Raw genomic sequence first — 106,166 nt, 5'->3', positions numbered from 1 at the left:
ACATGAAATAAAATTTATAAAATTTCCAAAATTTTGAAAGATGTGGCCCCAGGGTCAGTGGTTCTTGTGGTTTGGGGTACACAACTGATAAAGTGGAAATGCATTTCCCTTTGTTACTCGAATCTACCTCTGGGTATTAAGTAACCAAAGTAAGCATGTTAAGTGTATAGTTATGATAAGCAATGGTGCCTCTTTCAAAATTGTGAATTTCATGGCCTCTGGTTTAAAACACAAATCAAATTCAATTGTTGGAAAGTTGTTACATGATACTCAGGTAGCCTATAAGGCCCATGGGCCTCTTGTTTAATTTTTTTTAAAAATAAAATATATTTATTTCCAATAGCATACAACAAATATTGAGGTAAAGTTACGCAGAAGCCCTCACTTAATACCTCACCTGGGGTGCCAGGAGCTCCCTGGATCGGTATTATTTTTCAATTTACAAAATTATACACAGTAGAAAAAAAATGGTCATTTATCACTGCTGACATTTCATTTTCACACATATACATAAATATATCATGGAAAAACATATTCAAGAAGTGGTATGAATCAGATGTGGATATAAAAGAATTCCAAAGAACTTTTGGACAATTTGAAATCACAAGATTTTACCAAAATCAACAGCTTAAAAACTTACAACTTTTCAACTTTATACACAACCATTCCCCACGATAATTTAAAATCCAGGCTTTTTGATATCATTGACAGCTGCTTCTTCAATAAAAATGGAACTCGTAAATTTACTTACCTGGTCATTGGTCATTCGCAAATTATTTTGTTAAAAAAGATTCTAATTGCACACACAAGTACTCTGAAGCTGACATCAAGAAGATGCTTGAGTTTCTGATTGACAATATCTATGTGGTTTTTGGAGACCAGGTCTTCCAACAATCTATTGGAATTCCCATGGGAACCAATTGCGCTCCGTTATTAGCAGACCTATTTTTATATTCATATGAAGCAGAATTTATGCAAAATCTTATGCGTGAAAAGAAGAAAACACTTGCTGTGGCCTTCAACTCGACCTTCAGATATATCGACGACGTATTGTCAATTAACAATGGTAATTTCCATTCCTACGATACGATACGATATATCCAGGAGAGCTTGAGATAAAAGATACCACAGAGTCTGACGCATCCGTCTCATACTTGGATATTTTACTTGAAAAAGATGATAATGGTAACCTAACAACCAAGTTTTATGATAAACGTGACGACTTTAACTTTTCTATCGTCAGCTTCCATTACTTATGCAGCAATATACCTTCATCAACTGCATACGGAGTGTATATATCTCAGTTGATTCGATACGCAAGAGCATGCTCTACGTATGAATTTTAATGTATCATTTCGTAAGTTCTATGGTCGATACAATGACCTTTTCAGCAAATACAATTTATCATTGAGTCAAATATGCTGACTGAAGTTTTTCATAAGAATTTTTAGTCCATTATTTATACACTGAATTGACGACGGATTTTTCCGTTATTTCACGATCATGACAATTAGCACACGGTGTAACCGGTCAGCAGGAGATGCTCACTCCTTCATGGCTTTTGATCCCATCTCTGATGTTTCGAAGAACCGTGTTTGCTCTGCTCCTATTTTGAATTGTTTTATGGACTTTGATATTGAATACTGTTCGTTATCTTCATATCCTTCTCTTCTGCAAATTGAATAAATATGTAGATAAAACATCTATTTAATTACAAAGAATACGAGGGGCATTTCAAAAGTTCTGGCAACTGTTTCATAAAAAGTTAACCGTTTTACGAAAATTATTGAGTTTGATATCATTGGAAAGATCAGAAAAATATACACATATTGTGACGTCACTTTATAATTTTTATGACGTAATAACTCCGAAAATGACGTCAGAATATATAGAATGTTTAGCATACTGAAAAGTTGCGTTTTTATCCACATGAGACGATCGTAAAATTGCTGCCAAAGGCTTATTTGAAAAAAATATTTCAAAGAAAATTTTAATTTGCAAAGAGGTAGAGTAGGACTATGATACTGTTTATCAGCAATTCCATTATTCATTGTATGGTTTGTTTACGAGCATGGTTTATGTCCGGTTATGCTATCATAAACATTCATTTAATATTTTTATTTACATGATACGGTTGGATTTTCTGTCTTTTATATAGTTCTCCATTGTTTGAAATAAAACATGTTCTGTATTAAACTGAAGTATATTAATGCAGTTTTCATGAAATATATTTTGAGTAACAGCACTCTTACCGTTTACGAATAAAATGTACTAAATCTTGTCCCCGACTTGATTCTGTGCCTATTTTTTCCATACAAATTCAACTTCGGCGCCCCAAACCTCACTACTGCTTTTGACTTTTGAATCCAAAAAATGAATATAAGTTAGTCAGACATGTAAAGTCTTATTTATTTTCCCAACATTAAAATTTGCGAATATGTGGAGGTACGGTTGGGTTACAACTGCTCTGCCGCCATTTTGGATTTTACGACAAAATATGGGGCACACTAAACTTAACTACTCTTAAGCCTTCATCGATACCACAAATCTGGTTAAAACACCTGACGAATTTATGCCATCAATTTTGTAACATGATTGCCTATTTTTCTTTGATTGTCAACTTTGTCTTTTTCTCACATTTAGGTCTCTTTTCCGCAAAAGTTTGAGCGAGATTCGATAAAACCATGCTAAGTTTGACACTCGCTAAAACCATTTCAGAACAAGAAGATCTCCGAAATGAAATACCATATGATAGATTGTAGTCTATGTAAATGTTCCACCAACTGGCATTTGCGTCCGTTAGCTTGCGTCCGAGTAATGAGCAAAAGTTGTCTTGAAAATTTTAATTTTATCAAATTGTCTTTTGTTACGTCATTTTTATGGTCAGTATGCTATACATTCTATATTCTGACATCATTTTCGGAGTTATTACGTCATAAAAATTATAAAGTGACGTCACAATATGTATATATTTTTCTGATCTTTCCAATGATATCAAACTCAATAATTTCCGTAAAACGGTTAATCTTTTATGAAACAGTTGCCAAAACTTTTGAAATGCCCCTCGTATAGAAAAAAAGTTATAGTTCGTCTACTAACTTTTTTATAAGATGGTGATTGAATTTAACTTTGCATTCTTTGCTATTAGATTTTTTGATACAAAGATGATTTCAAAAAAGTTAACATTGCATTTGCATTTACTATTACGTTTTGCAACTTACACTTCATTTTATATTTGTATATGTTGTATCCCACAATTGATATGACATTATTAAAAATCATTGTTGTGTCACTGAACTCCTCACAATATCCTACAACAATATTTTTTCCAGGAGTAAATGTTCAACCAAGTCTCTTTTACAGTAGTGAAGGAGAAACTTCAAGAGTACTGTGCAACAATATATTAAAGAAGTCGTGTGAATCAGATGTGGATACTCAAAATTTCCGAAGAACTTATGGACAATTTGAAATCACAAGGTATTTCAACGATACATTAAAATAAAGTCTTTTTGATATCATTGACAACTGCTTTCTCAATAAAAATGGAACTCGTAAATTTTCTTACCTGGTCAATGGTCATTTGCAAAATTATTTTCTTAAAACTCATTCTGATTGCACACACATGCAGTTACTTTGAACTTGACATAAAAAGACGCTTGAGTTTCTGATTGACAATATCTATGTGGTTTTTGGAGACCAAGTCTTCCAACAATCTATTGCCATTTGGAATTTCCATAGGCACCGATTGCACTCCGTTATAAGCAGACCTGTTTTTGTATTCATATGAAGAAGAATTTGTGCAAAATCTTATACATGAAAAGAAGAAACACATTTAGATATGTCGACGACGAAATGTCAATAAACAATGGTAATTTCCGTTCCTTTGTCGATACGATATATCCTGTTGAGCTTGTGATAAAAGATATCACAGAGTCTGACACATCTGTTTCATACCTGGATATTTTACTTGAAAAAAACATTAATGGTAATCTAACAATCGAGCTCTATGATAAACGCGATGATTTTAACTTTTTCTATCGTCAATTTCCCTTACTTATGCAGCAATGCACCTTTGTCACCTGCATACGGAGTTTATACACCTCAGCTGATTCGATACACGAGAACATGCTCTACGTATGAACAATTTCTAAAACGAGATAAATTATTGACAAACTAGTTGATGAAACAAGAATATTAGCAGTCTCGTTTAAAGTCATTATTATTTAAGTTCTTTGGTCGGTACAATGACCGTGTCAGCAAATACAATTTATCATTTCAAGTCAAATGCTGACTGATGTTTTTTCATACTTATTCTTAGTCTTTTATTTATACCTTAATTGATGACGGATTTTTCCGTTATTTCCCGATCAAGACAAGGAGCTCACGGCGGATGTGACCGGTTGGCAGGGGATGCTCACTCCTCCAAGGCACCTGTTCCTACCTCTGATGTTTTGGAGGTCTACGTTTGCTCTGCTCCTGGTTTGTATTGTTTTATGGACTTTTGATCTTGAATACTGTTCGTTATCTCCATATGTTTCATTTATTCAATTTCGATACTTGAGATATTTTCCCCATACTCTTTTTGAGTCTGTACATTCAAAAATTAATTGTTTAATATATTTTACCCCACGATAAATTAAAATAAACAGTCATTTTGATTTCATTGACAACTGCTTTTTCAATAAAATTTGAACTCGTAAATTTACTTAACTGGTCAATGGTCATTTGCAAAATTATTTTCTTAAAACTTATTCTGATTGCACACACATGCAGTTACTCTGAAGTTGACATAAAAAGACGCTAGAGTTTCTGATTGACAATATCTATGTGGTATTTGGAGACCAAGTCTTCCAACAATCTGTTGCCATTTGGCATTCCCATAGGCACCTATTGCACTCCGTTAGTCTATACATTCAAAAATTAATTGTTTAATATATTTTACTTGTCCGCAAGTTGTACAATTTATTCCCACCTCTTTATTCTATTTGCGAACATGATAATTATATTTCAGTTGGTTGTGTAGAAGTTTAAATTAAATTCAATTCTGCTGTCTGTTTATCAAAAATATTTAGTATAGATATTTTTCCATTGACCAATTAAATATAAAACTACGAGGAGATAAGAGCCTCTTTAATTTTTGATTTAATGACTCCTCTGTTGAAGTGTATATCTACTTTGGCCTGTTTACTTACTCAATTGTCTTTCCTTAGAGACAAGGAAGACATAATTCAGGGCCACTCTACTTAGAGTATTTACTTGTGGTGGCTTTTAGAATATTTATTTTTACTACAGGAATTCCTGATTTGAGAACAAGTGCAGTTTTAAGTTAGGTTTACAAAACACATTAAAAATCTTTATTGGAGAAGAATTTTGATAGTGAACCACTCTATGTTTAAGCGATCTGGTTATGGGATTTCAGCAAAGTTAAAAGTATTCATTTCGCAAGTTACTCAATTTAAAAAATATATTTTTTTAATTTTTATTTTTATGCCGGACCGTCTCGGTCGTTTTGACTGACATGTAGGATTCATACCGACAGGCCTTTGTTTTACACTTATTTGATCAATACATAGGGCTTTCTGAATTTTATGATCGCTATGACCTTTTATAGCAAATATTATATCATTGGATCACATATTAATTAATGAGATTAACAGATGGACACTGTATTATAATAAACTTGACTACAGAATACAATATTCCAGATACCAGCTAATCCATGCACAGGACTCAATGCGATGGCAAAGAGTTGACAGGGGTTGATTTTTTCACTTAGACATCTAAATCTAATCCCATCATTAAATTTTCAAGAATGTATATGTATTTATAATTCATAACCTTATATACAAGATTTTTTAAAATGATTTGAAGAGTTGTTTTTTTTTTAAGTCAAACACCGTTTTTAATCTTCACCTTTATCACAGTTTAATCTTCACCTTTATCACAGTTTAAACTTAATAAGTTATCAAGAGAACATTGTATACGGAAACGGTCGAAGGCGTGCTTCATGTTTTTTAAGAATTCTGTTTTAAGTGAATTTTTAATTAAATACACACATCAGACAAATAATTACTGATAGACAAAGAGAAGAGAATTGCGAGTAACATTTAAAGAAATATATGGGGGGAAAAAGCAAACACTGGATGAAAAATACAGTTTCCGCATGGCTGAAACTCTACTGAAACTCTGCGGAAACTTAAGGTTACTAATAGTTTCTGCAAAGTTTCAGTGCGGAAACTTCAAGTTTCATCAAGTTTCCGCAGTGCGGAAACCAAAGGTGTCCACGAATCCAAATAGTTTCCGCAACTGAAACTTGCGGTATACGCAAGGTTTCAGCATGCATATACTGTTGAAATACATATGGTGTACCATAGGTTTCCGCAACTGAAACTTGCTGAAACTTGAGGTATACGCAAGGTTTCAGTATGCGTATACGGTTGAAATACATATGGTTTACCAATGGTTTCCGCAACAGAAACTTGCTGAAACTTGAGGTATACGCAATGTTTCAGCATGCGTTTACAATATTGATATACATAGTGTATACTATAGGTTTCCGCAACGGAAACTATAGTATTAACTACACAATTTAGCCCTGGTTTTCAACCAAAAGTCATTTTCCCCCTGAATTCTCATATTGGAAAAAAACAACAACACACTAACACTAGTTATCAAAGAATATTTAATGTTATTTTCAACATTTATATACATTGGGTTGAACATTTATTTTCTCTTGCATCATAAACATTTTTACAGCTAAGTCCGAGCCCTCAAGTCACGACAGGAGGACAGAGAAAATGTCTGCATTTAATGATGTCTCATACATCAGAGATATAATCTTGCGAGAGGAACTTAGAACTGCATTACTGCAATCAATCAACTAAACCTGAATTTGGTTTATGCAAGTCTAGTATTATCAAGGAAATGTAAAATTACTTGGTATAATAAATGCACAAGCTAAGTTCACATCATAAATAGCCAATAAGCACCAAGGTGGATTCCTTTGTTAAAAATTCAGTTTGAAGTCCATCATCAACCAACAGAAAAGTCCTTGAGTGGTTCTCATTTTTTGATGACCCACTTGCACTTATCATGCTTATGCTAGTGGTGGCTGCATGTTTTCGGAACTGTGCAACACATCACTGTAGTCTGCATGTATGACCTGTTCCAGTTTCAGTTGACTTTAAGAATATCAATGCTTGAGTAAAGAGAGACTTGTTTTCATCCTTGGAGAAATGATATCATGTTCAAGTTGGATTGATCTGCTCATCAGTTACTTCAACCTATTGAAAATATATATAAATATAGCTTAACAAAATCCCAATCTAAATAAAACAACATGTTAGATCCTCTTGCATACTCGCTACACAACATCTAACAACATTCCATAGAAGGTCACGTCAGATGTCAAATACAGAACAACTCTAGACTTATTCGTTTCAATATATGAAATACAATAATTTGATTGGTTAATAGAATTTGACCTCTGACGTGACACTCTACAGGATGTTGTTAGATTTAGGCAGTATCTAACATTTAATATTAATTGGATTGACAAAGTCCCTAATGCTGTTCTAGTACAAGCCTTTGTTTGATTAATTTCACATTTTAAGCATTTTTTTTTTCAGAATGATTTAAAATGAAATATAAAAATTTATCAAGTGTAAAATATCATTAGTTTATTAAAGTTGCCTCTTTTAAACACTTGAGTAGGGATAATGAAATAAACAAACTTGAATTTATTTAAATGAACCTGAATATGTATGTATAGATTTGTTCCTGATTTTCAGAGTAAATTAAGGAATTTTCTTTCATTCCACTTGTTCATCAAAATATTTTTTTTATTTGAATACTACTAGAGGCCCATAGACCTAATAGATATCATGTAACAACTTTCACTCAATTGAATTTGGTTCGTGTTTTAAACAAAAAGCCATGAAATTCCCAATTTTGAAAGACGCACCATTGTTTATCATAATTATACACTTAGCATGCTTACTTTGGTTACGCAATACCCAAAGGTGGATCAGAGTAATAAAGATAAAATGCAATTCCATTTTAAAACCACCAGTTGTGTACCCCACCCCACAGGAACCACTAACCCTGAGGCCACACATTTCAAAATTTTCTAAATGTTATCTGAAGTTTTATTTCATCATAAATGGTTGATTAATTCCAAAGAGCTATATGGACCAACCCTAGTACTAGAACCTCTGACCTTAGGGCCATGAATTTCATAATTTGGTAAAGGACTCAATGCTTATAAGAATCATGCCAACAGTTTGACTGCTTGATGTCCAGGAGTAAAGAAGAAGGGGGGGGGGATCATAAAATTTACAAATTTTGTTTCCCTTCACCCGTAGATGCTTTGTACCAAAATTGGTTGAAATTGGTTGAGCGGTTGCAAGTAAAAAGCTGAAAATGTTCAAATGTTAACACACGACAGACAGAAACAGATAGTAATAGGTCACCTGAGTTTACTTAGGTGCCCTAAAAATAGGCCTGTTTATAAATACTTATTTTAAATAAATCATAGAATTTTAGTAGGTAGCTCGCAAAATGAGACTTTCTAAGAAAATGTTAACATCTGTTAATTTGATTGAAATGCCGAACATATAAAGATATTATATATTATAAAGCTTAAAAAGTAGAGGAAAGCAGCTTACACCCCCCCCCCACAACACACACTGACAACCACCGACTATGATAAATAGAGAGCTTTAAATTATACAGTGAGATTAAGAAAACAATAGAAAATAAAAACATAAACTTTGTGCTTTAGTCCTTAATTTCCTAAAATAGAGATACATAAGTTCTTACTACTAAAACATACTTTTTAACAGAAGTATTCTTCATCCTCTCTTAGTTTTCAGATGATTTGTTCCATGGATATCTGAAATTAAAATAGATCGATTTAGTACAGTACCGTACAGTAATAACTTTTTTGTTTTCAGCATGAGCTCAGAAAAGTCCCAAAAACCACTTGCATGTCCATTTCCTTGCACCTGACATGCAGTGAAAATTCTAATGGACACATGACAAAGAAAAAAAATGATTGGAAATTGTATCATTTTAAAATGGACACAGTCAGCTAGTCACACTCTGGTCTAATTCTAAGTGGAAGTCCTATCAGGCTATCACAACCTCAATTTACAAGATCTTGAAATGCAAGTATATCTGAGAGTGAGAAAAATTAAATAAGTTATAATTTTCCATAAAAGCAAGACTACATCTAAATTATGTTTGTTTAAGAAATGTAGGCCTTCTCCGATTCAAAATTATAATTCATTTGATAATTTATTTCATTTAATATTCTATTTTACATCAAGGGAAGATCATTTGTATAATAAGACAGAACTAGGACTCTTCAGTGGCCTTTGTTGAAAACTGGTTCAATTAGTGATAGAAATATGGCAAATGGTAAACAGCTATAAACAGAGAGATTACAAAAATCTTATTTGTGTATCAGTCATTTTATCAAGTCAATAAAATTTAGAGATCATAAAAGTATTACCGGTATGTCAAATTTTCATAATGGGTCACATTGCCAGTGGTTAGAGCGACATGCCTAGAGTTAGGGAGTAAGAGCTGATTCCTACATCACGGGTCTGAATCCAATGTAGTACAAAGAGACTGGTCCCTCGGATGAGACTGTGTTGGTGATGTGTCCACATCAATAAAAAGTTCTCTAAAGGGTAACATAAATACAAGTATATGTCTGTATAATGAATCAATACATGTAATTTAAGAAATTGAAAATGGCCAATTGCCCATTTCATCAAGCTCCAGTCTATAATAATACACACTTCATATACAGGTAAATACTGTTCTGTTCATATCAAGAGAATCATTTTTATAGTTGTGATTTCTGATGTATTTAGAAACTGCACGACATTTAATACACAAGGTACAATAAAAACATGGTATTTCTAAAGAACAATTACACCATGCACACTACCGGTAAATCAAGTTTTAGGTTGCTAAAATAGTTTTAATTGTTTCGTATAGATCAAAACATGCACATGTGTCAGCATGAAATTACAATTGATCTATTAATTTAAAATATATATCATTTTAACATTTTACGTTTAATTAATCATAATTATGCCTTGTAAGAAAAGATGTTTATGTATCTTTGTGTATAACTATTTTGTTCACGTTCGACAATGTTTCAAAATCATAATGTATGGTACGAAACTTAATAAAATACTTCAACTTGAATAATGTGAGGCATTCTGAAAATTATCAAGTTACTTTTATATCCCAAAATCTGCAAGTTCTCAGGAATTTTACTTTCATGACTATACAACATGTACAAATTGGCATTTTACAGTGATACAATACTACACAATGGCATTCTCCCAACATGATGCCCTCTAACATGTCTAATATAAAATTTACGATTCTAGACTGCATGTATGTTAAAAATATATTCAACCCCTTCCTCGGCTGTGCAGCACAGTCTTTCATCAATAATAAAAACAATTCAGCAAAAAATAAATGTAGGATTCAAGAAACTACTTCTGCGAATAACAATGAACACATCCAGCAGTTATAATGAACAACAAACCTCACCTTTTCTGAAAGAACATAAGCGTGGGGGCATGGGCAAATCTTTCGATTTTCCGAAAAAGTAAACACCGGATACAAGTTCATAACGATATTATCCTCTAAAACCAACCTACATTTAAAATTCCGGAATACTACAACACGTTGCATCTTTTTTTTAACATGATCGGGACGATGCAAAAAAACATATTCTAATAATCATACGAAAACATGCAAGATAAATACAATGGTACAAAATGCATGCGGCCGTTTTAACAGCAATTAATTATACGTATTACAACCTAAGCTGAGAATGATTTACAAGGCGCTTTTTCAAAAAAATTATAACTGTACAATGGCCAATTTGAATTTTTGGAACGCGCCGTTTTGACCCAACTTTATTCTTACGATTGCAGACAATAAAAACAAAAATAAAGGTACTCTGAACTGTAAGAAATAACTACCTGTATCTAATCTGTCGTTTGAGGTGCCTTTCTTCTGTGTAGAGTCAAAAGATCTTCTCATCTCTGTTGTTTTTCTTGAGCAAGTTCTTGGTGTTTTCTTCGCCATTTTGTCCCTCTTTCTTCTACTAAAAATCTAACCAATGAGAGAGAAGCATTCTATCGCGATACGCCACCTAGTGATTGAATGTCAGTCTCTACGGAAAATTCACCTTAGTTTTTGCATTTCTCTTTCATGTTTGAGGAATATTTTTTTTACGTTTTAATTGCAGACGTCCTTGCATTTATGACAACAGAATGAACAGTTTTAAATGCTAAAATAAAACTGATCATGGAATCGAAGTTGGGTATAAAACCGTATGGTTATGGTAATTGTTGAAACGGACTGTCCAGATTTTTACAAATAGATTGAAAATCATATACACATGTACTTAGATTATTGTGTAAAAAAAGTATACAAGTCAACAAAGTTATGCTGATGGCATATTATCCACATACAAGAGCGATTTTAACCCCCCACCCCTTCTAGTAAGCGATACGAATTATAGCTGGTTAAAACTTTATCACAAGTCTGCAAATGTATGTTTTTTTTTAAATCTTATTCTACGGGATACATTTTTATTTGTGTCCTAAAATAGAATAGATAAATTAACAAAGTACATGTAAGTTTATATATAATCATTGTTATATAGTGAATTATATAATGTTTAATTTTGACCTTCGTAACTTAAATAAAACGAAGAAAAAAATTACAAAGTTAACTATATTAGAATGTGTTGTATGAGTCTCTCTCTCTCTCTCTGGTATTGCTTTTTATACCTTTGTGAAACTCAAAAGCAAAATTGGGGTTATAAGAAATATTAATCAATTGTTAAAAATTTCCATCCCAGAAAATATCTACATGTACAATTAAGTCTATATGTTAACTAAGATTTCCTGTCACAGGTTAAAAATTGAAGTGGCCAGATTTACCAATATTTCTCGAGAAGATCGATTATGTAGATGTAATTCCAACAGTATAAATGATAATCAAAATTCATTTTTTATAACACTGTCATGTAAAAAAGATGATCATCAAAGAAAAAAAAATTCATTCCATAAATAGTAAATAGCGCTACTTCTCAGCATTAGATGATGAACAAAAAATTATTGGTTGTTACTCAATACAGAAGATACGGAAACTCTTAATTTTGCGGGCAAATTAATAATGATATCATGTAATAGTAGTCATAGTCCTTTACACATGTCATGTATATTGTTGTTTACTAAATGTATTTATTTTTTTTTTTTTATCTTTTCCTTATTATTGTAATAACCTCACACTTTTCTGTTTTGGACTATAAATTAAAAATAGAACGTGGTTTTATTTTGTACTTAGAAATAGCCTACAGAAAAAAGTTATGAAATAAAATTCATAGACTTTGTTTTCATTAGGTTGCGTGTCATCGATCTCTAAATATTTTCAATATTTGAAGTTTACAATGGTGGCAAACAAGGAATACCATTTAATTGTCGATTTTTTGTGATTGCCGATTCCTTTGTGGAGAAATTGTAAAATAATATTGAAATTTTTGAAATAGTCTATTGCAAGCAACTAGCAAATATTCTTCACTGACAAAAACTAACTAGTTAAAGTCACTAAGAAGACTAGTAAATTAACTGTCCATACAATCACTACCTTGAAAGTAGTTTTATTAGGTATTGGGTAGATTTACTAGAGAAGATTAGTAAATCTAGAATTTGATAAGTAACTTTCACTAGGTATCTAAGTATCTATACGACCCATGCTCCACTTCTCACTATCTTAGCCAGTAAACAGAAAGATTACTAATCACGACAAACGCTTTACGAGGCATACTAGTTAAATTCACTAGGTTTTTCTTTCAGTGTTCTTATCTGTAGATTAGTTTTATTATTTATTAGATTGATCTATAGATAAATATCTGAGAGGTTTTTCCTTTTTTTTTTTCTTTTAATCACCAACATATAATAAACTTAATAGCTTATATGGAACATTTTATATAAAATATTTTATAAAACAATCTTATTTGTTTGATTTTAGGTGAAGTTTTATATATAAAGTTGTGTGGGATTTTTTTTTTAATTTTTAAAATTTGAATGTTAAGACACCTTGGGGCACTACTAGTGACTTTACTGTGTATACCATGTACTGCATGTATATATTACGCCTGGTCACAGCCCATTGTTCCTCTAAGGTAGAAAAACCTCTCAATCCACATAGAATATACAAAAAATACACCAACACGGTAGCAGGTGTCTTCGCGACACGTGTCTCCCCACCTGTGGCACTTGAGGACAGGTGCCCGCGAGTGAGGTTCAAAGAAAAGGATTGAAAATTTGATCAACTTACATACTACTTTTATTTAAACAAAAAGGGGGGGGGGGGTTCCAAATCACAAATTTAGCACATTATACATCTCAATACGAATATAATTGAACATATTACTAAAAAGTATAGGTACCGCGTTTTCAGTAATATTGCATTAATTAACATCATGAAAGCAAGATATTTGAAAAAATAAATAAATAAATAAAAAAGCCTACACATTATATGCAATCTAATTAAAATGAGATTTTCCATTCGCTCCCAGGGTAATTTTTCACAAAACGGACTTTTTACATTAGTAAGTCTTTCTCGTGCGAATAAGCATTTGGGTAACAAATGAGACGATTTAATTTTAATTAGATTGACATAATATGCTGCAGATCTTAAGAACCATGATATCAAATGTTCAGGACGTTTTCTTGCAATATTTACCCGCGGCTTTCGAATAAGATTAACGCCTGTTAAACGAATAAAATGTATTCATGAGAACGGAGATAAAAACACATATATGTAGATATTAAATCAATGTAATTATAAAACAATTAGTAACTACTGCACTATATATCTATGTCGAACACTGAATAGTAAAAAAGGCTTCCTAGTCAGTATGTGTTGTTAACAAATTGAATTATTGAAATGATAATTTTCCATTCAGGAATATAGATACATGTATAAGGAATATAAATGCAAAACTTGCTATCTCAGATAATGTAAGCACTTGCTCTCGTAATTATCTGTATTTCATGCACCATGAAGACACACTAATTTTCTTTTTTAAACAAATTAACATTAAATGTAATTGTAGACAGAGGAACCTCCATATATAACCCTTGATTTGTTCTCGGAAGTAATATTTTGTGAAAATAATGTATGTTATGAAAAGAATTAATTCCCGAAAGGGAGTCTCGAGTTGGGTAATGTAGAATATCCTGGTGAGAGGAATCGATTTTGTTTAAAAATGATATTTTTTTAATTCCAGCACAATATGAAATAAATTAATATGAAGCAAGGATCTTGTATAAAGTGCTTATCATTGATATCAATATCGGTATGTGTAAGTTTACACAGAGCACATCTCAAGATCTGAATATGAACTAGTAGATATTTAAAAATAAAACCATTTTTTTAAAATGTATAAGTAAATAAAAATATGATATGAGTTGATTTTTCTACCCTTTTGAAAAAAATAATTATAAACAGTTTCGATTCAGTTCGGTTTCAGCATGCGAAAACCATACAGAATCGAAATCAATCTTAGTAAAAACATAATATGAGTTGATTTTTCTACCCTTAAAAAAAAAATAATAGAAAAAGTTTCAGTTCGGTTTCAGCATGCGGAAACCATATGGAATCGAAATCAATAGTAAAACAATAATTTGAGTTGATTTTTTTTACCTATTTGAAAAAAAGAGAAAAGAAAAAGTTTCAGTTCGGTTTCAGCATGCGGAAACCATATGGAATCGAATTCAATAGTTTCCGGAAACTGAAACCTACTGAAACTAAAAAGTATCGTTAAATTGACATTTCATTAAATTTTACATTGGTTTCCGTTTTGCGGAAACTATTTGGAAACAAACCTAATAGTTTCAGCATACGGAAACCCTACAGAAACTTGCTGAAACTATTATATAGTTTCCGCATTGCGGAAACCACACAGGAAACTTCAACGCCAAGTTTCAGCAAGGTTTCCATATAGTTTCAGTTTTGCGGAAACTGGACTTTTCACCCAGTGAAAGCTGTACAAATATCAATTTCAATTTTAAAAAATGCAAAATTTGTTTACAATTCAAGCACTGGTACGTCCAGAATGATATGTTGACAAGAACTTCTTGTTTTTTTAAGTGAGTGGTTCCTCTTTTGAAGTGTATTCTACTTAAACTTCTTGGACATACTTACTGAATTATCTTTATTCAAAGATAACTTAAACAATGTATCAGACAAACTCATTTAAGTTAACAATGAATTTCTCAATGTTTAATAGTACCTAACACAAAATTTAACATATTCTTATGATTCGTTGTTCAAATGCGTCGGTGTTCTTCTTTCCAGTTTAAGTTTAACCCCATTAGCTGGTTTCATTAAGGCTTCTTTGCTCAGTTGAAGTGGAATCTGTTTAAAATATATATTAAAGGCTCATTTATCACCTAAATCTTTTGTTTTATTTTTCAGTTTAACAATTATTGATATAAACATTCTTATAAAGATACTCTCTAAACTAAATGATACACGTCCATGTTTTGCTAGATGAGACCCGAATAAGCGTCAGATCAAAAAGTAAAATAGGAGGTGCACAATGCAACAACATGTATGTAATAAAGAGTTCGTGAAAGTATCATTGAATTTTATGCAATGATACACATGTGGAAAGAGTATGGATAAGAGATGGGTACCCCTCAATATACTATAGAAAAAATGGCAGTGTCAGTGGCAGTGCTATGGGAATACCGATATATTTATCTGATCAACCAGTGAAATAGGATGTCACAATGTAATAAATATTCCGTGAAAGTATCATTAAATTTCATTCATTGATCTAAGAGGAGTTGCGGATAAGAGATGAGTACCCCACAGCGTAAGGGACAGCCATCACTGTATACCCTCCCCCCGTCTCATCACAATTCTATCGATAAAACACAAGAAAGGGTCTAACTAATAAAGAATATAAATATTCAAAAAAAAACCGATAGCTGTAGACTTTCAACTCAGATTTTGGTCCCTATAGTAATTTGGAGTGTAAACCTTACCTCCGTCTCGCTACAGTTCGTGAACCGGTAGTGCTGAAGTATGTATGCAATGCCACATTTAGCCTCCATGCCCGCTAATCGCTGTCCTATGCAGTTCCTGGGTCCATGACCAAACGGCAAAAATGTGTAAGGATGACGAGTCTCTTTATTTTCTGGGGTAAACCTTTAAAGTGAAAGTTGCCAATTTTATTTGAATTGGGGTGTCGTGGAAATCAGTAGATACAAAAAGCAACAACGAAACTTTTTTTTTCATTTTTTCTTTCATCACGTTACTCATAATGATAATACTAACAAAATATTAAAAAAAAAATAGCCCCAAAAATGGACCAAACGGTAAAAATGTGTAAGGATGACAGCTCTCTATTTTCTGGGGAAAACCTTAGGAAAAAAATCGAAAATTTCACTTCTTGTTCCATAGATATCGGTAGGTTACAAAAAACAAACCAACTGAACGTTTACTTTATCCCCAGTGTAATACTTTGTTTTCCTATTGTCTTTTTTTGATTATCCTCCCTTGGAATGGAACTCGGCCTTTCATTTTAAAATTTTAACTTCCCTTTACCCAAGGGGTACTTTATACTGACTTTGATTCTTGAGAAAAAGTTGAAAATTAGACAAGTATAAGGATGGAGGACAGTGAGGCATTCAGACGAGGGAATGATCAAAAAAGTTCTCTTTGGCTTTCAGCTCAGGTGAGTTCAAAGCGGACACAAAATTACAGTCAAATAAATCTTTTACAAAGCATAAAAAGGAATTTAGTATTACTAGCATTTTAAAAGATCTGTTTCTTCGAATATAGCCAAACCCACCACTCATGTTGACCGAATATTCTCAGAAGTTACAGGATCACTAGTACTATATTGCATGGAAATTTAAATTTGCATCAAGACTACTAGTATACCATTAGTAAATTAAAAAAAAAATTAAGATTCTTTTTTGATTTCTCTTTCTTGCATTGCCATCCTTTGATTTCAAGTTGTGTTTCCAATAGTTGAAATCCTCTAGCTTAATTAATGAAACTGTTTTTAATTGTAAAATATACAGCAAAACTCGGTTATAACGAAGTCGCTGGGACCTATGAAATTACTTCGCTGTATCTGTAATTCGTTATAACCGTATAAGTAATTGAGTAAATTTATATAGGTGAGGATCCAAGATGACTTTGCTATATCCGTGAATTCGCAATATCCGTGTTCGTACTAAACAAGTTTTACTGTACTTTGTATTTTTACACCAGTAAGTGTAAGAAATGAAAAAGGTGAACATACTAAAAACTTATATATCTCAAGAAATCTACTACATTTTGTCACAATACATCTATGCGCAGGGCCTAATATTGGATCCCTAAAACCTCCAGAGGTGGGATCAGGTGCGTAAGAAGGGTAAGCATTCCTATTGACAGTCACAACCGATTTGGGTTTGTCCACTGATTAGATAGACAAAACATTCCGAAGTCAGGTTTAGTTTTAAAAGAAAAACCTAATTATTGGTATGAAACACGTCAGCCAAAATACGACTACATATGTTGTTTACATTTTGTTCAGTCTAATAATGTAATAATCAAACAGGAGCATAATATTATCTCACTCAGTATCGTTTAATACACGCCTTAACCATAAAGTAATCCTTTTTACTACATTTTGCCACATACATTTGTAATTAAATTACTATGACATACCGTTCAGGATCAAATTTCTCTGGTTCTGGCCAATACTTAGGATTTCTATGTATCGCAAAAATAGGAAATATTATTTCAGTATTGGGTGGAATCTTTATACCATCCACCTCAATTTCTTCAGAATTGTTTCTGTTTGTCCTGGAAAAGAACAAGTAAATTATTCTTGATCAATAACAATTAATGTATGTGTAATACATTACACAAAAGATTATGCATTTTGTTTGACTGGTCTATTTTTGTCTCATTTTATTTGGATATACAATAAACACGTATAGTAGATATAAATCTATACATTCACCTTGTAGCCGGTGGGTACAGACGTAATGTCTCGTTAAACACCATGTCCAGGTACCCGAGCTTCTGTATGTTGTCGTACGTCGGCAGCTCCTGAAAGTTTATTTTTGTATATGATAATATTACATTACCGGAGGAATAATTCTAAAGTTATGTACAAAAGTCAACAATATTAAAGTGAGTTGATTTAATCGGAACTCTCGAAACTCAATTTTTCTCGAACCTCTTCGATTTAATCAAATACTTTGAAACTAACTTGTTCAAGGACTGTGTCAATTTCCCGAATCAATTTATCTTGACATTCTGGGTTTGTCGCCAGGTTATACGCCATGAAAGTCATAGTGCTTGCTGTTGTGTCATAGCCAGCCAGTAGAAAAAGAATAGAATTTCCAGTTATCTCTTCCACAGTTAAACCTATAAATATGATGTATATTTTTAACTAACTAGGGTCATGCCATTTTTAACTTAACTATAGAAAACGCAAAACCCTTTGAATTAAAACCATATCAATTTGCAACCCGTAGGACATCTTATATCCTAAATTTTACTTTAACACGTTTTTATATAGATTACACATCGGAAAACTAAGAACTTCTGTCTTCTAGAGTGTGATGCATATTCTATTTTAACTATTAAAAAAAAACAACAATTGCTACAACTGGATACCAACATCAGGACAAAAGGTCTGAATTTAGCATCAAACATAACCTATAGGATCCTACCTCTCTTTTTCCATTCCTCGGGATTTTCATAAGTGTGTGTGTCCTCTATCTCATTTTTATCGGTGAGTCTATGAGCATTCAACATAAGTTGTAGCATGTCTTTTCTGTCCTGTGTAATGCAATGTCTCATTTATTAAATGTGAAGAATAAAGCGAAGATTTTGATATGTACATGTACATGTATTTACTTCTTACCTGGGAATTATAAGTAATTATTTAAACATAATTCATGTATTTATAAAAGAGGTTTTCAAATAAGGAAAAATCAATAAAAATAATTTGTTATTCCGTTAGACGAACTTTGTCCGTGTCATCACGCATGTCTATCGCCCGGTGTACTGCAGACTTGAAGAAATCCATTCTTCTGCGATTATTCAGGGGTGACATATTAAAGTAATCCAAAAGTTTATCGAATGGCCGTATAAGAACTGCAATAAATGATTTGAAAATAAATAGAGAATTTAAAAAAATTAGAAAAAGTGAGCAAAATGAGATTGTTGGTGTCCATACCCGCAAGGATTATTAAAAGAGAGATGTTGACTTCAAACAGTTCTTTAGCGTATTTTACAAATTTATTGTCTGGGTTTGTCTGGGAATCGATCTCCATACCAAAGCCTAGCGAGGCAATGACGTCCATTGTATAACTTCCAAATACCCTAAAAGAATATAAAACAATATATGGAATCTTTGAAAAAAGAAGTCAGATATATCGTAACAAGTAAAGATATGTACATACTGTTTAAATTCAATGACGCTTCCTTTCTCTGCTTTCTTAGTTAATCCTTCCAGTAACATTTTATATTTCTCTTTCAAAAGAATTCCCATCTTAAAGAAAAGAAAAAAGATAAAATAAAATATATAGGTGTATGAACAAATAGATATATGAACATGTCATGTGATCGCATGGACCGCGTGTTGTGCATTGACAGAACAGTTACATGTGTGTCATGAAACAGAAGTGGCGTGCTTAAATCACTAGATCTAAGCTTAATTTCTTTTATGGTCTTTCTTTTTGTGAATCGACATTTTTTTATCTCTTCTAGTACATCACACAACATCACAAAAATTATTACATGAAATATATGGAGATAATGAACCATATTCACGCACAACAGTTCATTAAAACAATACTAACAAGGAGCACAACAAAAACTCCAAAACTTCATTGGTGGGATAAGGTGCCATGGGGGAATTAGCATCCCCTGCTGACAGGTCACACCCGCCGTGTGCAGGTCATTGTATCGACCATAAAACTTGACAGATGACTTAAAACAAGACTGTTGATTTTCTTCTTGTATCAACTTGTTTTGTCAACAACAACTCGATTTAGAAATCGTTCGTACTTAAAGATACAATCACTTTGTTCTTGTGTATCGAATCAGTTGAAAGATATAAACACCATATATATGGGGTAAGGGTATATTGCTGCATAAGTAAGGAAAGTTGACGATTGAAAAGAAAGTCATCACGTTTATCATAAAGATTTGTTGTTAGAATAACATTAACGTCTTTTGCTATTAAAGAGAGAGGAAACTATTAAACTTTGAAATATTAATGGAACAGTTTATTTGGTTTTTTTACAACAAAATTTCACCTTTCTGAGCTTGCCACTGGAGAAAGTTGGCAGTATGGTGTTTCTCATAAATCGCCAATGATCATCTACAACTTCTGTTAAAGAATGCTTCATCTCGCCTCGCTGTTCTACCAAGGCCTATAAAATATGTCATTAGAAAGTATTCCTTATATGAATTCATCAATACTACTAGTATTCATCTTATAATTAATATTACATTTCTTTCTTTCCTGATGCAGTACTTCATAGAAAATTAAATCCCCGAAAATTTTAACAAGTTCATGTTTTTAAACAACTAAATTAACTTTGTCTAAATATAAAATATTACATACAAATCTATTGGGAGCTTTGGAGAAATCCTTCACCATGATGGTCTTAATAAGATCTGGATCCGATATCATGATGGAAGGCTGACTCCCGAAATACAACCTGCAAAGTTAGAGAAGAAGACATTTTAGGAGCTCCATTACTTTATTTGTGAAAAATTAAATCAGTTCTGTTTTCATAAGATAATAAATGTAAAACAGATATATTATTATTCAAGTAAATATAGGGCGAGACTCACCCGACAAGCCTTCCATATTTTTGAACCAATTCGACATCCAACCCATGAAAGCCCTGTTAAAAATATTAATATCGACATATCGTTCTAACAGCGCATATTTGAACCATAATATCCATTTGTTACAAAATATCACTGAAGTTAATTACAATCAGAAATGTATATTATAAGTAAAAAAGTATAGATAAGTTTACTCCTAATGCCGGCGATATATATCAAAATGTGAAAATTAAGGCCACCGCAAAAGTTCATCATCTGCGACTATGATGTCAAAGAATTTCATTTCGTCATTAGTTTAGAACAAAGCTCGACCTTTAGTTTACTGCAATTTTTTGTCTAAAGTACATTGCAAAGTTTAGTGTTTTTATAAATTGGTATTATATGCAATGGTTTCAAATAAAGATAAATAATTTACAGAGAATGCGATGGATTTTTTCTTCTTTTTAAAAAATGCAATTTATGGGAAAAAAAGTATTTTATCAGACCTTTTTATTTAGCTGTATCATCTGGCCTACATATGGAACAAAATCAGGTCCAGGAACTCCCAGGCGACGCCATAAACCAAATTTCCGTTTCACATATCTGTAAAAATAAATATTTTAATATATAATGTAAAATCATTTCATTTCTATATAATACTCTATCTTCGAGAGGTACCGATAAAAGATATTATGACAATGCATGACAAATAGACTTATTTGAGAATAAGAAATAGAAATACTTGCACAGAATATATGGAGTTAATGAAAAGTATTCAACCTCAAAAGTCTATTCAGAGCGGATCAGATGCCATGGTGGAGTGAGCATTCCCTGTCGGCCAGTCACACCTGATGTGTGCTGCTAATGGGGAAATAACGAAAAGATCCATCGGCCAATTCAGTAATGGAAAAGGTTAATCAGCATTTCACTTAATAAATTGTCTCAGCTGACAAAATCATGGTATCGACCATAAAACTTACAAAATGATGACTTTCAACAAGACTGCTGATATTCTTGTTTCATCAACTTGTTTGTCGATTACTCATCTCGTTTAACGAATTGTTCATACAGTGTAAGCAGAGCATGCTCTTGTGCATCGAGGCAATCAAGAGATAAATTCTTAAGTGTCCATATCTTAGTTTCCTTATGTATTTTTACACAGTGCTAGTACTCCTGAAGTTTCTCCTTTAGTACTGTTAACTATATATTTTAGTTTATGGAGAAATAAAGAAACGGGATAGGTAGAGCATATACTGGAACCCGCTATGTATATTTTTGTAGGGAATTTTATGACGTTTCGGAATCCAAAACAAATATGGTAATTCTATTTCAATTAGGTTGTTGGGTGTATCAAAACATATGATTTTAAAGAATTTCCTCCTTAGAAAGGGAGCTATGGGTTAAAGTTTTAATTACCACTTGCAGAACTTACAATGTATTATGAGAAGGATATGGAGATAACAAACAGTATTCAATCTCAAAGTCCATAAAACCATGCAAAATAAGAGCAAAGCAAACAAGGACCTCCGAAACATCAGAGGTGGGATCAGGTGCCATGGATGAGTGAGCATCCCCTGCTTACCGGTCACACCCGCCGTGTGCTCATTATCATGATCGTGAAATAACGGGAAAATCCGTGGTCAATTCACTTTATAAATAATGAACTAGCAATTCGTATGAAAAATGTCAGTCAGCATTTGACTCAACGATAAATTGTATTTGCCGACAAGGTCATTGTATCGACCAAAGAACTTACGAAATGATGACTTTAAACGAGACTGCTGATATTCTTGTTTTATCAACTTGTTTGTCAATAATTTACCTCCTCTTAGAAATTGTTCATACGAAGAGCATGCTCTTGCGTATCGAATCAACTGAGATAAATACACTCCGTATGCAGGCATGAAGGTACATTGCTGCATAAGTAATGAAGTTGACGATAGAAAAGTTAAAGTCGTCACGTTTATATTTAGCGGGTACAATATTTAGCGGAAAATGATTTTTAAACAAGTTAGCGTAGTTTTGATTTAGCGCATTTCTTGATGTTCTTATTCACGTATCAATGTTTAAGACATTTAGCGAAGTTCTTGAATTAGCGGAAGTATCTTTCCGCCAAAAGCGCTAAATAGAATACATCACCAAATGTAATACGTTTACAGTAATCCCTATTAAAAAATATGATTTTGAAAAAAAAATTCTTAAAAAGGAAGATATTGGTATAAGTTTGATTACCACTTGTAAAATTCAATCCTTGTCTTCTAAAATTCCATTTAAATAATGAGCCTTACAAAGACAATGTTGTTATAACTTGTTTTGTCAACAAGGACCAGTACATATTGATCGTGTTATCTATTTTTTCTGAGTTATTGAATGCATGTATAATACGATCAATAGACCCAGTTAAAATTAAAATCCATCCTCCGGTGATCTACCAGAGGAAATAGCGACAGTGCATAATCGATTTTTTTTTTCGAAATAAACAAATGATTTACTTACATGTATAATACGGTCAGTAACCCAATCATAAGTATAATCCATCCCCTGATGCCCAGTAAGCCCAGAGCGTCCATCTCTGAGTACAATATTAGGTAAACAGCTTCCCAAGGTCTTGCAAATTTACCTTTTTATTTGATGAAAACGGAGTTATTTCAATAGATGACGAATATTGCATAAGCAAAGGTAAGACTCGTAGTCGTAAAGGTTCGCAGTACTAGATATTGACATTTACATAAATTACAAGTGTTGAAAGTGCGACCGAATTTACATTGATCTGACAGTCACTGCACATCACAAAAATCCCATGAATTGTAAATAATTACATTATACATACATCGATTTACTCAAATGGACCCAAATGGAATTTAAATGGTCCCAAATGCACACCAAATGGAAATTAAATAGACACAAACGGAAATAAAATAGTGCGAAATGGAAATTCAATTCAATTCAATTCTTTATTGGCACTAAAGCATATATTTATATACAGGAATGTGTTGTTAGCCATATACATGTATTGCAAGATATTATACTATTGTAAGCTTGTTTCTAATATCAAAACAGTCTCTGATATATAGACAGATTTGTTTCGTAGATACAAAGTTATGTGGATTAAGCAAACAAGATAAGTTATTAACATCTAGTAACCTTGAATACTTTTTCCTGACATTTTTATACACAGGACAATCAAGTAAAAAGCGTTTTTCATCTTCAACAAGAGTTTTACAATGGAAACAAAATCTATTTTCTCTAAATGACATAATGAAATTCATCTTCTAACAGAAATAATTACACAAAGCATAATACATATAATATAGAAATATTTACATGAGACATATGGAGAAAACGAACAGTAATCAAGTTACAATATCTACCTGTTTCTACGTACAACTTATGTGCACTTATTCTTAACTTGGAAAGATAAAAAATAAATTCTTATGAAGTGGAAAACACAAGAAAATCATTTTGAATAATGATTAAAATCAGCTAAGCGCATTGAGTATTGTTAATGTGTTGAAGTTCAGAAAAAAATTTAAATTAAAATATTAAATTTAATGAAATTAAAATATCATAATTGTCCAGTAAAACCTTATATAACGTATAAAAAATATTATTAAATTATATAGTTTCTTATTCAAGCATTTTTGAGTTAAGATTAGAAGAGAATACTCTTAGATTATCAGATGTTAGGATCGTTATCCGTTATGAACATAGACTTTTAAAAGTTTTTATAGAAAACATTGTCCAGTTCTTGCCACAAGGAAACCAAAGTAGGTATTAATTTAATGTTATAGTTAACATACAAGTTACAACAAAACTATTCCATTTGCACTTTATTTAGCTAGTACCGGGTTATTAATTATATACATTTTATGAATGACTTCGCTTTACTCTTCTGACAATGTAAAAAAAAATATTTGCTACAACACGTACCCTGAATTTCATGGACGGAGAAACTATATAATCAAATTCATTTTATACGAGTAATAGATCTACATAATGAAATTCATCTTCTAATAGAACTAATTACGCAAAGCATAATACATGTACATACAAAATAGAAATATTTACATGAGACATATGGAGATAACGAACAGTAATCAAGATCAAAAGTCCTTAAAACAATACAAAATAGGGGCAAAGCAAACACGGACCTCCACATCAGAGGTGGGATCATATGTCAAGAAGGAGTGAGCATCTCCTGCAGACCGGTCACACCCGCCGTGTGCTCCTTGTCATGATCGGGAAATAATGGGAAAATTCGTCGACAATTCAGTGTATAAATAATTGACCAACAATTAGTTTGAAAAACATCAGTCAGCATTTAACTCGTATTTGCTGACAAGGCCATAGTATCGACCACAGAAATTACATAATGAAGACTTTATAAGAGACTGCTAATATTCTTGTTTCATCAATTTGTTTGTCAATAATTTATCTCGTTTGATATATTGTTCATTCGTAGAACATGCTTTCCCAATGGATATAATGCAAGAAGACCGTTTTACGTGTCCAGTAGAAAACAACGTTTGATTTGTCATCTGTGTATCTTGATGAATGAAGGTTAAATAGAGCACATCAATTAACTAGATAAATTTCTTTAGCTACAATATACTAATAAAAATATCTACAAAATTCACTACAATTTTCTTCTGTATGAATGTCATTTCCTTAACCTACCGGAAAATATTTGCTAAAACTCTTCAAATAATTTTCTTAGGAGAAACTGTCTACACAAGATGCAAAATGTTATATTATAAAGTACAGAACACAAGTATACATGTACATATTACGAAAATATTATTACGTTTCACTATTTAAATGTGTCACTTTTCTTTTTTCCAGTTTAAGTTGAACGTCATTAGCCGGTTTCAGTAAGCCATTTTTTCTCAGCTGGAGGGGAATCTGTAAAAAAAAAATATATCGACTTAGAGTTCATTTATTTGTTAACACTGTAGGAATTTAAATTTATATTAGTGAAATAAAACACTACCTACCATGGCATGTGTCCGTGGCAGAAATAAATCGTTTATCTAGATATGCCACGATTAGACTTGTGAATGCGCATTCGCCATAATCAATTGTATTTAAAAGTAAAATTTACCTCCGTTTCGCTACATTTAGTAAACCGGTAGTGTTGAAGTATTATATGTAATGCTACATTTAACCTCCATGCCCGCTAAACGTTGTCCTATACAGTTCCTAGGACCATGTCCAAACGGCAGAAAAGTGTAAGGATGACGACTCTCTTTATTTTCTGGGGTAAACCTTTAAAATGATAGATGCCAATATGATTTGAAATTGGAGTGTCGTGGAAATCAATAGATACAAAAAGCAACGAAACTTCTTATTTTTTTCATTACATGTTACTCAGTATGCTAATACATTGTACTAATAACAACATAAACAAGACCGCTGTCGCAGAAATAAAAAAAAACATTTGAAACCTCAATCTAAATAGATACGCTACCGCTGATTTTAATCAGATTGTTGAAACCTTTTATATATATATATATATATATATATATATATATATATATATATATATATATATATATATATATATATATATATATATATATATATATATATATAAACGGACCTACAAAAGCAAAGAAAAGTTCTGGATGCACAGATTGAAGTCATTCCGCCCCAATGGTATTAACAAACTGAATGACTTCACCAGAATGAACGTAAACTAGACCCGATTCCTGTTTATACCAAACAAGATTATTCTCTCAATTTAGTGTAAACTCTACAGTTAATTTGCGTCACCAACTCTCGAACAACCCACATAACTATGTATTGCTTACGCCTTTTTTAATTAATTATTAATTATTTTTTACCGATAATCAGTTCTAATTAAAATTTATAATAGATCATAATTCATATGTTAAAATGCCCCTTCTATATTATTTTTCTTTGGTTATTCTTTATCAAGTATAGTTACGCCATTTTGAGAGAATGAAACAATGTACGATTTACTGATTGTCCTAATTAATTAGCATAATTAATTCGTTCAATTATGTAGATCGCACTTCACCCGAGTATACCCGATAGACCGGACGCATTTCATAGCGCTCCGGATTCTTTCTTTAATAGTGTTCTTAAAAATTTCCAAATCAACATGTAACTAAGTATGTAAATATATAGTGTTTAGTAGTTTAGTAGTAGTGCTAGTTGTTTTTTTCCTTTTTCGCTTTTCGCTTTTTCCTTTGTTCTTATGACTTTTTAACTCTTTTCTTTGTCCTGAGGAAGGGACAGGGCGTCCCGAAAATTTGACAATTTTTATTGTTCGTGTCGTTGGTCATTTTTAGTGCTTTTTATAAATTTCCATCCGTGACCTTGTATCTACTTGATAGATCCGACATTTAGGATATACAGTGTTGTTGGTTTTTTTAGTATATATTTATATATATATATATATATATATATATATATATATATATATATATATATATATATATATATATATATATATATATATATATATAGACTGAACACTCCTCTTAACCAAAAGTGTACTATATATATATATAGACTGAACACTCCTCTTAACCAAAACTGTACTCCTTCAAAATGGATAAGTATTGACCTACCCTCTCGGAGCGGTCATCATAGGATGATTTTTCCCCTATTCATCCGAATTTATGATCAAGTATTTTAAATTTTTTAACAGTACAATAATTTTTCTCTAACTTGTCTGCATTTTTTAAAATAATAAATTATTACTGTAACCGAGGTCAGTCAATACAAACTACTGGGTAACACCAGGTTACCTTTCGTTATTTTTTCATTTCATTTCCAATTTTTTAAAAATATAATGTGTACACTTAAAGTATTTTTTTTTTCTATTCTTTTTTGTCAGCGTAATCCCTATACCATATTTTTCTGAAGATTAACTGATTTCTTTCTAATTAAACATATTCTTATTCAGACTAGAAGTACTGTGAGCACTGAGTTCACTAAATGATATCCCCCGCCTCCCATATGATATTATAATGGCATCGTCAATGTTTTGCTTTGGGAAACCAGAAATAAGTGTCAGATCAAAAAGTAAAATAGGATGTCACAACCGCATCATGAAATAAAGAATCTGCGAAAGTATCATTAAATTTTATTCAGTGGTATAGGAGGAGTTGCGGATAAGATGATGGGTAACTTTCAATTTTATAGAAAGATTGGCAGTGTCTATGTTTTGTTACGGGAATCCCGAAATATGTGTCCTATCAAAATAAAAGGTCACAATGGAACTATGTAACAAAGATTCTTTGAACGTCTCATTTAATTTCATTGAGTTGTATAAGAGGAGTTGCGGATAAGACATGGGTACCCCAAAATGTAACAGACGGACGAACAGAAGGACGCACGAACATCCCAATCACTATATACCCAACCACTTTTCAAGCGGGAGGTATAATAATATAGTATAGTACTTCAAAACGTACATGGAATATCTTGAAGCAATTCCATTTATTCTGTTAAATAAACATTTTTACCAGATTATCATCTGATCATACCTTTAAGACAATCAATCTACTGAGAGACAAAATTGTATACCGTTCAGGATCGAATTTCTCCGGTTTTGGCCAATATTTAGGATTTCTGTGTATCGCAAAAATAGGGAAAATCAGTTCAGTGTTGAGTGGAATCTTCACTCCATTCACTTCAATTTCTTTCGAATTGATTCTGTTTGACCTGTATGGTGAAGTAGAAGGTGTTTTGAGTGCAACTATTAAGTTGTCCGAGGACAGGTAAATAGATGATTAAATTTTAATTTAATTTAATGTACATGTTTCTCAAAACAAGACAAGGAATAAATGCACTGAATATCAGTGAACACGCCATAAGAGTTGGGAAATTTCTTTATTGTTCTAATAATAAAAGTTATTCATGGCTTTGTGTAAAACTTTTTTGAGAGAGAGAGAGAGAAAGGAGGGGTGTCGTTGTCTCCTCAGGCAGGTTAAGGAGTATTTTTTCCATGGTACAAAACTAATGGTTGAAAGCTTAGTAGCTAAATTTTTTGCAAGCAGATTTACATGTACATAGGAATTTGTCACCTGCGTTTTAATAATAATTAATATAAGAAGCAATCATATTACAAACGAAAAGGGTGAAGCTAACGAACTGTGATCTCAAAAATATCTGTAAACAATAGAAATTGTGAAACAGCACAAAAAGCACGGACCTCCGTAATTTACAAAAGTTTACCAAGACTATCAGTAATTACACAGTTTAAGTGAACAATGTACCTAAGAAAAGTGTGTTCTCTCCACTGCCAAGAATTACTTTTGTCACACGAGCAATTCAGCTATACTGAAGTTTATAAAACATATTTTATTTTACGTTCTTTTAAACCTTTTCCTTATTTTTATGTCATATATCACTAGTATATAATGAATATACATCTTTGTACTCACCTAACGGCTGGTGGGTACAGGCGTAGTGTCTCCTTAAACACCATGTCAAGGTACCCAAGCTTCTGGATGTTGTCGTATGTGGGCAGCTCCTGAAATTTCAATTTTTAAAATGATGAACTCATGATGCTAGAAGAAAATACAGGTGTATACTGAAACAATGGACAAATTCGATTATACTACAACTGTATCGATTTAATAAATTACGTAATTTTAAAAGACTTTAATTCAGGCATATTTCCTACTCCATTTTACAAAAATATTGAAGAACATAAAGCACTTCAAGTAAATACCTAATCATAGGTTTTTATGCCTTTTAAATCGGCCTAGCATATTAACTGACAGATATCCTACCTCACTTTTTCCATTTCTCGGGATGTTCATAGGCGTGACTTTCCTCTATCTCATTTTTATCGGTGAGTCTATGAGCATTCAACATAAGTTGTAGCATATCTTTTCTGTCCTGCATGATGCAATGATGATTATTCATTGGTAACGAAAGATAAAGAAATGATAAGTACCTGTATATATTCGCCTATAAGTCGGTCCGCATATAAGTCGGTTGTATATTTTAATCTTATATTAGAGGGATCTATCTTCTAAAATACTTTTTATAACTGGCCTATAAGTCGGACATAGAATTTTGGACCAAAGTTTAACTCCCAAAAATCCGACTTATAGGCGAGTATATACTGTACATGATCATATTCTTAAATGATATCCCTCTGCAGAATTTTTTGGTATATTCGTAAATAGAGTCCGAGTCTGTCTGACTGTCTGTCCATCTGTCTGTCTAGCTTTCTGTTTGTCAGTCTGTCTCACTTTTTTATGCGCTTGCAGATATTAAGCTGATTTTTTAAATATTTTAAGTGTATATTGATGAGTTACAAAACAAGATTAAATTTTTGAGGGAATTACGGCCTTTTTAATTTTTAAGAGTTTTTTTTTTTACAAAACGCTTGCAGATAATGAGCTGATTTTTGGTATGTGAGTGTATATCTTGATGAGTTCCAGACCAAGTTTGCATTATCTTACGCTTCAATGATTTTACACGGAATTATAGCATTTTCAATTCTTAATGGAAACCAGATTAAACTTGCTAGTAGGGTACTAAAATGGCTAAAGAATACTATTAGAATATGCACGTTACATTACGGTTTGTAGGTAAATAATTATGTGTTATTGTATTAAGGTTATAGGTAATTATATGTTCTCATATCAAACATACTTTATCTGTGTTATCCCGCATGTCTATAGCCTGATGTACAGCAGATTTGAAGAATTCCAACTTGCTGCGGTTGTTCTGAGGTGACATATTAAAGTAATTCGAAAGTTATCAAGTGGTGGGAACAGAACTAAAAAAATTGTAAAAAATAATTAATTTGGGCATTTTAAAAAATGAAAACGAGGTAGACGTATTAATTTTGTGTCCATGCCTGCAAGAATAAAGAAAGGAGAGACGTCAACCCCTATCACTTTCTTTGCGTATTTTACAAACTTGTTTTACGGGTTTGTTTGACAATCGATCTCCATTCCAAAACCAAGAGAGGAAATAACGTCCATTGTATAATTTTCAAAATACCCTAAAATCGTTAATGTTTTATATTACACCCTGGACTGTCATTATCAAATTTTAAAATACGATTAAAGAATTATTATAAATCGGTATAAATCCTTACAAGAATTTCAAAAATATCACAAATTTTAAGAAAAGACACATTTACATGAACATACTGTTTACATTCAATTACACTCCCCTGCTCTGCTCTCGTGCTCAGTCCTCGCAGTAATACTATATATTTCTCTTTCAAAAATTGTGCCATCTTTAAAGAAAAAAAAACATGAAATCACATGAAAATTATCAAGTTTCCATTCTTTCATTCCTTGCGACTTATGAATTTTTATTGTCTACTAATTTCCATTTATTTATATTTTTTACGATTTGCCGGACTAATTATGTAGCATTTCTACTCTTCTTAACTTCACTTATCACGTGTTTTGCTTTTTGAGATTTAATACTGAGGATATAGAGATAACTAACAGTATTTAATCTCAAAAGTCCATTCAAAGAAAGCAAATTAGGAGCAGAGCAAACACGATCCTCTAGAATACCAGGAGTGGGATCAAGTACCATGGAGGAAAGAGCATCTCCTGTCGACCGGTCACACCCGCCGTGTGTTCCTTGTTATGATCGGGAAATAACGGAAAAATACACAATTCAGTGTGCAAATAATGGCCTAACGAATGGTATGAAAAATGTCGGTCAGTATATATATTTCACTAAAGAATTTGCTGACAAGCTCATTGTATCTACCATTAAACTTACGAAATGATGACACTGAACGAGACTATTGATATGCTTGTATCATAAACTTTTTTGTCAATAACTTACCACGTTTTAGAAATTGTTCATACGCAGAGCATGTAACAATCGCTTTAATTTAAGCATTTGCAGGTATATTTTAAATTTGCGACATGTAAATATGGTGCAAAATTTCTCGATTTTTTATAAATGAGTTAGGAGCAAAAACTTTATAAAGTATTCTGTACACACATAAATACATGTACGTATATATTTGTTTATCTAACTTTTGATTCTATTTTATGTCGTTAAATAAGAGCATCTTCCGTGCCTGAGTTTGCCACCGGAAAAAGTTGGCAGTATAGTATTTCTTATAAATCGCCAATGATCATCTGCAATTTCTGTTAAAGATTGTTTCAGCTCGCCTCGTTGTTTAACCAACGACTATAAAAATATTTTATTTTTTATTAAAAAGGCTGGTTCTGCAAAACTAGCAAAACCTTTACTAACAATTATGCTGGATTTTCTAAAAAATATAATTTACTTCAAGAAATTCAAAGGTAAATTCAAAGGTAAATCATGTTTTAATCACGGAATATGCAATTAATCTTTTTTTCTACATATAAAATATCACATACAAATCTATTAGGGGCTTTGGAGAAATCCTTCACCATGATGGTCTTAATAAGATCTGGATCCGATATCATGATGGAAGGCTGACTCCCGAAATACAACCTGCAAAGTTAGAGAAGAAGACATTTTTTTTTATTTGTCAATTAGAATTTCAAATGATCTATTAATTAAGGACTGTTATCTTCATAATCAATTTAAAACTCGAACACATTTACTTATAAATTTGAAGAACTTTGAAATATACTTTCGAATTAATTCATTATGACTAGATTAACCTTATAATACGCTTAGAATTTAACCATACACGTGTCAAGAGTATTCTTGTTTCTTTGTAAGATGTAAACTCACTCGACAAGATTTCCATATTTTTTAACCAATTCGACATCCAAACCATGATTTCAAGCCCTGTAAAAAAAAGTATTTGTCAAGTTAAAGACGAGAAAGTAAAATGTCTGAAAGACACACGATCAAAACACTAGATAAACACGTTAAACCTGCATATGACGTCAATATTTCCAGCTGCAGAACTGAAGCTCTCTGAAGAAAATATTAACAGACAGGAGGGCTACAATGCCACCACAGAAAAATGTATACAATGTATTTATTGCACACTCTGTTTTGTATCATTTTTTTTTCCAAATTTTTAACGCAACTGTACAAAACCTCGATTTCAAAAATTAAATTCCTTGGACATCTATCAACTACTCTGGTAGTTGACATCTGCATGAAACGCGTTGACCGAATTATCCTGCCACGTATTAACATGTCAAGAAATTTTTTAAGATGATAATTGTCTATCCATAATGTAGAAAGGTTTCTCTATCCATGTACATGTATTTCCTCGGTAATGATTTGATTTGTTGCAGTAGCTCCGAAATTAAGACAGCGTTCATGCCAATCCTCTAATTTGCAAGGATCAGTTTCAGTTGACAGAGTTAAAAGAATGAGTTGATTTTTCTTGTATGGAACCTTTCCAACTTTTTATATAATCTGAATACATACATCCATAAAGTTTATTACATTTTTTGAACAACAGTTTTATCTAACAGTTTTATACATGCCTAAGTCCAAGTATACCACGGATTCCTTTATTTTAAAATGTTAGATATCGTCAGTGTATGATATTGACATTTGACAATGTGCTAATTCTTCTGTATCTAAACAGGTCAGTACAGTTTTCTTAGTTTTGCTGCTTTTCATCAAGTATTGGCTTGCTGCTACACATGTTTAACAGTTACGTTATGATGCGTACATATATAACATTTCCCCCCTTTTTTTTTTTAGTTTTTTTAAGTACCAGAACCTACAGTTATTCCGAGTTTTAGAGTATTTGCTGTGGAGCATGTTGCACCAAACGTAATACAAGGGTCAATCCATTCTTTCACGTGAGGAATTTTATCTTGAATTTTAGCTGGATTACCCAAGGGTAGGTATTGCGACCCTTTTTTGGAAAGCCTATTTTTGTATTTATATGATATCGTATTTATTTAACTTTATAATGTGAAGAAGAAAACACTTGTGGCCTTCAACTCGGCATAGATGTATCGACAAGGTATGATCAATTTACTTTAGTTACTTTCATTCATAGGTCGACCCAATATATCCCAGTGAACTTAAAATTAAATATAGCACAGAGTCCGACTCGACATGCTTCATTTTGAAAATAAAATTACTAGAATAAGACGTTAGTGGTAAAAGGACAATAATAGTTTAAAATAAGTGTGATGACTTTAACTTTTCTTTCGTAATCTTCCTTTACTTGTGTAACAATTATACCCTTATCACCTGCATATCCCAAATGATTCGATACACAACAGCATGCTCTACGTAAATCGAGGCAAACTGCTGACAAACAGGACGATGGAACAAGAACATCAACAGTCTCGTTTAGAGTCATCATTTCGCAAGTTCTATGGTCGATACAATAACCTTGTCAGCAAATACCAGGTAGGCTACAATTTAGCATGAAATCTAATGCTGACTGACGTTTTATTTTTTTTTACTTATTGTTCGGCCACTTTTTACACACTGAATTGTCTACGAATTTTTCATTTTCACGATCAAGACAAAGAGCATACGGTGGATCTGATTGGTCGACAAGGGATGCTTACTCCTCCATGGCACCTGGTCCCACTACTGATGTTTTCAGAGGTCCGAGTTTGCTCTGCTCCCTGTTTTGTTTGAGAGGACTTTTGAGACTGCGTACTGTTCGTTATTTCTTGAAGAGCTTTTTTTTTTAATTTCTCAGTTGTGACATTAGTTTCAAGCACATGTGTACTTTAAACTTTTTACCACTAGAATCTTCGAATATCATATATTTTGTAAAATACCTCTTGGATCCTTTTTAATATGTCACTATCAATAGGTTTGTATTTGCTTTAGGTCTGTTGTTAATTTCTTTTCAAAAGTCCCTGGGATTTAGGGTGTCCCACATTTTTATCTTCTGCGATTATGCAATATTATCTCTACATGTAGCACACTTTTGCCAACCTTTTGCTATTCTCGTAGTATAAATACTCTAGGTTGCTCTGTTAAGATTTTCCAACTAAATTCCGTAATGTTTTTTTTTCCTCATATGTATGAGCATTGATCTTATTATTTTTTTGACGGAGTTCACCGTTTCAAAATAGACCTAGTTGTATTTTTTCCTTTTTAAGCATTATGCCATTTATTTCTCCGTGTAGTGTCTTAACGAACTGGTGATACAAGTAATCTTTTTCATGTTCTTAGACTTTTCAAAACGCTTCCAATGTTGATTACTGGTAAAAGTATAACTGGGAACTCTCTTCGAACATCCTTTTGCCTATTTGATCACTCAATTTGTTGTTGTTTTTATTTATCAAGAAAACATCATATCAATGTATTCAGGATTACACGTATTCAGTAATTTCCCAGTGAGTAAAGTCAAAACTGAGTGAATTTGGATAATGAATCCTACTTCAGGTTGATTTGATACTTACATGGAAACCAAATGTTTCACAGCAAAATTACTATACCATCTAGTACTTATAATTAACCAAGAGCAGACCTAAATGTAACTGTACGTGTAATTTAGACTGAAATGTAGATCACATACAGTATATATAAGAGATAACAATTTTGTCTGAATACTGCTTCGTAACCATAAGAACATGCACGCTTAGCTAAATTCGGGTCCTTAAAATAAAGTGGGTCAGGTGCAACTAGGAATGACATCATTTAAAAAAAAATGAAAGAGATAATGCGACTTCTAAAAAAAACAGAACGTTTAAAATATAATTCATTACGGGGTTTTCTATATTTCTTTGTCCTGTACAATACATTACTTCAAACATCACCTGATATATATATATATTACAGCATGAAATATATGGCAAAACGAACACTATTCAAGCTCAAAAGTCAATAAAACAATACAAAATAGGAGCAGATCAAACACGGACCTCCAAAACGTCAGAGGTGGGATCAGGTGCCATGGAGGAGTAAGCATTCCCTACCGATCGGTCATACTCATTGTGTGCTCCTTGTCGTGATCGGGAAATAAAGGATAATCCATCGATAATTCAGTGTGTAAATAATGGACTAAGTAGAAAAACGTCAGTGGGCATTTGACTCAATGATAAATTGTATTTTCTGACAAGGTTATTGTGTCGACCATAGTACTAAAGAAATGATTACTTTAAACGAGACTGCTGATATTCTTGTTTGTCAATAATTTACCTTGTTTTAAAAAGTGTACAGACGTAGAATATGCTCTTGCCATAGGCACCTGACTTTAGGCCTACTTGTTTTTCTTTGAACAAAAAATATACCCCTACCTAGGCTTATTATTAGGTAGTGATATATTTTTTTATAAAAAGAAAAATAAGTAACGCCAGGTGCCTGTTGATTGCGTATGAAATCAACTGAGAGATATAAAACCCTTATGTAGGTAATGAAGGTATATTTCTGCATAAGTAAGAGGATTTGACGATTAAAAATTTAAAGTCATCACATTTATCATAAAGCTTGGTTGTAAGATTACCATTAACGTCTTTTTCAAGTAAAATATTCAAAAATGAAAAAGATGTGTCAGACTCTGTGGTATCTTTTATCTCAAGCTCATCGGGATATGTCGTATCGACATAAGAATGGAGATTACTATTATTAATTTACAAAACGTCGTCGATATATCTAAAAGTCTTCTTGAAGGCCTCAGCAAGTGTTTTATTTTTCTTACGAACAAGATCTGGGACAAATTCTGCTTCTAAATAAAAATAATAACTACTTATCATACATGTCTTGTGCAATACCACTGCACATTTTACTTTATAAATGATATCAGAGCTTTTATATAAATGAATTTAATTAAACTTCTGAAGATAATGAATAAATGGGGTTAAATTTCTTGTAAAAATTGCAATGTAAAAATAATCATTTTCCTGACCTTTTTATTTAGTTGTATCATCTGGCCTACGTATGGAACAAAATCAGGCCCAGGGATCCCAAGGCCATGCCATAAACCAAATTTCCATTTCACATATCTGTAAAAATAAATGCTTTAGTACAAAGATCATATCATATGTTCTTTTTCAGACATTCATACATGCATAGTGTATATATTTTGCTTCTCAAGATTATAGAAATCGAAGTGGTGCATAAATTGATAAATCTGTTTGATCTTAAAAAAAGAAAAGAAATTGATTTACTTACATGTATAACATGGTCAATAATCCAGTTATAAGTAAAATCCATTCCCGGATGCCCTCAGGTAGCAAGTGGCCTCTGAATATGAGTTTAAAAATTCTTGTTAAGGACGTTCAACAAACAAACAATATCAAAGAAGGTTAATTGACTACAAGTAAACTCCCATGCTTTTTAGCGTTGTTTTAGTGGGTGGGATGTCATTATTTATGACATTTTAAAGTAATCACCCAGGTTAATTTTTCTTGATAATTAGTTCGAACATGAAAGTCAATGTGAAGGGGTCAAAAATTATAGCAGACTTGGAAACATCTTGTCACATGTAATGCAACCTTCAAAACATCAGAGTTGGGAGCAGGTGTCATGGAGGTGAGCATCCCCTGCCGACCGGTCACACACACCGTGTGCTCCTTGTCATTTTCGGGAAATAACCGAAAATCCGTCGTCAATTCAGTGTATAAATAATAGACTAACAATCAAAATGAAAAACGTCGGTCAGCATTGTATCGACCATAGAACTTACGAAATGATGACTTTAAACGAGACTGCTGATATTCCTGTTTCATCACCTTGTTTGTCAATAATTTACCTCGTTTAGAAATTGTTCATACGTAGAGCATGCTCTTGTGTATCGAATCAACTGAGAGATAGAGCCATAACGTATTCATCTTATACACATGATATATTAGGATTGTTTATAATATTTATAAACTTTACGAGTTTTATCTTTTTTTTTTTATCTTTACCATTACTTTTTAATAAGAAGTCCTTTTTCGTAGAATAAATAATCATAAGAAGTTTTTATGATTATTTTTTTCTTCTAAAAAAGAAATGTGAGAATATTTCTTCATTGATAAAATAATTTTTTAGACTAGAAGTTGGAGTCACACTACCTGTGGCAGAATCCGAGATCACATTTGAGCATAATTAATTCTTCTTGAAGAAACTAGATTTATTTATCTTTAGTTGCATGTTCATATAGGTATTTATATATAATTTTGTTAAACATTGAAAAATTCAAAGAAAAATAAGTCGCTGACAGGATGAAGACATATGTCAATATGAATAGAATTTTATTTATTTATTTTTGGCATTGCAATATGCTTTCAAATCGAATAATGCAAACAACTATGACATTTAAAAAATTATAGTATTTTTTCTATATGCATTTTATAATTTTCCAGTTGAATTGCATATTTTTCCATAATAGTTCATTACTTTTTGTTTTGGAAATATTTTCAACAAAGTCTTTTGAAATGCATCTAAAAAGTATATCCATCTTTGTATTTTTTCCCTGAGAAAAATTACCTTTATACAAGTTGTACAAGGTAATAATGTACATGGAACACAAACAATTAAAATGTTCTTAAGATTCGCTGTTTAAATCCGTTCTTTTTTCCAGTTTCAGTTTAACTCCATTAGCCGGTGTCATTATTGCTTCTTTGCTCAGTTGAACTGGAATCTGTTAAAGATATCAATAGGTAAATCATTTATAAAATATTTTTTTTATTTTTAAGCGTAACAATAATATTTATATAACTATACTAGACTGTTAAAAGACACTTCATTTTTAAATAGATCTTGTCTTGTCTCATCATCAGTTCTATCATTAAAACACTGAAATGTAATGTATGGAGATAACAAACAGCTGGGGCCTATTACTACACAGTCTAATTAAATGTCCAAACTTATCGATGTCTGTCTCCTCAAAGATTGGTTCTTGTGCTATTTGGGAACCAAAATTAAAGCTTACCTCCGTCTCGCTACATTTAATGAACCGGTAGTGTTGAAGTATGTATGCAATGCCACATTTAACCTCCATTCCCGCTAAACGTTGTCCTATACAGTTCCTGGGTCCATGACCAAACGGCAGAAACGTGTACGGATGACGACCCTCTTTATTTTCTGGGGTAAACCTTGGGAAGAAAGTCGCAAACTTTACTTTTAACTGATATTCAGAGATACTGGTAGATACAAAAAAAAAGCAAAATGAACATTTACTTTTTTCAGCGTGTAATTTAGCATTCGAACATTAACAAACTGAAACAAAGTTACTGTCACGTAAAGGATATGGAGATAACGAACAGTATTCAATATCAAAAGACCATAAAACAATACAAAATAGGAGCAGAGCAAACAAGGACCTCCAAAACATCGGAGGTGGGATTAGGTGCCATGGAGGAGTGAGCATCCCCTGCCAACCGGCCACACCCGCCGTGTGCTCCATGTCATGATCGGGAAATAACGGAAAAATCCGTCGTCAATTGAGAGTATAAATAATGGACTAAAAATTAGTATAAACACGTCAGTCAGCATTTGACTCAATGATAATTGTATTTGCTAACAAGGTCATTGTATCAACCATAGAACTTAGGAAATGATGATTTTAAACCAGACTGATGATATTCCTGTTTCGTCAACTTGTTTGTCAATAATTTACCTCGTTTTAAAAAATGTACATGCGTAGAGCATGCTCTTGCGTATCGATTAAAATGAGAGAAATAAACTCTGTATGCTGGTGATGAAGGTATATTGCTGCATAAGTAAGGGAAGATGACGATAGAAAAGTTTAAGTCATCACGTTTGTCATTAATGTCCTTTTCAAGTAAAATATCCAAGTATGAACCAGATGCGTCAGACTCTGTGGTATCTATTATCTCAAGCTCAACAGGATATTCGTATCGATATAGAATGTAAATTACCATTGTTAATTGTCAATACGTCGTCGATATATCTAAATGTCGAGCTGAAGGCCACAGCAAGTTTTTTTTTTCTTTTTCACGCCTAGGATTTTGCTTCATATGAATACAAAAATGGGTCTGCTAATAACGGAGTGCAATTGGTACTCATTTGAATTCCAATAGATTGTTGGAAGACATGGTCTCCAAAACCACATAGATAATCAGAAACTCAAGCATCTTTTTATGTCAACTTCAGAGTACTTGCGTGTGCAATCAGAATGTGTTTTAACAAATAATTTTGCAAATGATATTTGACCAGGTAAGTAAATTTACGAGTTCTATTTTTATTGAAAAAGCAGCTGTCAATGATATCAAAAAACTTGGACTTTAATTTATCGTGGGGAATGGTTGTGTATAAAGTTGAAAAGTCGTAAATTTTGAATCTGTTGATTTTGGTAAAATCTTGTGATTTCAAATTGTCCAAAAGTTCTTCGGAATGTTTTAGTATCCACATCTGATTCGCACCACTTCTTGAATATATTGTTGCACTGTGCACTTGAAGTTTTTACTTCACTAATGTCAATATCGTAGTGAGGAGTAAAGAAAGAAGCTTGGTTGAACATTTTACTGGACCCCGCAATGTATCTTTGTTTTTAAGGATTCTTATGAAGTTTCGGAATCCAATATACATATGATAGTTCAAGTTCATGAAATCAAAAACATAGAAATAGATTAGTTTTCTACATGTAGCACGTAAACAGAGCTATTTCTTGGACATTTTAACTCAACACTCATTTTGTCTGAATATTCACAAAAGTTACAGACTATGCATATTATACATGTACATTCCTTTCGTATCAAGACTATTGCAATACTTTAAACTATTAGCAGGTAAAAACGGCAATTTTATAATGCGTTCAGATCTATAAAGGTTTCTGTTTCTTGTAGTCCGTTTTTGTTACCGTCAGTTGAAATTTTTCTAAATGTTTTTTTTTTCGAACAAAATGCCTTATATTTGTAGGCCAGTATTTGTACGAATTGAAAAGGGCAAAGATGCAGAAATCTATTATACTGGTATTAATAACTTATTTGTAACCAGGGCATAAAATACTCCTTTAATTATTCCAGAGGTGCGATCAGGTGCTTAAGAAGAGTAAACATCCCCTGTTGACGGCAAGCTCTTAAGTCTTTGTGTATTTATAAGATAGACGAAACATCCTTAAGTCATATTAAGTTTAAAACGAAAAAAAACTAACAAATGGTTTGAAACACATCAGTCAATATGCGACTGCATAGTGTTGTGACATCTTGTAAAGAGTAATAATCAAACGAGCATATCTCAGTCAACATCATTTATTACATGCCTTAACCACAAAGTAATACCATTTACTACATTTTGCCACTTACCGTTCAGGATCGAATTTCTCTGGTTCTGGCCAATACTTAGGATTTCTATGTATCGCAAAAATAGGAAATATTATTTCAGTATTGGGTGGAATCTTTATACCATCCACCTCAATTTCTACAGAATTGTTTCTGTTTGTTCTGGAAAAGAACAAGTAAATTTTTCTTGATTAATAATAATTAATGTATGTGTATTATATTACACAAAAGATTATGCATTTTGTTTGACTGGTCTATTTTTGTCTCATTTTATTTGGATATACAATATACGTATAATAAATATAAATCTATACACTCGCCTTGTAGCCGGTGGGTACAGACGTAATGTCTCGTTGAACACCATGTCCAGGTACACGAGCTTCTGTATGTTGTCATATGTAGGCAGCTCCTGAAAGTTTATTTTACAAGTTGATGAGCGAAATGATCGAGGTAATGAACAGTATTCACGCTCAAATGTACAGTAAACAATACAAAATATGAGCAGAGTAAACACGGACCTCCCAATCATTAGAGGTAGTCAGGTGCCTTACAGAATGAGAATATCAACTTACTTGCTAAAGGTCATCATCATGCTAGTTCTATGGACAAGATAATGACCTTGTCAGCAAATACAATCTAACAACAAGTCAAATACCGACTGACGTTTTTAAAACTAATTGTTAGACCATAATTTATACATTACTAGTAATTGTCCACTTATATTTATCCGCCCCCCCCCCCCCGATCATAACAAAGAGCACTGGTGGGTGTGACTGGTAGGCAGGGAATATTCTCTCCTCCAAGGCACCTGATCTCCCTTTTCATGTTTAAGACATTCGTGTTTGCTCTGCTCCTGATTTGTTATGCTTGAATGGACTTAAGAGCTTGTATACTGTCTGTTATCACCATATTTCATCGGAAGATGTCCGAAGATGATAGGAACATTTTGCCAAAATAATTTTTTTCTGAAATAAAAGATAAGCTCTTTTTTCACCGAAATGTGTTGGTTTCATTTATTAATTTATCAAACTCACTTGTCCTAGAACTTTGTCAATTTCGTTTATCAGTTTTTCTTGACATTCTGGGTTTGTCGCCAGGTTGTACGCCATAAAAGTCATAGTGCTGGATGTTGTGTCGTAACCAGCCAGTAGAAAAAGAATAGCATTCCCAGTTATCTCTTCCACGGTTAAACCTGTAAATATGATGTATGTTTTTAATTAACTAGAATAATGTTTTTTACTTTAGCACAGGTAAGGCTTCAGAAAACACACAAATCGTTCGATTGAATCATATCCAGTCACAAAGTCATGGGAGATGCTGTGTTCTACATTTGATTTTTATTTAGATTAATCATCAAAAGCACTGAAAACTTGTTTTTTTCTAGATTTTTATGCATATTTCCTGATAAATTTCAATATATCTTTATCAAAGAACAACATGAACAACAACTGCTACAAGTGAATATCCAATATCAGTGCGAACTCAGCATCAAACATGATGACTATCACATCTTACCTCTCTTTTTCCATTCCTCAGGATTTTCATAAGTGTGTGTGTCCTCTATCTCATTTTTATCAGTGAGTCTATGAGCATTCAACATAAGTTGTAGCATATCTTTTCTGTCCTGTGTAAGGCAATGTCTCAATATTTATTTGTATGTGAAGAAAGAAGATGAAGAGAATAATATTTATTCGCGCTTACAGTCTTTTGTGAGATAATATTACCTGTGTAGAAATATTTTCTTACCAATATTCATTACTCAAGAATTATTTGTTCGGATTTAATTCATGGATTTATGCAAAAAGTCTGTTAGTCGTACTTTATCTGTGTCATCACGCATTTCTATCGCCCGATGTACTGCAGATTTGAAGAATTCCATCCTACCGCGGTTATTCAGGGGTGACATATTAAAGTGATCCAAAAGTTTTTCAAACGGCGGTATAAGAACTGCAATAAATGATTTGAAAATAAATAGTGAATTAAAAAATAAGAAAAAAATGAATTAGATGTGATTATCGGTGTCCATACCTGCCAGGATTGCTAAAAGAGAAATGTCGACATCAAACAGTTCTTTAGCGTATTTTACAAATTTATTGTCTGGGTTTGTCTGGGAATCGATCTCCATACCAAAGCCAAGCGAGGCAATGACGTCCATTGTAAAACTTCCAAATACTCTAAAAGAATAAATAACATTAACAAACAGCATACTATCTATCATTAATTAAGTCAAATGCTGACTGTCATTGACTGACGTTTTTTCATACTAATTGCAAGAAAATTATTTACACACTGAAATGCCGACGAATTTTTCCTTTTTTTATATAATGACAAGGAGCACACGATAGGTATGACCGGTCGGCATGGTACGCTCATTCCTCCGAGGCACCTGATCCCACCTCTGATGTTTCGGAAGTCCGTGTTTGCTCTGCTACTGTTTGTATTGTTTTATGGACTTATAAGCTTTAATACTGTTTGTTACCTTTATATACTTCAGATGAGTCTTCATTATATTGAAGAAAACTTGTTTTTAAAGTCTTTAATTAAGAGGTAGCACATACAATACAAGTAAGAATATATACATACTGTTTGAATTCAATGACACTTCCTTCCTCTGCTTTCTTAGTTAATCCTTCCAGTAACATTTTATATTTCTCTTTCAAAGGAATTCCCATCTTAAAGAAAAGACAAAAGAAAATGTGTATGGTAGCATGTCAAGTGACCGCCTGGACCACGTTTTGTGCATTGTCAGACGGTGATATACGAGAAGTCTATACTTTCATGAATAATAAACCATGGATATAGAAGTTATTAAATTTCTTATCAAACTTTTTGATCACCCGTGTACATCTCACATCCCAAAAAATTTTGATTGCTTGTCTCTCTCTTTATATATACGTATATGCACCTTTCTTAGCTTGCCACTGGAGAAAGTTGGCAGTATGGTGTTTCTCATAAATCGCCAATGATCATCTACAACTTCTGTTAAAGAATGCTTCATCTCGCCTCGTTGTTCTACCAAGGCCTATAAAAATATGTCATTAGAAAACATCTCTTATCTGAATTCATTAACACTATTCACTTTGAGATTAATATCACATGTATTTTTTTCCTGGTGCAGTATTGCATATAAAATAAAATGAAATTCCTGGAATTTTCAACAATGTCAAGTTTTTAAACCAATGAATTAACTTTTTCTAAATATAAAATACAACCTACATATCTATTAGGAGCTTTGGAGAAATCCTTCACCATGATTGTTTTAATAAGATCTGGATCAGATATCATTATGCCAGCCATACTCCCGAAATATAACCTGCAAAGTTAGTTGAAAAATAAAATTAAAAAGGTCCATCACTTGCAATTCAGAAGAATTTTTTCATAAGATTATAAGTGTGAAACATGAAGAAATATCTTTCATCCAAGTAAAGTATATTGCAAAACTCACCCGAAGACCCTTCCATATTTTTCAACTAATTCGACATCCAACCCATGAAAGCCCTGTAAAAATAATGGTATGGATTAAATATTCTAATAGCGAAAATTTAACCCCTTGATATCCATTTGTTACCAAAATTTGTTGTGGCTAATATTAGTTTACTATGGAAATAATTATATTATAAGAAAAAAAGTTGGTTAGTTAACTTGTCGTTTATATTTTATATATATATATATATATATATATTGAAACGATGTCGAAATGATGGCTACAGCACGAGTTTCTTCTTCTGAGATCCATTTTTATTGAAAAAAACGAAAGTGATGTCAAAAATATCGCAAAGCTTGATCTTTAAGTCATCGCTAAGCTTGGTTTTCAGATAATAGCAAAGACTGTTTTTTAATTTATCGTGAGAATATTAGTATGAAGAGTAGAAAAGTCATTCGTTTCGATGTCATAGATTTTTGGGGTTAAAATGTGATTTTAACTTTTTATTTGATGCAAAGATCACCTGCATAATATATTGGAATATTCCTCGCTCAATTGTGTGAATACCACATTTTTTTAAATTGATATCATGATCAATGTTTCTCAAAACTGAATTAATTTTATAACATTTAAAAATCTACATGGAATATGTACATTTCATTAAAGAGTCTTTTTCCCGACCTTTTTGTTGAGGTGTATCATCTGACCTACGTATGGGAAAAAATCAGGTCCAGGAATACCTAGGCGACGCCATAAACCAAATTTCCATTTCACATATCTGTAAACATGAAAATATTCATTATTCATTTTATATTTTAAAAAAGAAAAAACAGAGAGATAAAAAATTATAATCAGGTTGAGACTTGATGCTACCTTGCCATAGAAAAAGGGGGGAGTTTGTCTGCTTTACCTAGTATTCCCACAGATAAATTTATATGATTTATATGTCTATTGTTTTACTATGGTCAATTTTCACTGCCCTTTCGAACCAACAGGGGGAGGGGTGGTCTTGAAAAACAAGTACTGGGTAACCCCAAGCATTCTGGGAATGTTGCATAAGCAATACACGTCCCCTACCGGGTTCCCCCTGTCTGTTTAGGATGTCATTTTATAATATCCTGTATATGAAAAAGTGCCCCCAAAATGTGGACATTTAGTAATTACTTGTTTATGAATGAAATGTCCTAAAATTAAATTGACCTGACGTGTTTAAATTTCATTAGACATACATGCTTTCATTAAAATAGCTCAATTTCATGGTTAAAATTCTTTTTTTTTTTATCAGTCGAACTATAGTTTGAACTATGGTTTGTTTCTTGTTTAGAATAATCTAACCAAGCCCTCACCAGCTTTAGACTATTTTTTAGGTTGCACATGTTTTTAACCTGATAGAAATAAGAGATGATCCTCATATAAACGAAAATTCATGTTATTTTTCAACCTTTTTTTCTTGCTTCAAATTTTAACAGCCACACTTTTCCACAATAATTTAAGTACTTTATTCTTGAGTAAGAAATATCATTAACTAATTGTTAATATTGCAAATAATATTGACAGTATACTCCAGTAAATTGAAAGGTTTCTATAGAGAATTCAATTTTTTATTTTTAAGAGTAAAAAATTGCATATCATTTGAATTATCATGAGTATGGTCATTAGAGCTTGACATGCGACACATTCAAGGTATATTAACAATGTTGATATGTTGCTATTATTATTAGATTTAGCACTATCTTTATAATGTCAAGTTTTAAGTTTAACTTTTCATTAATTTGAAACATCTTATTTTTCCAAATTCTGTGAAAATGTGTGGCGGTCGGTCTTAAACAAAAGATAACAAAAAATGCAGCCCAAAATGCTGTAAAATGCACCATTTGGAGCAATTGTTAACAATTTCTCGAAGGAGGCTCCCATAACCTCCTTCTTTGGGTCTCAAATCCACCCCCCCACCACCACCACCATCAACTTCTGGATCCGCCACAGAATTTTTTGTTTACATTAGATACACTCCATCTAGCTCCAGCAGGTGATAGAAATTGTTGCATTGCATAATCAATAGATTTAAAACAAATGATTTACTTACATGTATATTATAGTCAGTAACCCAATCGTAAGTAAAAGCCACCCCCTGATGCCAAGTAAGCCCAGGGCGTCCATTTCCGAATACAATTAGTTGGTAAAAAGCTTTCCACTTCCTTGCCAGGTTTCCTTTTATTTCGTGACAGCGGATGTATTTCAATAAAAGACAAATAAAATATTGCAAAACTAGCAAAGGCAACACTTGTAAACACTTGTAAAAGGTCACCGTACTAGATATTGACGTTTACATACAATATGTATACATTTCAAGGGATTTAAATGCGGACCGAATAAAAGGGTTATATAATGCACTGGCGGATGCCCGCTTCCCCCTTTTGTGTCCAATATATACATAAGACTTATTATTTTGTGTGTAGCCGTGGACCCCTATACTGACCCCAAAAGCCCCCCCTTTTGTAGGTTCCTGGATCCGCCACTGACATGTGTCCCATCCGACTGCACAAATCTACGAGGGGCTATGAAAAAGTTGGTAGACCGATGCGATAGAATTAATACTATGTAGTCAATGAATACAAAATCTATAACAAACATTGAACAACAAACTGAAAATTTCAGCTTGATATTACACTTTACACGCACGTAGCACCGACCCAGAGCGTTCGCACTGGATTTAGTTTGTACAAAAATATCTAGTCAATGCATTTTAAATGTAAACAGGAAATTGAAGGAACGCTTTCATAGACATTATAATGATGTATACAGCACTTAAAATTTATATTGAAATGTTATTTGATCATTTGATTTTTTTTTTCATTTCTTTTCAGTTTTATGGCATATTTATAATCAGTATTCTCTTCTTAATGTGGACTTAATTTATATCCACAGAATAAATATTTCTTTCTATTACATGTAATATGCCACATTTAGTGGCCCCAAAGTCTCTATACATCACAATATTATGTAAGGTAATTTCTGTTCTCAGTATCGATATGCAACATGAGATGATCTCTGGTCTCCTTACAGCTGCAGGTCTGTAGCGCTATGGTTTTATATATTTGTCTTTGACCATAACGCTACAGATCCCGTAATGCAAAAAAGTTGCAATTTACGGCGCAATATTTTTTGCGCACTTTTGAGGAGAATTTCTTCACTTCACTTTCCAGCATCAGTCAAATTAACTATACTCACCGTCAATAGAAACGCAACACCCCCTTATTTTAGGGTGAAAATTAAAAACATGTTATAACTATGTACCAAAAAAGTTAGGAATCTTTTACTTTGCCAAATCAGTTATTTTACGGTTGAATGAATTTCTTTCCATTACCGGAAGTTGCTTTTTAGCCCTCTTATCAGAATTCAAAATTTTCTATTTTTAATAAAATTTTAACAATATTTTGGGTTTCCAAGGTTTTGAAACTGTTAATTATAAGTATTGTACTAAAAGGCCGGGGGAAAATCCTTCTTTCTTTACCGGATGTGATGCCTATATTTCCTCAAAATGACTGATAGCAAGAAGGGGGGATGTTTTAAGAGTTATGTGTTACCTTCTAAAGGTTAATGATAACATTAAAACTGAAAATATTTAGGTAAAAAGTAAATTTACAAAAAATTAATGCTCCATTTAAACATTAAATGTTATTTTTAGACCTTAGAAAGAAACAAATACCCGGTAAATCTTAAAACATCCCCCCTTCCGACCATTTAATGAAAACGTGCTAGTCCGCCATATACAACAAATGCAGCCCGATTTCTACCATGCATTAATTTTATTAATGTCTTAATCTGAGCGAAATTAATATTCTTGGGCATTTTTAAATACATGTTTTTCAGATATTGGGGTCGAATTTTCTCTAACCTGGCGTAGTGTAGCAACTTTTTGACTTCCGGTCAAGAAACTGTCATTTATGCTATTGAAACACATTAGCCTGATGAGTCGTTATATAGTGTACATTTGTATCTGCATCTCTTTTTTTCTTTATTTTGAAAATGTTCAGCATTAGCAATGAAAATCAGTCATTTTGAGGATATATAGGCATCACATCCGGTAAAGAAAGAAGGATTTTTTCCCGGCCTTTTAGTACAATGCTTATGACTAACAGTTTCAAAACCTTGGAAACCCAAAATATTGTTAAAATTTTATTAAAAATGGAAAATTTTGAATTCTGTTAAGAGGGCTAAAAAACAACTTCCGGTAATGGAAAGAAATTCATTCAACCGTGAAATAACTGATTTGGCAAAGTAAAAGATTACCTAACTTTTTTGGTACATAGTTATAACCTGTATATAATTTTTATCCTAAAATTAGGGTGTTGCGTTTCTATTGACGGTGAGTATACTTTTCATTCCCTAATTCTAGGCACATTATTTAACTAATCTGTATATTTTATCCATCTTACAACTCTTTATAGTCGTCTCTACAAGTGTTAAACTCGTTTGATTAAAATTATTTGTTAGATTGCTGAAAATTCACTTCAAGCGAGTTTATTGCCTGTAGAGACAACTATAAATGGTTGGGAGGTGGATAAAATATACATATTGGCTACAGAATGTGTCTAGAATTAGGGAGTGAAAGGTAGTTGATTGACCAATGCTAGAAAGTGAAGAAATTATCCCCAAAAATGTGCAAAAAATATTGCGCCGTAAATTGCAACTTTTTTTTGCATTACGGGATCTGTAGCGTTATGGTCAAAGATAAATATATAAAACCATAGCGCTACAGATCTGCAGCTAGTCTCCTTACAGAGGCTAAATTCTGGTTAAGGTGACATGCAACATCCCCCTACAGATATACATTGTACTACATATGTGACCTCTCTCAGGTGTTCTCAGTTCTCCTTAGAGGGGCTGACTCTTGGTTAAGGTAATCTCTGATCTCCATTTAAAGCATGATAAAGTACCCTCTGGTCTCCTTACAAAGAGTGTCCTTTGTTTTAAGGTGGTCTCTGGTCTGCATACTGATGTATCATATCAGGTATCCTCTGGTCTTACAAAGGTTTTTAGGTAGCCAATAGTTTCCATTTTGACCATTTATAATTGACCTCTGAGAACCTTATTGATAAACAACATGATGATATCATTGGTCGTTTAGTAATATACCATAATAAGGATCTTCGACCCCATTCTTTGACTGACTCCTGGTTTAGATGACATCTAGTCTTGGTGATATGGCCTCTTAGTCTACATAAGGCATTACCTTGAAAGATGGAAGGGGTCATATAAGGTATTATGCTAATTATGTAGACAACTTAATGTTTTACGTATTTAAGATGACAAGGAGTCATCATTAAGATGACCAGAGGTCAGCTAATGCTGCACAGGGTTATTTTTGCCCCATGTTATTTTTGCCCTTTCACATTTGCAGACGATTTTTGCCCAGTCATAGTTTTATTTATGAGATTATACTGTAAGTATTCTGTGAATTAACCTGGTTTTAAATTTGCCCGAGTAGGGAGACAGTGGCAGAAATAAAACAGGGGAGAAAATTTCCCTGTGTACAATATATCAATAAATAAGGGGACCAGAGGTCACTTTTAACAGACAAACTCTGAAATTTCAAAAGAATTGACCTGTGGAACAGGAAAATTTCTCCCCCAAAAAAAAAAAAAAGTCACATTTCAAAATCACCTGTCCTTTTATCAGAACAAAACTTTATATTTACCTGATTTGTTAAAAGCATATGTAGTATATTGATAAAAAACAGTCTCTGGTTAAAAAAAAAAAAATAACAGTCATATATGTGAAAATGCTGATTAGTTTTGAAGAATAACAACAAAAATGGAATGATATGCAGTATAAAAAGTCCATGCACTCTCTAAAACACCTCATCAAAAAACAGCCACTTGCTTCACACACACTGTTCAACACACTTCTGTATCATTTTCCTTTTAATCACAGTTTCACCATAAACCACTGGGAAGATATGTTCTAGCTCTGACTGAGTTATCAACAGGTAAGTTGGTGAAGAATTCCAGTCCTGTTATCAGCTCCACATCCCTAACCCTGGCTTCATTGTCCTGCAGGTAGGCTTCTACAGACTGAAATAGGACAACAAATAATTCACAAACCTCTGAAGTCTTAGTTTGTTAGGGTACATTACTATGTGGTATAGGGTAGAATGGTAAACTTACCAGACAGTTCGACTCCTTCTCAATGTGAGGTAAGATAAATGACAAGGTGACAGGGGACTGACAGAACAGACTGCGGGACTCACAGCGAGAGAGTATCACAAAGAAATGACTGGGTAAAGGCCTGTAAAATAAAAGATCATATCAAGTAATTGAGAAAATGAGATAAGTCTTTAAACTATTGTGGTGGTCAGCCGGGTTTGATTGCAACTGGCCAGATAGCTCAGTTGGTAGAGCAAGGTGACATACACAGAATGGTAAACTTACCAGACAGTTGGACTCCTTCTCAATGTGAGGTAAGATAAATGACAAGGTGACATACACAGAATGGTAAACTTACCAGACAGTTCGACTCCTTCTCAATGTGAGGTAAGATAAATGACAAGGTGACAGGAGACTGACAAGAGAGACTGCGGGACTCACAGCGAGAGAGTATCACAAAGAAATGACTGGGTATAGGCCTGTAGAATAAAACATCAAATCACATAAACAAAAGTACAAACAACCAGAGAGAATCACAAAGAAATGACTGGGTATGGACCTGTAAAATAAAATATCAAATCACATAAACAAAAGTACAAACAGCTTGAGAGAGTCACAAAGAAATGGCTGGGTATGGACCTGTAAAACATCATATAAAGTAATTGAGAAACATGAGTTAAGTCCTTTAAACTATCATTATCAGAAAGTCTTGATTTGTGATTCATCAGTTTGAAATCAAGTAAACTTTAAGGTATAATTAAGTTATGTAGTCTAAAATTTACATTTCATAATACATGTATATAACATTATATATGTTTTTATGCACCAGAATTGACAGATTCGGGGCATAAATTGTTTTTGTCCTGTCTGTCTGTTTGTCTAGATGTTTGTCTGTTTATCTGTTTGTCAACTTTAACCTTCGCCATAACTTTTGAACCTTGAGAGATAGAGACTTCATATTTGGTATGCATACCCCATTAATAAAGCACTTTTAACTGACACCAAGGTCAATGACCTTGACTTACACAATTTTGCCATTACTTTTGAACCATAGGAGATAGTCTTTATTTGGTGCATTTATCAAGCTTAGAAATAACACCAAGGTCAATGACTTTGTGACCTTGACTGACCTATAAACTAAAAATAACTTCGTATTTGATATGCATACTCAACTAATTAAATGCTTTCAAATGACACCAAGGACAATGATCATTTGACCTTGACTGTGACCTATATGTTAAAAATTGCTTTTTCGAACTTTGTTGCCGCCGGGCGCATAGTGTTTCACAAACACATCTTGTTTTCAGTCATTTTTTGAAAAAATTATTATTAATTTGCTTGCAATACAGTGAAAAGGAAAAAAATTCAATATCAACCAATTTTTAATGAATTAATTTTCTTTAAAACCAAAAACACCAAGGTGAAAGAGGAAAAGAGCAGAATTTCAAGCTCTGTTAACTTGGATATTGTGGATGTGACTAACACAGATAAATTCAAGTTAACTTGGATATTGTGGACTTACATGGATTGATTTAAGTTAACTTGGATATTGTGGATGTGATTTACGTGGATTGATTGGATGTGGATGTGACTTACATTGATTGATTAAACTGATCGGGAAGACTGTCATGGTTCCAATCAAACACTGGTCCCGTCACCACGTTTACCAAGTTATGTGACTCGACCCACTTCTCAATGTAATCATGTAAGCTTTTCCATATACCTGTAAAAGATTTTTGAATCATGCTCAGTGAATAAAGCATGTTATCTTTCTGGATGAATCATATAAAAAATATTACATTTCGTGATGTTCATGGAACTGAACTGAAGTCAGACGTACCTGTTTTGAAAGCGTTTAACATAGGAACATAAGTAGATGAGAAGGAACTAAGTTCTGGATTGTTTCTGGATGAAGGCACTACAATCACAAAGGTGTAAACATGTCATACCTAGATCCAAGTACAGGCATGAAAATGTTAACTCTGAATATTGATTAAAAAGAAGATAATATACTTTGGCTTGTTAGAGATGTCCACCTATACTGGTCACCAAGGGAACTGTTCACATTGCAGGACTCTGACCCATTAAACCGACTCGACACCCTGAGATCTGGTACTACACAGGGGGAGGGGTCTGGCACACCTCTACCCACCTTAAATTATAAATGTGATACAATTAAGGTAATACGCAGTAATACGGAAGTTTGAACTTTATTGAGTTCTTCCCTGGAGTTGAAGAGTTCCACTAAATGAAGGACCTATGAGCAATACTTTTAATGTCGATATATGGATTTGTATACCTCTTCTAAAACAAATTTTGCTGAAAAAAAATCTCGAATTTATGTTTTGTAATTTTTGTACATTTTTCTTTGAATAATGCAAAAATTTTCATTATTTGATATCTTTTCAAAACCCCTGGTGACACATGCTGATTTTTTATCTAAGAACATGTAATGGTAATATAAGTTTAAATTTAGAATATCTTGAAAAATTATCAGTAGGTAAGGACCGTAAGGTACTTTGCATATGTCCTTAAGTTTAAGTTTATTGTACTAAAAATTTTTCTCAACCAGAGCTAAAGTTCTGAGGCTAGGTCAACTTTTAAGTGACCTCGAGACTATATCCTTTGCTCTTGCGTTCCACAGAGATAGTTTTTGAAAAAAAATTCATTATCATATATATCCCTACGTTAAAGTTCAGTGATAGTCGAATCCTTGCTTTACAAAGCATCATAAGCATTATCAATTTCTTGATTTTTTTTTTTGTCAACATAGAGCCAGCATAGGTCATCATGAAATTTACTTAGTACCTGTGCTTTGTTCAAGGAATATGAAATCCACAGAGGGCGCTGTAGATCCTCACTGTACCCCGTGATGTATTTGTCCTGGTACAGAATTCTGGGGGAAACCCCCGGCAGGTGAACAGAGGGAGCCCCGAACGGAAGCTGACCAGACACATCCATGTTTGTAATCAGTGAACTCAGCGCAAGGAATCTTCCTGCTGTATACATCTGTAAATTGTGTTAAAAGTATTGTAATATTCAGACTCTATATTATTTTACACAGAGTTCTCTTTAATTCATTGTGAAGGTTATATAGCTTGAATTTAATTACTCTATGATCTCTACCTTTTTTTAAAAAAATCCTCTCCCTTTTTCCTTGATGTACTCACTTTTTCTGGAATAAATGAGCATGCATTCTGACAGTCTGCGTTATTTACAGCACTAACAAACTCCGCTGCGGTTACTCTAGTGATGTTCCGGTCCAGCTTGTTGCCCTCTGACCTTGTTATAGATGGAGGATTCCTCAACAAATGATTCAGGGCTCCCATAGTCCCATTGTTTGGTGCAGCAGTTATGTTCAGAATATCTGCAATTTCACAAGTCATTTAGAATCAAATCATGAAAGCAGATATAATGGTGATCTGTAGAGCCCCACTGTCCAAAGTACTGAGATATGTTGCCATTCCTTAAAGGTCAAGAACAAAGGCAAAACATTTACCTTATTTATAGCTTTGTATCACCTGAGATGTTTGTGTTCATGAGAACAATTTTAAAGATATTCTTATATATTCCCATCTCAGACTCTCTTTTATTTCTAGACCCAAAAGTTTGAATTGAACAATGCTGAGTTTACAATATTCATGTATAAGGAAGTTATGCAGTTGAACCTTGGTCTCAAAAGTTTGTTTAGAACATCAAGATCAGAAATCAATGATATTCATTTAATTATGCATTTGGATGCAAACTTTTCAGGAAAGCAAAGAAAAAAATCAAGGTCAGACTTTGACAGGTGCTTACTGCTTTTACAGATATAAGTATCAGTATCTGTTTGTTTGCAGAGTGGAACATATAAACAAACGAAAAGACAGAGAGACAGAAGACAGATGTGACAAAAATATTAGAACTGAAAAAGAGGCTCATGACCCACTTACCAGACATTAAATTGTATAACTCAATGTTTTCAAATGCATATGTCGACATGTTCTGTTTGAAGACTGGTCCATGGGCCAGAAATAAAGCCTGAAAGATTAATAAATTTTTGTTAATGGAAAAGAGGCATTATGTACTTAAAAAAAGCATGTTTATGATACCATTTTACAGGTTTAAAATCTTTGCTTCTTCCTCCCCATTGATGAGCAAGGAGCAAAACCTTAAAAGTCAGACTGATGGAAAATGCATAAATATATTTTATATAATAATCCACTAAAATGTCCACACATCAATTTAATCTTGGCTAAAATGCTATGTCTTCTACTTAGAGCGTCCACAAAATCTTTTGTTAAAACCTCCATTTATATTACCAATTACCGTAGACTTAATGTTCAAGAGATGATGATATTTTTTAAAAGGGTCTTGATCAGTTCTTTTAATTGTAAAATAAAACTTTCTTCAAGTTAAACAGAGTTGTGCTTGTACTTACCATGTTACCTTGATATGGAATTTGTTAATAGTCTAGAGAAAATATTGTTCATACCACCATGTTTACTGAAAACATTATTTCTTACAGTTTTTCTTTTTTTCATAGATTTGTATATCTTATCTTACACCCTATCTGAGTAGATTTGTTTATGTCTACCTGTATTGCCTGGTATATTTTTATCTTACCTGCATTGATTTGTACAAGTTGTCATAACCATGGTTACCACCTCTACAGTATTTCTTATTATAACCTTTCAGTGACCTAGAAACAAAGATTCCTGTTTAATATCAACCATTATTTGCATAATAAAATCAATTCTTTTACTCTACAATTTTGTTTGAAAATGATTTTTAAAATTTGTACCTCTATGTGTAGGTAAATCAACTAGTGATCAATTCTGAAAGAGCACCTGCTTTGAAAATCTTTAATACATGCTTGCATATTTTTTTGACTCTTGGGTGTCTCTTTTTAAATTTGTTTGTTAAGGACCATCCTCAGAGTCCAGATTTTCAATAAACTTCAATCTAGACTACATCAATGCACTTACAATATATCATTATTAATGCTTGATGTATTAAAAACAAACTATTATATAAAAAAACCTCAACAGTTGTCTATATAAAACTGTATTTGAAGGCCTTTAGCTCTAATGAGCTGATACTCTTTGCTCTGACCTTGACTATTTTCTGTGACTCACCTGAAGGTCACCAACCACTTGTCCTCGACATCCACAATCACTGGTTCAATTCTCTTGTTGTTAACGTAATGATGTCGGACAGGTAGAAGGTTCTTATCAAAGGCTTTAAAGTGTGGGGTCTTACAGGTTAGGTTGGCCAGGATGCTGGATACAGGGTCTACAAAATAATGTAGTTTTTATTCATATATTAAAATCCCAAAACTTTAAATGAAATTATTATTTATGTCAAATATAAAGGACTGTCTATATAAGAGACCCTGGTGACAGTTTATAAAGCTGCCCAGACCCAAGTTATACAGATAAATCGGACAGCTACTAAATTCAATCCTTAAGATCTTGACACAGGTAATGCATTTGTGACATATGAATGTTCTGAGTGTCTTCTCTCATTCAAAAGATTTGACCAAGGTTTTAAGATTTTTTACCAGAGAGACCAAAAACATTAAAATGTGGAGAATAAATATTACATCAAGGTGATACGTACATGGATTAGACACGGGGTGAAGTCCTACCCTGGCATACTTATGGTAAGGATCGATCCTGCTAAATGCTCCCTCATAAATGTACATGTTATACGTATCAATCAAACCTCTAAAGCTGACCAGCCTATCACAGTCATTATCAGCCATTCCTACAAACAAGAGATCTTCACTTAGCATCAACAATATTTTCTACAGTTAATAATGCTGTATACAGGGTTATTTTCGCCCTGTCTTATTTTCGCCCTTTCTCATTTACAAACAATTTTGTCCCGTTTCAAATTTGCCCAGACATAGTTTTGTTTAAGAAATTATACTGTATGTTTTGAATTCGCCCCGTTTTAAATTCGCCCAAATGAGGGTAGGGCGTAAGGGGCGAAAATAAAACGGGCGAAAATTTCCCTGCATACAGTAATCTCATAATCATTCATTTCCCTATTTTGAGGTCTTTTCCTTACCGTGATCAGCTACAATGATAATGTTGGCACACTCATGCATGTTTCTTCTATACAGCCCTTCCATCAACTTTCCAACCGCCTCGTCAACTCTTTCAAGGGCCTGTCCAATCTACAAAATCATCAATTTTCACATCAGTAAACAAGCAATATTCTACAATATATCCTTCACAACAAACCTGATCAGTATGAAATCATTTACAATTCATTTCTGTATTAATTACAATTGATTTGTCTACCAGTATGTACATGTTTTTAAAATTACAGTTCATTTTTTATATACCTGGATCTATAGATCTTGGGCATATATTGTTTTTGTCCTGTCTGTCTTTGTGTTATCTGTTTGTCTGTCTGTTGTCAACTTTAACCTTCGCCATAACTTTTGAACCGTGAGAGATAAAGACTTCATATTTGGTATGCATATTTCACTAATTAAGTTCTTTCAAATGACACCAAGTTCAATGACCTTGTGACCTTGACTTTGACCTATATGCTAAAAATAGCTTTTCGAACTTTGTTGCTGCCGGGCGCATAGTGTTTCACAAACACATCTTGTTGATTAATACATGCACGCTTAATTTTTGGAAAAAAATTGTCATTCAAATTACATTTAATTAAATGTTTACCTCTGCATTTCAATTATAGGACTAATACAATGACAAGAAATTTACATGATGGAAGAAAAGGATAACAAATACAGGTAATTGCCCTACAGTCTATCCTATCTTGATTAACTGAGATTTTCTCTATGACAATCCATGCACAGGTGGGTAGTAATTCCCTCTTAATTTATTGGGGGTAATATCAGCACTGATATGGTGGCTAACATGGTCATTATTAACTGTTTATGACACCCAGATCGTACGGTCTCTGTTTACAAACAATTCTTCACTCAATAAAGATTACACATCATTGAATGTCAGCTAGTACATTCAATATTTAGAGAACAAAAATAATTAATATTCCCTATCATTTAATAAATGATTAATTTTTTTCTTTAACTTGTATTTTTTTTTTGGGGGGGGGATTCACAGTCAGTTTAAATATATCAATTTTTGTTTGCTTCTCAATTCATTCTAAGCATATGACTGAGTCCTTGTAATACTGTAGAAGCACAAATTTTCGTGGGCATAAAATTTCATTGTTTCGTCATCAAAAATAGTTTCATGGGCTTTTCATTTCGATGTTTCAAAAGTAACCCTATTCAACATATAGTCATATAAAATTTCGTGTGGGATTTAATTTCGTTGAATATTGTTTACAACAAAATAAACAAAATTTAATCCCCCACGAATATTTGTGCTTTTACAGTATTACATATTTTCACAGTATCTTAATTTATAGCCATAAAAAATTACAATGCACCAATGCTAGGTACGGATTCAATTTAAAATGACAGAATTATAAGTACATTAATGTACAGAAAAATATTTAATAATCTTTCTATTAGAATTTGTCAATAAGTGAAGCAGGAGACAGTATGACCCAGGAGTACCTGATAACTTGACAATTGACACTCCTTCCATCATAAAGCCTAATAAACTTTACTGCCTTTAATCACACCCATATATTTCATTCAGAAAATATTGCAGATCAATCTATGAATCATCAAGCCAGCAATGAGGAGCTATCTAATATCTCAGAATGTGTCCTTCTTTAATAAGAATTTAACAAATTCTACGGATTTTATACCAATCATTATAGATCCCTCGGTTTTTGAAAAAATACTTTTTCGCATTGAGCTTTGGCGGATATCTCATGGATATATATTGTTTCCACTTTGTGTGCTTGGGATCATTGGAAACAGTTTGTCTTTCATAATCCTGACAAGGAAAGCAGTGAGGTCCACAACCATTGCTATCTATTTACGCTGTCTTGCAATGGCCGATTTCTTCGTTCTGCTGACAGCCATTTTTCGCTACAGAAGTTACAAACTGTTTTTTGATGATGAGGGGGAGAGGTGGTCTATTTATTACTTTGATCCTTATATTCAGGTCTATGTGGAACCCATTCATTGGATGGCCCTGGGTGTCTCCAGCTTCACCACACTGGCTCTGTCTATGGAGCGGTATCTAGCAGTCAGGTACCCAATCCGAATCAAGCGAGCCTGTACGCTACCTGTGGTACGCATAGTCATTATAGGAATAATCACCACCGTACTCATCATTACTGTACCTAACTATTTCACGTACAGAGTCGGAAAGTTCCTCAAAGACAACAAAACATACGTGGACGTAGCCATGCTAACAGAGATGGGCAAGATGACTTTATATCACTGTGTTTACCACAGCTATCTGATCCCGTTTCTATGGTACATTCTACCATGGCTTATGTTGGCTGTGTTCAGTGCTCTCCTATCCAAAAATGTCCGTAGATCCAGTCAAATCCGTGTTGATGTTCCTCTCACTTCTAACCCCAACAGAAACCTGACTGTCCTTATTATCATGATTGTTGTGCTCTTTCTCATCTGTAATTTTCCCAACTGCATCATCGTTTTCTATAACCTAGTACACCACACTATGGACAATGATGTGTGTACTCATGAGACCCAGGGTTTACTTTCTAAAACAACCCGGATTTATGACACCCTAGAAGTTCTGGGAGAAATATTGAATGTGTTTAACAGTTGTATAAACTTCATCATCTACTGTGTGGTGGGGACTAAGTTCCGCCGAGAACTGAAGCGATTTGTTCTGTGTGAGAAATGTAAGAGAAAGCGGAACAATCGTATTGTCCCTAGTCTGTCGTACCATAACCAGCTCAGAGACACAGCCACTGAAGTCATCTCTAACATCGGTAGATAGGCTTCAGGGTGGCAGTACATAATTTATAGATTAGCTTTTATTTTCACGGCTAATTTATTTCTAACTGAAATGATTTGTACATATTTGAACATATGATTATATTTTTTGGCAATGATTTTTTTAATAGCATGTTTAAAATGTCAAACATGATGAACTAATGGGACAAGAAAAACTTGTCAGTTAAATTAAGTAGAAAAAAAAAATTAAAAGGAAAGAAGATTATTAAAACCCTCTCTATCTCTCATTTAATGTGAAGGTATGAGTGTTCAAGATCAGCTAATTTAACAATGGTATATCAATCAGAGGGACTATTATATAGATAAAGAGGTCCATGTACCTTAACGATGTCATCTGGACCGAAGGAATGCCCCGTGTGGTCAGGCTCGTCATAGTACAGAGTGAGAAAATCTGGACGTTTATCCGCTGGCAAGTCAATCCAAGAAAGGACTGTATCCACTCGATCCAAAAAGGGAACATTGCTAAAAATTATCTACCCTTATCAAATACAGAACACAGAACTTGAAAATAATTTTTTTATAAAATTTTTAAGACAAGCACTTGTCTGTCTATTTAATTCGCGATCAGTTTAACTGAATTCATATTTATTTATTAATAAGTAGATTTTCATTTCTTAAGAAGTTTTAAGTTTGTTTTTTAACATTCTAATTAAAGTTTAGCCTCTTACCCATCATAGTCTTTGTAATAATCAGGACGCATGCCTGTAAAACAAATTACCATCGGATTAATCACTTCATGTGTAAATTATATCTTACATCTGCTTGGACTGGACATAGAGAGAAATTATCAATAGCTCAAAATTATTTGCCTCATCTTTCATTACAAAGTACTACCATATAACTTTTCATATAGAATTTATTTCTTTAACAAAGAAGATACATTATAAATCCTCAAAGGAAAATTCATTTTATTAACAAACCCTCTATTTCATGTTCAGATCCAGGCCAAAAGTAAGTTGCAGATTTCTTATTGTGTTTTCTAACTGTATTCCAAATCTGTGTGCAAAAAAAAAAAAAAAGAGTGATTTTTAATATCTAAAATTTTAGAAAAAGCTCTTAATAAAGAAACATCTGCTTATTTGTGTATAACACACATTTATAAACACCAGTATTAGGTGTGTTTTGGAGCATTCTAAATTGTCAGTAAATTATTCCTAAACTGGTGCCCCCACTTACTGGTTCCCCTCCCCACCACCGAGGGTCTGATGCGTTCGCAGAACTAAGACTAAATTTCTCCTTGATGTCTGTATCATACATGTTGTTATCAATGATGCCATGGGATTCTGGGTAAAGTCCCTGTAATATTTAAAGTGCTAAAATTACTCTCTCTTTCTTGTTCTGAAGTCATTCAAGATAAACATTTTAAAACATATCAATGTAATTGGTAATTGATAACTTCATGTTACAATCATGATTATATGGTTTTAGCATTTATATTAAATCTCATCCACAGATTCTTTGTGGTAAGTTTTGGAGACTTCTGTGTCCTGCATTTCTGAAAACTTTTGAGATGCAAAGTTAATGGCCAAAAAACAAAAGATGAATGGATGCTGGAGCCAATGCTTGTACTTACAAGTTATCAAGTGTTTGACTCCACTGCAAAAGTAACCTAGTACGAAATATCTTATGTTTTCCTGGCTTTTTACCGATTTTGATATTTTATGAGCCAGGAAAACGTCAGAACCGCGGCGCCATTACGAAAACTGGAAATTTCACAGTCTCTAACTGGAGCTGATTTTAGATACTTGCAAAGTAAATTAAATACCAAACTTACAAATTATCAATAGCACAATTCTTATAGTACTCACCAATATCAATGAAAAGAAAATAGAACTCAATTTTCCAATGCAGGTTTGCAAGAGTTTAAAATTTGCAAAAATGAAAACTAAACTCGGTGGTCTGATAAAATGTTTTCACTGGACTGTATATTTTATAAACAAACCATAAAAACGATGTTGGTAAGTACCATAAATCCAGAAATTTTTACGTCAATTTTATTTTGCGAATCTGGGTCAAAATGCTATTGATTAATTTTTGTGTTTCAAAATTTTGCAAATGACCACTACTTTGTTTACATTTTCTTATTGTTGAATTATTTTTAAGAAAAATATTTTTGCGAATGCCATGAACTCGCAAATTTGCTAAAAATTTATCTACAGCAAAAATATCCAGATTTATGGTAGTAAAGGCACTGTACTCTTAATAAGCAGTGATTTCAGTATTTAATTCTCTTTGTAAGTATTGAAAATCAACCCACGAATCCCGCCTCCAGGTGGAGGCGGCAAATTTCCACTTTCCTTATGGCGACAGTTCTGACGTTTTCCTGGCAGGTAAAATATCAAAATTGTTAAAAAGCCTGGAAAACGTCAGAAATTTAGGACTAAAAATAACCCAGTTGGAATTTTAAGAATAGAATAATGCTTACTGTTACAATACTGTAGTGGTTGGGGAATGTCTTGGTCGGGTAGACTGATCTCATGTAGGGGGCGTGGACACCACACTGACTGAGGCGGCGAATGTTAGGAGTAAAATTACGTAACAGGTAATCAGCTCGGAAACCATCCAGTGAAATCAAAATCAGGGGCCGATAGCTGTAGAAAATTCAAAATGTCACTTCTATTAATTTTATTACAGTCAAGTGTATTTCCTTTGCTATCCCTCTTTCTCTAAGCTCATCTTCATGAATCTTATTCATAATGTATTGCCTAATTTGACGGCTAAAATTGCTTTGTAATATTCATAATCAAATTCAGATTTTTTACTCTTAAATTCTGTGCTTTTTTACAAATTAAAATTCTCAAATACATGCATTTACATGTAAGAATATTTTTGAAATTCATATCATCAGTTTGTGATTAAAATAAAACATCAGCTAAATCACAAGAAAACTGACCAGTCAGCAAGGGCCCTGCTTCACTCACAAGACTAAGTAACTGACGGGAACATGATGTGGTGGAAAAAGTGGATGAATAGAAGAACATGCATATTTTCTGACCGAATGATTATAAAAGAGCCTTTATCCTAATTCATGTTTGACCCTAAATTTAGAAACATTTCCTGTAACCTACTCAGATTGACAGGTCTGTGCTTCACATTCTGTGTCTATCCACTGTGGTATCAGAGATTTCCACATGCTGACGGGTAGAAATGTGGTCAGCCTCGCTCTGGTGGACGTGTTATAGGAGGAGAAAAACTTCAGGCCGGTCAGGAGCTCTATGTCTCGCACTCTGGCTACATTGTCTGATAGATACTGGTCCTCAGTCTGAATAAGTGTATTTTGGTTTATCAGAACATGATAACTGGAATGCTCAGATTATGAATACCTTTTTGTTATAACCCAGAATTTTCAGTTTTCTCAATCACATTAACTCCATCAAAATGAGATGTGACCATAAAAATATATTATCAAAAATTGATTTAAATAACCATCAAAATATGAAATAAATTTGTTCTATAACTTTCATCCAACTTTTTTTTTTAGTTTAATTGAATACATTAAAACTCCTGCTTTTAAATTCCATATCTTACAGTAATTTTTCTAAATTGAAAATTTGAGTGGCTTTGATGAGAATGAATACTTACCAGACAGTTTGGAATGTTGTCCACATGAGGAAGAATGAAGGATAACACATCAAAATCATCTCCACAGGGGAACGCCTGGCTAGCATCCTTACACTTCACTATTATCATGTAGAAATGTGTGGGTAAAACTAGGCTGCTGTTACCTACATAGCTAAAAAGAGCAAACATTTTAGCTTTTAAGATTCAAGAACAAAATGTATGATAAAATAAAATGACAAAGTTTTCCCAGAAAGGGCTCATATTTTTTTTTCAAGATAAGTACAAGTTCTTTCTATTTTCCCTGATGAATAGTTTCATGATTTAAATTAAGAAAATCTGTGTCTTCCATGATTTTGGATAATTCAAACCCCCTCTAGTGCCAGAGTAAAACTATCATCAAAATAATGACAAATGAATTGATACTTCAGATGATATTTACTGCTGAGGTCTAAACATGCAGTACAGGTATACCTATAGTTTTGGTATTACCTGGATTTGTTGAATGATTTATCAGCCAATCCATCTGTATCATAGTCGTAGGCAGGCCCCACAGTTACACTGACGTTACTGTACTTCACAGAGTAACCATGTGCTAGCTTCCACGTCACATTCCAAATACCTGCAGCCAAAAAATTGTCATTAAGACTAGATCCTGTATCTTTAATTTACCTTAATCCTTAAACATGATCTGACTGTATATATAATTTCCAATTTAGGATTTTTGCTACATTCAAGTACATGCAGCTTTATACCTGATAAGAAGCCTTCATACATAGGAACAGCATTAGACTGGTAATGGATATTCTGATCACTTCCTGGTGAAACCACCTCTGCAATGAAATACACAAAGCTTTATAGAATGACTTCAGTGGGGCTTAGTCCTGCAAACTTAGAACTTAAATAAGTTAAACAAGAGGCCCATGGGCCTTATAGGTCACCTGAGCATTATGCAACAACTTTCCAGTGATTGAATTTGATTCATGTTTTAAGCCAGATGCTATGGCCTTCACAATTTTGAAAGAGGCACCATTGATCATCATGACAATACACTTAGCAGTTGCTTAGTTTGTTTACTTAATACCCATATGCAGGGTAAGGGAACAAAAAATGCATTTCAACTAATCAGTAATATTCAGCAATAATCAGCAGTGCCCGTACCACACATGAACCCCTGACCCTTAGGCCTTGATATTTGATTAATACCATGGAGCAGATTTCAAACCATTCATTCATTTTCAGTATATAAGTACAGCCCCCCACCCATCTATGGTACCCCTGACCCAGGGGCCTTGAAATTCACAATTCTGGAAGATATGGGCCCTTGTCCAGCATAACTATATAGGTAGTTCATCTGCTTAATATCCTGGAGCAGAGAAGAAAATTTTCAAAGATTTAATGTATTTTCACTATATAATCAATAGAGCCCCGTCCTAACACCAGTACCCCTGACCCTGGGGCCATAAAATTCAAAAATTTGATAGAGGCACTCTTGCTCATCATAACTATGCACTTAGTTAGTTTATTTAATACCCAGGAGCAGAAAAGAAGATTTTCAAATATTTAATGTATTTTCACTATATAATCAATAGAGCCCCGTCCTAACACCAGTACCCCTGACCCTGGGGCCATAAAATTCAAAATTTTGATAGAGGCACTCTTGCTCATCATAACTATGCACTTAGTTAGTTTATTTAATACCCAGGAACAGAAAAGAAGATTTTCAAATATTTAATGTATTTTCACTATATAATCAATAGAGTCCCGCCCTAACACCAGAACCCCTGACCCTGGGGCCAAACAAATTCACAATTTTGGTAGAGGCACTCTTGCTCATCATAACTATGCACTTAGTTAGTTTATTTAATACCCAGGAGCAGAGAAGAAGATTTTCAGAGAATTCATGTATTTTCACTATATAATCAATAGAGCCCCGCCCTAACACTAGAACCCCTGACCCTGGGGCCATAAAATTCACAATTTTGGTAGAGGCACTCTTGCTCATCATAACTATGCACTTAGTTAGTTTATTTAATACCCAGAAGCAGAGAAGAAGATTTTCAGAGAATTCATGTATTTTCACTATATAATCTATAGAGCCCCGCCCTAACACTAGAACCCCTGACCCTGGGGCCATAAAATTCACAATTTTGCTAGAGGCACTCTTGCTCATCATAACTATGTACTTAGTTGGTTTATTTAATACCCAGAAGCAGAGAAGAAGATTTTCAAAGAATTCATGTATTTTCACTATATAATCAATAGAGCCCTGCCCTAACACTAGAACCCCTGACCCTGGGGCCATAAAATTCACAATTTTGGTAGAGGCACTCTTGCTCATCATAACTATGCACTTAGTTAGTTTATTTAATACCCAGGAGCAGAGAAGAAGATTTTCAAAGAATTCATGTATTTTCACTATATAATCAATAGAGCCTCGCCCTAACACTAGAACCCCTGACCCTGGGGCCATAAAATTCACAATTTTGCTAGAGGCACTCTTGCTCATCATAACTATGCACTTAGTTAGTTTATTTAATACCCAGAAGCAGAGAAGAAGATTTTCAAAGAATTCATGTATTTTCACTATATAATCAATAGAGCCCCACCCTAACACCAGAACCCCTGACCCTGGGGCCATAAAATTCACAATTTTGGTAGTGGCACTCTTGCTCATCATAACTATGTGCTTAGTTGGTTTATTTAATTAATACCCAGGAGCAGAGAAGAAGATTTTCAAAGAAATAATGCATTTTCACTACCTACTTATTTAGCCCCGCCCTAGCACTAGAACCCCTGACCCCAGGGCCATGAATTTCACAATTTTGGTAGAGGACTCATGGCTGATTACAATCATGCAAACAGTTTGACTGCTTGATGTCCAGTTGTAAAGAAGAAGATTTTTAAAGATTGCATTTATTTTAGTGGTTTTGGCCCCACCCCTCAGGCCCCAGGGGGGCAGGGATCATGAAATTCACAATTTTTGTTCCCCTTCACCCATAGATGCTTTAGGCCAAATTTGGTTGAAATTGGTTCAGTGGTTGCAGAGAAGAAGCTGAAAATGTTCAAATGTTAATGCACAACGCACGACGACGGACGAAAACAGATAGCAATAGGTCACCTGAGTTTACTCAGGTGACCTAATAATGAAACAAAATAATAAAAGATTAATACAGAAGCAATTCAAAAAAAAAAAAGAGAACATACCTGAGTCATACAGGAAGCCCATGATGATATTTCTGGAGTGATCTGTGTAGTCATTACATGAGGCCTGTTTAATTCTGGGATCATTTACCACACACACTGTCCTGTTTTCATTACTTCTGACCTTGAGGAAAGCATGATCAGTTCATATTATAAATTGATAAGAAATGTAGAGAAGAGTCTTAATAAAGATCTGGTCCTGTTCTTTTCTAAAATATCAAGTTTTTGTAGGAAATTAAAATGCTTGCTATTTTAATTGTTCAAATTCCATGCAGAAAGATCATAATGCAAGTTATTCAGAATAATGTAAGTTTGAGAGAGTGTTTTTGTAAACCTCTTGAAATAACTACCTTCTGTGGTACTAACATAACATTTGTCCAGGCTGGCATCTGGAGCTCCGAGTTAAAGCCTGTCACCATCCCCGTGTAATTCAGAACACAGAGACTCAGGTTTCCTGACCCCTCAGGCTCCCCCAGGGGTGAGGCCCACACAGGAGAGGAGGTCAAATGTTCAGACATCAGCTCACTCACTGTCTGGTTCTGAAATCAAAATACAGAAAAGTTCATTTAATGAATTTCCTACAATACACTTAGTTAAAACATAAGGAAAAGGTACTTTTGATTTCTCAAGAGATTAAATTTTTAATTTTGTATCCCATTTCATAATATTTGATTCCGAATATATTCTTTATTTTCATACAAATATTATGCACCATTTCTTTATAAAGAATTTTACTAGGTATTACCGGGTAAGTTATTTAGAAGTTGAAACACAGGGGCTCGTGTAGAGAAAATAAATCAGTTGAAAAAAATGAGTACCTCGGAGAAAAAAAAACACAAGGGAGGACGCCATTTTGGATACCACCTCGCTTCATCAGCTATTTTCTTGCTTAAATTGTTAAACTAGACATCAAGCCAGTTCATATCCCTTAATTAATGTTTTTTCTTGAAGGTCTTACTTGCAGTTTTAATCTTTCTTTGTTTACATTTACAGTCTTAGTCAATTTATCGCGTAAACATCCAAAATCGACAACTCCTTGGCTTCTGTAGAAAACGAAAGTATATGGCTTGTATGTCTAGTTTAACAATTTAAGCGAGAAACCAGCTGATGAAGCGAGGTGGTATCCAAAATGTGTTTTTTCCCTTGTGTTTTTTTTTTCTCCGAGGTACTCATTTTTTTCAACTGATTTATTTTCTCTACACGAGCCCCTGTGGTTGAAATGCACAATTTACCTTATGATTGACACACCCACAAACAGGGACCCACACATTGCTGGGGTTCCCGGACATCTGACAGTCCGGATCTGTCTCCGTGGGTGCTTCTCTCAGGGGCTGGGGGTTCCTCAGAATATGATGTAAGGATCCCATAGTCCCATTATTAGGAGCTGGGGAAATACCTAGTAACTCTGCAGAGAAGCAAAAAAGGGAACACATTGTTGACAATTAAAAATTGATCTGGAGATTCTTATATTAAAAGTAAAATCAATTCATAATCAGAAAGTTAAATTTCACATCTGAATCTTTCACTCCATACCAGACATCATGTTGTACAGCTCAATGTTTTCAAATGGTTCTATCTGCAGTTTTTCTTTAAAGCCTGGGCCGTGGGCTAGAAACAATGCCTAAAAGATAGGGGATGGTAAACTTCAAATCTTCACAGAGAAACATATGAAGTGGTAGCAAAATTCAACAGGACAGGTGAAATTTTGTGACATTAATGTCTTACTGTGCTAATTTTCATTGACACTCACATGCATTGATTTGTATAAGTTGTCCCACCCATGGTTTCCTCCAGAACAGAAAAAATAGGTCAAGCTTCAATTAAAGTATTAATATTAATACATTAAGTAAATATAGTTATTACTTTGCCTACAACAATTTTAAATACATAATACAGTGGAGCCTCATTTATCCGGACACTTTTGTTCCTAGTCAATTTGTGCGGATACATGAAGCGTCCGGATAAATGAATTACCAGTTAAACAAGATAAAATAACGTTTAAAAATTCCATTCAGATGAAAAATCGTCCGGAAACTGAAGTGTCCGGATATCTGAAGGTTCACTGTATTTATAATTTTAGATTATTTTTTTGTAAATTTAAACCAGCAATTTTTCATTAAAAAAATGGTTTTAATTGATGATGGCCCAGGTCTTTATTTTAAATTTGTTTCATTTACATGTATCTCCCAATAACAAACAAGTAATTTTTAAATTTGTATCTTGATAATGTATCATACTCAACAACCAATATAAATGAATACACATTTCTTTTTTACAATCATGCCAGGCTTTATAATCTGACTTTTTAATCTTTTCCCCTATCTATAACTCCCTTACTCAGTGACCAGCCATTGATCCTGCATGTCCAGTAGAATCTGCCCCATCCTCGGGTTGTTGTAGTAGTGGAACCTCTTAGGGATGGTCTCTCCTGTAAACACTTTCATCTTGGGGTGCTGACACATCATTTCTCCTACTACCTCCTGGACAGGTCTGGCTTAATAGAGAAAGTCTTCATTTACAAATATAAAAAAAAAACAGGTCTTGCTTATTTGAACTAAGTCATCATTTACATACAAAGAAGTAGGTCTGGTTTAATGAACAAAAAGATCATCATTTATGTAAACCTGTACATACACATAAAACCGTACAATGAATACTGCTAGGAGCATTATGTAGTTTTTCAGGCACACTGTATGTGAACATATTATGCCCAGGTAGTTGGTTTAAATAATTATAATTAGCAAAATTTCAATTAACAGTGAACTCTATATTTTAATTTAGATCAGAACAATCGATTTTCACATTCTCATATACATGTTTATCCTAAATTATTTTCTCAGGGAACACAAGGTTTGTGTGTGACTATACATGTAGTTATAATTAGAAACTCTTACTGTTGTTTTGATCATTTGGATATATCTTGTATTTAGAGACTTTGTGGAATTTTGTCTCCACTCTTCCAAATGTTCCACCAAAGATTGTTAAGTCCTTGATCATTTCTTTATCCATATAGTAGGGAAGCTTCACAACCTGAGAACAGCTTACATCATCCATCCCTGCAAAGAAAGATAGTTACAATTCTTAGGGTTCTTGTTTCTGACTCATGAAGAAATCAAATTCAATTTTTTCCTCTGGATTCAGCCTATTTCACTATTACCAAACAAACTTGCATTCTTACAATAGTGAGCAATACAGCACACATAAGTACACATCCCTAAAACTTTACCGTGGTCAGCGATGACGACAATGTTGACACAGTTGTGGAGTCCTTTGTGGTACAGCGTGTCCATTAATCGGGACAACATGTCATCTACATTCAGAAGCTGGTCACTAACCACCTGGCTCTCTGGTCCCCCCTGGTGCCCCGCGTGATCCGGCTGGTCAAAGTACAGAGTGATAAAATCCGGTTTTTCATCTTCTGGTAACGTCAACCATCTGATCACCTCCCAGACCCTCTCAGGGAAACCCACGGAACTGTTATATATCAGAAACAGGTCAAACAATTAAATTACTTATTACAAAAACAACAATAGGACTTGAAGGAGCTATATTTATATATACATTGTATCAATATTGTATTTTTTGGATATACGTGTAAAGATCAACCTCAATCTACAAGTTGTTAAATCAAACATTATGAAAGTTGGCCCAGTTACAATATTGATGGAGAATTGTTATAGCATGTAGTTTTCATGTTCATACTGAATGGTAAATTTGAAGGCAAAGTCCATTATTAAACACCTTTTAATGAAACCCAAAAGTGTGCGATACACTTGAGACTTATCCTGGCATCAATGTACCATGTAGTTGTAGATTACAGTATATGACTGAATACATACCCACTGTATGGCTTCCATATGTCTGGATAAACTCCTACAATTCAATTATAAAGAGAACCTTGATTAGTGTGTATAAAACTGCATGGACACAACTCTTTAAATATTGTCAGGTACATGAATATGCATTTGGATAATTGTGTTACATGTACATGTATCAGAGAAAAAGTGCATCATTAGATACATAATCCATTAATTTATTCACAATAGGGCACAAATTCATGACTTTGGTTCGTGAGGAATTAAAAAACTGTGTTAAACAAATATTCATTATAGTCATAACTGAAGTTGAACAATGTCTAATATAAACACAGCTACATTGTAAATCCTGAATGTATCTACATAAATTTACAGAGTAGTATACTGTACCTGAAATGTTGACATCAGACCCCGGCCAGAAGAATGTGGCCGTCTTCTTACTGTGTTTCTTGGCTGTTATCCAGAGCTAAATAAGTACAGTCTTACGTTATTATCTTGAACTTGATCAGACTATGATAATTGAAGAAACAAGATATTGAGGGTTAATTAAAACAAAAAGAAAAAGTCAACAGGACTGCAAAAACAGTTCCATATATCTAGATTTGAGATATCAGTGTCTGAGATATGAAAGTTCAACTGTTACAGATAACATATACATGTATATTAAATGCAATGTACATGTATATCATTCTAAATGTATAATGAAAGTATAGCACTATTTCAAACTGTAAGACTTTACATTATAGAATATTACTGTACTGAATTATTTGAAATTCGTTATAAAGTCTATTTTATTGGACATACCGGTTCTCCTCCCCACCATCGGGGGTCCCCCTTAGTCTTACTGGACAGTGTAAACACCTCCCCAATCTCTGAGTCATACATGTTGTTTGAAATAATACCATGAGACTCGGGGTACATGCCCTGTAGATAAACATACATAAATGAGTTAACTAAATTAAACCTAGTTCAGATATTTTACCATGATCTAAATAAAATCAGAGACCTATAGGCCCCAATGCTCACCTGAGTCACCTTCCCTTGCTATTTTTCATAACAGGTGCCAAATTCTACCTCCTGTGTCTCATTATTTGAACAAAATTCAATGTACATTTTAATATCTAAATTTTTGACTATGTATTGAGTTATCATGACCATGCCATTCTTTACCAAAAAAATTTTTTTCTTTGATTCTGCGGCCCCAACAAACACCAGAGAGCCATAAGTTGTTAAAAAAAGGACCTAAGGATGTTAATGTAATATTAAAGATATTTTAAGACACCAACCCTATCTATCTTTCCATATGTATGTACATTCCATTCCCTTCAAGAGGACTTCATTTGAATCCCCTACACCCAAAAATGCTTAATACTGACCAAGGGTTTCAGGAGAATGTTAAAAATGCAAGTTTACAGATAGACAGATTGATAGACATTAAGACAGGTGGACATCAGATCAAATGGTCAGAAATGAATATCATTGACAGCATTCACATGTAAGAGGGCAGGGGAAATTTTACAGCAGAATTTGGTATCAAACCTAGGATATCTGCAATACTAGTCAGGTGTTCTAATCAAAGTCTAATCAAAGTCTAACTCTATAAACCATAACGTATATTTTGATTGATAACTTTGACCAGCTGTTGCTATTGACATACCGTGACAATGGCGTAGCTGTTGCTATTGACATACTGTGACAATGGTGTAGCTGTTGCTATTGACATACTGTGACAATGGTGTAGCTGTTGTTATTGACATACCGTGACAATGGTGTAGTGGTTAGGGAAGGTCACTGTAGGGTACACAGATCTCATGTAGGGGGTGTGGACTCCACACTCCCTCATCTTCTGGATGACAGGGGTCAGCTTCTGCTTTAAGTAATCAGCTCGGAACCCATCCAGTGAAATTAGTAAAAGTGGAACTTTCCTGCAATAGGTTAACATCCATCACCCTACTGCACTGTTTAAGGTCAAGCATTTTTTTAAGATATAAAATTTTTGTTCCATAAATGTTTTAAGCCTTATTCAACTCCTTTTTACTTTTTTTTTTTATTTCCTACTAAATTAAAAGAATAGCTAATTACCCAGGACAAGTGTTCTGGCTTTTGTCTTCACAAGGGAGGTCACTCCATTTGTAGGAGATATTTTGCAGTGGCCAGAGTGACGTGGGGAGGAAGGTCCGAGGACGAGCTGAGGTCCGCTCCTCAAAATCAGTCAGGAACCTCAACCCTGTCAACAGCTCAATGTCTCGGATTCTTGCTACGTTCTGACGTAAATATTCCTCCTCTGGCTTAAATGTATTAAAAAGATAAGAACAGCCTTCTTTAAATATTGTTTTGATTGCAATGTCTTTTTACACATCTATGTAAATAAAAATGTAAAACTACAGTTTATACTTGTAAGATTAGATAAAAAATTAATTCAAAATATATTTCTTAATGATTTACCACACAGTTTGGAACTGACTGTAAGTTAGGTAGAATAAAGGACATGATGTCTAGATTCTGTACAGGGCAGCTGGTCACTGAGGAATGATGGGAAGGGTCTGAACAGCGAATCAGGACAACGTAGAAATGGGTGGGAAGGGGTATCTTCTGAGTGCCAATGTCAACATATCTAACAATAGGGATTACCAGGAATTCACACCATGTAGCAAAGGGAATTTTATTTTTTGTAAGTTTAAACATAATTATGATCTTATGGGATGTAATAAAATGAAATACATGTATAATGAATCAACAGTGTTCATCCCTGGCACTTTGCTATATGTATATTTCATAGTATATGCAATTCTTCTGACATAACAAATGGCAAACATTAAATGAATTGAAAGTATACTACAATTCATGATATTGTGACAATTGATTAAAAGATTAAAAAGCATGTAATTACAAAAAAGCAATCAAGCCTGTAAATTCTTGAGAGACTTACTTTGTTTGAGCAGTCAGTCCTTCATACAGACCGTCCTTGTTATAATCAAAGGCGGGTCCTACTGTCACACTGAGGTCACCTGGCTGTCCCGCAAAATCTGAGAGTATCCTCCACAGGTAAGCCCAAATCCCCGACTTAAATCCCTGGTACATGGGCACAATGTTAGAGCTGAAGCTAGGCTCAGTGTTACTGTTGTCTGATTTAAATCCATCATTGAACAGTGAAGCAAATGTCACGTTATCATTCTCGTAGTCAGAGCACGGAAAACTGCTGTTTGTGGGAATTCTTCCATCAGTGATGATGCAGGTGTCCTTCATATTTAAATTCTGTAACAGGATTCTTTTTTATTTATTACTTACAAGACACATAACCTGAAAAATAGTTGACACTACTAGAATGAAATTCAATGTTAAAACAGAGAAACAAGATTTTAAAAGTTTGAATCTAGTCATTAAAAATTTTAAACATATGTATAAAGAAATCAATCCCCCCCCTTATTTTAAACAGTCAGTTCTGCCTCCTCATCTAGGTACTTTGGAAACTTTCATTTTGAAATGTTTCTTTTCTACTGGGAGAATTTAGGACAATGGATAGAGATAGAGAAATATACATGTATCATGTGTAGGTGAGCTATCAGTGGATATACCTGACCGTCCTTCAGGACGTAGGAGTTCCATGCTGGCATGTTAAACTTGTGACTGTAAGCTGTGGAGTACTCTGTGTTGTGTAGAACACAGGCCTCTAGATCACTGGTCTGTTGTATAACGCCAAAGGGCAGGGACTGGCTACCATCAGCCGAGGGGTACACAACAGGGGAACTCTGAAAAGATAATACAGTGTTAACTAAAGTTGGAACTTGTACATACATGTACAACCAATTCTTTTGAGCTTCCTTCTATTTACCATGCTTCAAGAATTAAAGGAAATAATAATTTGAAATATTTGCAGCAATTAATATTTAAGCAGATGTGTTCTTAAGAATCATCACTCATCATGGAGGACTGATTTCATTGATTGCCATTATGATGATGTACCACATAACCACTACAGTTCTGATAATGTATAAATTACCACCTACCGTGTTACAGTTACAGTTTCTCTGTGGGGCGGACACCCTCCCTGTGGGGGTGGGACAGTTCCTGTAGCTGACTGTGGGGGTGACTTGTAGAGCTGGGGGTCTGTACAACAGGTCATGAAGAGCCCCCGGGGTTCCATTGTTAGGGGCTGGACTTATCCCAATTAAATCTTTAAAAAATCCTTGTAAATTATTTTATTAACAAATTGATGACATAAGATACTAATCAACATATTTTCACATCAACTTTGATGATATTTTAAAGTCTAGTGATGCCAATTTTCTACCTGCTTTATGTCAAAATACCTGACATAAGATTGTACAACTCAATATTCTCAAAAGGCTGGGAGCTGTAATTCTGTTTGAAGCCCGGGCCATGGGCCAAGAACAAAGCCTGAAAATGGTAGAATGGTGATACATTAATTTTTTTAAGATTTGAAAGACTGCACCCCATAAAACTGACTAAGTCTTATTTAGAAAAACATAATTTTCTCATACAAACCTGCATGCTTTTGTATAAGTTATCAAATCCATGGTTTCCCTCTAAACAGTAGGTATGTTTATCTCTGAAATGTATGATATCACAGATAAACCAGTCTGAAACAATATGATTCTGTGTTCTAAATAGTATTGGAAACTAATTCATCTTCACTTTTAGTAAACCTGTCCCAGACTTATACATGTACATGTTAATACAAAGAACACAAATTATAATTGATGATCCACATTTAACTACTATAAAACAAATGTTGAGAAATATTGTTACCCTTCAGTATATATAATTTGATCAAAATAAAATAAGTTTGCTGATATTCACATGTTCTGTAGACTTCAAATAATTATCCAAATATTTTAAATGTTGTATTGATCATTAAAAGTGCTTTCAAACTTAGCTAATGGACACTCCTTTGCTTTTACACTCTGTTCTCTTACTTAGCTACCATCCATTTCGCCTGTACATCCACGACAATATCTCCAATCCTCTTGTTGTTTGCATAATGGTGTCTGACGGGGATGTCCGACTTTGTAAACATTTGAAGATGTCCGCTCTTACACGACAACTTGTTCATCACTTCCTCTACAGATGATGCTGGGGGCGAAAAAGCATCACGCATGTAGATACATATTACTGAATTAGAAGGAAGGTATATCTTTATTCAAATCTTGCTTTAACATTCAACTTCTCTAAATACTTACAGTTTTTCCTTTTTTTCACCACCTTTTTCTCTTCGTAGAAGTCTTTGTGTATACTGCCGATCGTCCCATCAAAAATGAGGTAATCTTTTGTGTTCATGTAGTTATTTAGAAACACTCTTCGAGAGCATGCAGTCTTCTCCATTCCTAAAAAGCAGTAGTGGTAAATTATAAACCAGATAAACATTATCAAGATTTTAAACTTTCACCACTTTGTAGAGATACTATATTGTATCTAGATTTTAACGTGATCTGCCAGCATAAATTATTAAGATTTTAAACTTTCACCACTTGGTAGAGACACTATACAGTATCTAGATTTTACTGTGATCTGCCAGTATACTTAGATTAACACAGTCGTGGATCTATATTGTATCTAAATTTTAACGTGATCTGCCAGTATACCGGTAATTAGATTAACACAGTCGTGGATCTATATTGTATCTAGATTTTACCGTGATCTGCCAGTATGATTAGATTAACACAGTTGTGGATCTGCCTTCTGTATAACCCATTCATCAGACGAGAGACTATACTGTCCATCTTTCCCAGCATTTCATTCACCTTAAAAAAAATGACATACCTTACACTTAGAAATCATGATACATACACATCTAAAAATAACAACATACCAAGATAATTTTTTAACAAGTGGGTGTAAAAAGAGGAGTAGGCCATAAATAACTTGTTTGTCTCTATCAATATCAGAAAGGCAATGTTGGCATGATTGTAATAATCAACGAACCCTCTACCATATTTTGAAATTCATGACCCAAAGGTCGGGGTTCAGGAGTAGGAGAGGGGCTCTATTGATCATACAGTAAATAAGAGGCAAAGGGCCACAATGCTCATTTGAGTCACTATAGCCCTAATACTATTCCTCATCAGCAGATTTTCATCCCATAGATATATGCCTAAAATAATTAAGGATGCTCTAAACACTGCACACTAAAGAGCTCTATTTATTGGGTAGTTTTATGCAGTTAGAGTGGTCTGCCCTTAGATGTAAGATTAAGGAAATTGTTATTTACCGTTAATTACATAATTCATAATACATGTAGATTAGAATATTTTTAGCATTATATAAGACCAAGAGTAAGAAATTTAATTAATTATTTTCGTTAATTTTCCCAATGTAGGTAAACAACAGTGATTTTTGTTAAGAAATAGTCCATTGTCTTTGAACATTTTTCAAGGCACGTACCCTATGTTCTAAATGAACGAAAAAGTCTCAACATGCATATCTTTATTTATTGTTTTTTTGACTCTGAGAAAAATATATCATGATATATTTTTCTCAGAGTTGAAAAAACATTTTCTCTCAGTGTTTAGAGCTTCCTTAAATACCAAAAAAGAGAAACTCATCTAATCCAACATGTAATGGAACACTTATTATGTACTGGAATGAACAGGGTGTTGTTATATGCGATGTAAAATGGAGAACAGAAAAGTGAGACTTAAAATGAAGATTGGAATTCACAGTAAAATGGATCACACAATTGTGGGATAAGACAGTTTTTACTGTACCTCTACACATGCTAGATTTAAGATAAAAATCACCAAAAAAATCCTGATTAGTGTTAAATCTTAATACAACAAACCTCTGGTCCGTCCGGTCCTACTTCATGCCCTGTGTGGTCAGGTTCATCAAAGTACAGTGTGACAAAGTCTGGTCGGTCACTAGTGGTCATACTAAGCCAGTCCAGGACGGTGTCCACTCTCTCCTCGTATAATATCTTCCTAAATGACAAGTTAACAATTCTCAGTACTTTTCTGTGGGAAGTTTTTGATCTTTTAATTCTATTTTGAATGGTTGCTATCTCCAGAAATGACTTACCCATCATAAGGTTTCCAGATATCTGGGTAATATCCACTAATGTTGACATCAGCTCCAACCCAGAAGAAAGATGCACTCTTTTTCCCTTGTTTGTGAGCTGTTATCCACAACTGTTTTTAATAAACATCTAATTATAATAAATTCAAATTTTAATCAAAATCACTACCTAACATTAAATATGACTAGAAATTTACGAATATATTAAATTTTACGGAAGTCAGGAGAGTGATTATCGGTGATCCTTTAGAACTTGATTTGAGGGATTATCAAAAAATGTGTATAGACTTGTGCAATAAAATTATCTGAATTTGTCAGTTCTTTGAGATCTTATCATAAATTAAATAAAGACTTAAAAAGGTTTGAACAGGCCAGACAAAATGTTGAATTCATATATTCAGTGTCACTATTTAAGTGAATTACATGTATGACACCCTCAGATGTCTGTAATACCATCATAAATCCATAACCTATAGAGAGTGCCCTTCTTAAATTTGTACTCACCGGCTCCCCGCCCCACCACTCAGGGTTACTCTTGGCATCTGTGTAGATGTGGAAGGTGTCGTTTATTTTTTCATCGTACATATTGTTGTCCACAATCCCATGAGATTCAGGATACAGCCCCTAAATTCAAATCAACATCAAAATAAGCAATGCCATTCAATCATACATCTGTGTACCTAATTTCAAAATGAACCTTAGACTGATTTAGGATGCAGTGTAGAAATGATATGCAATATGTTTCAAATAATTTTAAAGGAATTCCTCTTCTGACATTGAAATTATGACTAAGTATAAAGTTGTACAAAAAAGTTAAGCTAGACATACAGTGACGATGCTGTAATGGTTTGGAAATGTCAGTGTTGGATACACAGATCTCATGTATGGAGTATGTACACCACAATGGCTGAGCTTCTGTAAAGTGGGTGTCAGGTTCCTGGTCAGGTAATCTGCTCGGAAGCCATCCAAAGACACAAGCAGCAGAGGAGGGGTGCTGAAAACAGCAAATATCTCTATTATTAATCATCATATAGGGTGTACTGTAAAGGAAATTCTTTTTCAGATAAATGTTCATAGCAAAGTGGTTCTTAAATTTATTTAGGCATTTGCTAGTGAGACAACTTGGTTAGGCATTGATAATTTATATGGATAAAAGTAAGTTTTGTGTTAGTATTTAGAAATAAGAATTGATTAACCCAGAAGTTTTATATTTCCAGCAGAGTAACGTACATGTACATCATACATATACATGGTATATAAAGGTATTTAAATCTGCTCTCCTTTTTTTTTTTTTTTTTTGGAACAGACTAAAAACCCTTTGTTTTCAAAATGTACAAAAGTCATATTTCTCTGATTATTTTATTTAAACATTATCAATTCAAAGTATTCCATGACTGACTTTTAATTCAGTTATTATCAATTCAATATACATGTATTCCATGACAAACCATACCTCCATGGGCATGTATTTTGTGTGGAATCATGCGGCAGACAGGGTTCGTCTATCCAGTTTTTTCCCGTGTCTGTTGTTGTGAGTTTGCCTGGTGAAGTGGTCAGCTTATCTGGTGAAGTGATCAGCTTATCTGGTGATGTGGATTGAGTGGTGGACACAGTGGGCGGAGGAGTGAACGTGGAGGTTGGAATAGGTGTGGTGGTAGAGCCATGGAGTTCATCTTTATCAGACTCTTCATTATCACTGTCTTTCTTTCTGAGTCCTATTCCTAACCCAATACCAAGACTGACAGCTATTCCAAGTATCAGCTAAAAAAATACAATACAACAAAGGTTCAATCACTCAGACACTACATTAAAGGTTTTTTTTCTATCAGTGTTTAGGCTTAAAACTCACCATAAAATATTTTATAAACCAGAACTGCAGAATGTAGGTTTGTCAGCCCTGCCAAATATTTAAAAGGTTGAGAAAAAAAAAACTTTTCTTTTTTTCTTTTTACATTGTAACTCTATGACGTAACGTAAATAACGTTAGTCAAAAAAGGAGGGAAGTAGAGCAGTTGCATCCCTTAATTTGCCAATTTCTAAAACTAAGTCCATCCTGTATGTATTTTGGTCGTTTAAACGAGGTACTGAAGCTAGAGAATGAAATCTTTGATATATCTTATCATGTGCCAATATGTGGCCACCAGCTGGTTATCCAACAAGTTTACCGTGAATCAAATCAAAACTTGAAAGCAATAAAATAAAATCCACCAGCTAAATACTACTCAATATTACTCATGCAGAATATAATTCCATTAATGCCTTCAAAATATATGTTCTTTATTTTCAAAGACATAATATTAAACTGAAAGATTATTATTAAACTGATATAAAAATCATAATATTGCACAACCGACTTCACTTTCTCACTTCAAAATTACCTCCCTCCTTACAGCACAAGCAGGATATACCATAGGCGCGAAAATTACAAACAAAAACGAACAAATACTATGTTTCCGATATACTCTCTCTCTCTCTCTCTCTCTCTCTCTCTCTCTCTCTCTCTCTCTCTCTCTCTCTCTCTCTCTCATATAACTTACAATTACAGCTGTGATGATATACCGTGACCGCTTTTTCCGTCTGGCACGGTCACCCTCGAATAACTTAGAAAAAAAAGAATATCATGATATTAATTTAGCACAACTCCGAAGGTGTAAAATAATTTTTAAAAAAAGAAGAAGAAAAAAAGAAAAAGAAGGAAAATTTTTGTCTAGGTTTTTTCCCCCAAATATTCCCTGTTATTTAAAATAGGGTTTAAAGATGTGAACTTTTATTTTTTTTAAATAAAAGTTGCTCTTTCCTTATTAAAAAAAAATTAGACATTTTACGACTGAAATTTTTATCTTTCACAATCTGCAACCCTTTTAAAGCTCGTTCCCAGAACGACCAGTATATATGTACCTCAGTAGTGGACGCATAGTTGGTTTGAGAGGCTTCGCCGTCAGAGTCCTGAAAAGTCGAAATGATATTTTATGACCAGAATAAAAAATAATTTGTCATGATAATTAAGGCCCATAGGCGTCGGGGTTAACCGGGGGGGGGGCTTAGCCCCCCCTCCACTTTTTTTTACTGCACCTCAAGTCCAACTGAGGATGAATTGCATTTTTTGCTAGAATGTTCACTTTATAATGACTCAAGAAGAGAGTTTTTAGATAAAATCTTTAAAACCTTTCCTAATTTGATACTGCTTAACAATGTTGACCTGTTTACATGGATTATGTCAAATGAAGATTCTGAGTTTGTTGTTTTATTATGCCAACTTTTAAATGCAAATTTTAATAAGAGAAAACAACATAGTTCAATATAGGCATATTGCAGATATTATACATAGGCCACTTATAATGTACATTCTATACATCCTAAAAGAAGATAACTAACTCTCAGTTCATTATACAATGTTTGTTTTGTTCTGTTTTGTATATGTATAACTGTGATGATTTTGGACACTGTTCTGTATGCTCCACTGTGGGCCCAAATTGGTTGAATAAAAATATTCTATACTTAGTATAGACATTGAACATTGTTGCGTAGGTTTAGCCCCCCCCCCCCCACACACACACACACTTTGCACAGAGAAGTCGCAGTATAGGTTAAAATTGAGGGAAGTGGTGGTATTCGAAAAAAAATAAAAAAATTGTGGTACTGAAGATAGAAACCCCCTCCCCCCACCTCCCCCCCCCCCCCCCACCCCCCCCCCCACCCCACCCCACCCCCGAAATTGGAATTTTTTTTTTTTTTTTTTTTGCTTGTCAGTTTTTTTTTTTTGGGAAGGTATAATTTTTTTTTTCACTTAGCCCCCCCCCACTTTCAATTTGCTTCCGACGCCAATGAGGCCTCTTCCTTGTGTCAAGGATCTGTGATCTTGTTCCTGTTTGTGTAGTGGGCACCCTGAAGACATTAACATATGTGATGGGGATGTAAAATTTATTTTCATTTCAATATTGTTATATTCAAAAGTATGGGATAGATGTACTCAACATTAGGACATACATGTACATGTATAGTCTAACATCCGCTAATCTCCGGATACAAACCCATAATAAACAATCAACACTTTATGTAAGTGTGTCCAATGTGCAGTGCATGCAGTTCATGATTAACTAATTTTCAATTTAAATCGTGCACAAATCGTTCTTAAAAAAAAAAAAATATGGGCGCACTAAGCAGAAATTTTTAGCAATTTTTATGCCCCCTCCGGATCGAAAGATCCCAGAGAACTTTAACATACCCCATAACTATTGAATGGGGGCTTTCATATTTCACAAGTTTTTGGGTACCATCGAATTTGACCTCTTGACCATGGAATTTGACCTACTTTTACAAAATACAACACTTTAACACTGACCATAATTTTTGACACTTGGAGCTAGGGCTTTCATACTTCAGAATTGTATTTATTGTAACAAGACTTCAGCTTGTACAAGTATTTTTGACCTTGACCTAAGAAAAGCCACTTTATTTTTGGTCATAACTTATGAAAAATAGAACTAAGGCTTTTATATTTCACATGTGTATTCCTTGTATTAAGACCTTTCTTTGGGTACCACGACTTTTTACCTTGACCTTTGATCTTTGACTTGTTTTTGAGAGGATTCGACCCTCACCATAAGCTGCCATATGGGGCATCAGTGTTTCACAAACACATCTTGTTATTCATCATATATAAACATGCATCTTAATTTTTTCTGTTAAAATATAGACAAAAAAAAAAGATTTTAGCGATTTTGAAGGTAAATGTGATAATATTTTATGGATTGAAAAAAATTAGATTTCGCCTGAATATAGTTTACATGAAGTGATATTGACTTTATTATTCAGTATAATTATTTGCTGTTTTATAAGCAAGATCTCAATTACTATATGTTTATGCGCAAAATCATACAAGCGTGTCTCACGCGATGCTTGACATATATAGGACGTGCATATCGGCGTCTTTTATGCAAGATTTACCGTTTAATATCGAAAATAAGTTGAATTATGTTAAGTAGATATATTTTCTGGGTTTTAGCTTTCCTAGGTAAATTATGGTAAGTTTTGATTATTGTATTTATGTGTAACCCTCCTAACTTACCTGTATGAAATTGTAGTAACGTGCCATTCTCACTTAAACCAGACAAACTCCGTTCACAATTTAAAACCATGTCATTTTCCGTCACATTCAGTACAGTTTGTGTGATTTCTGCGGTCTAGTATAAATTTGTACACTTCACACAAATAATGTACAACAGTCAAATTATTATTATTTATTATATACAGAGCATTACATGTACATCCTGTTTGATTATACCTTGTACTAGTATCTAAATTCTATCTATAGTTCTTTCATTTGAATTCCGTGTGACAAGACATTTTCTTTGAGAGCAACATTTCTTACCTCCTGTCTTGATCTTGGAGTGTGACCTACTTTTCAAAAATTTAAATCATGGCACAACATGTATCTTTTGAATTACTGGTACTAGAGCTTTCACATATGTATACCTTGTATTCCCTTGGAAAAGATCTGCGTAATAACCAACATTTGCTAACTTTTAACTTTAATGTTGAAAAACACCCTTTAATTTTGACTTGAGCTATCATACGGTTGTATCAGTGCTTTACAAGCACTTGTTCTTTATTCGAGTTTTTTAACTTGGAGGTACATTATTAGCTAACACAAAAAATGTTGAAGAAAAACACCAATCTACCCAAATATTTTTGTCACTAAAAAGAGCTCTTTTTTCAAAAGACATTGAAAGGAAATTTAAGAGGTGCCTTAGAAAAAGATATCTTCCTCTAATCAGACGATATATCGATAAGTATTAACCACTGGCCTGTACTGCATTAGTTTGATTATTCTTGATCGTTCTCTTAACAGTTGCGAGGAGAAACTGCTGTCACACGGGTATTTAAAATATATTGCAGGTCTGTTTCTAACCAAGTCCCCCACACGGTAAAATTATGTCATGCTATCTTCGTTCAGAAGAAAAACAAACTTAATGTTTCATAAAGATAGAGCCATTTGAAAGAAAATGTACCCTCCCCCTCCCCTCTCAAAAAAAATTGAGGACCCGAAACTGCTTAAGTAAAGATAGAGCAGTATTATTTTTATTTTGAGCAGACTTTTAAAAAATGCCAATCATTCTTCACATTTTCAACCTGGGACATGGACCCATGGTCATCTATAAATACTTCACAGTTCCTTTCCACTGATGCCCAGTGATGCCGTATGATAAACATAGTGCGGCGCTTTGAAGGAGTAAAATATTCCCTGCCGACATGTTACACCCGCTCTGACCCCTATTTATTGATCAGGTATAAAAATATAGAACTAACAATTCGTATGAAAAAGTCAAAATACGATCTAATGATAGGTAAAACATGCATTACTAACAAGGTCATTATAACAACGATATAATTTACGATATGCCGCCTTTAAATGAGATTGTTGAAATCCCTGTAACTTCAACTTATCTTCAGAAGCCTGCCTTGTTTTATAAATTGATAAGACCGCAGAACAGTAACTGGCAAGATTGGAAATATGCAGCTTAGGTCATTTCTATCTGTTACAATCAAAACATTCAATGATAGACAATGAAATGTGCGGGTACAATTCGACGCGAACGCCGGAAAAACACTGGATTGAAATCCGAGTTTCAAACAAAGTACGTTATAAACATTCACAATGCATTAGCAAGAATGATTCTATGGACAATAATTATGTGGCATATTTCTATTGGCCTCTGTTTAAACATTTTTTTTCATTTTAGACGATCTTGGTAAGATTACTGATGGTTATGAAATGGACCAATATATTTTTTTTACTAGCCTAAAAAGTACAAACAAAAATGGTACATGAGAAGGTGCTTTCGGTTAAATGGTTCATATCTTTGCTTCAACATGTTGGTCATTTTAGTTTAGGGACATTAGCCAATAAAGGTTCGGTCAAGGTAAGTAGTTGATGTTTTCCGAGGAAAACTCTTCCATCTGACAGAAACAAAGGCATTTAACGTTTTAAAACATGTCCATTTTCTTAAATGATGAAAAAATCTCTACGTTACTTTAAAAATGTTGCAATTTTAATGTTATCTTGTAACGTACCCTCCCAATACTAACAAAAATGATATAAATACTAGACTAATTAAGTATATACTTAAAATTTATTTCAACCCCCTTTGCCACAAGCATATGTAAAAAAAAAAAATACAAATTTACTATCTTCCTTTGCATCGAAAAGGACTCTTGATTGTAAAAAGCGTTTCTATTTTCTTTTAAATTTAAAACTAATATAAACTGCACAAATACAAAACTACGTACCTGTAAAACGAAGTCATATTTGCTACTCGACATACTTCAAGATATACAATATCCCATCCACAGTAGTCTATGCACCCGTCTTATCTGGGGATAAATTCGTGTAACAACGCACTTAGTCGAAATTCCACGATCATCGAGTACCGCCGCCATCGCTTAAAGTAGAACTAGCAGCACAAGGCCCAAGTTCAAAGATGTTTCTACTACCTTAATTTTTATTTTTCAGTTTTTGATATTATGCAGTCAGGATTAATCTTCTTTTTAAAATTCTGACTTATCTGCCTTCCTTATCACATCCTTAATTTTAAGGAGGGTTAAGAAAAGATTGTTTATATAAAAATATGAGAAGGTGCAGATATCATTTAAAGGCAAAAGTGACGCAAACATTTCCCCCCAAAAAGCTCTTCTTAGCATATGTACAAGAGTTATTTCAATTGAATTTCATTTTGGTGACCACTGGTTACTTTTATTAAAAGAACATGCTGGATGTTTTCAATCATCTGTGACACATGCAGTTATTGATCAGGCAGGTGAATAATATATACGTCATGTATATTGTACGTCCCACAAAACTCCGAAAGAATCTCTCATATCCAATTTTTATTTTAATATTGCAAATACAGAGGAAAAGAAACCAACTTTCATAGTAGTTGTTACAACTTGTCCTATACTTCAACGACGCGCTATGCATGCATTGTAAAATTTAATTACTTTTACTATAAAACACTGATGAATGGGTTTTTAATGACTTTTATCCCTCTTTTAGACAGGTAGACAAATTTGTTTTCCATACACTTGTGCCACCACTTGCTGTATAATTTATTGCAGTCTTCTAAAATTGAATGCTGCATTATATTACATGATGAAGAAAGTTCTTCAAACACCACTAGTGCACTGTTAGGACTGAGCATGCGCAGATGTCTAATGGTTCCATACTGGGAGAGGACAGCCATAAGATCTGGGAGAGTATAATCGTTCATGTCTTTTCTTCGCTGCCACCTCACAATAATGGTTGAGTAAGGAAGTTGCAATCGTTTGTTTGTAATATCCTGTTTGATCAAGCTGTTGGATATAAAAAAGGGTGAAAATGTGTTGCATTGTTTAAATTTATTATTTTGAACAAAAATCTTTTGTGTTCCTACATATTACCTGATTACCTTGACATACCTTGGAGGGTTTAGGTAGGCATCATGCCGCTTGTTTCGTTGTTGTGTTGTGTACATTAAAGCGTCCCTAATGCACCTGTTCATATTTTCATGACACATACATCCGGGACTCTGGCTGCTGTGTTTGTTTTCTGTAAAAAAGTAAATGGTATTGCAAATATTTACATATTAAGCTTTATCAATAAAGAATTGTACTTGTGGTCTATTTCCTATGATACTTCATTGATTGGTAATTCAGGAACAAGAATGTGAAATGGTTTATGAATAAAACAAACTAGAGGTACTGTGAGTGCTCACTAAATAATACCCCGCCTCACAAATGATTATAGTAACGAAGGGACCCGAAATAAGTAAGGTACACAATGCCATTATGTCATAAAGAATCTATGAAAGTATCTTCGAATTTTATTCAGTGGTGTAGGATCGGAGGAGTTGCGGATAAGAGATGGGTACCCTTCAATATTGTAGAAAGATTGATTGATTGTATACTGTTTATAACGTCCCTCTCCAGAATATTTCACTGATATGGAGACGTCACCATTGCCGGTGAAGGGCTGCAAATTTAGGCCTATGCTCGGTACTTATGGCCTTTGAGCAGGGAGGGATCTTTATCGTGCCACACCTGCTGTGACACGGGGCCTCGGTTTATACGGTCTCATCCGAAGGACCGCCCCATTTAGTCGCCTTTCACGACAAGCAAGGGGGTACTGAGGACCTATTCTAACCCGGATCCCCACGGGGATATTGTAGAAAGAATGGCCGTGTCCATGTTTTGTCATCGCGACCGGAAACCCGAAATATGTATCCGATCAAAAAAGTGAAATACGTAGGAGGTGCACAATGGAAATATGTAAGAAAGATTCAGTGACAGTTTCATTAAATTTTAATCTGTGGTATAAGAGGAATTGCGGATAAGAGATGGGTATCCCAAAAAGAACTAGACGGGCGTACAGACAGACGGACGGACATCCCGATTACTGTGTAGTATATACCCCCAGCTTTTCAAGCGGGGGTACAAAAAGATTATTTTTGTCAGGGTAAAATGAATAATTGTAACTGAATCATTATGAACATTTTAAACGACTAGTTAACTCGATATCATATGGTATTTTTCTGTTAGTCCCATTAGTGAATGTATAGTATATAATCAAATAGAATTATAAAAGACCACATGACGGCTATGCACAGATTTTTTTTTAAAATAAGAAATAGTCTCCAACACAGTTTATAGTTTTAAATAATAACTTATTATATTTCAAAAACTTAAACACCGGAATTTTACAAATCTGTCAAAGGTTACAGTAGTACCGGTATTTTACTGCTTTGCTTCATTCTAAAATTATGGTCAGACAAAACACTCAATAACAAATAATTTTCCCCCAAGAACTTGTGATAGGTAAACTGCTGCTTTAACAAGTTCCCTCTTATGAAATGAAAGCATTACATGGCTTTGCATGAATTTTTGGTTTTCATATGTTTAAAGACAAATAGTTTAGAAATCACAAGATAACGATTTTTGGTACGCTACAGAGATACAAAAATCAAATGTTCGAGGAATGTCTCGTCCAACATTTAACTGTCTATTTACCTTTGAAAAATTGGGCAAGTGGACCATTGTCTGCCAGGTAGCGACCTCGGACTAAGGACACCGGCTGAAGGGGATCTGTTAGTCGGTAATACAATCGACGATAGCTCGCCTCCTGTCAGGGTAAACAAAGACACACAAATCTGAATGAATAAGGTTTAAATAAGGGACATAACTGGAAGGTAATTGTACAAAACTCTAGAGGTACTTCGACATTTCGATTTCTATCTCGTAAAAAATCAAATAAGGGGACCTCACTGATGGGTTTCGGTAGTAAATAAATTATTAAAGGATCATGTAACAAAGTTTTAATGATATGACTAGTGTGGAGAAATGATTAGTATGTCAGTACAATTAAAACAAGAGGCCCAAGGGCCACATCGCTCACCTGAGCACATCGGCTAGGAAAAAGCATAAATCGGATCAGAATTCAAAAGTTTACTGAGAGGAGGGGGGGGGAGTTAATACTTCTTGAGAATGCCTCCATATCAATACAGCATACAACTTTGCTGTTCTTGAGAAAAAGATTCCTATATACATGTGTATTCCTATGTAAAACTTTGATGGGGTATTGTGGCCCCATACTACTCTCGGGGGCCATGATTTGAATAAATTTAAATCTACACTACCTGAGAATGATCCATATACTAAGTCTCATCTTTCCTGGCCCAGTAATTCTTGATTTTTTAAAAAATGCCATTAATTTTTCACTAATTCATAATTATCTCCCCTTGGAAGAGGGCATGGTCCTTCATTTGAACAAAATTGGATCCCCTTTATCTAAGGATACTTTGTAGCAAGTTTGTTTGAAATTGGCCCAGTGGTTCTTGAGAAGAAGATGAAATGTGAAAGTTTACGACAACGACGACAGACAACGGACAAATTTTGATCACAAAAGCTCACTTGAGCTTTCGGCTCAGGTGAGCTAAAAAGTCAAGAACGATAAAACACACTCGGAATTTTTATCGCTCATATCCAATAATTCATGCCGATTTAGAGAATTTTTTTGCAGATTTTGCTTTTTGTGCATTTTAAGCAAAGAAGTTTGACGGCAATTTCGCCCATCTTCTTTATCATAAACATAAGCAACTTATATTTTACGAGAGGTTTGCCCTTTTCTCTCTAAAACAAAAGTACACAGATCCCGTGTGTAGAGCACCTATTTCTAAAGCACAAACTGGTACTATAACTCAGCTTATGACAAAAAATACTCTCATCTTGATTACTGGGATATATTTTATAACTACCGCAGATGACCGATTAGAATATTCGCATTGGCAAAAAAATATCTTATCTACATACATTTAATGATATAAATTTTATTTGCTTGTAACTTTAAGAAAGTTTGTAATCGTAAAATTTTATCAAAAGTTTGTTACATCAAAACGTACGACATTTCTTCACCTTATACTATCTTTTCTTATTATAACTTATTTTAAGGAAGAAATTTCCATATGATTAATGATTATCTTGTGATTGGCCATCAATAAAATTATTTCGTTAGAATCTACATAGCTGTGAGTAATATCAAATTTTAGTAGTCTACAAAGGATAAAGTGATGTCACAGGAATATTTTGTTTAAAAAGCCCCTTTCCTTAATTTTTTCGGCGATTACAATGACCTTGTTAGCAAATATAAGCTATCAGTTGGTCAACAGGGGGTGTTTACTCCTCCTTGGCAACTGACCCCATCTCTGGAATTTCTAGATGTCCGAGTTTATTGCTCTGTTTACAGATTTATATTGTTTGTGGGGGTTTTTTTGTGTTCGTTTATCATTACCTTTTTTTTCATTATGACAAATTTCTTTAAACAAAAGAGAGATTTGGTTTTGTTATTCCCCTTTTAAGGAAGCAGTTAATTGAGCAGGCATGTAGCATATTTTAAAATCAATTTACCCGAAAAATAATTGATATGCTAAAAAAAAATATGGAGGGGGTATGAAAGTTCGGACTTTTTGAAATTTCTTTCGAAATTGAAGGATTTGACTATACTATACAAAATCTATGGGGGTGTCTTTACGCACTAAATTGATAGTTAAAGATTATCTTCGTGAAAAAGTAGCTCCCCCTGAGTTACAGAGTAATTGTGAAAATATATTATAACCTACAAATTGAGTTCAAGTACAATTAAAAGGGTCAAATCTAATGTCTAATTCCTCTACTACCCCCCCCCCTCCCCAGACCCAAAGCACAAATTTATACTAAATGTTATGATTATCTTTGATTTGTCAAGTATGACCGGAAAGAAATGCGTAAAGTTGACCGTTTGCTTGGCATTCCTGCTTCGTGAGTGAAAAATGTTTGAACTAATCACTATCCAATGACAAATTGTCAAACAGAGAGGTACTTAGCGTCTTCTTGGATGGGCGTCCTAATCTTTCTCTATCAAGAATATTGTCAACAATTGGGACGATTATTCGTAGAGCTATAATCCACTGGTTCAATGACATCGAGATAAACTAAGTAGAGAAATTAAGGATAAAAAAAACAAAATAAAATACGGACAGTAATATTATTTTAATATGGGTTAATTTTCCAAAACTATAAACTTAATTAACACAATTCAAATTGTGATCAAAGTGCAAAATATATAATTCTGGGCTGAACACGTCAAACAATTTTGAAAGAATGCCGCCTTTTTAATTACAAAATTCACTGAATCCAGCAATAGTTGAAAATGTTTTGCTTGTATTACATATACTTAATTCATGTTTTACACGTGTTGTTCATCAAAACTGTAATTTGAATTCCCTTTTTTTCCTGATAAAAGTCTATTTGATGAGATTACAAAAGATGCTGGAGTTTCTGATTGACATAATATATGTGATTTTTGGAGACCAGGTCTTCCAGACAAGAATCTATTGGGATTCCCATGGGTGCCAATTGCACCCCGTTATAGATAGTTCTCAACTGGCCAGAATTTAGCAAGAGTTACTTCCCGTTGGCCGCCAATTGGAGGTCGACTCTGTGATTTTTCCTCTTTGTCTTACCAAGTTTAAGAGGATGTAGCAGAAATATTTGATGGAAAATTTTTATTAACTATTTATTTAAATAAAGGAGGCTTCCAAAAATTTATATACTTCAGAAAAATAATGATTCCTAATTCAAAATAGCGAATAAGAAAAAATTAAAATTGGTTGAACAATGAAGGAATATGAGCATTTGGACCCACAATATGGCGGCCAGCGGGAAATAACTCTCGCTAAATTCTGGCTAGTCGAAAACTATCTATTAGCAGATCTATTTTTGTATTTATATGGGGCAGAATTTGTCCAAAATCTAATACGTGAAAAGAAGAAAACACTTGCTGAGGCCTTAAACTCTATAAATTGATAGATATATCGACTACGACTTGTCAATTAAGAATCGTTATAATTTCCATTTATTTGTCGATACGATATGTCCCCGTGAGCTTGAAATAAAAGATAACAAAGAGTCTGACACACCTATTTCATATTTGGATATTTTCTTGAAAAAGACGTTAATGTTAATCTAACAACCAAACTTTATGATAAACGTGATGATTTTAACTTTTCAATCTGCCTGCGGGGTTAAAATATCTCAGCTGATTCGATACACAAGAAACACACGTACAATTAAATATCAATATTGTACAGGATGACAATAATGTAATTTTGCTTCAATTATAGCTTTTAAACGCAAATATAAACAACAGAAGTTCATAAATGTTCTTTTTCTCTGTTCTTGAAATAGTTTTAAATTACAAGTTGCAGCTTACATTGCTTTAATGGACTTTTGAGTTTAAATATTAATTGTTATCTCTTTATATATATTTTATTAAAAAAGTAGGATCACCTTCAGAAAATGATTTCCATGATATTTTCTGCAGTTTCTACTGAAGTAAAGTGGTAGATCTGTGTTGTTTCTCCTAATAGGCTGTCCTGTTATCATTCCGACATTAGTGCATAACAATACTCTATTGTGACGTATACAATATGTGACGTCATAATGCAAAAATCGTAATTCTTGTATTTTGCAGTGGGTATCGATGGTCGTAAAACAGCTCAAAAATTTATTAATTCAGACCATAATAGGGCTTTGTTTACAAAAAAACAGCTTTGGCTCACTTAACTGTCCGCCTTAAGGAAAGTCCTTAGTTTTATGTATTCAGTTTTAATTTCAAATTCCCACTTCTTCCATCGTCTTAAGCCACGGTCCGGAGTCCGCATAAAGCTCTCTCCTACCAGAATGGGACAGGATCGTACATTTTGGCCGTGGTTTGCGACGATGCACTTCTTCAGACTCAATCAAGTTATATATTTGAAAAAACATCAATTTTTAGTTTCAAAATAAGTTTCTTTTAAATACTGATTTGAACTCAGTTGACTTTTTACATTTTCTTTTAATACTCGTTACAATTTTAGAATACTATATTTCTAAAAAGCCCCTTTCATCTCTGGTTTTATATATACTAGAATATAATTCAAACCCGTCGTCAAACAGGGACAGATTCTCGATGGATCGGACGAATATCAGTTGCTTGGAGTAATGAACCCATTCCAGTTAATATCAGCCACAGTGATGTATGGACAGTTACGTCGTGTCAGTAGGTTCCTCAATACTCCTATCTCTATAATGTAACACGGCATCTGATTGTAAAAGTACACCCGAAAAATTCAGTTATCTTTTGTCAAACAGTTTCAAAGAAGTAAGTGTGGTATATTGCAAATATTTGCCCCCTTTCATATTTCAACAATATTTATAATAGAAGATGAACATGAGTCTACCTTTTCAATTATAACTTTATTTTATTGTTCTGATGCCCCCGTTGCCTAGCAACCACCCACGAAAAAGCAATGTTGAAAGCTCTTGGATTTAATATTTAACTGTTTTGGGAAATAATAACCAACAACAATATTTTCATTTTAGCTTTATAATGATCATATGTACTGAAAATTCCTAAACATTGCATTAACAAATTTATTTTGATGGGAAAACACCATAGCAACCACTCAAACATATCTTAGCAACCAGTTTATTTACTATAGCAACCAATATGAGTATGAAGTGAAGAAGTCAATACATGTCATTTATTCATTAGCATTAAAGTTAATTGAAGTACTATTTATATCTAAGCTTCTATTTCACTGGTAATGCAAAACAAAATATTTCCTAGCAACGCTTAATAATTCCATGGCAACCACTTACTATTTCAGACATTAAAATATTTTAAAGAGCCACATTTTATACATAAAAAATATTGCACTTTTACATACAGTGCATCCCTATGGCACACATCAACAAAGATTCAATCCAAACTTTGTATATCAGAAAAGCTTCCTCAAAAAATATTTTCAGGTTTTAGGATGTTATGGATGTATGGTTACCTTGGCAACAAGTCTCAAATTTGGAAAAAAAATAATATTTGATCATTTTGAAATCTTATCGCACATTTTTATGGTCTAACAGGGAACAATGGTCTTTGCTGAAACACAAGTTTAAGGCTTCATATTTCATATTTATGGAAAAGTCAATAGGGTATAATCCTATTTTCTGGTGTTGCCATGGAAACAAAACAAAAAAACAAAAATTAGCAATTTTACAATCTGACTTTTTTAAATCTTCAGATTAATAGTACATACATTACAGTTGCTATGGAAATGGAATCAAAAATGAAGATAAGCAATTGTTTTGTGGCTAGCATTTACACTGAATCATGCCATTGCCTAAAATCATTTCTAGGTTTAAAAGGTTATGACTAATAAAGAACAGTTTCAAAAAATGAGGAAGAGGTAATTAAAACATATACATGCATACAGGTAGCCTTACTTTGAAAATAAGATGAGTAGAATGTAAGAGATAGTTCATATTTTGCAATGCATATATGATCATGTAAAATATTCCATTGTCTTCAACAGTGTAGACATGTCACTCCTACACACACACACACACACACACACACACACACACACACATATATATATATATATATACATTAACAATTACATATAATCATATCTCAAACAGACCTGTATGAAGGGTTTAACATGTTTAAGGTTAAAGCTTATTTACTATCAATATCAGATTATTTGACAGTTAGAGACTGATTTGTCTCCCACCGATAAAAATCATCATATTTTACATGAAAATATCATTTTATGTATTATTGTGTATATCATTACAGACATTATACTAGTATCTTAATAATTTTATTTCAGCATAACTGATTCTTAACATATGTTTCCCTCTAAATTGTTTATCATTGTTACCCCATGTTTCCACCTTGAACATACCAGCAAAGGCAAATTCATATAAATTAAATGTAAAAAAAACCATCAAAGATATAACTATCCAATCAAATCTACACTGATTGCTGAAGCAAACATAAAATGTAATACCTATATCATTTGAGATGAATTTCCTTTGAAAGATCTATTTAATCCTTAAGGTACTCCGATCCTTAGATTCTGAAAATCAGGCATTGACTAATTGAACAAACTTACAAAAATGTGTCTGAATTCTTAAAGTAACATATTTTTACCCACAATAATTCTTCAAACTGCATCTTAAAGTTAATCATATTATATAAAAAAAATTAATAAATCTGAATTAAATGTTCTAGAAATGCGAATAAAAAAACTACAATACATTTTCTATTCAAAATTGATCATCAACAAACACATTTTAGAAATGAAAATCATAGGCATCCAGGCTTTTGAATAAATATCACAATGTTTATACATTTAAGGCAGCTGTAGTTTCTGTGGTAAGATTAAAATGAACCTCAATTTCTTTACAAACATGTATGTAATTTTAAAGTACTTTCATGGCGTAAAATTTTTTCCCTTCATAAGCATCATTTTGAGATTTTTTAATATAAATTAGGAATTTAAGAGTTATCTGTCCTGGCTGAGATTGGAGTACCTTAATTCCTGAAATTCACTCCTCCACAATGTCACTATCTGAATCTTCTTGGTATGCCGCATTCAGAAAGTGACATTTAGGTCCAGGTCCAGATGACAGTGGTTCTTCACTCTGATGCCTTTTCCATCCAAGGAACCACAGTACACTGGACACATGGGCACAGCAACCAACAAGTCTTGCTCCAATTTTGCATGTACAGTACCAACCACAAATGGCCTCTACACTCTCCTCTCTACCTCTATATTTTATCCAAAGTGTGTGAAGAACATTTCTAGAATGGCGAGACTGAATCTTAACTCTCAAAAGATTTGGAAAATCATGGCATACCATAACTTCATAGCTGCCTTCATCTTTTAAATGTTCTCGTGTGTAATTCTCTGCATGTTTGACTTGATAAATACCTAATGTCAGGGAGCGTAGGTCATCGAGTGAAAGGACAGGGAAATCAGCAAGTTCAGAGGATGCATCGATAGCTGAATATACAGCACAGCGAGTCAACAGCTTATTTTCTTGAACAAGAACCTGGACTTCATTGGATTCCTGTGACCTTTCTAGCATTTTGATGGCAACACTTTCAGTCTCAGGGTCCATGCTACCAAGACAAGGCCTGAAACAGTTACATAGTGCACATACGATTCTAACAAAATCCCCAACCTGTGGAAGTAGCTTGTTAGGAATAACTTTGTCCAGTAGTCTCCACTGTTTAAGTCTGCCATTAGCACTCTCAACTACCCATCTTACTTTAGTGACCATTCTTGAGAGGTTGGCTTCCGTAGTTGTATGTTGCTTTTCTCCCCTTTGCAGATAGAATGGCATGTGGACTTTCAATCCAATATCTTCCATAAAGGTCACTGCATCCCTGAACCCTCTGTCAACTACGACCACATCATCTTCTTTCAACCATACTGGAGCAAAAAAAAATATCAATGTTATTACTTTTATTATATCTTGACTTCCACGAACTTGGGTCTATTGAAAAGACATACTTGTATTTCAAATCTGTAACAGTAAACATACCTTGAATGTTTTCTGCATTTTGAGAATACATATGCTTTGTTATGCTGGCATCATTGTTGTGACAATCTGCCACATATGGTCCCATAACACTTAAAATGTACCCATCAGAGGCCACAACCATCATAGGTTTCACTAAAGGACGGTTTTTATGGAGACTGTATGAAAGGCGCTGAAATTCGTAGTCATAGCTCTTTTGGATGTATATATATGTACCATCCAAGATGATAACAGCTTGATCTTCCTCAGTGGTGAAAAGCTTTCGGGCAATTGGAGTTGTATGATGCTGAGAGAATTCCTGATGACTTATATGTTGGAATCCAAGATGTTTTGGCACAAAATTCTGCATGAGAGCCTCTCTTACTGATGGAATTATTCTTTGAATCTGATATACAGAAAGCTTGAAGATTGTGGAAAGTATTGTGTTGGGAAGGCCAGTGCGGAGTTTTGTCAGGAATACAGCAAGACAAGTTCTCTTGGTACGGCTGGAATTGTTCCTTATATTCTTTAATTCATGAACAAGTTCTGCAAATTGCTCTTTTCTCAAGCCAGTGAGACACAAATAGTCTTCTTCACTCAGAAGAGATGGTACATCAAAGTTGAGGTAAGTTGCAGATTTGATGGTACTTCTAAGGCTAGATAAAAGCTTGCATATGTCAGTTCTTGATAGTTGTTCTTCATCTTTTGTTGTCGTTAGTCCTGAGAGTGCATCTTTATTTAGGTAGCCATCTTCAACATGCATCTTGCAACATCTGCTGTCATCATTGATGAAGATTCCCGTTTCAACAAAAGCTTGTACAATGGAGGACGCTGGGATATTTATAAGGCGGTTTCTGTTAGAGTATGGCTTTCTGCAAATGACACATTTTCTGTGACCTTTTGGCGTTGATGTTATGGGAAGGCATATTGATTTTGGACTTTTTAATAAAGGATTTGAATCTGAGTTACACGTGGGCAGAGGTGGGAAGTATTCTGGATCACTGCATGTTAGAGTACATGTATTTGAGGCACCAACAACTGTTCGTTTGCGAGAAAAGGATTGGTAACATTTATGACAAACTACATCCTCCTTAAGTACAGCTCTCCCTAGTCGCCGCTCTGTTTCCTTTATCAGCGGTTGCGTTCTAACGTGCCTCCTTGACTCAGATCCACCGCAACTTCTCTGATGACACCAGCAACAGTCGTATGCTTTAGGCATGATGAGAAAGGTTGCTCCTGAAATCAAAATTTAAAAATATAGTGGTAAAAAATTGTTATAAGTTAATTTTCAAAGATATTTTCTGTATTTGCATAAATTTATAGTGCATGTACAATTACATGGATCAAAGAAAGGGTTTTCTACCATGATGAAAAAACACACAAGGGCCTTGACACTGTTTATTTGAATAATAAAATGCTTTAATTTGCTTTGTAAACTCTTTATGACAAAACTCTTTGTCGGTACTAAAACATACTATTAAAGATTTCATCAGCACAACACTTTCCATGCATCTTTTATTTCTTAATTAAATTATAAGAGTTATAATTATTGGTGTGTTAATGAAGCTTTGGTAATCTGCCCATAGGTTTAAAATAGGACTATTCAATTCAGGGAATTAATTTATGTGCCCTACTTCAGAATTTTTTTTATTTAATATATGAATTTCTGACCTTGACATTTAACTCTTTTATTTAATAATCAAAAGGGTCTTTCTTATAAGGAGTTATGAGGTAAAATATGATAGCAAAGTATATGAATTACTTTCTGAAAAATCAACTAGACACAAAAGTGTTTTGAACTGACAAAGACAGCTAGACAGACAGAAGGGCATGTCCAAAATATAACCATGCAGTTTAGTGAAGGTGTGAACAATACATGTAACTTGTGTTTATCTACAATGTGCTGATTTCATAACCTAGCTCAAATTCACATTACAATGTAATGCCTCAAATAACTGCAGATATCTTCAATTATTCAAAGATACATGTAACACCGGTACCAATTCATTTGATATGATTTATAATTTAATTATTATTAATAATATCTCTTTTAATAGTTAATGATATATTAGTGATATATCTGATTTATTGCTTAATGCATCAATGCAGTTGTTGATATCATTTGCTGATTTGAATGTGCACAATAATTTTGCTCTCTTTAATCTAATTTAATTGAAAAGACTAATTATAATTAATCTAATGAGTACAATAATTGAAAAGAAATGTTTTCTTCCTTTGACAATATTGTGTGCATTAATTTAATAATTGTTCTCTTCAATTAAATAAATAATTAAGGCTTGCAACTTATTAATTTACAGCTCATTTGTGCAAGTAAATACAGAAGAATGGACATTAACATACAGAAGATATAGTGTTCTCTTTCCATAATGTTATTTTGTACTAGATTTTGTACAATGCAATTGAATATGTTGATGTCAAAATGGGCATTTAATTAATCACAAAAAAAAAAAGATCTTCTAGGCTTAAAAAAAATCTGTAATTACATCTTTATGGTACATCCTTTTTTTTTAATGTCCATATTTGGGGGTTTTTTTTTTTGTTTTTTTTTTTACCATTAGTGTATATGGACTCTAAATTATACACTGCATAATTAATTTTTTTTTGAAAGTCTTTTTCAATAAAATTAAAATGATTTTCTTGGAAATAATTTCGTTAATATTTTCAGAGGTTTAAAATTCATTTTCAGAATTTAATAAAATAATCCTTCGTCTTTTTTAAAATCAATTTTGAAAAAGAACAAAATTGATTTATTCATTGATTTTAGAAGTATGTATGAATAAATATTATAACTAATATGAACATGTATTAATTTTTTAATTCTCAATTATGTCAATATTCCAATCTAATTTTTATTCTATCAAATATACGTAAATGAAATATAAAGAACCTATAACAATAAATTCTTGATTCAAGAAGCTTAGAAATATCCCGTGTGGGACCTCAATGCCGATTATTTCCCTTGTATATTGCTAGGAAACTGTAAACAAATCCAGCGATATGCAGTAGCCTATAAATAGATTATATCTGGTGTTTATACATTAATCCATGGACTTTAACTGTTACCATTAATTTCGATTTGGTATTCCTAGCTATTCTTTTGAAAAGTAGCTCCATTTTCCTTTCTAAAAATCGAAAAAAGCCTAGTAGCACATTCATTTTTTAACAGCAGCTGATATGTAGGCCTAAAGAACACTTTAATCTGTTTGCTTTGTATGTTTATTTATACATACATCTAAATGTTCACCATTTGATCACTTACCTAATATTGCAGTAATTACGGCATGCTGAAGGATTGCATATTTTCTGAATTTCTGTATTGTCAAGGATACCATGTAGGCCTTTTTCTCGGAAAGCAGGTTTCCATGCAACTCGGATCCTCAGACGATATTGATTTTTATTAATTCAACCAAGTTTTAGTCTAGATTCAGCAACATACTATGATTTTTGATCCTTCATTTAATTATTACAAGAAAAGTATTAATTTATATAACTAGAGCGCTAAAATAGGTAAAGTATGTAAAACAAACAACATTTGTCACTTACGACCGAATTTCCTCGCGCGAAAAAGCACCGCGCAGCACAAGGATTTTCTTGATATTAAACATCGAGCGCAGTGTTGTTCAGGAAAGATTTTTTTACTGTCAGTTCTTATGTCTAATATCTTTCTTACTTGTTAATATGAATCCTGAACAAGCATGCGCTCACATTTAATTTTAAGAAAAATCACCGAGAATTGCACCGAATTTTGAAAATTTCCCCAAACATTGCTACTTCTGAGACTGTATTCTATTATACAACGACGCATAAAATTGAAAAAAATCCCAGACATAGTCAGATTGGATTCTCTTTTATTCAGTGATGTTCTAAAAAAGCATATATGATTCACTTCAAATTTTGAGAAATCAGGGGGCAGAAAAAATGCAATAGTGCACTTAGCTCTTTTGTTATCTTGGATTAACTTTGAAATGCAATGGAAATCTGAACTTAGCAATGTCAGTACTGATGGAAAAGGCCAGAAAATATGGCACGCCAAATTCACAAAAATGAGCTAAACTTAGTTTCACAATTGATAAACTAGGTTTATCGACTGTAAACTATAGTTTACAAACCGTAAACTATAGTTAACGATTCGTTAAGTATAGTTTTCATCTGTAAAACTATATTTAATGGTTGTTAACTATAGTTTACGAATGCTAATCTAAGTTTATCTGTCTGTAATAAGCGTTAACAATAGATTTTGTTGATAAACATAGATTCCGTTTGTAAACTATGGTTTACAATCGTAAACTATAGTTAAGAGTTGTTAATCATAGTTTCACAAATCGTGAAACTATATTTATCAGATCGTTAACTATAGTTAACGGTTTGTAAACTATAGTTTACAAATCGTGAAACTGTATTTATCAGATAATCTATGTTTTGCGATCGCAAATGTATGGCACGCCAAATTCACAAAATGAGATAAACCTAGTTTCACATTTGATAAACTAGGTTTATCGACTGTAAACTATAGTTTACAAACCGTAAACTATAGTTAACGATTCGTTAAGTATAGTTAACGATTCGTTAAGTATAGTTTTCATCTGTAAAACTAAATTTAACGATTGTTAACTATAGTTTACGAATGATAATCTAAGTTTATCTGTCTGTAATAAGCGTTAACAATAGATTTTGTTGATAAACATAGATTCACGTTTGTAAACTATAGTTTACAATCGTAAACTATAGTTAAGAGTTGTTAATCATAGTTTCACAAATCGTGAAACTATATTTATCAGATCGTTAACTATAGTTTACAGTCCGTAAACTATAGTTTACAACCGATAAACCTAGTTTATCGACTGTGAAACGATGTTTATCTCATTTTTGTGAATTTGGCGTGCCATACTAATGATTGTTTTCGGTGTTAAGTATAGTTTACGGTTGTGAAACATAGATTATCGCGTTAACTATGGTTTACAGATGTAAAATATAGATTAACGTTGTTAACTATAGTTTACAGTCCGTAAACTATAGTTTACAACCGATAAATCTAGTTTATCGACTGTGAAACTATGTTTTGCTCATTTTTGTTAATTTGGCGTGCCATAAGAAAAGCATATATTAAGATTAAGAAAACAATTGGTTTGGATAATCCATGTAAACTTTTGGAAAAACTTTTTGACTCAATTATAACACCAGTTCTTCTTTATTGCTCTGAGATTTGGGGTATTTATAATAACATTGGTGAAAATTCTATAATTGAAAGATTTCACATGAAGTTTATTAAGGAAATTTTAGGAGTATATTGTAAAACTACTAATGCTCCTTGTAGAGCAGATTTAGGTAGACAACCCCTGTGGACAAGAATACAGTTTTCAAGTAAAATTTTGGAACCATCTTATTACTTCCAAGAATATTTCAGCATTTAAAATCTATAAAACAACAGTCAAAACAAACTCATGGACTAAAAATATTTTTTCACTTTTCAACAAGTTAGGATTTTCATTCATTACTAAAAAGAAAATTCAATAAAACCACTTTTGAGAAGCACAAAACAAAGAATATCAGATCAATGCGCACAAGAGGAATATGCAAAGATTCATAATTCATCGAAACTAAAATTTTATCAAGTTGTTTTTAATAATTTCAAACGATGCGGATACACTGATACATTAAAAAAGAAAACAGACAGACCAATTATTAGCAGATTGAGACTTAGTGCTCATAACCTTGCCATAGAAAAAGAAAGACATTTTTCTATACCCACAGATAAAAGAATTTTTAGCCGGGCTTATTGCTCAAAGAGCAATTGCCGGCTTATGTGATCCTGTTCAAGGCAGGATGTTGACCCCATAGTCGCCATTTTAAAGTTACGTGCAAAAATATAGTTCTTACTCTCAACCGCTTTTGAGATAATACAGACGCTAAATAAAGCAACAAAAATAAAACGAAGTTAGTAGTAATGACTTTGAAAACTTCATAAGTCAAAGAACATAGTTCATTAGCGCAAGGATTTTTGATAATCAGTGTTACCGTAGTTTTCTACACATACGAGGTAAAGCAGGAGAGGGAACCAGACTGGCCTGCTTGTTTACATTCAGCTGCGGTACCAGATTAATTCTGATTCTGACAAAATCGGACCGTGGTATTAGGATTGAAAAACTCACTGCCAGTGTCTTATCATTTATATTGATAGTTTTAAAATAATTTTTTCATCAGAATATAAACGTGATTCATGTAAGAAATCCATTCTACTCTGTAAATGAGCCCGGCTCTCTGTACTTCTGAGTACTTTGATTAATATATGTAACACAGGAGAGGTTGAAGATGAATTTCATTTTCTCTTCATCTGCCATAAATACAATAATCATAGATTAACTTTTGAAAGGAATTTGATGAATTTTTTCCATGATAAAATATTAAATATGTCTAATACTCAAAAAGTTAAACTTTGCTTTAAAAGCCATTGTCCAGAAGTACTGAAAAAAAAACCTCATTTATTAAAAAATGCATTTCATCTAGAAATGACTGCATAACATAATTATTTTACAAATGGTGTACAATTTAGCTATGATTATGTCTTATATTCTATACCAGATTATTGTTTATATATAATGAACAATTGATGATGTGCCTTTGCCAATTAATGTAATTGTGTTTGTGCCAATAAACATTTGTATTTTTTATATTTATTAGCTTGTATGTCATAAAGGAATTACAGTGTACATTCTTTTATGAATATGATTTTGTGAAAACGAACAGAATGTTCAACAATCATCTAACACCTAGTTTGTATACTTTTATGGTTAATAAAACATAGGAGTCGGAACCGCGCGGGGGGGGGGGGGACCTAAGCCCCCTTCTTTCTTTACAAAGACAGACATAATATACTAGTAAGCATTGAACATGGTGAGTTCATCAGTTAATTTGAAACATTAAGGGAAAAAAATAGATTTAGAATTTTGACAAAGACGAAGACATCAGATGACAATCTGATGGGAATTTTATCCCAGGAGTTCCAGTCGGACAATATTTCTTATTCCAAGACCGCTATATGTCAATTTTTTCAACATGGATTTTTGAGTAAAATGTTGGGGTTTTTTTGTCGAAAAAGGCCCATAACGGAACTGCAAAATATTGCTTCTCCTAAATTATTAACAGTGCTTTTCATTAAAAAGGTTAACCTGGAAAATACGATTAACTGTAAATCATGCGATTAGAGTTCATGCAGTGGATCCTCCGATCACAAGATTCATTGCATAGAAAAGAAATTAGAAAAAATCATACAACCAAAGACTGTGTACTGAGTATGCGAAAACTCATTCATATTTCAGTTTTAATTGTGTGAAACAAAGCGAATAGATTTCCACAAGGAATTGAAGGTGTGCAGAAAGGATGTAAATTCTAGAAATGTTTAACAAAGCTAACTTCATTTAATTGCAAAATGATATACTTTATAACCAAGGCGGCCATTAGCACGATGTTTTCACCAAAACTACAAAAAATCAAAGTACTGAAAGTAGCGGAAAGCTACTTGTCTATGGAAGTTTTATGATAAATGTCATAACTCTAACTTTTGTATAATAAATATATATATATATATATATATATATATATATATATATATATATATATATATATATATATATATATATATATATATATATATATATATATATATATATATATATATATATATATATATTATGTCATAATATGATTTCATTACAAATAAAGAATAATACATACCCTTTTCCATATCACATCCTGTATCAGCCCGAGACACCAATATCAGCCAGAGGGCCGAAGTATTAATATGTTTATTACATACTTAGTAATAAAATACAGCATACATAAGTTGAGAAGAAAATAAGTCAATAATCATGCATGAACTTCTTACATATATGTACATGGTACTCGATCCGTAATTTGAAAATGATCTAACAAGTATTTGTACATTAAGATTAACCTTATTTTTAAAAAGTTAAAATTAAGAGAATATGAACCCACCAAAATTGTGTATGATCACAAGTACTGTTTTTGTGGTTTAATTTACTAAGGGTGTGATATTGACGTCACAATAGCCGTATCAGCCCTGCAGGGCTGATATGGATTTGCGGGGCTGATATAGGTTATCAGCCCAGCAAATCCATATCAGCCCTGCAGGGCTGATAAGGCTATTGTGACGTCAGCCATATCGCATATGCAAAAAACCTGTATTTATTACTAAGTGTGTAATAACTTGCTATAATTTTTATGTATCACAGTAGGTATAGGTATAAGCATGTTCTGTGTACGAGCAATTTTTAAATCGAGGCAACCTACTGACAAGTACGCAGATGCTACAAGAGTTAAAGCAATCTCGCTTGGTCAAAACTTTTGATAAGCTATAATTGATACAAATAATTTTTGCAAGAACAAACGTAACTGTTGTGGATCAAATGCTTTTTCTCAGCTGATGCAAAGTCGTCTCAGTTAATCGTTTACATGTCGAAAAGAAGTAATTACACGGTAATAAGCCAATAACATTGAAAAGAACTGCGCGAGCTTTGATGAAACTAAGTACTCTCTCTCTCTCTCTCTCTCTCTCTCTCTCTCTCTCTCTCTCTCTGCAGGTTTATTTAAATCTTATACACTGCATATGTATGTATGCTAAGAAAGGTAAACGGCAATTACGTATAGACTTCTAGTGAATTTATTTAATAATAACAGATTGAGTATGCCCAAATTAATCGTAAAATATAAAAAGCACGATATGACATAAAATGTCCAGATTATTGTGAATAAACTGTTTTAAAGTTGTTTGATGTATTTAGAGCAGGTGCAAGTTGTTCGGGAAAATTTTATTATACCGAGAGAGTGAACACTTTCTTACAGCATCGTGACCAAGTTGACAACTAATGTAGTTGTTCGGCAATCAATACAATAAAGACGTGCATGGTTACTACTTAATTTAAAAGCACAATGTCACTACTCAGTGAATTCGTGACATTCATATGTTACTATGGAGTATCACGATTTTTGATCCTTTTGGAATTCTTTTATTTCTCAAAAATACTGTATTTTTTACTTTATGAGATATTTGTTAGAAATTTAAACCTGATTTGGAATTGCACATTTGTGTAAAGAAGGCGAAACATGCCTTCTTGATATCCTTAATGTACACTGTTCTATTATAAATGGAATGTAATCGTGCTTGTTGTCCCCCGATTTTGCGACACATATCTTCTTGATATCCTTTATGAACACTGTTCTATTTTTATGCGCCCGGATCGATAGATCCGAGGCGTATATTGTTTTTGTCCTGTCTGTTTGTCTGTCTGCTGAAAACTTTAACCTTCGCCATAACTTTTGAACCTTGAGATATAGAGACTTCATATTTGATATGCATACTCCACTAATAAAGTTCTTTCAAAAGACACCAAGGTCAATGACCTTGTGACCTTGACTGTGACCTACATGCTAAAAATAACTTTTGAAGCATAGGAGATAGGGTCTTCATATTTGGTATGCATACTTCACTAATAAAGCTCATACAAATGACACCAAAGTCATTGACCTTGTGACCTTGACTGTAACCTTAATGCTAAAAATAGCTATTTTCGAACTTTTGCCATAAATTTTGAACCATAGGAGATATTGATTTCATATCTGGTATGCATACTCCACTACTAAAGTACTTCAAATAACATTAATATCAATGACATTGTGACCTTGACTGTGACCTATATGCTAAAAATAGATTTTTGTAACTTTGTTGCGGCCGGGCGCATAATGTTTCACAAACACATCTTATAAATGAAATGTTATCGTGCTTGTTGTCCCCCAAAGCGAGGGGACATTGAATCTCATTTGTCTGTCAGTCTGTCTCTCCGTCCATCACAAACTTTAACCTTGTCATAACATTTGATTTAGTAGAGCTACGACTTTCATATTTCACATGTGTATTCTTTGTGACAATACCTTTCTTTGGGTACCACCAAATTTGACCTTCTGACCTTGGAATTTGACCCATTTTAACATAAAAATTCCGAACATTTACTTTGGCCATAACTTTTGAACGGTAGACACTAGGAGTTTCATATTTCACAAATTTGTGGCAAGACCTTTCATAAGATACTAATTACTTTGACCTTTTGACCTTGACCTTGGAGATTTCCGTACTTATGAAAAAAATTTAATCTTGGCCATAACGGGCAAGGATTTTCATACTTCACATATGTAATCCTTGTTATGAGACTTTTCATTGGATACCAACAACCTTGACACTTTGACCTTGGATTTTGACCTACTTTTTAATTACTTTAACCTTTGCCATAACTTTGGAACGGTTCGGGCAAGGGCTTTCATACTTAACATATTTAATACTTATGACATGACCTTTCATTGAATATCAAGAACTTTGACCCTTTGGCCTAGGAGTTTGACCTACTTTTGTAAAACATAAACCTTGGCCATAAATTTGGAACATTTCGGGCAAGAGTTTTCATACTTCATCTATGTAATACTTGTAACAAGACCTTTCTTAAGAAACTAACAACTTTGACCCTTTGGTCTTTGAGTCTGACCTACCTTTCAAAAACTTATCCTTGACTATAACTTTTGAACGTGTGGTGCTAGGGCTTTCATATTTCACAATCGTATTTCTTGTGAGATGGCCCTACTTTGGGTACCAATATATTTAATTTGCATTTAAGAAAAGTTTAATCTTTGCTATTTTGACGTACGGGGTCATAATTGTTTCACTTCCTTATAACTTTTGATAGGAAGAGATATTTATATATTGACATATATATATGAGAAGATATATAAACATATATATATAAAGAGCATGTTCAATGCACGTACAATCTCTTAAACAATGAAAGCTATGGACAAATACGTTAATGAAACAAGGATATATCAACAGCATCATTTGAAGGCAACAATTTTTGGTCGATACATTAAACTTGAGCAAATACATTAAGTTGTATGTAGACTGAATTTTTCATACCTTTTTATTGTTAGGTCTTTGTTTTCACTGAATTGACTATGGGTTTTTCTCCGTTTGCCCTTTCATGGTAACGAGCACACAGTGGGTATGACCGGTCGACAGAAAATGCTTATTCTTCCATTACACCTGATCCCACCCCTGATGCTTTATAGGTCCATGTTTGCTCAGCTACCCCATTTTATTATTGTTTCAATGAACTTTGCTTTTAATTCACTCATTTT

The 106,166-nt window shown here is 33.4% G+C and overlaps 4 protein-coding genes and 1 long non-coding RNA gene across 7 annotated transcripts; all 5 read right to left on the bottom strand.

Moving 5' to 3' along the window:
* Positions 1-7,009: 7,009 nt before the first annotated feature.
* LOC134269719 (uncharacterized) lies at positions 7,010-10,605 on the bottom strand. Its single transcript, XR_009992629.1, has 3 exons — positions 10,576-10,605; positions 8,834-8,893; positions 7,010-7,283 (listed from the first exon to the last, which is right to left on the bottom strand). It is a non-coding gene; the product is annotated as an uncharacterized LOC134269719 (long non-coding RNA).
* Positions 10,606-15,094: 4,489 nt separating this feature from the next.
* On the bottom strand, positions 15,095-46,674 carry LOC134269749 (cytochrome P450 3A8-like). The gene is made up of 27 exons (XM_062751952.1): positions 46,490-46,674; positions 45,088-45,184; positions 44,428-44,480; positions 44,199-44,295; positions 43,888-44,004; positions 43,566-43,654; positions 43,011-43,156; positions 42,802-42,929; positions 42,498-42,606; positions 42,017-42,174; positions 41,303-41,391; positions 41,007-41,144; positions 38,672-38,834; positions 25,799-25,809; positions 21,414-21,510; positions 20,932-20,984; positions 20,699-20,795; positions 20,388-20,504; positions 19,530-19,618; positions 19,304-19,449; positions 19,094-19,221; positions 18,795-18,903; positions 18,329-18,486; positions 18,077-18,165; positions 17,779-17,916; positions 16,101-16,263; positions 15,095-15,465 (listed from the first exon to the last, which is right to left on the bottom strand). The coding sequence occupies exons 1-27, from the start codon at positions 46,561-46,563 to the stop codon at positions 15,364-15,366; spliced, it is 2,955 nt and encodes a 984-aa protein (XP_062607936.1). The 5' UTR covers positions 46,564-46,674; the 3' UTR covers positions 15,095-15,363.
* Positions 46,675-50,179: 3,505 nt separating this feature from the next.
* On the bottom strand, positions 50,180-84,406 carry LOC134269752 (uncharacterized). Of its 3 annotated transcripts, none has more exons than XM_062751956.1 (51): positions 84,324-84,406; positions 79,932-79,979; positions 79,571-79,633; positions 78,487-78,794; positions 77,862-78,027; positions 77,538-77,657; positions 77,037-77,146; positions 76,801-76,939; positions 75,655-75,763; positions 75,203-75,346; positions 74,939-75,095; positions 74,508-74,571; positions 74,312-74,399; positions 74,009-74,175; positions 73,577-73,750; positions 72,931-73,256; positions 72,447-72,615; positions 72,084-72,289; positions 71,761-71,926; positions 70,806-70,925; positions 70,392-70,467; positions 70,026-70,059; positions 69,413-69,660; positions 69,081-69,242; positions 68,524-68,680; positions 67,937-68,000; positions 67,720-67,807; positions 67,419-67,591; positions 66,537-66,725; positions 66,190-66,310; positions 63,738-63,815; positions 63,475-63,604; positions 63,007-63,157; positions 62,493-62,686; positions 61,850-62,015; positions 60,601-60,720; positions 60,345-60,420; positions 60,093-60,126; positions 59,745-59,886; positions 56,607-56,715; positions 56,154-56,300; positions 55,670-55,826; positions 55,158-55,233; positions 54,485-54,572; positions 53,723-53,919; positions 53,361-53,561; positions 52,566-52,704; positions 52,393-52,470; positions 52,149-52,275; positions 50,911-51,031; positions 50,180-50,480 (listed from the first exon to the last, which is right to left on the bottom strand). In XM_062751956.1, exons 1-51 carry the CDS (start codon positions 84,354-84,356, stop codon positions 50,343-50,345), a joined length of 6,858 nt encoding a protein of 2,285 aa, XP_062607940.1. In that variant the 5' UTR covers positions 84,357-84,406; the 3' UTR covers positions 50,180-50,342. The 3 variants fall into 3 exon arrangements, with proteins under 3 accessions (XP_062607940.1, XP_062607941.1, XP_062607942.1); XM_062751957.1 differs by lacking the exon at positions 50,911-51,031 and adding an exon at positions 50,574-50,694; XM_062751958.1 differs by lacking the exon at positions 84,324-84,406 and adding an exon at positions 82,102-82,203.
* Positions 84,407-84,909: 503 nt separating this feature from the next.
* LOC134269754 (uncharacterized) lies at positions 84,910-91,007 on the bottom strand. Its single transcript, XM_062751960.1, has 4 exons — positions 90,888-91,007; positions 87,075-87,186; positions 85,488-85,617; positions 84,910-85,382 (listed from the first exon to the last, which is right to left on the bottom strand). The coding sequence occupies exons 1-4, from the start codon at positions 90,981-90,983 to the stop codon at positions 85,037-85,039; spliced, it is 684 nt and encodes a 227-aa protein (XP_062607944.1). The 5' UTR covers positions 90,984-91,007; the 3' UTR covers positions 84,910-85,036.
* A 2,964-nt stretch (positions 91,008-93,971) lies between these two features.
* Positions 93,972-98,392, bottom strand: LOC134269743 (uncharacterized). Its single transcript, XM_062751947.1, has 3 exons — positions 98,230-98,392; positions 94,974-96,185; positions 93,972-94,861 (listed from the first exon to the last, which is right to left on the bottom strand). Exons 1-3 carry the CDS (start codon positions 98,300-98,302, stop codon positions 93,972-93,974), a joined length of 2,175 nt encoding a protein of 724 aa, XP_062607931.1. The 5' UTR covers positions 98,303-98,392.
* Positions 98,393-106,166: the final 7,774 nt, after the last annotated feature.

The sequence above is a fragment of the Saccostrea cucullata genome, unplaced genomic scaffold, assembly GCF_032062105.1.
Source record: "Saccostrea cucullata isolate Sc308-1 unplaced genomic scaffold, CSIRO_AGI_Scuc_v1 ctg382, whole genome shotgun sequence".
Classification (NCBI taxonomy): domain Eukaryota; kingdom Metazoa; phylum Mollusca; class Bivalvia; order Ostreida; family Ostreidae; genus Saccostrea; species Saccostrea cuccullata.
Note: the sequence above shows the minus strand (reverse complement) of the source record. Positions and strands in the feature narration are given on the sequence as shown.

Bases quoted from the DNA above. Each gene is read 5' to 3' on its own strand.
- LOC134269749 (XM_062751952.1), bottom strand. From the start codon at position 46,563: ATGGACGCCCTGGGCTTACTTGGCATCAGGGGGTGGCTTTTACTTACG. The intron at 43,655-43,887 runs GTGCATATACGT...CTTTTCTTTAAG, and splicing joins CCAGTGGCAAGCTAAGAAAG to ATGGGAATTCCTTTGAAAGA. The intron at 20,985-21,413 runs GTCTGATAAAAT...TATTTTTAACAG, and splicing joins TGATACAGCTAAATAAAAAG to GGCTTTCATGGGTTGGATGT.
- LOC134269752 (XM_062751956.1), bottom strand. From the start codon at position 84,356: ATGTCGAGTAGCAAATATGACTTCGTTTTACAG. The intron at 72,616-72,930 runs GTAAGTCTCTCA...CCCTATTGTTAG, and splicing joins GGACTGACTGCTCAAACAAA to ATATGTTGACATTGGCACTC. The intron at 70,060-70,391 runs GTACAGTATACT...ATTGAATTGTAG, and splicing joins GTCTGATGTCAACATTTCAG to GAGTTTATCCAGACATATGG.
- LOC134269754 (XM_062751960.1), bottom strand. From the start codon at position 90,983: ATGATAACAGGACAGCCTATTAGGAGAAACAACACAGATCTACCACTT. The intron at 85,618-87,074 runs GTAAATAGACAG...ACTTTTTTACAG, and splicing joins ACTTGCCCAATTTTTCAAAG to AAAACAAACACAGCAGCCAG. The intron at 85,383-85,487 runs GTATGTCAAGGT...TATATCCAACAG, and splicing joins GCCTACCTAAACCCTCCAAG to CTTGATCAAACAGGATATTA.
- LOC134269743 (XM_062751947.1), bottom strand. From the start codon at position 98,302: ATGGTATCCTTGACAATACAGAAATTCAGAAAATATGCAATCCTTCAG. The intron at 96,186-98,229 runs GTAAGTGATCAA...TTTTGATTTCAG, and splicing joins CGTAATTACTGCAATATTAG to GAGCAACCTTTCTCATCATG. The intron at 94,862-94,973 runs GTATGTTTACTG...TTTTTGCTCCAG, and splicing joins AAATGCAGAAAACATTCAAG to TATGGTTGAAAGAAGATGAT.